A 144,179-nucleotide genomic window follows, 5' to 3' on the forward strand; every position below is an offset into this window, starting at 1 on the left:
ACTTAAGATAGTCAAATAGACTAGCATGTCACTTGGATAATAAAGATAAAAGGAACAATTGGTGGATTATGATTTTGAGGAAGGCGTGGATTAACAAGGGAGTAGAAAATCTAAGGAGAAGGTGTTCAAGGGGAAGGAGGTTATACTAAAATGACAAAATGTTTAGACATATCCACAAACAATAATACTACTCATATCTTAGATAGTATCAAAACCAAGCAGGTGGACTTCACACAAGATGCCATACCTAAGGAGGAGGAAGCGAACAAGACTACTGCTAGAGAGATCTGCATTGAGGATAAAACCATCACTAGAGTTTGACATGTTGATAACTAAGGTCCTTGAATTGGAAAAAGAAATGATCAAAGTATATTGGTTTACTCTTTGTGTAATGTACGACTCTCCTACATCTCTTTACCTTGTATAAGAGAAAGTAATGGGAAAAATCTCCAAGAACGAGGGAAGTCACAAGGAATTGTTCAAGTTCCCAACCAAGGATTAAAGCTACTTGTTCCATAAATTTGGTTGTGTTATTAAGTATGTTGGTCATTTTTAGTTTGGTCTTATTATTTATTATTTATTATTATTAATTGCCCCTGGGGGATTTTTGTTAATACTTTATTTAATTTTGTTGGTATATTGGACTATGGTTCCAAAGTTAATACTCTCATAACTTGTAATATGTTGCTAGACTTGTTATAGGTCTTGACGTCAATGTGTTAATAATGTGCTAGTGATACTCTATTTATGATGCTTCCACCTCCAAACTAGTTGTTTTAAAGCAACAACACCCTTGTTTTGCTACAAATTAATATAAAAATAATTGTGTTGACTATTACTTTTATTTGTTAACTACTTTTAGATTTTCAAAATATATATTACAATATGTTTCATTTTTTTAAATGTTTAAGATGACATTAAATTAGCACATCCATATCACTTCTATTTTAGTTTTCTACTCACTTAGTGCTAGCATTATTGCACACTACCTACTTACATTCATTTCATTTCTATTTACATCATTTTCTATATATTTGTCATTATTGTACCTTCATTTTTACTAACTTCTATAGATTCCCTTCCTACGTATCTTACCACTCTTAAGTATCTTTTAGCTCTCTCCAATCTTATGTTACTCTTATCTAATCTTTTACCTACAACCATCTCACATGTCGATTCAAGAAAATAGTACTTGTCATCTTCCTTAGTAAAAGCAATTGTAACTTTTTTTAACCTAGATATTGATTCTCTCCTTATAGGTATACAACTATTGCACCTTTTAACAATATAAGTACTCTTTATGATTTGTGTATTTTATTATATGAGGAAATTTCATCTTTGTATCTCAACTATTCATGATTTGTTTGTTATGTCACAATCACTTGATCCATCCCATCCATCACTATTCTTATTCTTCAAATGACACCTAAACAACCTAAACAAGAAAATTAAACATAACACCCAAAATACCATTTTTTCCAAGTTTGATATTAATAAAGATATTTGATACTTGAATTTGGACTATCCATGATTTATTTGTTTTGTCATAATCACATGATCAACCCCATCCATCGTTACTCTTATCCTTAAAAAATGACACCTAAACAACCTAAACAAGAAAATTAAACATAACAACTAAGATACCAAATTGTTTACAATTTGATACTTTTAAGAACCCTTCATCCTTAATGTAGACTATTCATAATTTTTTTTTTTGGCATAATCACTTGACCCACCCATCTAAATAAAAAATTAAACATCATAACTAAGATACCAAAACTTTTCCACTTTAATATTACACAAGGAAAAAAAAAATCTCAATCATCTAATCATAATAATCATCCAACAAAATTAACTCATTTCTAAAATTTTTGAGAAACAAAACCAGAACTTAATCTTCATGTTGCTTGTGATTAAGACTATAATGGCTTGGGAATAACAACAAGAAGCTTCTGGGATTGCTCCCAATTTAAAATTGAGAATGGCAAATAAATATATTTTTAATTTTGGGGAAGTGGAAGGCGGCCCAACCTGCAACTCATTTTGCCAACCGCTTTTTCAACAAGCATATCAAATTTCGTTATCGTGGGGCTCGTTTTTGTCAAATACTTCGTCTCTTACTAAATTTTCTGCGCACTATTCGTAAAATTCTTTGGTCTACGAGGGTAAATTTCAACGTCTACCGCCACTAGAGCTCGGGGATCAAAACTTGAAAGACCGCGCGTAAATCTTGAGGTAATTTTGAAAGCAAATTTTTTTACATGGGTTTCGAGGATTCCTGGGGGAGACCAGAGATCGAATCTCAAGACCAGCACGAGCGATTTCGAAGGGAACAAAGATCAACAGGTACGGTCAAAAACTGCCTCAACATTTGCAGTCCGAGACTCGACTGAATGCTTTTTAAAGTCGTATTTTTTCGATTGCCTGAGGACTGAAGTTCGAATCTCCAAGCGAACGGTCTTAAGAGAATGAGAAATATGGCTTTAAATTGTATGTGGTGTTGATCTCTAGATTAGAAGGCTATCGATTGAAATATGGGTTAGAATTTGAACTTTGGCTCCTTTTAAAAAAAATTCGAAGTTCGAATTTAGTGTCTTAAAAGGCCTCTTTGAAGTTGTAGAAATTTAGAAGCTGTGGAGGGATCGTTACGTTCTTTGCGAGTTGTGGTGAAAATTTCAACCCTTGAAGCTTAGAAATTGTAATATCGTTCAGAACTGGGATTAGGTTACTTAAAAGATTCAAAAGATAAAGCTTCTTTCAATTTGAAATTTCAGGCAGTATCACTCAAGTCATTGGAGACTGAATTTGTTATGTGAAGCTTTGAATGAGATTGAATGTTATAGTTCAAAAGCGCCTAGAATTTTTTAGGTTAAAAGATTGAAAAGTACGGCACAATTTCAAATTTGTCTGCATGATTGAATGATATAATTTAGAATTACTGAAATTAAGTCTTTTCCAAGTTGAAAGATGGTTTAGAAATCCTTTGAAGTTAAAAAATTGTTTGTCAAGTTCATCTATTCTAAACTTTGACGCTTTTCATTCATGGTAATTTGAATCGAGGACTGTAGAGAGGCCTGCCTTGAAATGAATTGAAGCGTAAAACCTGAATCCCATGACTGAGATTTGGTTGGAGACTGTTTAGTTTTAGGTCTAACTTTTGGGAATCATGCTTAAAGTTGATTAAAGATGGAGTATTCATTGCCTAATCAATCTGTTTGGAAGCTTGTGAAGGTTTCAAACTTGTGGTTTCATATTGCCTTCAAACTCTATAGCTAAAATCATAAGGTAAGCCTTTCAGAAAATTAAGGCTTGCAAGTCATGTTTCCATATTTACGTTGTTTTTAGGCTTTTTATGAATATCGGTTAATAAATTAAAGCAGTTTTAAGTTTATTGAAGCTTGTGGAGGGTGAGAACAGCACTTCAGGAATGCCTGATTCTGGACCTTAGAACGTCATAGTAAGCCATTTTAAGGATCAGATCTGAAAACATTTTTAGAAAAATATGAGCTGAGGGAAAATGTTAATCAATGTAACCTTTTCTGAAGCCAATGCACGCTTCAGAAGACCAAGTCACAGAAACTGGATGACAAGAGTTCACAATGCCATAGTTAAGACATTCAACTGATTAGGGGTCAAAATAAACACAATCTAAAGATTTCAAGTTTAGATCTCAAGTTTAGTAGTTTGAAGTTTTTTGTAAGAGCATATACCATGGCTGGAAATTGCTTTGAAGGTAAAGCCATAGGATACTTTGCTTGACATAATAGTCCAGCTCTGAGAAAATGGAAATCGTGAGAAGTTGATTTATTGTTCCCTGTTGATTGCTTTTAAGGTGTTGAAAATATCTGCCTTTTGCATGATGGATTGGTTGTACTTGTAACTTGAGTTAAAACCTAATGTCAAAATAAGCCTTAAGCCGGATGTTCAAATATCAAAGCTGATGAAAATAACAGTGCAGTGATAAATTTTTTATTTTACTATTTGCAGGGCTGGGGTGATAACTTGCTTAATAATTATGATAGCCTGCATCTGGCAATGTGCGCGGGATTCTTGTCCAATAACTCTCTGCAACCAAGCTTGAAAAGAACAGTCCTAATTAGTGTGGGTTAGTGTTTAGATCACTGATCTTAACTGGGTCAAGACTCAAAATTGTAAGTATGAAGGAGTCTGTTAAGGACACATATGGTGGTGAACATGCAGTTCTGGAGCTCCGTAGCTCAGATATAAGCCCGGTTAATCTCTTTGATTGCAGGAGGATGCCCAGCATTATGGAGAAGTCAACAAGTGGTAAAGATAGTAACAAAGACCTGTTGGATAGTGGTAAGTATGTTCGTTATACCAATGAGCAGGTGGAAGTGTTGGAACGAGCTTATAATGAATGCTCAAAGCCGAGTTCCGGTAGACGTTTGCAGCTTATCAGAGAGAATCCTATTCTTTCCAACATAGAACCCAAGCAGATTAAAGTTTGGTTTCAAAACAGGAGGTATGTTATGTGATGAATCTCTGAGCTCTTTGTTTTAGGCATGATAAACGTGTTAGGATTGTACAGAAAAGAAGGGCCCATAGAAGCATTCAAACTTTTATTTGTCCTGGGAATTCTCTATGTGAAGTCAGGAGTTAGAGTTTGCCATAAGCTTTTGCTGTATAATTAATTGCATATATGTAACAATGTTTCAAAAGGCTACACTTGTTGGTTCTGTTAAAAAATTATATTTTCGGTAGCTTTTATGTGAATGAATTCTTTAATCCAGAGATGGTTAGGTTAAACTAAATTTAACGCACTCAACTGAAGTTGCTTTTAGTTGCAGTCATCTAGGTATTATCCTTGAATTTGATGTAAGTACTCATAGCTCATTTCATGTACATGTACCAGGCTTTCATTCAATTGCATTTACGATGGTTCTTGTTCTTACCTGTTGGAATATTGAACTACTTATTATGATTGGAGTACAATTCTTCTAGTTGTCAAGTTCTGTAAGGCTTTCTAATATCAATCCAGATGGATCCCATGGAGATCTACATGAATCTCAGTGTTCTTCCCCCATTGGAACCCATTGATTCTAGAAAAAATGACCTGATCCTAACACTAAGGTTTAGGCTATGTAGATCGTAATGAATCTCAGGGTTCTTGCCCCACATAAACCCATTGATTCTAAAAAATTTACTAAAGCCTTACACTAAGGCCTAAACATAAGGAACATCACAACAAGATGATAATTTGAAGACATTAAGTTTATAGTTATTCACATTTTGGTATATCCCTTCCATGATGTTCAAAATTTCTATTTAACTGAATCGTTAGTGAATTTGTCAAAAGTATTAGATGTCTTACTTTTGGTATAGTGTGCATTACATATAGCTGACGTTTGATGTAATGTCCCCAAATTGGAGTTTACATGTTTTTACATATAAACAACAATTCCAACAAGCCATTAACAATTTTGAGAAATAGTGAACAAATACATCAGTTAGTAAGGAGATTAAGATAGGCATTATGACTAGATAGCTACCTTACAACCGTTGTAAATAAGTGTTGGTAGGAAACTCAAGAGGTCACTGTAAACTGCTCAGCTCAACTAAGCTTGAGAACACACGACATTCACATCATGGCAACTTGAAATTTTGATTGTAAGCAATGTCCATTAAGAAGATTGTATTTCGTACTTAGAAATTGATATCTATAAATGAACATAGGCAGATTGATGCACAAAGCATTAAATTATTAATTATTCATATCAAATTATAGATATATTATTCATTTTTCACATGGTTGATCTTTCGATTGTGGTTGAATGATTGATTGAATGAATTTCTTTGATTTGATGATTCGAGGTATTGGTAATTTATGATTAGGCAATTGTTAGATGATTACAAAGTGATGATATGATGAATGCTAACATGTTGATGGATGATGATTGAATGAATGTTGATTGATATGGTTATAATTGGCACTTGAATTGTATGGATTCTTGATCCCAAGATGAAGTAACGATTGAATGAATGTTGATTTGATATGGTGATACTTGGCATCTGAATTGTATGGTTTCTTAATCCCAAAATGAAGTGATGATTCATGTGGATTTGATGATTGTTTGTTTGATCTTGCTGATTGATTGTTTGGTTAATTTCTTGAGGGATGATGATTGATAAGTCCTCCTTCAATACTTGGAATGAAATCTCCTTTATACTTTATTGGTGAAAGGGTCACTACCTTTCATAAGAATTGAGCTGCCACTTTTCATTGTTGCATTTGAGAATAATATATTATTCCACAAATAAATCTCACTTGGATGTCTTACTCCAATGAATCCTTTTCCCCTTTATATTCTCCAATACGAGGGAGAGTCACACCTCTCCATCATGTCTACCCCTTTGCAATGGTCACAACCTTTATCAATTACCATCCTTCAGCATTTCTAGCTTTCAAAAGAGTCACCATCTTTCATAATCACCGCCTTTTGAGACAGTCACAACCCTCTGTCATTTCTACCCCTAGTGAGAGTCACAACCTATACAACCCTTTCATAGAGTCATAACCCTTTGTCATTGCTGCCCTTTGAAAGAGTCAGCTCCATATTTTCTTCCTATTCCTTTTAGCATTAATCCTTCTTTAATTCCTTTGCACCATATTTTCTTCCTTCCTCCATATCTCCTTTCAAATGAACTCTCCTCCCTTTTATATCTTATGTTGAGGGAGTCCCAACTCTTCATGGCATGCCTCTTGACTTTTCATTAAACTCCATTAACTTGTAATTATATTATATAATATTTTATTATTTGTTTACTTTTAATATTTTGATATTATTATTATTTATTATTAACTTCTATTTCAGAATGGGGACATCATAGTGTTGGCATTCCGGGATCACTGCAAATGTACTAAGCACTGCCATTACGCTATGTGTTTCTCAAATGACAGAGTCCCGTTTGTATTTGTAAGAGGAATAAACCAAGAGAAGAGACATGTCCCTTCATTAGCATAATTAATATAATGTCATGTCAACCTTAATTATAGTTGTATATATATATATCTATATATATGATTGTCATTATATTAACATCTCTTTGATCTCATAAGTTTATCCTACTAAAGCTACCAAAACATCAACACTCCCTCTTATCTAGGAAGGATAAGCACATGACACATATTACACCATTGGTAATATTAGGTATGACAAATTTTAAAGATATATTTGATCAGAAGATATCCACCATTTTGATATCACATTTGATATCATAAGTATTGGTCTTCCAGAACACGCGATATTCACCAATTCCTCATCAAGGTTTGATATCACATCTGATATCAAGAGTATTGATCTCCCAAAATATCAATGATCTTCACTAAGTACTCAAAATAAAGTTTGATATCACATTTGATATCAAGAGTATTGGCCTACCAGAATATCAATGTTATTCACCAAGTACTCAAAAGGTTGTGATATCACATCTAATATCAAGATTATTGGCCTCCCAGAATATCAATGATATTCACCAAGTACTCAAAAGGTTTTGATATCACATTTGATATCAAGAGTATTGGCCTCCCAGAATGTTGAGATGCAAGACATTCACCATATACTCAATTTGTTTGATCTCATAATACAAGTTATTGTAAGATTGTCACCTTACAATTTCTTTTGCAAATACAAGTGACATCATTTGGAAGTCGTCTCTTCCTCACTATATACATAGGGGGTAGGCCCATTAAAATCATTTAGTCACACATGGAATTTCAAATTCCCTCTGAATATCAATCATCTGAGATCCTCATCCAATGATGCTTCTGATGGAGAGTCATACTCCCTCTGAATTCGATATCAATTTCCCTTTTCTATGCAAGAACTTTCTCAGAGGAAAATATCAAGGCAAATAGCTCTTATAGTACATAAATAAGAATGCTAACATTCATTAAGATGTTAGTAATTTAACTCATTCCTGTTACTAACAACATAAATGATTATAACAGAACTCTCTTTATTTTATATTTTCAATAACATAATACTTAATGATGTATAGAAGTCAAATATAACTATACATCATCTTTACCTTTTATATTCTCATAATGAATTTCTTTATGTTTAACAAACATAAATTCGAATCATCAAATATAAATTTTGAATGAATGTATATATATAAAATTATAAATACATATATACAAGTCTCTCTCTCTCTCTCTCTCTCTCTATATATATATATATATATATAAAACTATCATATTTCACAATATTCTAAATAAGGAACATTATTGAATGTACATATTTATAACTATAACATATCATATGCTATAGAAACAAATATATAATAAAATCTCAAAAATCATATCTTTATACATATACCTTAAGTTTCGATGCTTGATGCCTCTTTAGGGTTAAGACTTTGTCCTCTTTAGTAGTTTTATTGGTGGATATGATGATCCCACTCAGAGGTATCCACATGAACACCCTTACCAATGTGGCATGTGAACTCCTATAAAACATATCTCTCGCAGTTTAATACGTCATACCTAAAATGATTGCCTTATCAAATTCCACGTTGTAGGTGAATTTATTATTTTTCTAATTCCAAACCATATGCAGTCATGTCTTTGATCCATCGATTCATGAGTTGATCGTCGTTCAAGGGACATTCCTTCCCTTGCAATCCTTGTTCTTTGATCCCCTCTTGATTAGGTTGTTTTGCTCGTAGATGTGTAGAATTTTGTGTTGTAAACCATTTGGTGATGGAAATTTTACTCAAGAAAGTTTAGATGCAATTATGTATTGCAGTTTAGATGCAATTATGTATTGCATTCTAATGGTACTCCCATTAATGGATCACCACTTTGAAATCAATATTGCTATTTTTTTTTTAATATCTTTTCGGTGACATGGATAATTTATTTGATCACATTTTATATCAAAGGCGAGTCGATAATTCGTGGAATGATCTTGACATTGTTTAAATGAGATGCAGTCATTTTTCCTTTTGTAATCCGCAGTAGCTGATGTGATAATGTTTATCATTTTGTGCGTTGACTATAAGAATGTTAGGTGTCTGCATAAACCCAACTATCCCTCGTCTCTAGTTGGGGTGGTTTAATATGTGTTATGATGCCTCTCTAATTTTTATGTGTTCCTTTTTGTCGTCTCCAAAAGGATTACATCGCCCATAATATAAATCTATTTTAAGAAAGTCACCTTTCTCTCAGACTCTGGATACTTCCACGACTTAGACTGCAGCTAGATAGATTATTACTTATGAATGTTGTGCTGAATTAAGGAGGCTCTCGTGTATATACTCACTAAGTTGATGGAAGTAGGAGATGCCTATTAATTTTTTAATATCAAATGCTCCCATTCTAGAAATCATTTCAATCTCATTGTTCTCATGTAGTGTCTGCCGCTATGTTCTCCCTATTCTCCTTGTTTCGCTGCTTTGAATGAGAACTTACTCACACGGTTTGCATCCATGGGTATTTCTCCATAATAAATCTCGTCTCTTTTTTTACTTTTATTTGCTTTGTACTCCTTTCCTACATTTGTAACTTGGCTTTGATACCATGTTGGAATTCTGGGATTGCTGCAAATGTATTGACCATTGCCATTATGGTATGTATTTTTCAAATGGCAGAGTTATGGTTGTAGTTGTAAGAGGAATAAACCGAGAGAAGAGACATGTCCCTTCATTGGACATGTCTATTTATCAACGTAATTAATATAATGTAATGACAACCTTATATATATATATATGAATTATTGTCATTATATTAATATCTCTTTGATCTCACAAGTTTATCCTACTAAAGCTACCAAAACATCAACACATAGTACCCCCTTTCCAAAATGCTTGTCCTCAAGCAATGCTAGTTTTATCCAAATCTTTCAATGTGAGTAGCTTCTGTTGGACAACTCTCATATTAACTCAACTTGCAAATATAAACCAAGATATGCTTTTGTCTTTGTTTCCAATTGGTGTGCCTGATGCTGGGGCATTTCGGGTTCTTTTGCAATCTTGCATCAACCAAAAAATTCCTGTTTGTTGTTCTTGTTTACTCTTCCTGGAAAAGTCCTTGTTGTTTGTGTTCTTTCTTTCCATGTAGTTGTTTACCTGATGAGGACCTATCGTGGATTATCCTCCCTATGTTCGCGAAACTTCGTATGATCTCGTTGAAGAGTTATCTTTCTCTTTGCTTGAAGCATGCTTATTTCTTGGCATATTAAGTAACATGTGGTTATTTGCTTCTGTGAGGTTTTTGTGATATCTAAGGCTTTCCGCGGCCTTGGGGATCTGTTCTTGGATCACGTGTGGAGCTATCTTTGTCCCCCAGATTTTAATTTGCATAAATGCTTGGTTTCTGATTTCTCCTTTGGGGCAGGACCTATATTTTGCAATAAATTGCTTTACAGGCTGACTTGTGGTATTGCTGACTATATATTTGAGATCTAGGATTAGAGTAGGTAGCATTGAGGATATTAGAAGAAGATAACATAAATTTGGCTCTATAAGCTCGAGCTTCTAAGCTCACAGATTGTACTTCAGTTGTCTATGGCTGCAACTAGGTAGGCCTCATGCTTGGCATGTTGTAAGAAGATTGTCTCATCATATCTGCATTTAGAATTAATATATATCTTCTGGTTTCTTCCATATTGTGTTGGCTTCCATGTGTTACTCTAGCAAGGATTTTGGTGAATGTTCTTTGGTTCATTTCCCCATCCTTCCTTGTGTTAGTGCCGCAATAATACTCTACAATGTGAGCGCAAGTTTATAGTAAGACAAGGATTGGAAGCATGATATAGGATAAATATTAAGATAATATCATATACTTTCTATAATAGTCAACTACTTGTCTATAGTCTGTCTTTCAATCTAGATAGGAATGTTTCCTATCCCGTCTCTTTTGTCTTCAGTCCAAATAGGAATGTTTCCTATCGTGTCTCTAGTTTTGTTTCTAATTTCATCTTCAGTCTACATTGTTTCTTTTAGAAACAATGTCCTTGTAATTCTTTATAAGGAACACATTTGTTCCTCTGTTAATCAATCAATCATCCGAAAATCCGTTAATCTGCCAACTCTTCTTGAATCTTGTAACATGGTATCAGAGCTATTACTTAAATTTTTTCGAAAAAATTTATAATTTCTTCGAAAAAATTTATAATTTCTTCGTGAAATTATTTGTTTAAATTTTTTCAAAATTATTTCTGTTGAATTTCTCTAAAACCTGCTTAGGGTTTTCGGCCTAGAGAAATTCTTGAACTCGGGTCTGCCTTTGTTTGTTCAGCACACTCTAGCCCCATTCGTCCATGCACATCGATCCTTGAAGAAAAATCTGCCATTTTTTATCAAGAAATCTGAAGTTTTTTCAAGCTTTTTTCAGCTAGGGCCTTTTTTTTCCGAAACCCTAATTTTTGGGGTCGAAAAAATATTTTGTTTGCAGATTCTTGGTGGGTTTTTCGAGAACTCAACTGGGTTGTCGTCCATTTTTTCTGGGTGCCTCGATTTTTGTGTCTCGATTTTCGAGCCAGCGGATCCAAAAAACGACAGCAGATTCCTTTTGGGTTTTTCGAGCTCTCTTCTGGGTCATTCTCTGATTCTTTTGGGTCTTCCGTATTTTTGCTTCGAAGAACGTGCATTCAGAGATTTTCATTGAAAAACGTACCATGGCATCTCTGACAAATATTCTGCTCGAACATAATTCCAAATTCAATGGTCGCAATTATGGAACCTAGAAGCAACGCATCATCGCAATCTTCAAATATCGCAACACCGCTCAACTTGTTCTGGGTGTTACGCAGCGTCCGACTTCTCTGGGTCCTGATCAAGGCGAAGCTGCATTTTTTGCCTTCTGAATTTGTTTCTGTTTTTCATGGGTTTGTTGATTTTCTCCTCAAAAATCATTTCAAGTTGTCTGTAATACGCAAGGTTGTGTGAGATTCTGGGTTTGTTGATTTTCTCCTCAAAAATCATTTCAAGTTGTCTGTAATACGCAAGGTTGTGTGAGATTCTGGGTTTGTTGATTTTCTCCTCAAAAATCATTTCAAGTTGTTTGTAATACGCAAGGTTGTGTGAGATTCTGGGTTTGTTGATTTTCTCCTCAAAAATCATTTCAAGTTGTCTGTAATACGCAAGGTTGCGTGAGATTCTGAGTTTTACCCTTTTTTCCACAAAAACGAAGTTTTGTAATTGCAACTTATTTTGAGTCATAGCACTCTTCTGGCAAAGCTTCTTGGTTTCAGCATTTTGTAGATCCAGGGAGGGTCTCAGTTATCACAGAATGTTCCGACATCCGTACGTTGACCATTAAGGGAGGGTATTAAGATAATATCTTATACTTTCTATAATAGTCAACTACTTGTCTATAGTCTGTCTTTCAATCTAGATAGGAATGTTTCTTATCCCGTCTCTTTTGTCTTCAGTCCAGATAGGAATGTTTCCTATCCTGTCTCTAGTTTTGTTTCTAATTTCATCTTCAGTCTACATTGTTTCTTTTAGAAACAATGAATTACAAGGAACACATTTGTTCCTCTGTTAATCAATCAATCATCCGAAAATCCGTTAATCTGCCAACTCTTCTTGAATCTTGTAACAATAAATGCATATCTTGCCATTGTCACTTAGTTATTGTCATATATCTGTACCGAGTTAATAGATCCTTCTTTCGTGACTATAATGCATCCATTGATTTATCTTTGCCTTGCAGGTTGTTAGGATCAATGCTTTGATATCACTTGTGATGTCCACAAATCAAAGTTTACTTGTTTTTACACAAACAACTCCAACAATAACAATCTAAGGTAAACTTCGTTAGCCATTAACAATTTTGAGAAATAGTGAATAAGGAGATTAAGATAGGCATTATGACTAGCTAACTATCTCATAGTCAATAATAAATTAGTTTGGATAGGAAACTGAAAGGGGCACTACTAAACTGCCCAGCCCAACTAAGCCTAAGAGCATGTAACATTCACACTATGACAGCTTGTCCCTTATCCCACAAGCAGAAGGAACATTCAACTATGACCAGTTCCATCCCTTGGAGTGATCAATTCGCCTCCTGGCCCACAAGAGGTGGGGATGTCCAACTATGACCAATTCCAACCCTTGCGGTAGTTTAGTTAGTTTGGGGGAGCTGGTACACCACTTCTGCCTAATTTGCTTCGTCCATCTTTACATTTGATTGATGATGGGATAAATACATATTTTTGCACACACACCCACACACACACACACACATACGTATACACACGTTTTTACATAAATATGTATGGATATATAAATATATATTTATGCATACATATATATCTATATATATGTACACCCCCACACACACACACACACATATATATATATATATATATATATATACATATATTATGCAGAAATATAGCATATGTAACAATCTTATTGTAAGCAATATCCATATAAGCAGATTGTATTTAGTACCTAGAAATCAGTATCTATAAATGATCATAGGCAGATTGATTGCATAAAGTATTAATCTTCCTACCAAATCACTGATATAATATTCAATTCACACTTGGTTGATTGTTTGAATGTTGTTGAATGATTGATATTTGTATGAATGATTGATTGATTGAATGAATTCTTTCAATTTGATGATTTAAGGTATTGGCGAGTTGATTAGATGATTGAAAAGTCACAATATGATGAATCCTACTTTGACATATTGATTGATGATGAGTGAATGCTGATTTGAAATAGTGATGCTTGATTGCTGAATTGTATTTTTTCTTGATCCTGAGATGAAGTGATGATTGATGTGAATTTGATGGTTGTTTGCTTGATCTTTTTGATTGATTGTTTTCTTAATTTCTAGAGGAATGATGGATGATGATTGATAAGTCCTACTTCAATACTTGGAATGAATTCTCCTTTGTACTTTATTGGTGAAAGGGTTACCACCTTTCATAAGACTTGAGTCACCACTTTTCATTGTAGCCTTTGAGAATAATATATTATTTTCCAAGTTGTCTTTTCTTGGATGCCTTCCTCAACGAACCTATCTCCATGCGAGGAGAGTCAAAGCTCTCCTTCATGTCTACCCCTTTGCAATGGTCACAACATTTTGCAATTACCACCCTTCATCATTTCTGGCCTTCGAGAGAGTCACAACCTTCCATAATTACCACCTTTTGAGAGTCACAAGCCTTCATCATTTCAACTCCTAGTGAGAGGCAACATTTCATAATTACAAGCCTTTGAAAGAGTTACAACTCTTCATCATTGCTGCCCTTTAAAAGAGTCACCTCCTTGTTTTCTTCTTCCACCAGTCCTTTAATTCCTATGCTCCATATTTTCTTCCTTCCTACACATCTCCTCTCAAATAAACTCTCCTCCCTTTTATATCATACATTGAGGTAGTCACAACTCTTCATTGCGTGCCTCTTGATTTTTACTAAACTTAATTAGCTTGTAATTATATTATATAATATTATTCATTTATTTATTTTTATATTTATTATTAAATCCTATTTCAGAAAGGGGGTGTTACATTTGAAAATATGGACCAAGGTTTTGAAGCACTATGATTTTAGCAAAATCAACCCTGGTCATTATTCTCATTGACAGTTTAAATTATCAAGGTGGCCTTCAAACTCAACAATTACTGAAATTGATTGACACCCTAAGATGGAGAATGATATGATTCAAGAACTATAATGTTTGTTCTTGAAATGTTGTAATCCTAACTTCTAGTTTAGGATGGGCATTTGTTAATAGTGATTCTGTTCAAACAAGCAAAACCTATAGGCAGTTTGGATTTATGCCATTTTCATATTGTTTAGTGATACAAATCAAATTTCAAGTTGATGAATGAGCATGTAAATAGCTGTTATAGGATATATCACTTTTACATCACTACAAAAGCTGTATCGGTAAAATGTGGTTTGGTTGTCTCGGCCAGTGATATTGACTTGCATCTCTTGATTCTTGATTAAACTTTCTGCTGCTAGGAGCATCGATATTTGTCCCATTTAAGAACTTTCTGATTAAAGTGATATGGACCAACATCAATATTTGTCCCATATAAGAACTTTCTGCTTCAGACTTGTATTAATTATAAAAATATATTTTGGTTTAATTGAAACTGTTCACACTGGCAGTCTTATCTGAAACTTTATCCTTAAGTTTCTTTGTTAGGGATTGAATCATCTGCCTGTAAGAAAAACTTGTTGCTACCTTAGTACCTCCCTCTCCTTTTTTTAATCTCAAACTGCAGGACTGCAGCTGATATATATTTTTGGTGAATCCTAACATTTTAATTAAGCCTTGAATTTGTTGTTGACTGTATATGCACTCTTTCCATTTCATTACATTGTGCTTTGGAGTTGTACATTAATAATGATGTTCAAGTCACCATCTATTCCTCCTGTCACTTTTTTTATTTAAAAGCTAAGTTACCCTTTAGAGTTTGGGTTCAAAGAACTGGTTCGCTGGTACGGCAAAACCTTGAAATATGGTGTGGCATTTGGGTTTGTTGGTACAAAAACAGGTAAAAATTGTAATGACTCCTACCAATAGGCCACTAAAACCCTCTAATGCTGAACTGGAAAATTTTGTCAAACACTTCACATACAAGGGTCATATGACTGATATAGTATTTCAGTTTGCTTTAATGACTCTTTCTTCAATGAGAATTTTTTGCAAGAAGACTCAAAATTGACTAAACAATGACCTAACATGAATGTGCAACTTATTTTGACAATATTCAATGCAAATATGTAACTAAAACTACTTGCAATATGCTGCTATAGCAAATAGTAATTATGACAAACACTTTGGATGCAATCATGATGGTGTTAATGCACTTATAGCCAAGTGGCATTAATACAAACACTTGGTATGCAAAATTATAACATTATTTATGCCAAAAAGAGAACTTACAGCCAATTGACATTTTGTCAAACAATTGGCATGCAAACTAATAAGCTGATCATGAATGATAAATACATATTCAATTACAACTATATCAGACCAGCAACTTATGTCTCCTTTATTGCACATATAATGTCAACTACAATGCTAGTATGAAATGCCCAAGACTCTTGGCATACATTCGCAAGAATAATGCTTAAATCTGATACAAACTTTCACCTATAGCCTTACCTTCTAATATGCATCTAAATGATAAGAAAAATGCATGAAATATAAAAATGAACCTGATTGTAGATGGCTGTAATAATTTTTACTAATGCTGCCTTTTTGCTTTGCTTTTTCGGATCTGCTTTTTCGGATTATTTTTTTTTTTTTTTTTCTCTTGCAACCAAAAACTCAAACCCTCAAGTAAGTCTGAGTATACAAATTAAGCTCAACTCGAAATGGCTGAGTGCCACGTCTAAAGGGCAACCCTTCAGAGGATCTTTCACCTCCTCAGTTATGCAATCACTTGGGAGGTATCGTTCCCAATGATTAAGCTGAATACTTGCAGGCCTTCAAGCTGCACAAATGCTCAAGTAGACACAATAGAAAAAATAAACTTAGACGATAGAGAATGAGCCCTCCATGCTTATATATTCTTTTTCTCCACTTTCTCCAGAAACTTTTAGAACATTATTTTATTTTATCTATTAAGTGACTTTATAAAATATTTTATACTTCAAGTCACTTTATTAAATTAATTAAATATAAAGTTATCTTTTAATATTTATTTATTTGATAACTTTATAAATAATTAACTTAATACCACTTATTTATTTAATTAAAATAATTAATTAGTCATCCTCATAAAATATTCATTATTTTGGACAACATAATTAATTAAATTAATTAAATCAAATTACCTCCAAAATAGGGACATGACAAAAATTATGTGTGTGCAGCCTAGAAAAATGAATTAAGATTAGAATGCTACATAGTATCATTGAAACAACAAAAACACTATAAACTTGTAATCATGACATCATATCTATTATCAACACCAAACTATTAAAATAATATAGAGTTCAATTATCATTGTTTAGACTTTCAACAATTAGAACTTTAAGTTTCAATCATCTAAATCTTCTTCTTCGTCTTCTTCATCAAAGGCATTAGTTGGTTCACAAACATTGTCAATGTTGTTGGGATCAACTACACTAATAACATCACCGCTTTCAAAGTTGTCCAATGCTTATTACTTTTTCGTTGTACAAGAGCTTGTTCATTTGTAATTAACATCCTACTTGAAAAATGATATATAAGTAGCTTGCAACTCCCTTCACCTATTGGAGGTGTTATTTAATGTTTCAATTTTTTTTTTTTTTTGGATCGGTAATTGCTTTTGACTGGAGCTTTGAACCAGTGAGGCCACATTCTTGAGGGACCTCATCCTCATTTTTCTCGGCATTCTATTCTTGCCGTCCCCTACAACCAACCTTATATCTCCCAATCTTTCCTTGGTTAGTGTCTCATCCGAACTCCCGTTACCATCCTCACCTTATCACTCCAATCTCCAACCTCACCTTATCACTCCAAATTCCAACCACACCTTATCCCTCCAAATTTGCCTTTATATCTCCCAACTAGAATCGCACCTTATAACTCCCCATCGTGTGCACATCACTCCAACCATTTTCCCTATACATTGTCGATCGAATCTCCCAATAGGAATGAACCCATTATATCTCCCATTGGTTAGCACCTTGTCATAGTCAGAACTCCAACGAGTTGAATATCTCCAGCAACTGCGACCCCTTATCACTCCATGTCTACCCTTCTATCTCGCAGCAGCACCATCTATCTTACCCGTGACCAGCAATGCCTCCAACCACCAACCTCCATGTCAGCATTGAGTTTGAACAATAGTAGTAATCATCCTTCACAGCGGCAGGGATTCGAACAGTTGACTACCCTATTCACAAGGCTCATGACTTACCGTCACGCTGCAGGCTCATGCCCATGTTTTAAATATTATTGATCACTATACATAGCTACCAATTATTTGGACAGGGGTCATTATCAGCAATTGGATATAAAAATTTCACTAGAAGGAATCTTGAGGGCTAGTTTAATTTGATGTAATCAATATTTGAACTTCAACAAATTTTGTTTTGTAAAGTTAAAAATCTTTACTCAAATTCTGTAATAATTGTTTTCTGCACTAAATTATAGAATGTTTCCAATGGAACTGTACTTGGTTCGCACTCGGTCTACCTGGGTCTTCCTAGACTTGACCTAGGTTCGACTTGAAGGAACCAACTTGCTTGGGTTTGAATCTAAGTGAAACCCCAAAGGGAACCAGGACTAGAACCAAGAACCGGTTTGAAATTTGCCTGTTTTGAAGGGCCAAGGGGAGAATTGGGTAACTAAGTTTAAAAGTGAATAAAATTAATAGCTTAAAAATTAAATTAGATGGAAGCAAAATTCCTATGATTTGGATAGGTTGGTAGTGATATATTCACTTGTTGGAAGACATGGCTACGATTTCAGATGCTTAAAAGTTTATTATGGAGCAAAGGTACTAATTCAGTTTTGTAATTTGGAAACAGATGATTTTGTGTCAATGAAAAATATTTAAAGCCATATTTGTCAGGAGAAGACAAAAAGTGGGAGGGAATCCCATTAAAAAAAATAGTATAAGACCATTGTTGACCTTGCCTTATTATTTAATAATTGTTTTATTTCTCATTGGGATTTAATAAGTATTTTTTTACCCTAAAACTATTGTAAATTTTTATTGGAAAACTAAAAAATACAATTTTAATAGTGTATTTGTTTAGTTCTTTTAGCTTTTTATAGGTCTTCGAGATAGGGGTGTTCCAATATAGGAGACAAATACCAAGGCTCAGGGTACAAGTATCCTTGTAACTATGCCTTGGGCATTAGTTACGACATGAAGGTTGGGTGACTAATTTTTTCATATGGGAATTATTATTTAACAAAATAGTTGGGGCTTATTTTAGTATTGCCTTTTGGGATGATCCTAAATCTTTCCCTAGAATCACAAGTGCAATTAAAATAAGGAATGCAATATAGTTCGAATTATACTTCACCAATAAAACGTTTTTATCAAGAAAAGTTTTGTTTAGATTTTCTAATCATGTAAAACAATATTTGCAATATAATAAATAAGACCAATATTTTCTATATTGGGTTAGGGGTTCAATAATGATTATAAGCACATGCATAACAATAATCATCTTATTCTATTTAGGTAAATCATGCAATAACCTTTGACTTGAGGAACCAAGCTATCAATGGGTTTATTGTCCATAATTAATCATATTAGGGATTGGAGAGGAAATCCACAAAGAGTCTCAAAAACTTATTGAGCCCAATTAAGCCCATGGGCGTGCAACATCTAGCTATGACAACTCACCCCTTGGCCCACAAGTGGCATAGATATCCACTAATACCTATCCGTCACTTGGGGTAGCCTGTGTACTTGGAGGGAAACCAAGTCATTGAGGAGGATTGTTCAACCCAATTAAGACAAAGAGCACACAACACCCAACTAAGACAACTCGCCCCTTGGCCCACAAATGGTAGGAATATCCATTAATACAAATTCCATCACTCAGGATCGCCTATTTCATTCGACAAAACTGATATTTTTCTTCTTCCCTTGCTTCCTCATTAGAATATGCCTCGATATTGTGCACTTGGCTTCATTTTCCTCATAAGCCTTCACTGTCATTTTTCCTTGCACTTGAAACCCAAATTTTCTTTTGAAAGTCTGTTCAGTTACAAATATGTCTATGTGCCCATTTATCCTCGTATTTGAAGCACAATTTTTTCTCTCAAACCTTTTCTTGTTCACAAACATGTCCATAGTCCCATTTACCCTTACAATTGATGCATTAATTTTTCCTCTAAAGCTTTTCGCAATCATCTCTAGAAATAAATGTTCTCTTATGCTTGCCTTCCTCATAGAATGGTTTATCTTTTGATGATATAGTTTTAGAGTAACTTTTATCTTTTGTTTTGGTAGTATCAAATTGTATGGCCTTTAGGATTGCACCTTGGAGAGTGGTAGGATTCAAGGTACTTACTAGGCCAAAAAAAGACTACGTTAGTCCTATAAATAGGTAAGTGAGTCTTTTTTTAGTTATTTTGGGAACCATGATAAAAAGCTCTTGAAATTATATCACATAGTTCTCAATAATTCTCTCTTGCCTTAATTGAGTTTGAGTTAATTTTTTGAATTACCTCTTTGGATGTTTATGGTCAAATCTTACAATGAGCTTGCTGGTGCCAATAGTTGCATGCAACCCCTTTAAAATGTAAAATGGTGCATTTGATGGCATCTTCTTCCATCATGGGATTAAGAGATAGGCAGGTATCCAATTTTTGGACCCATGATTGACAGTGGCCTTCCTCGACCCATCAAAATTAGGAAGAGTTATTTTGCCTACTTTATGATATAAGATGTCTTGGATTGATCTCTTTCTCTTCTAGGGTTAAATTGTTGATCCAACCTCACAAAATTCTCTACATAGAATCTTTCTCCTGGTTTTAGGGTCAAGTCTTGGATATGATTAGGCAAGTCTATCTAATCAATGCTATCGGATTTCCACAATCTATTTTAATTTTATTCTGTTCTGGATTAGATTGTGTGTAAATTTTTGTTCACCAACATTTTGAATCACACTCCATGATTCATCATTAGGGTGAGAAGAGATCCAAGGAGAAGTGGTTCACAAAGTGTGATTTGAAACACTGATCTCTTCTCATCCTTATGATGGATCACAAAATGACATTCAAAATGCTGATCTCTTCTCATTTTGATGAGTGACTTAAAACGTGTGATGGACGCAAATTTACTCATAATCTAATCCAAAAGAAAATTAGAAAATGTTCCTCTAAGGATTTGGTGCATTAGTTTCTTCTTCTCTAGTTGGGCCTTCTCTAGGCATGAAGGGGGGACTAGTTATTTTTGGTGTTGATCGTAGTGGAGTTCTCTCTTATTTTTAAAATGATTAGAGTTGACATTCCTCCCATTAGTTTGGTTAGGTTGAAGATTACTAAAAGCGTTGTTCATATTTTGGAGGGTTTGAAGAAGTGTTATTTTCTCATTTCACTTCATGAGAGCTTGGGTTCTTCGTTGTTCCTTGTGCTCCATGAAAGGCCTCAATTCTTTTCCCATTTGTTCGCCCATTGTATTGATTTGAGTGGATTTATTGGTGGAGGCAAGTTTATTCCTTTCTCTCTCCAAGGCTCTTTGGGCTCTTTGGGAAAGTTGCATCCAAAATCTTTCATCCCTCAGGTTGATATGGATGATGCTTTGATAGAAATTGTAATACCCCCTTTTGGGATGATCCTAAATATTGCCCTTGAATCATAAGTGCAATTAAAAATTGGAATGCAATATAGTTAACATCTTTATCAAGATAAATTTTGTTTAGATCCTACAAACATGTAAGACAATATTTGCAATATAGTTCATAAGAATAATTATTTCTATTTAGAATTACAGATCCAACAATAATTGTAAGTGCATACATAACATTAATCATCTTATTCTATTTAGGTAAATCATGCAATAATTTTGAACTTTAGGAACCAAGCCATTAGTGGTTCCATTTCCCATAATTAATTATATTAGGGTTTGGAGAGGAAATCCAAAAAAGGGTGCTTGGAAAGTTGTTCAGCACAATTTAGCCCAAGAGCTCACAATGTTCAACTAAGACAACTTGCCCCTTGGCTCACATTTGGCAAGGATATCCACTAATACCAATCCATGCCTTGGGGTACTTATTTGAGGAAACGAGGGTCATTGGAAGACTGTTCAGCCCAATTAAGCCCATGAATGCGCAACATCGAAACTAAAACAACTCTCACCTTGGCCCACAAGTATCAGGAAAACTCATTAACACAATTCCACCTCTAGGGGTGGCCTACTTGATTCGAGGGAACTGGTCTACCTCCTCTTTCTAACATATTTTCTTCTATTCCCATCTGCTTGCTCGTGGGAATAGATTAACTTTTTCTTAATTAATTACAGAAGAATAACAAGTTTGTTAACATCTTGGCAATAGATATTTAAAGGGCATAGTTATGTATGTTAATATTTATTCACGTTGCATTTACCAAGCATACATATCAAACATATTCTTCTGCCCACCTCTATAATTACTATATCCCAAGTATGGCTGAATTCTGAAGTGCAGATACTTTACTTCCTTGATGCCCTTGTCCAATGTGGTCTTCTATTTTTTATGTCTTTATGTCTATATGAAGAGAGACAACCTTTGGAAGGTGCTGACCTTCAAGAATGGTCATAACCTTTCTTCATGATGCATCTTCAAAACGGATCTCGTAATGATACATGTGCCTTGTTTGATCACTGGGTTTTGGTTAACTGTTGTCTCAAGTATTAATTAATTAAATCACTGCTTTATGCTACAGCTTTATAACTAACGTTGATCGCTGAAATGAATTTGATTGCTGTAGGATAGATGGATTGACTCCTTGCTGCTACCTTTGATGGATTTGAAAATTGTCATGTCTTATGAAATAAGTTACCACATTCACTCTTAGCATATGGAATTTGGGAGTCGGTTTGGTTGAAAGTTTGGTCCAATTCACATTTGCCCAAAAGTCTGCCACAGTCTTGTAAATTTCCTTGAAAGTCTTGCAGAGGGACTCAAGTGGAAGTGTTTGCGAACTTGAACAAACAACACTTTTTTGTTGACTTTTTCAAAAAGTTATTTTCCCAAATTAGGTCTATTCGACCCTCCAACCCTAAAAGTGACTAATAAAAAGGCCAAAAAGGTTGTTTTATAGGTCAGTTGTGCATTTGTGAATGAAAAAGAAAACTTCTTGCCTCCATTGCTAAACTTTCTTTTTTGGTTGCCATTGCCCAACTAGTGTTGACAGGTGATTGTTGCATGCTCTAAGCTTGTTTATGAGCTATTCCTATGTGGTTGCAAGTGTGGATAACTCCTCAAAAACATTAAAGCAGAAGACTTTAACAAAAGAGGGAGGGTTTTGTTTATTTTGTTTGTTTTTTTAAATAATTTTTGCATTTGTTTTACAAAATGAAATGAGCTCTTTGGTTATATTTTGTTTTTGCATTTTGGTTTGCGGCTTTTTGTGTTGTTTGCAGAGGCAAGTGTTTCAAGCATTGGAAACACCTATTTCAAGACAAACCTAATATCTCCACTATGGAAATATGTGGAAATGGTTCAACCGATGCTAGGTGGAGGAGGTTTTGCGTGGATTTGCAGCCATTGCAAAGAAGAATTTAGTAACTCTTATAGAAGAGTGAAAGTACATTTGTGATTTATTCCTCAAAAAGGCATTAAGTTTTGTACAGGGAAGCCAAGAGCTTATGGGGTACTACCTAAACCCTTCTTCCAAACCATATTGTGAACAAATATATTCAAGAACAAAAACAATTGGGATTGCACATTCTCATCCTTTGCAAAAGTCTAAAAATAAAACAAAATTATCTATGGCTTCAATTTCCACTTCCAATGAACCACCCGCGGAAGGTCATCCATTCTGGCACGTTCCTCAAGAACCAGGACAAATAAGAGAGCAAAAGGGCTCTTAGAAATATCATTTCAGGATGGAGCTAGAGACATTGCTAAGGAAGACATAGTGAGATGCGTCTATGCGAATGGATTGTCATTTAATATTGTTTGCTCACCGCATTGGCAAAAATTGGTGAGATCAATTAATGAGGCTCCAAAGGGGTTTGTTGATGTTTGTTTTATAACTCACCAAACAATAGAATACATTACCAAAGTATTTTATCCTCTCTTTGATCAAAATCATTTATGTGCTAAGATTGTCAAAGATCAGGCAGTAGACTCCAAGGTTCCTTTCATGTCAGGCCTTGACTGTGGGTAAGTTCAATGATTGATGCAATTTGGTGAAAATTACAAGGGGCCTTACTTTTGTTTCACACGAATTGATTTCAAATCATAGTAATTGGCGGCTAACAAAAGATTTTGCAAAGCGTACTTGTTTTTTGGGATTTCCACCAAATCAGTAGAAATAAAAGGGAAAGGGTTCAAGAACCCCACTCTGATCCTAAGGGTAATGATAACAACAAATAATACTTTGATGGAAAAATTCTCAAATAACCAAGTTTTGCTTTACCAAGTTAAACTATAACTACTTGAGGACCAATGCAATCTTCAAGGGGTTATGTAGATGATTTTCATACCACCATGAACATCATTAGGATGAACAATGCATGTGAATGATAGAAGTTAAGCATACATAGATGGGGGCTTCAGGCTAACTTTGCACAATGGCTTACAATTAGTAAACCATTAAAAGTCCAAACCAAGAAATGCATCAAAATACCATTGCTTTCTCAATTGAAGTCATAACTCTTTATCCAAACAATATAATCTATAAATGAGGGAATCATAACCAAGCAAGCACCAAGACACATTAAATAGTTACCAAACTTCAACAAAATTTTTATTGTCTCAATAGCTCATAGCAGCAATCTCATAGTTCTACTCTTTTATAGATGAGTAGTGAGGCCTTTATGTAGGTCCTTGAATACAATGGGTGGCGAGGATCAAAACAATAACTGATGGCCAAAATTTTGCCACCTTAGCTCTAATTAGGGTTAGGGAAAGGAAAAGAGAATCTTTATTAATCCAAGGGTCAACTTTGATCAACCAAGGAGCATCTACTTCCTTAGTGGGTAACAATAGGAGAGTGGGGTGAAAGAATGCCCACTATTCATTAAATGTTATGTGTTCTTAAATTGAGTATTCTTGATTCCTTTCCTTGAATGCATTGACTTTTATTTGAAGACCCTTGATTAGCTTGTGGAGATGACTCAATGGCATGTTAGCATGTTGGGTGTTATGTAGGCTCAATTATTTTTAAACTACATAATTTTGGAACCACACCCAACTTTGAATGCCCCTAAAATTATCTTCTTGAATATATCTTTCATGATTAGATTGAGACATCATCATTTAAAAATAGATTGAACTCCCTTGACTGTGAATTTGTTATTTTGGAATCTCTTCCTTATAAAAATTACCTTGGTCATGTTCTTGGATTTCTGAATTGAACATTGAAATCTTGAATCTTGAATGTTTTGAACTAGACCACCTGAAATGTGGATGTCTTCAACATTGCAACTGGAGTTCAGGAACTTGAATGTCATTCCTGATTGCATGGAATTGGAATTCCTCCCCTTGCAAAACAAAATCATTGATATAATAATCACATAAAAATCTTCTCAATATTTTCTCTTTGAGAAAACATTTCTTTTTGATTCAAAATTACTTCCATTACAATATTCTCCACAATGAACGATTTTTTCTCTAAAATGTATCATGCTCCTTTCCATGCATGCAGATTTTTCTTGTCATTAATCTTCATTAACAAACTTTGTTCATGGGTGCTTATTTTGAATAGTTTGGATTTTGAAATATTTAAACAATTAGATATTTTAAAGCTTTTTAATTAAATATTGAATATAAAATTCAATATTAATTAACTTCCAAAATAATTCCCAAGATCTAATTGTTTTCCATTTTTTACCCACTTTTGTCATTTTTTGCTTTTTCGATTTTTACAATTATTTGGAATATAATATAATTAATATTAATTAAAAAATATTACTTAATTTATTTTGCCCTTAAATCCAAAAAATTATTTCATTTCACCCTTTTCAATTTTTTGTTACCTTTTCAAATCTCAAAGTTTATTAATTAAATATAAAATATAAAATTTAAAATATGATTTTTTTCCAACTTCCATAATTTTCCTCTTACCTTCCTATGAGCGTATATGGTCTCTCATTGTGAATTTTCTTTTCAACAAACATTTCCTCCATTTATTGCAATTTGAGTTAGAGCATGTTTAAGGGTCTCCTGATATAGTTTTTTCTTCATAAAATTTCGTTGACCTATTTGACTTTGCGCTAGGGTGCGTTTTGGTAGTAGTGGAGGATTTTGCTATTTGAAAAAACAATCGTGACTTGGTAATATATGTGCTAGAGCACGATTCTTGGTGGGTTATTTTGTTTTGGGAAAACTCCTTGACTGGGGTCAAATCACGCTCGAGTGCGTTTTAGAGGCTCTAACAGACTTTTCTTAATTAAATGTTGGAAAATCCTTTAGTATGAGGAAATCATCCCTAGATGTAGTATGGGCCTGTTAGTGAATTTTTCCTTTATTTTGGATTTTCCTTGGCCTAGCTATTTCCATGCTCATGCACATATGAGGGTCCCATCGTGGATTCTTTGGTAGGTATTATTCCTCGACTTCTGTCCCAATGCATTGGAGTGTGTTTTTGACATATTGGCAGATTCTTTGTATGCAGACTCTCCTTGATTGTAGGTTGTTTACACTGGGAATGTAAAGATCATTTTGGAAAACTATTTTGTATCTTTCCTCGTACTTCCTCATCTTAGCTCCAAACTTGGTGAACTTTCCTTTTACTTCGTTCCTCGTTCAATATGAATGGCTTGAATTGCTATTCGCAGATATGATTGGGTATAGGAAGAGGATTATTCCATTCCAAACAACCTTTTATTCTTCAAATCTTGCACCAACTTGGTCCTTCATGTGTTGCAATTGGTGCATGCAAGGGCCTATTCATAGACATCGTATTCTCTTTGCCTTGATGGAACCACGTTCAGAGCCTGATTTGGGGTTTGCGGTGAATGCTTTTCTTTGAAACCGCAACTTGACTGGACAAAACTTGTGTTGGGCATGCTACGAGTTCATTGGCAAAGCTTTGATGAGTTTTTGAATTTGCGAGCACCTACGATATTCCTTTTCTCAATGTTGTAAGCACATACATGTTTGTGGCAAAGGTGACTTTCTTCATCTATATAATTGACTATTTAATTTTTGGCATGTCTTGTGATGTGATTTTATGAAGAAATATTAGACTTTAAACTTGCTTGGCTGCTCATTGCTTGTATACCATGATCTTTGAAACTCAACCGGACAAAGGCATTCGCATAGTTTTAGTGGGCCTTCGATGATGTCATATATATTGACATATCTTGTTCTATGTGACAAGATAGAGATTTTAATTTTTCAATTGGTAGCATAACTACAAGTATGTCTTTTCCTCATCTCATTATTGTGCATATTTGTACTAAGAATCATGGTAGGCTCTGCAATTTTTCATGTGCCCATCGTGTGTGTGTTAGTTCTCATCGTTTGCTTTGAGATTTACAATTGGAGGCTCTCTTTTGTATGCATATGCATGTGCTTAAGGCATACTTTGTGGCTTCTACTGTGGATGGAATTCCTTAAAACTTCCCTTTGCTAGAACACTATTATTCTCTCTTTGCATTGACGACTTTGTACAATGTCATTTCTACCTAGTATTGAGAGGCAATGCGAAAATATCTCTATTGTTCTTTGCTTTAATTTGATTAGGGCTACCCAATCTTCTAGGTGTGTGTGGGACTCTCTTGTCACGTTGACAACAATTAGAGTTGGATAGAATATTCCTTGACAATTACGAAAATGTGTTGGGTGTGACTTTAGATAATAGGTGGATTAGCAATTTGGTACTTTCCTTGACATAGCACAAAACACGGTTAGGCGTGATTCCATGTTTGTCACATACATTTGTATCTTGCAACATTCTTGATTCGTCGTGCTTCCTGAATTTGAAGACTTCATTCTCTTTATTGAGGAGAATTGACTATTCTTAGTCTAATGTATTTTCCTCATGTAAATGTAGTGCTTGTTCTATTGAAAGTGCATTTCTCTCAAGCCTTATTCCGGGCTAACTTTCATGTTTTCCATCCCTTTGTTGAATTTTGTGATGATGCCATTGATGTAAGGTACACCTCTTTCGATATCTATATTTTTATTTTGAACTTACAAGAAATGACATGCGACCCAGGGGAACTAAATTGGATATTGGAAAGTTTTGAAGCTTCCATCTCATAGGCTTTTGAATTGATTTGCAAACCTTACTGTAAAACTTATCAGGGTGCCTTTCATCATTCCAAAAGTTCCATATTTGAATGTGTTTTCTGATTGCCAACGACCTACTCTTTCACCATTTTTTGGGTTTTTGAGAGATGCTTTGAAAAAGATAAAGTCATCCTTGTTTGAAAGTCCATCTTCTGAAACTCATCGAGTTGAGTAACATTTGTGATAATCATTTTGATCACTCATGATTAGAAATTGAATTGGTTCATTTAAAGAGGATTTAACCTCAAAACTCTAAACCGGGCACCACATCAAAACTTAAATCTCAAAAGGAAAGCAAGTAAACATAACGAGGAGTTGGTCAAAACTGATCATTTCTCAAATGTAACTGCTAAGATCCTAGGAGACTACAACCAAAGCTACCAAGAAAATTGAAGCCAAAAGGCCAAACCAGCCAAAAGGATAGGGGTCGTATCTTTGATGGGCGATGTGTGAATAGGTCACAACAAGGTTCAAGGGCCTGAGTAATGAGAAGGTGTGCACCACATTGTTGGACAAAGACATGATCCATGTATAGGCTTCCATGCACTCCATCAAGGATTCATGGATTGAAATAGGTGTGGCCATAGTATTTGATGGATGGAAAGATGCAAGAAATCGTCCTTTGGTCACTATTATTACAGTATCCACAAGAGGTGTAATGTTTTTGAAAGTTGTAGATTGTGAAGGGGAGGTGAAGGACGATCGTTTCATTTCAAACATTCTTATCCAAGCTAATGAGCAAGTTGGACCTCAAAATGTTGTTTAGGTAATAATTGACAATGCCAGGAATTTTAGGGCTGCTGGGTTATTGGTTGAGGAGCGCTTTAAACACATTTTTTGGATACCTTGTGTTGTCCACTCACTCAATCTAATTCTATGAAAAATGGGTCTAAAATTGAGTGGATCCAAAAAAATGTATGAAGATGCTCGGGGGATCCAAATGTTTCTAACAAACCACAATATTATGTAAGCTATGTTTAAACATTTCTTGAAATAGGAGCTCTTGAAGGTTAAATTATTTAAAATAAAAAAAATGTTATAAAAATTTAGACTTTAGTTTATTAAACTTTATATGTTTTTTAGATTTTAGTTTTAATTTTGATTCTAATTTATTATTGTTTTGATTTTAAAATAGATTATCGAGACCCGTTTTGCCTCCAACACAATTGTTTTGAGACGCCTTGTGAAGCTTCAAGAGGCATTGTCTAGAACATAGATGGCACACTTGTAGAGTACTCGACAACTTCTAAAATCTCGTAGAGTTTTTGTGAATTTTACATGCACTAAAAACTTGTCGATTACTCGTTGAGTTTTTGCCAAAAACTCGATGAGCTTTACATTAGAACTTGGCCACAATTTGAAATCAACATTCAAAGGCAAAACTTAAGACATAAATGAACACGAGAAAAGTAAATTGCTATTACATGAAATAAGAAGTTATTACATGCATTATGGTCTAAATTGACCCAACTATATACTTAGTGGGCTACAATAATATCAGATTCTGGAGAAAAACCCTTCTCACAGTATGTTCTCCCAAACTCCCTTGAAAAATTGCCTTTTCACTCCAAGGATGGGCCTTAAATAGCCGATTTCAGGGTTAGGACCAAGAATGAGATTTGCATTATGACATTTGGCGATCGAGCTCCCAAATATAAGATCTAGAATTCTTAGAAGTAGGTGCAAAAATAGAAGGTTCCAAAAAAAGTGATCCAACTTTTGGGAAGTATAACTTTTGATTTGGGTTTTCGATTGACAAATTGTTTACATCATCGGAAAGATCTTTGAATGCTCTATAGCCCTTTCAAATGTCCTATGGCTGTCCCCAGTTTTACAAGGTCATACGAGGCCATTTAGTGCCTCAAATCTGATTTTGAAGGGTTTCAAACAGTGAAACATTTTGACTTGATTTTTTTTCCAGATTGCTGTAAGTTTCAATTACAACCTTCCGTTGAACTCACACCCTCTACTTCTTCATAATTATAGTCCTTCAACAAAATAGCTCATTTTCCTACATCACATGTTTGTCGAAAAATCTTCACGCGTGCCAAAATGCTGACCCAAAAATGTAACAATGGAACTCTGAGAGTTGGAATTTGTAATTTGCCTAGATGGGTATCCAAAAATGCAAATACACCAGACATAAACTATCACTAAACACATTTTTGGTGATACAGGATTGCGCTAACACTACTGAAGGCTCCTCCATCACAAAAAATGCTCCCAGTTAAATTTTATTTCTGATTTCTTCACTCGTATTTTGTTGAAAGGAAGAAAAATCTATCTCAGTGCCTTTCTACAATAATAAAAGTCATTTGTGGGTTTGCAGGGTGCTGCCCTCCCCTTGACTCAATCTTGAGAGTGCTGCCCCCAAATCCCCATTGGAAAAGTCTGTGGGGAAACTATGCTGATAAAAGTGGGGAAAAATTAACCTTCCAGTCTGATTAGGTTTCATATAACAACACAATCATGTCCAGTGAAGGCTTCTAAGACTAGATCCTCTAGTTGTACCTCTCCCTTATTTTTTACTTTTTACTGTAGCTGGGAAGAGGAAGATATAATTGTAAAATTAATAATGTATGAACTTTTAGTTTTATTGAAACTTGCTTCCAACCATCAACATTCCTCATGAGAATGCGAAATTGTACCCAATTTGCATTTAAATATATCTAAACTAAACTTGTTTCTTTTGTGTTCTCATTTATTGACTCATTGGAGATATCTTCTCATTAGATTTTGCAAAAAAAAAAGGGTATTGTAATAAAATTTAAGCAGTTTTTAAAGTTCTTGAGTTTTTTGCCGAGCTTTTTTTAAAACTAGTGGATTTTCTGCCAATTTTCTTTTTAGGCCTTGGCTAGTTTTTGTCTTCGGCAAATTTCCAACTATTATCTATAATGGTAATTAGTGTTAATTGGAGCATATAGAGGCAATTTAGTAGTAGTGCTGGGGCACTTGCCATTAAGGCAATGATACTAGATGACTCTTGGTGGGATCATGTTGAGTACCTCTTGAGGTTCACTAAGTCTATATTGAGCATGATTTGTTACAGTGACATGGTCATGCAGGAGCATCCTGGGTATAAGAGCAATCTTGCATCACCCAAAAATATTTTTATTTTCAGCCTTTTCTATTTTAATAAGGACTAGTAGACAGAGGGGTTACTATTTCTGGGAACTTGCTATTTTTAGTGAGTTAGTTATACGAGCTTAGAATGTTCTCATTTTCTACATGAAGGTTCATTTTAGAATTATAAGCCTACTATAAAACTCTCATTGCAATAACTTAAGTATTGGAGAAGTTATTGCGAATCTTTGGCGGGAAATTTTGGAGAAAAATCTTTGAACTTAGTTTTGAAGGCCATAGAGGCCCCGGATGAGGTCCGAAAACTCGATTGAAGGGTGCTTGCGTGATTTCGAGAGTGTAGATCAGGAGTTGGCATTTCCGAAAAGTGGTTATAATAGCCAATTGGAGCAACGGTTTGAGAGTTATGGCCTTCCAAAGTTGGGCTACCCGAATTTTTTAAAATAAATGTCAAAGATGTTATTTGGCCAACTCTATATGTATTGTTAGGTTTTGTCGGCCCTAGGTATTAAGTTTGAATGTTTAGAACCTTCTCGGGTGGCATAAAATTGCCTATTTAAGAAAGGCTTGAACATTGTCTAGGACAACTCTAGGTGTAGTTTGCAGCACTGTTTTGTAGGTTACTGTAATGAAGGCGCCCATGTGGGTTAGCATATTGTACTTGTGAATTCTATAATTCTGCATTTGTGGCGATAATAAAAAGTCCATATTTTGTTCTTGCATTTTTTATTGTTTCTTTGTTTCTGTATGTGTTATGGTATTAAGGGGAGCACCCTTCATCAAGTGGTTTCAGAGCTAGAGTTCTTGAGTATGTGGACAGATTGCCAATTGTGAGGCAGTTCGCACTAGGACTGTGGTTTGATCTAAGCGTGTAGATAGACTGCTGATTGTGAGGTATTTTGCACTAGGTTTCTGCGAAAGCACGAAAAATGCCTCCATGAAGAGAGCATGTTGGAAGAGTTGTAGGTGTTACACTTGAGGGTTTTAGAGTCCTCCAAAGACAAATGCAAGCATTGGAAGAACAAATGCAAAGATGAATAAATCTTGTCGTAAGAGATGAAAGCGAGGATGAGGACAAAGAAGAAGAAAATGCCGAAGCAGAGGCAGTTCTAAACCCAGAGGAAGAAAGGCTTTTTAAGGCCATCTCCAAGATTGGAAAATGACCTAAGTTTGAGGTTCCCACATTTTCGGGAAATCTTAACCCAAAGGAGCTGATCGGTGGGATCAATGAATTGGAGGAATACTGAGTATGAAGATATTGAGGATCCTGATAGGGTCAAGTTTGCGAAGGCGAAACTGAAGGGAAATGCAAAGATCTGGTGGTAGGAAGTTTAGTTGGAGTGAAATAGAAAGGAAAAGGACAAAATCACCAGATGGGATGGGATGATAGCTAAATTGAAGCGACAATTCATTCTCATGGATTATGAGCTTGATCTGTTGAAGAAAATGCAAGGGTTGAAGCAAGCGAGAAAATCTATTAAAGAGTATACTGAAGAGTTCTATTGAGTTCTCATTAGAACCGGCCATGCAGAAGCTGATAAGGAGAAAGTGGCCCGTTATCTTAATGGGTCAAGGCCAAGTATTTAGGACGAGCTGAGTTTGGTTCGAATGAACAGTATTGAGGAGGCATACCAGTTTGCCTTAAGAGTTGAGGAGAAATCGAGCAAGAAGTTTGACAACAAGAATAGTGGAAGAGTGTAATGGGCACCCCTGGATGTCCCAAAAAGACTAAACCAAATTGCTGAAAGGAATTATGTCAAACAGTTTGCATTCAACTTCTTATTTCTCCGTTTAATGTTTTAAACCCCTTATAACTCCGGAAGTCAAACGTTTATTTGTTTGTTGTGTTTCGTGCATGGAATTGGTATCATACAACATAAACAAGAAAGAAACTACAATAATATGCAAAGTGGAAATGAACTGCTGCTAATAAAATGTTATTTTTAGAATTCATAAAACCAAATACATGGCAGATTTATTTACTCACTAATTACTTCAGCAGTATTGACATAATACTCCAGCCCATGCTTTCGAACTTGCTGCTACAATACTTTGTCCTTCAATCAGTCCACTACCTTCATAATACCATTCCCTCAAAGCGGCATAAGCGTCGGACAAGTAGTGAAGAAGATATGAGCAAAATACCAAATCTACCTGTAGCCGGAAATGCAACTAAACTGCTTGATAATGAAGCCAATAACAAAGAATTCCAAAGGCCAAACCCCAAGGGAATGACGTCTAGAATGTTACAAGAGAGGATAGACGTCCTCAAATGCCAAGAACGGAGCTGCAACTCACACACCAATTTCTTCTCATACTCAACCTGCCTAATGAAGCCACAGATGCTTCCTTTTATTCTATTTCCAAGGGTCCGCTCAACTCATATGGGCAATGTGGGATAAAAGATGTGTAATATATAAAACATATATTAAAATACCCCTTATGTCTCCCTTGGGTACACATCACCATAAAATAAATATTAAAGTAACACTTTAATATTTTACAATTAAATTAGACGTTACTTTAATAAAACTTCAGGCATTAAAATGTATTAGCAATCGAACTCCGAATAATGCGAGTGATAGTTCATCGGAAAGCTCTCACTGAGGAGTATCGAATCCAATCACCAAAATTGACCTGCACTGTGTCCTGCCGACTTACTAAAAATAGTATGTCTGAAACTGAGTAAATCAACTTCGTTTTGGCCCAAACTGGAAATGACTAGGCTAAAACACTCCAAGATCCCATTAAACCCTTCGTTAGCCCTCGGGACCATGTAGAACAAGGCTAACGCACACACACTTGGTCAATTGCTAAAATGGGGACATTACAGTTCGCCCCCCTTGAAATTGCTTATCCTCAAGCAATCTCAGTCCAGCCTGTTGAATAACCTGCTCACTCTCCCATGTAGAATCTTCCTCCGGCAGGTCTTTCCATCTGACCAAATACTCCTTCACTATCCTGTTTCTAAGCTTCCTCTCTCTGGTGTCCATAATAGCCTCGGGTACTAACACAAGCTTCCCCTCCTCATCCAAAGGGGGTAAATCTGTAGAAGGCACTACACTCTGACCAATGGCTTTCTTAAGCCTAGACACATGAAACACATTGTGCACTCGATTGCCCTCTGGAAGCTCAAGCTCATAGGCGACTTTGCCCACTTTGCGAATCACCCTTTAGGGACCATAAAATCTTGGTTTCAACTTTTCAGCTCCCCTCTTCTTGAGCGATGACTGTTTATATGGTTGTAGCCTCGGTGCTGATCAGCATACAATTTCTGTTGATTTTGGGCTTGCTATATATTCTCTTTGAGCACTTTCAGGATGTCTTGACTATCCTGCAATAAGTTTTTGGCTTTGGGCACTCTACTGTCCCCCAAAACTAAATCCATGAAGCTAGGTGCTTCATAACGATAGAGTGCCATGAAAGGAGTCATCTTGATGGACATATGATAAGTTGGTTATAACAATACTCTCCCATATGCAACCATCTGATCCAAGCCTTTTGTTGTGTAGTTACATAGTTCCTCAAATATCCTTCCACCCATTTATTCACAATCTCTGTTTGCCCATCTATTTGCGGATGATAACTAGTGCTAGGTGTAAGATCTGTACCACAAAACCTAAACAACTCTTGCCAAAAAACACTCATAAACTTACTATCCCGGTCGCTGACAATGAATCTGGGCAGCCCATGTAACCTGAATATCTCTCTAAAGAAAAGATTTGCCACCTGTGCTGCTGTGTAAGTGGACGGAATAGCAAAGAAGTGAGCAAACTTCGTCAAGCGGTCCACCACCACATAGATGCAATCCCTTCCCTGCACTCATGGTAAACCAGTGATGAAGTCCATCGAAATACTTTCCCATTTCCTATCAGGAATGGGCAAGGGCTGTAATAAACCTGCAGGAAATGTGTGCTCTCCCTTATTCTGTTGACAAACCACACACTCCCTGACATACCTCTGAACATCATCCTTGAGCCCTTTCCATGAAAACCGCTCTCGAATCTGCCTGTAGGTCTTGAAGACCCCCGGATGTCCAGCTGTGGGTGCATCATGAAATGCCTTCAGTATCGCCTCTCTCAAATGTGATGACGGAATCAAATAAACCCTGTCCTGAACTCTGGTCAATCCATCTATCACCTCATTGCGATCATCCTGTATGGTACCTGAAATCAATCCAGAAGCCCAAGCATCTCCGACATACTCTGCTATAATCCGATCTCTCTAATCTCCTGAAATCTCTGCCAGAGCACATAAGTGAGGTCTTCGAGATAAGGCATCAGCCACCACATTTTTCGTACCTTTGACAAACTCTATGTCAAAGTCATAAGCCTGCAATTTAGTCACCCATTTTTGTTGCCGGTCATTAAGATCACGCTGGCTCATGAAGTATTTACTACTGTTGTGATCAGTCTTGATCACAAAACGTCCACCTACCAAATGTGATCGAAATTTGGCCAATGCATGCATTATGGCCAACATCTCCCTGTCATAGACAGAATAACTTTTCTCAACTCCCCGGAGCTTCCTACTCTCGAATGCAATGGGATGCTTCTCTTGCATCAATACTGCTCCAATCCCATCACCTGATGCATCACAATGAAGCTCAAAAGGCTTCGTGAAATCCGGTAGAGCTAGAACTGGACATGAAGACATTACCTACTTGAAATGCTCAAAACACCTCTATGCTGCCCCTGTCCACACGAAGGCTCCTTTCCTGGTAAGATCTGTCAAGGGTGTAGCAATCTGTGAGAATCCCTTAACAAACCTCCTATAAAAACCACATAAACCAAAGAATCCCTTAAGCTGTGTAAGGTTTGTGGGAGTAGGCCACTCTACAATAGCTCTAATCTTTTCAGGATCAACCCGAACGCCATCTGCACTAATGATATGCCTAAGGTAAAGGAGCTCAGTCATGCCAAACTCACATTTAGATTCCTTGGCATACAATGACTCTCTCTCCAGAATAGATAACACCTCCTCCAGATGATGTAAGTGCTCCTCCCAGGTCTTACTGAAGACCAAGATGTCATCAAAGAAGATCAAGACAAATCTCCTCAGCTGCTTCCTGAATACCTGGTTCATACATCTTTGAAATGTAGCAGGTGCATTGGTTAGACCAAATGGCTTAACCATGAACTCAAAGTGGCCATAGTGACATCGGAAGGCTGTTTTCTCAATGTCCTTTGCTCTCATCCTGATCTGATGGTATCCGGATCGCAAATCAATTTTGGTGAAGAAGCATGCCCCATGCAACTCGTCAATCAGCTCATCAATCCTAGGAATGGGATACCTGTTTTTAATTGTTTTCTTATTCAGTGCCCTGTAATCGATGCACATGCGCATCATCCCATCCTTCTTCTTTATCAATACTATTGCTGAAGCAAAGGGGCTCTTACTGGGCCTGATATGCCCCATCTCCAACAAATCCTTAATCACCTTCTCTATCTCATCCTTGTGTTTCTTAGGATGACAATAGGGAGTAATCATAACTGGTTTGGCTCCCTCCTCGAGCTCAATAACATGTTCCATCCCTCTGTCAAGAGGAACCCCATGAGGAATATCGCTAAATACTTTAGCGTGTCTATCAAGTATCTTCTGGATATCTGGTGGATGACTCTTTTCTTGTGGCTCTGGTGAAGTTGGCATAATGTAGCACTTTGCCGCCCACTCTATGTCATCATGACGAAAAAGTCTCTGCATTCTCCTCAAGGACACTACTCTGCAACCTCCATCTGAAAGTCCTCTAAGTACCACAGTTCTGCCCTCATGCTGGAATCTCATCTCCAATTTCGCTAGATTGAGTGTGAACTAAACTAGTGAAGCCATCCATGTCATGCCGAGGATGACATCATAATCTCCCATGTCCACAACATAGAACTCATCCTCCAACTCGTAGCCATCTCCAAACCTGATGCGAAGATTAGATATCTTCCGAGTGCATAATAACTTATCACCGTTAGCCACCATGACTCTAAACCCATCATGCTCCTCTGTCTGTAACCCTCTCCTGGCTACCAATTGTGCATCTATGAAGTTATGTGTAGCTCCAATGTCAATAAGAGATATCACTTTCTGAAATGGTTTTTTGTCTTTGTCCTTGCGGTAGGAAGAATCTGTTGAATGGTTTTTTCCTTTGTATACCGAAGGGGCTAAATCTCGTGCCTTTTTAGTTGCTTCAGCTAAGGTGAGTGGATCATGTCCCTTTACCCAACCTCGTAATGGATCAGCAAGACCATCACAAAATAACACCACCAATCTCCTAGGAGAGATATCAGTAACAAGTACAGACAAGCGTTGAAACTCGGCAATGTAAGCATCCACAAAACCTGACTGTTTTAACTGTGCTAGCTCCTTGAAATGTAACTCGGGATCCTGAGTGTCAAATCTCTCAATCAATGTTTCGGTGAATTCCTCATAGGATGTATTCTGATTATGCCCCAAAGTCACCATGCCATGATGCCAGCATTCATGTGCAACGCCATCCAAGTGCATAGTCGCATACTTGATAGCCTCCTCCTTAGGCATACGATTTAGCTGCAATAATGTATCTACCTTCTGCACCCAAGCTCGTGCAGTCATCTTCCCTGAAGCATCATATTAAGGTAAAGAAAGTTTTCCAACTTTCTTCCTCAGCTCAAAGTTTTGATTCCTCCCTCCTGCTTTAGGCATGTGGCTCATCCTCAAGTCCATATAATCTCTAAGGGAAATATCCGCCTGAAACTCCGGTCCACTAGCCTCCCAGTCCCTCTTGAACTGATCCTGTAACTCGGTAATCTGTGGTTCGTTTATTGGTTGAACCGGATCTCTGGGTGGGAAAGTGGGTAGAAGAGGTCTCAAGCTCGCAGTCCGTGCTGGGCGTGCAACGTGTCTAAAGTTATCAGCCTTAGTCCCATTGTTGCCGTGTCCATTATTACCATTAATGTTATTCTCAGGACCATTGTTGTTGCCTTGGCCTCCATGGTTATTGTTTCCCCTGTTGTTATTGTTTCCCTCGTTGTTATTGTTTCTGTTGTTGGCATCACCTGGATTAATATTGACACCCATTTGTCTAGCCATGAGCTGCAACATCATGTCCATTCGCCTATTCTGCTCCTACTGCATACGCTGCCCCTGCTCTAATGTATCCAGTAACTGTCTGAACAGTACCTCCCCCTGATCTGGACCAGCATTTCCGCCTCCGCCTAATCCTATATTCCTGTCATCTCGATCACCCATATTATTGTCCTGATCAAAGAATATCTCCTCTGTGTCTGTATGGTTGGATTCAATGTCCACCTGCACAGATGTACTAGACTGTTTGCTTTGCAAGTCTGAAATCTTATTTTGTCTTGCTCTGGTATCGCGGAAATTATAAGACCCTTGTCGCATGCTCAAACATAAATGCTTAGCCTGTGTTTTTTACTTATTTCTGATTTTAGTGTTTTGACATTTCGTCAAACACTTTTTCCCTCTATCCAGCTGTTCCAAATTCCCTATAAGACCTCCACAGGATGGCAGGACTTATAGCTCTGATACCACTGTAATGGGCACCCCTGGATGTCCCAAAAAAACTAAACCAAATTGCTGAAAGCAATTATGTCAAATAGTTTGCATTCAACTTCTTATTTCTCCGTTTAATGTTTTAAACCCCTTATAACTCCGAAAATCAAACGTTTATTTGTTTGTTGTGTTTCGTGCATGGAATTGGTATCATACAACATAAACAAGAAAGAAACTGCAATAATATGCAAAGTGGAAATGAACTGCTGCTAATAAAATGTTATTTTCAGAATTCATAAAACCAAATACATGGCAGATTTATCTACTCACTAATTACTTCAGCAGTATTGACATAATACTCCAGCCCATGCTTTCGAACTTGCTGCTACAATACTTTGTCTTTCAATCAGTCCACTACCTTCATAATACCATTCCCTCAAAGCGGCATAAGCGTCGGACAAGTAGTGAAGAAGATATGAGCAAAATACCAAATTTGCCTGTAGCCGGAAATGCAACTAAACTGCCTGATAATGAAGCCAATAACAAAGAATTCCAAAGGCCAAACCCCAAGGGAATGACGTCTAGAATGTTACAAGAGAGGATAGACGTCCTCAAATGCCAAGAACGGAGCTGCAACTCACACACCAATTTCTTCTCATACTCAACCTGCCTAATGAAGCCACAGATGCTTCCTTTTATTCTATTTCCAAGGGTCCGCTCAACTCATATGGGCAATGTGGGATAAAAGATGTGTAATATATAAAACATATATTAAAATACCCCTTATGTCTCCCTTGGGTACACATCACCATAAAATAAATATTAAAGTAACACTTTAATATTTTACAATTAAATTAGACGTTACTTTAATAAAACTTCAGGCATTAAAATGTATTACCAATCGGACTCCGAATAATGCGAGTGATAGCTCATCGGAAAGCTCTCACCGAGGAGTATCGGATCCAATCACCAAAATTGACCTGCACTGTGTCCTGTCGACTCACTAAAAATAGTAAGTATGCCTGAAACTGAGTAAATCAACTTCGTTTTGGCCCAAACTGGAAATGACTAGGCCAAAACACTCCAGGATCCCATTAAACCCTTCGTTAGCCCTCGGGACCATGTAGAACAAGGCTAACGCACACACACTTGGTCAACTGCTAAAATGGGGACATTACAAAGAGGTCGTGGTGGAAGATCTGGCGGACGATCTTATGGAGGTCGTAATGATGATCAGAAGAACAAGCATGAGGCTGGAAGTAGCAGTCAGAACTAGAGGGGAAACAATTCCAATCGTTTCCATGATCAGAACAATAGAGATCAAAGACGAAGGATCTGGACAAGGATCTGGAAGAGGAGGTTTCCGTGTTAAATGTTTTCACTGCAGAGAAGAAAGGCATAGAGCATTTGAATGTTCACAACGCCAAGGAAGGATAGATCGAAGAACAGAAGGCTAGGCTAGGGTTGCACATGTTGACGAAGATGTCGGAGCATCACATTCTGAAAATGTCGAAAGAGGAGAAGTCCTAGTTAACAGGAGAGTCGTGCTAAGTGGTGAGAATGAACCTCATCAAAGAAGGAGCTTGTTTCACACAAGCTGCAGATGTGAAGATAAGTGTTGTGATGTGGTCATTGATGGTGGAAGTATGACAATCTGGTGTCATAAATGATGGTCACAAAATTGAAGCTGAAGAGACAGAAACGCCAGCGTCCATATTGTATTTGCTTGGGTGCAAGATGACCACAAGGTCATGGTCAATAAGCAGTGCTCAATGAAGTTCAAGATAGAAAGCTACCAGGATGAGGTACTATATGATATCATACCTATAGACATATGTCATATGTTGCTGGCTAGGCCATGGCAGTTTGACATGCATGTTGTACACAATGGGCGAGCAAATACCTACACTCTGACCAAGGATGGAGTAGAGCATAAGTTGAAGCCGTTGAAAGAGAAAGAAGAAAATGTATGTAGTGCTGCTAGAATATGTTTTGTTGCTGGAAAAGAGTTTCTCAAAGGTATGAAGCGTGAGCATATGTGTTTTGCTATAATTCCAAAAGATAGTAAAGAAGAAGTAGAGGTGGTACCTGTAGAAGTTGCAGATATGTTGGGAGAGTTTTCTGATATTGTATCAGATAATATACCTAATGGATTACCCCCAGTGGGGAAGATCAATCACCAGATGGATTTGGTTCTAGGAGCTAATTTGCCAAAGAAGGTAGCGCACAGAATGACACCATTAGAAAGTGAAGAGTTGAACAAACAAGTTCATGAGTTGTTGCAGAAGGGGTTGATTTGAGAGAGTCTGAGTCCATGTGTTGTACCAGCCGTATTAGCACCAAAGAAGAATGGAGAATGGAGGATATGCATAGATTCTTGTGCTATCAACAAGATCACAATCAAGTACAAATTTCCATTGCCAAGGATGGATGATATTATGGACTGTTTGAATGGAGCTGAATATTTCACAAAGATAGATTTGAAGAGTGGGTACCATTAGATTCGTATCAGAGAAGGTGATGAGTGGAAGACTGCTTTCAAAACAAAGGAAGGACTGTACGTGTGGTTAGTCATGCCTTTTGGGCTAACCAATGCACCGAGCACTTTCATGAGGCTCATAAATAAGGTACTGAAGGAGTTTCTGGGTAAGTTTGTCATTGTTTACCTAGATGATATTTTGGTCTTTAGTACATTGGAGGAGCATTTGATTCATATTCGCAAGGTGTTTGATAAGTTGAGGAAAGAAAAGTTGCTAATAAACTTGAAGAAGTGAAATTTTGTAAAGGAGTTGGTGTACTTGGGATTTGTAGTCTCAGTAGAAGGTCTGAAAATGAACTCAAAGAAAGTGAAGGCTATCCTTAAATGACCTACTCCAAAGAGTGTGATAGAGGTAAGATCCTTTCATGGACTAGCTAGTTTATACAAAAAGTTCATAAGAGGTTATAGCAGTATTTGTGGACCCCTGACTGAAACAATGAGAGGGGATAAGAAAGAATTTAAGTGGACTGTAGGAGCAGATAAGAGTTTTAATCTGTTGAAATATAAAGTTATTGAGCAGCCTATTTAATACTTTTAGATTTTAACAAGGTGTTTGAAGTAGACTGCAATGCTAGTAATACTGCGATAGGAGCTGTTTTGAGCCAAGCCGGTAGACCTGTTGCTTATTTTAGTGAGAAATTGAATGATGCAAAAAGAAAATATTTTGTTTATGATCAGGAATTTTAGGCTATAGTTCAAGCATTGAAGAAGTGGGGACACTATCTTCTTCCTAAGGAGTTTGTTTTGTATACTGATCATCAAACTTTGCAATATTTGAATAGTCAAGGAAAATTAAACCAAAGACATTTAAAGTAGGTTGAGTTTTTGCAGAGTTATACATTTGTTATGAAACACAAGAGTGGGAAGTTTAACAGAGTTGCAGATGCTTTTAGTAGAAGACAACTTTTGCTGACAAAAATGCAGATAGAGGTGGTTGGGTTCAAGGAACTCAGTACTTTGTATCCAGATGATTTTGATTTTGGTGAAGTGTGGAAGGCTTGTACAAAACCTGTTACACTTGACAAGACAAAGTGGTTGGATTTCATGATCTAGGATAGTATGTTGTTCAAAGGAAGCCAATTGTGCATTCCCAGAAGTTTAATGAGAGAGAATCTTATCAAAGAGAAGCACAGTGGAGGATTGGCTAGACATTTTGACAGAGATAAGACGATTGCTTTGGTTGCTGAGAATTATTATTGGCCACAGTTGCAACAAGATGTGAAGAAGTTTGTATAGAGTTGCAAAGTATGTGAGATGGCGAAAGGAGTGAAGCAGAATATAGGGTTGTATCAGCCATTATCTATGCTAGAGAAGCCGTGGGAGGATGTCATTATGGATTTTGTTCTTGGATTACCCAGGACTCAATGAGGGCATGATTATATTTTTGTAGTGTTTGACAGGTTTTCAAAGATGACACATTTTATTCTTTGCAAGAAGATTAGTGATGTTGTTTATGTGGATGAGTTGTTGTGCAGAGAAGTGGTGAGACTACATGGTTTGCCAAAGAGTATAGTTTTAGATTGAGATACCAAATTTGTTGGGTATTTTTAGTGTACATTGTGGAAGAAGTTTAAGATAGACTTGAAGTTCAGTTCATTGTATCATCCACAGACTAATGGACAAATAGAAGTGGTGAATAGGAGTTTGAGAAATTTGCTAAGATGTTTGGTTGGAGACAAACCAAAACGATGGGATTTGATTTTACCACAGGCAAAACTTGAATATAATAATTCTGTCAACATGAGTATTGGTAAATCACCATTCGAGATTGTATATGGGAGTAGTTCTAGAAATGCTTCTGAATTGAAGTAGTTGGATAAAGGAGAGATAAGTAGTGCTGAAGCAGAAAAATTTGCTGAACATTTGAAGAACATCCACGAGGAGGTGAGGAAGCACATCATAAAGATGAATACACAGTACAAGGCTAAGGCGGATGTGAAAATGAGGTATAAGGAATTTCAAATTGGAGATGAAGTCATGGTTTATTTGAGAAAGGAGTGTTTTCCAGTGGGTGCATATAATAAGATGAAAATGAAGAAGTTTGGACCGTGGAAGATAGTGAAAAGACATGGTTCTGGAAATGCTTATGAAGTGGAGTTGCCTGCTGAATTGCATATTTCACCAGTATTTAATAATTCAGATTTTATAGAGTATTATGAAGGAGGTGATGGAGATGAAGTTATAGAAGTGCAGTGGAGTATTCCAGCAACTAGTTCGGCTACAAAGGAGATTGAGGAGATATCAGACAGTTGTGTTGGCAAAAGTACAAGAAACAAAACTTATGAGGAATACCTGGTCAAATGGAAAGGGAGGCCAGTAGAGGATTCATCATGGAGGTTAATTGTCTTGGTTTTCCTCTGAATACTTGAGACGTGATGGAGTCACTTCTTAAATTACCTCGGGAGTCTGATGCAAGAGCATCTTGGGTGTAAGAGCAAATTTGCATCACCCAAAAATATTTTTATTTTCAGCCTTTTCTATTTTAATAAGGACTAGTAGATAGGGGGTTACTATTTCTGGGAACTTGCTATTTTTAGTAAGTTTGTCATATGAGCTCGGTATGTTCTCATTTTCTACATGAAGGTTCATTTTAGAATTATAAGCCTACCATAAAAATCTCATTGCTCAAGCTTAGCATTGGAGAAGTTATTGCAGATTTTCGGTGGAAAATTTTGGAGAAAAATCTTTGAACTTAGTTTTGAAGGCCTTAGAGGCTCCAGATGAGGTCTAAAAACTCGACGAAATGGCGTTGGTGCAATTTCAAGGGTGTAGATTAGGAGCTGGTGTTTCGGAAAAATGGATATAATAGCCAATCGGAACAACGGTTTGAGAGTTATGGCCTTCCAAAGTTGGGTTACCCGAAACTTATAAAATTAATGTCAATGATGTATTTGGCCGACTCTATATGTATTGTTAGGGTCTGTCGACCCCAGGTATTAAGTTTGAATGTCTAGAACCTTCCCTCGTGGCATAAAATTGCCTATTTAAGAAAGGCTCAAACATTGTCTAGGATAGCTCTGAGTGATAGTTCGCAGCATTGTCTTGTAGATTACTATAATGAAGTCGCCGATGTGGGTTGGCATATTGTACTTGTGAATTCTGTAATTCCGCATTTGTGGCGATAATAAGAAGTCCATATTTTGTTCTTGCATTTGCTGTTGTTTCTTTGTTTTTGTATGTATTATGATATTAAGGGGAGCACCCTTCACATGGAGAGGCCTTGCTTGGCATAGACTCCATGATTGGGGATATTAAAAAGATCATAAATGAGAAAGAGCAAGACCTTGAAGAAACGTTTTTCAAGGAAGTACAAATAATCATGGTAGAGAGGTGGAACAGAATTACTAATCCTTTTCATCTCCTCGCCTTTCCATTGGGCCCTAGGTTCTTTTTTCAATTGGTCCTTAGGGTGAGTACCACTAGAGTTGCCCCATACAAAGATCTTGTAGTTGCTTATGGGTACGAGGCAGCCCTTCCGCTATCCCAATCACATACATCCTACAATGAGGTCTGAATTCATGAGTTTCGCAAGCACCAATGGTTGTGGTCTTGAGATTCTTGAAGACAAGATCAATGCGGATGCTCATAAATGGTGGTATTTCCATGGATAAATGTACTAGCACCTACAACTTGTTGCCTTCAAAATGTTATCATGAGTTCGTTACTCTTAAGATCCTAATTTTGATTCTTGTTGATGAATATTAAACTTCTATTTTAAATTTTTGTATTCAAAACTCTTAACTTTAATTTCAAAATTGAAAGTCTTGATAGGTTGCTAGTTCATGATCATCCAAGAGGAAATGGAGCACATACTCCATCAACTCACTAAAAACAATACACTACATTCCAACAAGGAAAAAGGCTTGGTCTTTGTGCATTCTAACTTGAGGCTTGCAACACTCAAAGATAATGCTTGCAAAATAGGGGAGGCAAGGCATTGGGATGTTGAACCAAAGTGTGTGGAGTTGGAAGATTTGATTGTCTTCTTTGATGCACTTGCAATTGATGATGATGATGATCATGAGCTACCTAGTGATGTTGAGGTTGCTCCCAAGGTTGACATTGGTAGCACCGATGCTAGTGGCACTTTTTGTGCTTCCAATTTGCAACTGCAAAAGCTGATGATTTGTTTGATGTTTTTTGATGATATTTGATTAGTGATGGCTGATTTATTAATGTTGATATTGTTTGATATTGTTTTTGAACCAAGACATTGATATGGCGGTGTATTTTGGCATATTGCTATGTCATTTGGACTAAAACCTTAATATATGTGGCGATGTATTTTGCTATGTTGCTTTAATGTTAGCACTAGTGGTGTATGAACTTATTTGCTGCATATATATACACACACACACACATACATATATGTATATATATACCCACACACACACACACACACACATATATATATATACATACACACACACATACATATATACACACACACACACATATATATACATATATATATTAAAACAAACATATGTTCTTGTATGGATGAACCCAAAACGAATCTGAACCCAACCCAACATTTTAGTCCCTGCCTATATATAGGGAGGGAACTAATGTTTTCATCAGACACCCCTATTAATTTTTGCAACACCAAAAAAATTCAAGTTCTAAAGTTCAATAAACTTTTTGTTTTTAAATTAATTTATTTGATTTTTTTTTTTTTTTCAATTGGTTGCTTGCAAGCTTTCTGGGGTTTGTTCTATTTTCTCACTTCAAAATATAGGAAAAAATATGGGTACACATCATTAATTGCATTTAATAGTACTTTTTGACATTGTACTGTATCAATGATCTAGAAGTGATTTGTGAGGGGAGGCTTTATCTGTATGATAATATTCGTATGATTTATTGGAGCATTTAAAGTGAAGTAATCCATCCCATGATGTTAGCAAAGGAATTACGGCATGTCTATTCCACCTACTATTTTTGTTTCAATAATCAACTGCCGTGTGTCAAGACATATCATCATGTTGGCATATCTTTAAACCTCCATCCTTATCCAAAGTTTCTGTCATTTCATTTTTAAGCTCGTTTACCTGCAACATCTGTAAGCAGAAAAAACTGTAACATATTTAATTTCCATTAAAAGACATGATTTTTAATGTCTTACAACTGCTGTATTTCAACTGTTCACAGTAATGATAATAAAATTAATAAAATCATCCACTCGCTATTTTTGCAAAAGAGGGCATTGCATTAGGCAGCTTTATTGAAGTTTTTTAAAATAATAAAAGGACTCGTTGATGTAAATTGTTATTGATTTTTCATCTAAGTTGGTTTAAAGATGATTTTGTACTTTTATTTATAAGTAGGAATCTTGAGGTTATATTTCTGTTGCAATATGTAACTTAAAAATAGATAGATGGTTCATATTTTAGACTATAAAAACTCATTTCTCATCAAATTATTAAATAAAAAATCAGATTTAAGATGTATTATTTTTTAAAAAAGTGCAACTTCTATTAAGTTTAAAATGAATTTATAGTTAAGAGAAAAAGGAAATAATGTGTTGAGACCTGATGTTCAACATATTTGTAGGACTCATATGATCATAATATTTTATGCTCAAACAAGATCTTTGAAGGAGATTTCAAACCCCAAAATTATAAAACAAATAAATAATAATGGTAGGTCATGTTATGAAATCTCAAGAAGAGAAGTAGATACACAATTGTCAAAATAGAAAGTAATAATTCTTCTTCTTCAATTTTTATGTGGAAATTTGATTAAGAAATAGGCCTATATCTTCTCAAATTATATACATACATATAGTATATAGTACAAATCAAGTTTAATATTGAGTCATATGATTGCCAATATTTGAATAAACTTAATTTTAATATATTCATAAGTTTATAAAATTTAACTTTAAATTTTTTACATAACTAAAATCAAATATATTTCATAATACATAAATATTAATCTTTCCTAAAAAATTATGAAATAAATATATAAAATATCTGAAACTAATATTAAAATATTAATATTGAATATTCACATACTATATTTCTAACTAATATTATACATCTTTAGCTATAATATTTTCTCATCCTTTTTACAAGAGGCAGGGACTCTTGCTCCAAAAGAGCTCTTGTTTTTTGCACAAATTTCGAACCCAAATACGATCGGGCAACTTAGCTTATATTGGTGAACAGATTTCTCTTCTTACAAATATTCTCTTCAATTGACCCTATCACCCTTTTACTACAGTTGGGTAAGCATATGTTTATTGCTTCCCTCAGAATTGCATAAGGTACAACTCCCTTGTTGGATTTACAATGAATCCTTATTCTAAATAAACACGTATACTTTTAACCTGAAATTATAGATGCAACCCTACTTATTCTTAGATAAGTGACTTTAATAAATGTAATCTCAATCCAATCATAAGAACTTAGAGAAAAACAAAGCTATTCAGGTTCTCATGAAAATCATTAAAATGTACCTCTAAAAGATGATAGTTGAACCTCAACCATAAACATATTTAGAATGATAAGATAGTTCAGTAAATGAAGACAAGTATTCTCAAAAGAAATATCCCATTCATTGATATGAAGTTGAACACAAAATATTCAGATCGCAACACTATCTTCTATTATTATCAAAGTTGGAAAGGCTAAGATAATTCTGTTCATAGCATGTAGATTGTTTCAGGTTCAACTTGTCCAAGTAAATAGAAATCAAAATTTCTAACTAAAAGACTGATATAGTCTTCTTCCCCAAATTTATTTCTAACCCTTAACTACTTTTAGTTCTCCCTATATATAGTTTGAGATCGTCAGGAGGTTTCCCTGAAAACCCGACCTTATGGCGATAGTTAAGACAATTATTAAAACTTTGTGTGGACACATGTCCTCAAACTTCAAATATGTCAAGAAACATAAAACAAAGCTAAATCAAATAGGCAAATTACCCCCTGCTTCTTCAGTTTGAGCATCCTCTCCCATGGTTTCACATGTCAACTTTCAGCTCTGGTATGCATAATGGTGCTTGTGCTGGGATTCTTCAAGCTCAAGATCCTCATCTTCCAGGTGTCCCTATTCCATCTCATCTTCAGGATCTGGTCTGCTTAATTGGGAAGTTGATTTGTAGACACACTCAGCATAGTCTGCACCTGTGCGACCTTAGTGAAATCTGCTGCGGTTAGGTTTACCTCTTCTTTGATCAGTTTCATGGTGTCTTCAAAGGCTTTGACCACTATTTCCTTATCTAGATTACCCTTTTCATAATGTGGCAGACCGGTTGGGTTGACAATTTTCATATCTTTAATTAGATTATCATACATATTTTTGATTTGGTTTTCAATATCCTGAGCTTGAGCAATTGCAGACCCATATATGGAGCATTTCCATCCCATGTTTTTCTTCAGGACATAGAGCATTCCTACGTCCGCTATCTTCATGGGGTTCTCAGCTAGGAACTTAGTGACTCCATATGTTCTATATCAGAAATCTGAGTAATTAGTGCCTTCCATTTTGCTTTATCTGCCTCCCAGAGTGGTATTTGGGTTTGAACTTCTCCAAGCAAGGCCTCTGTGTCATTAAAGACCATGCTGGATTCCTGAATGAACTTCATCCCATCTTTAATTATCTCACCAACCCAATTATTCATCACAGCAAGGATGGTTTTCCCTCTCTTCAATTGGCGTAATAATTTTTTGTTATCAAGAGAATTTGGGTCGAAGGTCTATAGTGCTTGCGCTAGGGGTAATGCTCCAAATCCACCAAAGGAATCTATGTACTTAGCAAGCTTGTTGATAATATGTTCGAGTTCTTTTTTCTCTTTACCATCTATTTGTGACTGAACCAACATATTCTGAGTAGATTGCTCCAGCCAGAGTTCTTTGGTTTCTCTGTTGAGTAGCCCTAAATCCACTCTAGTTGTTTCAAAGTCACCAGCACTTAAGTCAACACAATCTCCTTTTGGTTTATAGTGGGCAATTTCAGCAGTGACCTCCCCTGTTTTTGAGTCAGTGAACATCTTGATAGCATTCTTGGTTCTCTTAGTCTTGGGAGTATCGACAGTGTACTTGCGCACAACATCCTTAATTGGAATAGACACTAGTACCAAGCTACGCTTTTTAGTTATTGAATTAGATAGCCAGTTCAGTACCACTTTGGAGGTTTCTTTCATCGATGTGTCCTTAAATAAGGTGACCAGGGTTTTAATCACCTGAGAGACGGTATCCATAGTCCCTTGAACCTGGAGTTCACTGTCCATGGATGCGGCATCCTGTTCCTTATCCTGGTCCAAATCCCTTATTGTGGAGTCCTGGGCTGCCATTCCCACATGTTTCCTGACTTTAGTATGGGACCGTGTTCAACGAACTATAGGTTGGTTACTGGTTCGTTCACGGTTCGTCCCACTTGAACCTTCTTTCTTACCTGTATGATCAACCGAGAGAATTTTATTAGCTACAGGGGAAAGTCATGAACATTTCTTTGGTTCTTTTGATTGTATGCTAGGTGTTTTCTCTTTTCTCCTTTGCTTCAGCCAAGTATTTGTGCACTTAATAATGTGCTCGATCCTTTGGGTGATATCAGCCTCTTCATCCTTTGTCCAATCTATAGCGGGCAGAGACACTTCTTCCTGATTCAAATACTCTGGTTCAACAACTCTGAATCATCTTCCTCTAACCCACTTATATTCATCTTTAATTGGAAAAATACAATTTGAGATAGTGATAATCTTGAGTGATCTCGTTTATCAACTTCTCTCTCATTGAGGCAATCCTTCCAAAAATCTTCAAAATGATGGAAAGATGATATTTGTCTTTCCAATTCCAGTGTTGTCCTTGTGAATCCTTTATTATCAAAACCTTCCCTTCCCTCATAGAACTTAAAATCAAAAGTACATGAATCACAACCAATACTGATTGCATCTTTCCTTGACTTGTGTGAGAGTTTACCCAGTTTTACAGGGAAAACAATCTCCCATTTTTTCCTCAGGAAGGTATCTGTTTACTACAAAAGCCAGTTTTCTACATACCTCTGCTAGCAAAAAACAATTTGCAGAGTACCTAGGTAGCCTTGTGAGTTCATCATCAAAACCTCCTACTCTAATGTAGGTGAATTGGGGGAACTGAATGTATACACTACCATAGGTTCGAACTAGTTGATGGGTTTCGGGGGAAATCCTTTGTTTCGACATGCCAACTAACTCAAAACACAATTTGCCCATGAACCCATCATTTACCCTTTTATAATCGACAAGGACATGATCTTTTCGTAACAAGGGGCAATAGTCATAGATAACAATGCCATTGGCCCAAGGTTCATGTGGGATTGCTGTCAAGTTTTGTGTGTAGGCTAAGCAGTACATCAGATATGAAGACATGAAGAAGTCTGAGGTGAAAATCCTTGTTCCACCCTCTAGTTGTAGCTATGGTGGTTCATGGTGGATATCATGTAAGTTTCTACATGATGCTGTTATGATATGCAATGAAAGGTGACAATCTTTCATTGACATGTATAAACATAAGGTAACCATTGTAAGGTGACGCTCTTATAAATGGTAGATCTATTATCATGACGGACTTCGTTAAATTGTTGTCCCAGAGTGTTGAAAGTCATGATAACAAACAAACAAAAGGTAACCATTATAAGGTGGTGATCTTATAAATGGTAGACTAGTTATCATGGTTCTTTGGGCTGGATTTTTCTGGACACCATGATAATCAACTTGTTATGGTTCTTTGGACTGGATCTTGCTAGACACCATGACATAGTTGCTACTATAGAACACACTTGTGGTGTTTGATTAATAATGGGCTGCTTGTTTTTATGAATTTAGTTTTATATCATCAGACATTGATCATGCAACATTCCTATATAAAAAGAAGCTAATATAATCACAAAGGTGTTGTTTTAAAGTTATGGAAATTGCTTTAATTGTGTGTTATGAAAGGTGAGAAATTTAGCCTTAGTGTGAGATGAATATCATACTGAAATGATATCTCTTCATATTCTTGAGAGCATAATGTGTTCTATAAATCCTTCCTAGCTAAGAGGAAGTGTTAAGATTGTAGCTTTTGTCGGATTGTTTTTTATATGAGATACTTTGTTGATGGTAAATCATCTTTAATAAATATCTTATATATAATATATATTTATATAATTATACATATAATATATTTATATATATTATACATTATGTATTATTATATAATAATATATTACATATATGGTTAACGTATTAATATTACATATATGCTTAAGATGAGTTACATATATGGTTATGTATATTACTATTATATTAATATGCTAACTAGTGATGTTTAACCACAGAGACATGTCTCCTCCTCTCATATTTAGAAGCCTTCATTTGCATTTGGAACACGATCGGTAAAATGGCAATTTATATTACATTTGCAGCAATCTTAAAATTAACACTTATTTATAGTTGATCTATCTTCTAACACCAAAAGTGTTGAAGTAAGTGTTATTCTTGTTTTTCGGGCCGGATTTTTCTGGACACATTGAATAACCATCATGGTTCTTCGGGTTGGATTTTGCCGGACACCATGAAAATCTATTATGGTTCTTCGGGCCGGATTTTGCCGGAACACCATAATTTGACCACATCTTAAGTGGTGTATAACCTTGTGTTATAGTTCCTTCAATTCCCTTGCTAAAGAGGGAGTGTTAAGTATATTAGCTTCATGGAAATTGAAGCAATAGTAAATCTGATTATTCATATATATATATAACTAAATTACTTAACTATTTTTTATCTCTCTTCATGTTCTCTCTCATATATATATATATATAATATCATAACTTTGCATTTTTAACCTTTCAACTTAATATAATCAAATGAGACTTTATATTGATGAAGAGTATGAGCATCGAATAGGTGTGATATCAGTTGATAAGAATAACCGAAGAAATTAACCGTCTCCAGTCTTATTAAGACTGCGGTTATCAATTAAGTATATTGCTATGTTGATTGGTGCCTCCAAAAGGTATGTGTTGGGGCATGGATACATAGGGTCACAACCCTATGTACACGTGCCTCAATACATACTTATATATATTGCTTGCATTCTGAATTTGATAGCAATCAATAACAAAGGTAATTGTATATCAGTTTATTCAGACCTGCACATATATAAACAGTATCAGTAAAAGCAGAGGAAATCATACTCATATTTATATGGACATTTAATCAGATCTGAATTAGAGTCATAAGAACCTAAACTGAAGATTGTCCAAGATACTTATAAATTCAGATTATAAGGATTGTAAGTCTACCCCAATAAACGATCTATAAGCTTTACAGAATATGGTAGCATAGTGTATGCCTTTGACCAAATCTCACAGCTGCTAAATTTTTTTCTCTGGCTAGGCCCTTATTAAGATCTTTGAGAATCATCTTTGATTTAGTTTCAAGGTGGCTACTTGTGGTAGTCTAAAGGCTACACTAAAAGCCAAAGGCTTCTAAAAAGCTGTTAGAGGTTATAAGCAGCAGTCAAACCATAGTTCCCAGACTATCTAGGACTCTCTGAGTCCTGGTGGGTCTCAAGCCGAGTGACCCTAGCCAAGTTCCAGGGGTTCGAGACTCTCTAGTAAGTTGCTCTAGGCGGAACTTGCTAGAGATTGATGTTTTTCTGAGTCCTGAGTCTTGTCACTGTTTTTCTGGATCCCAAGTTAAGCTAGCCTTGCCAAGTCTGAGTCTCGCTTCTATGAGTCAAACCATAGAACACTGTTACTACTTGTATTCTTATTGCATATTCCTCTAGCCCCTTGTAGTCTTTGGTTTCCTATAGCAGTCCTCATCAGCATTCTGGTTATACAACATCAGATCTAGCATACCTTGGCTTGGCTCTTTTACTCAATCAATCACCCCTTCACTCCTTCACTAAAGAGGCTTTTATTATGTTATTAGCTTTTATGTGAATTGTAATAGAAATTTGAATTGTGTTATGTGGAACTTATCTTTTGTGAAATAATTACTCCATGAAGTCAATTATGGAATTATAATGATTATGAAGGAGGTCTAAATTAAATTTGCCTCTAAGTTGATAAAACTGCCCTTATTCATATTTTTTTCAATTTGAGGGAGTCCTTTTTTGTCAATGACTATTATCTTAATAGTTGGGAGATGGTGGAAGTTCCATGGAGTTGGTACATGTAGTAATGAAAATTTTAATTTTTCCTAGAATTGTATTTGCAGTGGTGTTTCGCTAGAAATTGTCAAACCTACTTCACCTGCAAATATAGAGAACCCTCCTATGTTAAAGTAAATTTCACAAGTTAAAATTTTTTTTTACCTAGTGCAATGAAATAAATGAAAAGATGAGTTTGCTTTCTCTTGTTTTACCAAGGTTGCACGGGGACGGGGGTAGTTGGGTACTTAGCATACAAGTACCGGTACAACTACTTTTCAAAATAGGGGACATGGGTACTTGGATACATCAATTTTTTGTTTAAATAATTTAATATTTATAGAAAATATGAAAATATGAGTCATGACAATGGTTTTGCAAAACAAAAACAGTGGTAAAGGTTGCAGATGTTATGTATTGTTTTGAGTTCCATATTTGCAATAAATGTTTAGATGCATAACAGAGAACTTAGACTTTAAACATGAACATGAAGATCATACATCATATAAGAAACACATATTGCAAATGATAAACTTCTGACTTGAACAGTGATAAAGTTTACTCTTAATCAGTATTGTGTCAAAGTTTCAAACTGATTATATATTGAATTAAGTTTGGTAAACAAGGTGATACACAAACAAAAAACTGAAACAAAAATAGGAAATCTTAATCAAGCTCCTTAGCTATGATGCTTTCCATTGAGTACCTAGTACTTGGGTATGTGTCCCAGGGGTGTGGGCACATGCCGGTGTGCAACATAGTATCTTACTCAATGAAATATTGTTTTGATTACATTATTGCTTATTCAAACAAATTTCATCAAGGATAGATAATTTGTTGGATTAGCTGCAAAAAGTTAAGTTTTTAACATAATTATACTCAAAGGTATCACTAAATCAGGATTCATGATAGTGAGTGGAAATTAGTGTTAAAAATATGAATAAGGCTAATACAAGTAGTTATTGATGTCTGGTTTGTTGAGCGAATGGATGTCATTCATGGCAATTTTGATTGACTTTTTAAGACCTTATGTAGATCACTTTATCATTGTGTATGTGGATGATATAATATTGTTTAATTAGACCGGTAAATTGACATCTCCTTTGTTTGGAGTAGTCCTGGAAATTCCACCTGAAAACTAATTTCAAGTGAACCTGAAGAACTGCGAGTTTGCTCGTCAGTCATTCATGAATTGAAGTTTTGTTGTTGGATTTAAAGAGTTGAAGATAGCCCTATTAAGTATTCATGCCATTTAGACCCAGCGAACACTTAATTTGACCAAGATGCATAGCTTTGTATGAGCAACTTAATTTGCTGCTAATTTGTCAAGAATTAGAGCTCCATTAAATTTTTTTTCTAAAAGAAAAAATCAGTTAAAGAAACTTGACACCCATGGGATTTATTCCATAAACTTGACATTACTATCCATTCACAGTAATATGGGCCACTAGCCATTCTTGGAATTGTTGGAGGTGTTATTTATTTTTTTGTTTTTGTTGTTTGAAGCTACAAACCTTTGAGCCCTCACAGTGGAGTATAGATAAGGAAGTAACATAGCCAGATGTGGAATTGTAACAAAATACATAGAATTGTGAACTCGTGAGGATTTTGTTAACTCTTGCCGTATATGGTAATTATCATGAAATTGTAATTTGAAAATACCATCATGATCATGCATTTGATATAGTCAAATGTTTTCTCATCTGATGCCAAAGAAATTGATTAATATCTTAGCATAATCAGCAGTAATTAGCAATTTTTTTGTTCAACTTTATAAACTCATCTGATCCCTTAGTAATCAGCAGTACTATATAGAATCTGTTCTAGTTTAGGCATGGTGTAACCTATATATTTTCAACAAATTAAATAATATAAATTGGCGTACTATCACTGACATGTAATTTGATAACAAGCTATGTGCATTTGATGCATCACAATTCAATTCATAGGAAATAAATTTAGCTATTACCTTATTTTAGAAATATTCATACTTGGTCTGCATTACTTAATGAAGCTATTTGTAGGCCTTTACTTAGATTTAGAGGTGCAATTTTGATTTGTTTCCTGGAATGATTTTCAATGCATATTTTGCATAGTAATCTTATTGTTAATGGATCTTTTATTGTGTGCTTTCAGATGTCGTGACAAGCAGCGAAAAGAAACTTCTCGACTTCTGTCATGGAATGGAAAGTTTACAGCTATGAATCAACTACTTTTAGAGGAAAATGAAAGGCTGAGGAAGCAGGCAACCCAACTAGATAGTGAAAATCAGTATTTACGTCAACAATTGCAGTTAATGCATGCACGTGTTGGAAGTAACGCTGCATCTCTCCAGCAGGTTCTTCCTCATCTTTCAATGCTTTTCCATATGTGGTTGCAAATACTCTGTGATGATTTTTTTATCATTTAGAAAACTTCCTTCATGGTACTAACATAATATTTTGAAGTGCCACCTAAAACTTCCATAGTAACTAGAATACGTTTGAGGCTGATTCATAAATTACACGAGTTGTCCATCCTCCTGCAATTCATACACTTTGTCTTCTGCCTCTTCTTTTGGTCTCCAAAAGATCTGAATTAAAATTGTAATTTAAATTAGGGGTCTCATACTAGTTATGGATTGAATGTGTTATTTTTGAAACTCCAATGGTACTCAAATGAAAATTTTCCAGCTAGAATCTTTAGTGGTTGTTTCTCCTTTAGTTTTTTGTCTAGCCAGTGAATTCTTTTCAATTATGTTGCCTTATTGTCTTCCCTGAGTTGAAATTATCAAAAGGTGTGCAATGTAGTGACTAGTGTTTTAGTAATGTTTGACTCAATGATTAACCAAGTTAGTTACATTATGATTTGTCTTGTTCAATTTGATTTGTGGATGTGACATGTCCACTTGGCCCCAAGCCTTGTTTTCCTGTTGCCCTAGCATGCAATTCTCTATTGGGTTGCCGATTTGGGTATGGGTACGGACACGAGTAGGATATATGAGTTCATAGGTATGAATTTTTTTTTCCTTGGGTATAGGTAGAGGCATGTTTTTACACACACATATACATGAATTATGTATCTATAAATACATGTTCAAACGACAAAGTTATAGATATAAAATGAAGAGTGATACTCATAAATCCATTATTGCCAATAATATTGTAAACAAAATTTCTCATACCAAATTCATAATTAGACACAACAAAAAATCAATTTACAAGCCATCTTTGATATCCATGCCCATCTCGCTGAGAAACATCAAGGTCAACATTTGGTTCAACTTCATTTGAACAACAATCCATTAGATTGCTATTCCCACTAGCTACATCTGTGTCATGTGCAAGAGCTGCCTCATGTTCATCTATAGAGACTTGGGCAAGTTGTGTAACAATGGTGTCAAAATCAGGACACCTAGAGGCTTGATTCCAATTCCTTAGTCACACCCTCATTGTATCCCGGTTGCTAACATGACAATAGAGGAAGGTTGTTGTCGATCAAATCGTTTTCTTTTTTGGCACCGAAATGACTGTGCTTCAATTAAACGATTGTGCTTGACAGATTGGATTGAGTGTGCAATCCAATTCCACTCAACTAAAGAACTTACTACCTATTAATTTTTTATACAAAATTTAGTTTTTAATTTTTTAATTCAAGCGTCAAAATTGAAATAAATTAAAATATAAATCATAAAAATAGTATTTATATACGATAGCATCAAACTAAAAAAAACAAAAATACTCGATAAAAATAAAATAAAAATTAAAAAATGTGTGGGAGAGAATTCTAATTGCAAGAGGCTTCAAGCAAATGGTGGCTTGACCATGTACGTGTTACCCCTTATTAGAATTCACCCTATATTTGGCATGTAGAGTGATAGTATCATGATTTATTGAAGATACAAACTGGCCAAACTTGGTCAAGGCAATATTTCTAGTTTCATCATCATCATATATCTTTTTAAATGTAGCCTTGTAGCTTGTAGCAACCTCCACAACTTTATAAGGTGCCACCCTCATTGGTAATGTAAATATCTCTTGGCTATAAAACCTTGCCGAAGTGAATGCAAAGAGATGTAAGGGGGTGGTCATCTTATTCGAGCAATCAACAATAATTTGTTGCACAATTTGAAAAATGCATTTGTTGGGTCATGTTTATTGGCCTATGTTTCTGTTCTTACGTTCATCACCATGGTCTCCAGGCCATCATAACTTTCACCCAAACATGGGTGATCAATATCAAGACACCTAATTATGCTCATGATGGGGTCATTGGAACTTGAAACATATCCTTTACAATCCCATCACTTATCATTAAGGCTCCATGCTTTTATTTTTGTACCTCTTTTATCATTAAGGATCCATGCTTTTACTTTTGGGGTGCTTTTTGTGTTTGACTGCTTCCATACACTCCACAAAGTGTTGGTGACCATAGCACTCAAGCTCTCTCGCAACTTCCCAAGTCGTCTTTAGACAAATGTGTGAGATGAAAATCATGTTTTGACAACCTTAAATGGTATTAAAGAATACATGTTATATATTAACTACAAAAGATTAATTTTTTTTTTTGAAATACCTTTAACAACTCCAACTTGGAGAGGGTCCGAAATATGGCTTATGACATGTGATGATTATTAAACATTTGGATCTTCTCGGCCTCCGCTTAAACTTGGTTGATCCATTCAATTTTTGTTGTAGGCTTCATATGGTGTCAACAAATTGTGATTATATTTAGCCTCCACTATAGACCCAATTGCCCTACAATTTTTAGCAGTGTTTGTAATGACTTGGATAACATTTGTAGGCCTACCATCTCAATGGTTTCTATGAGGATATTGACGATGAAACTTGTATCCTTCACTTGTCCCTCAAAATCCATTGCCTACATCACCCCATTAGGGGGCACTGCTGTAATATTGATTAGTGGCCTATTTTTTGCAATCTTTCCATCTATCGAGAATGGACACACTTGTTTTTGGTCATGTACCTTTGATCACTCTCAGTGATGTCTCTTTTGGAGCTTTCTCCTTCGCTAATAAGGTGGTTCACACCTTTTCATACCTAGGACTAACATAATCATGCTATATATTTCAAAGAGTATTCACAATCTACCACTGGTAAGGTGAGCTAACATTGTTGAAAGGAAGCCTATTGTCATAAATGCAATGAGTAATGCTTTAATCCACAACCTCTTTGATTTCATTTTTGAAGGTCCTATCTGGTGGGCCTTTATCTCATGTAACTTTCTCTGGTTTAGAAGGTGGTCACATTGGCATGAAAGGATGTGGGCCAACTGATTCACCAATCCATTAGTAGGCCTCTTTGAGCTTGTCTTGGCAAGAGAGTGATTAGTCTTTGATTTGACGCTTCTCATGCCAACTTGCTCTTGTTCTTTAATAGATTTGTAGGATTAGACCTTTTGGCAACACTTTCTTACTTTGGCCCTCGACAAGCTCTCATTATGTGTCTAAGGCTGGCATTGAAGTGAGCTTTCACTCGATACCATGAGCCTGTATACCCTATGTTTCAATGGTTAGATTACCAATGAAAACTCCGACCACTAGACATTTTCTTAATCATTGTTGTATCACACCTAAGTGGTGAACCTGGATCAATATTTAAAGGGCTCTCTTCATTTTGGCCTCCAACAACTAAACTAGAATTTCAACTTCCAACCATTGTGTATGAATAATGAACCTAATACAAAAAATTGAAAACATTTTGTAAAAATTTCAACATTGTAATCCCTTAATATGTATGCAAAATTTGAAAAATATTCAAAATTCTTTTTAAAAAATCAAATGAAGATTCATTCACCTTTGATGGTTAAATCTTCCTTCACTAATGATTTCTAATCCTTTGGTGCATGTCTCATTCCTCTATAGCCTTCACTTTTGAAGAAAAATGGAACGACCTTTAAAATGAGCTTGAGAACGAAATGGTGAAAAATGCAAGCCTTGTGATGAGTGATGAATGATGAATTGAATGAGAAAATAGATTCAGATACCACCAAACTTAGGGTTTTAAGGATATTTTATTGTTATAAAAGTCTGTTTTTAAAATTAGTGGGGCATGTTTTTGGGCTCTCACTGTCATGGGCTCGCCCATGTTTGTCTCGGGTGTGCCCTGTGCACCCAAGTGTTGAAAACAATTGATCAGTTGTATATTGATTACAAAAAGTTTATTTACTTTGAACTTGATACATTGCCTAATCCAATTGGAAGTCAGCAGATTTCACCTCCTGAGTCCTCAAATTCTCCAAAAGCAGCCGAGTCATAGTCTGAAGGACCTGAGTCGCAATCAGAGGCTACCGAGTTGCAGCCAGTGCAACCTGAGTCTAAATCTGAAGGATCCAGGCATGATGCAAAAGATCATGGTAAGGCAAGTGGAACAAGTTCTAAATCCAAAGTACTTGTATTAGCAAGATATGTCAGAAGGCACCATGCACTTGAGCAGATTATTGGAGACAAGTCAAATGGTACAAAATGACAAGGAACAATTGAAAGGTACATGTTTGCTTACTGAATTTGAACCTAGAACAGTTAAAGATGCTTTGGATAATGAAAGTTGGATTGAAGCAATGAATGAAGAGATGAAAGAGATAGAAAGGAATAAGACCAAGACTCTTGTTCCTAGACCCAAGGATAAAAATGTAATTGACACTAAGTGGGTTTTCAGAAATACACTGAATGAAGATGGAGAAGTTTCAAGAAAAAAAGCAAGGTTACTATGCAAAGGTTACTCTCAAGAGGAAGGTATTGATTATGGTGAAACTTTTGCTTCTTTTGCAAGATTAGAAGGTGTTAGGACTTTACTTGCTTATGCTGCATATAAAGGATTTAAAGTGTATTAGATGGATGTGAATTTGCATTCTTGAATGGAATTCTAAAAGAATAAGTTTACATAGAACAACCTGAAGGTTTTGTAGATACCAACAAAAGGGATATGGTTTGTAAACTGCACAAAGCAGTGTATGGTCTTAAGCAAGCTCCCAGAGCTTGGTATGCAAGACTTCGTAATTATTTGATGAAGATTGGTTTTCAAAAAACAAATGATAACAACAACTTATATATCAAAGAAGGACCAGACAAGAAGATTGTGTTGACAAAAATCTTTGTGGATGATACATTGTTTACTGAAAATGATGATTTATGCAAAGCTTTTTTCAGAGGAAATGAGTAAGTAATTTGAGGTGTCAATGTTTGGAGAAATCAAATTCTTTGTTGGCTTGCAGATTCAACAAAAGAAAGATGGTATCTACATTACTCAATCTAAGTATATCAAGGAGACATTGAAGAAGTTTGGTATGGGTGGATTCAAGACCAGTTGGAACGCTTATGTCTACTGGACATAAGCTTTCCAAAAATGATGATTCCAAAGAGGTAGATCAGACCACATATAGATCAATGATTAACAAACTTTAGTATGTTGTACATACTAGGCCTGATTTGCTCTTGCAGTTGGTATGGTGGCAAGATTTTCAGCTAATTCTAAAGAAAATCATATGATGGCAATAAAGAGAATCATGAGAAATCTGAGGATTACTGAAGACTATGGATTATGGTACAAGAAAGGAGGCAATTTAGATTTGAAAGCCTTCACTGATGTAGATTGGGGAGGAAGTGTTGATGACAAGAAGAGCACCAATGGTGGAGCGTTCTTTCTTGGTAAGAGACTAGTGTCTTGGACAAGTAAGAAGCAAAATTGCATTTCTCAGTCTACAACATAGGCAGAATATGTTGCAGCAGCAGTTAATTGTTCCAATGTTGTTTGGTTCAAGCAACTGTTGGCAGGTATGAAGGTAGAAATTAAGGATCCAATGGTTATCTTTTGTGATAACACCAGTGCAATCAATAGATCAAAGAATCTTGTATATTTTGTGATTCATACCAAGACCAAGCACATTGCAATAAAATATTATTTTCTAAGAGAATTGGTGTTAGACAAAGAGGTGAGATTGGAATATGTGAATACTAAAGATCAAATTGTTGACACATTCGCCAAGCCATTACCTAATGATGCATTCTTGTATCTAAGAGGTAAGTTAGGGGTTATTCCCCTATTTGAAGCTCACTAAATGAAGTTTAGTGATGCATTAACCAGAGCATGTTGAAGATCAGTCAAGTTGATGCAGTAATGAAAGGGCAGATTGCATATGAATCTGTACGTTAGGTACATTGATATTCACTGAATATTGTCTTTGGCATAAGATGTCAAAGAGGGAGAGTTTGTGTCATATCACAAAATTTTTGTTTGAAGATGTCAAAGAGGAAGAACTTGGTCTGATATCAAAAAGGGAGAGTTTACTATCATAAGAAGATGTTGAAGATAGAAGAGTTTGCTGACAGAGGAAGAAACTAAAGTTAGAGGGAGTTCTCATGGATGAGAATCATAATGAAACTAAGGATATTTTCTTTACTTTATTTTGCTCTGAAATTTCATTGTATTATGACTTGTTGTGTTGTCATCAATGTCAAAGAGGGAGATTGTTGAAAACAATTGATCAATTGTTTTTGATGTTACACAAAATGTCGTATCTTTACCTGTCAGTGTATGCTGAGCTCACTTGGGGGATGAAGACAATTTCTTGTGTCTATCGAGCATTACAGTGTTTGTTACGTTTAGATGACAGTGTCTACTGAGTTCACTTAGGCGTCGAAGAGAAGTTCATGGAAGTTGAAGAGAAGTTCATGGAAGTTGAGTGTTAACCAAGCTCACTCGGTTAACAAAGGAAAGTTGGATGGAACCAGTGTTAACTGAGCTCACTCGGTTACCAAAGGAAGTTTACGAAGATGTAGTGTTAATCGAGTTCACTTGGTTAACACAGGAAAATCATTTTAGTGTTAGTGTCTACTGAGCAGGGCCGACTAACAAAGGATTTTCTTGTTTTGGCTTATTGAGTTTAATGGATTTGTTTGTTGGTTCTAGCTGACTAAGGAGATGAATATTAATTATTCTAAGTTGTATTCAAGCTGACTTGATAATGTATATGATATAAGGTCAAGTTGAGGATTGAATGTGTGTGGGAATGTGTGGAAGATAAGAAGATGTTTAAAGGAAGCGAATTGGAAGAATAAACAGAATATCTTTGTTGGGCAGCAAACATTAATTTGATCAGGAAGAATCAAGTATTCGAGCTAGAATTGAGATCTGAAATCAGCAATACAGTTGCACCAACAATCAGGTCATATCATTGTTACTCTCTAATCATTGTAGCAATGTATCAAATCTCTTAACAGAGTTAACCTAATAGCTATTTGCCAAATCCCAAGGTGACATTTCTAGATTGAAGTGTCTAAAGACTTCTAACAAGGGCACTCCTAACAGGGTGAGTAAATCCTCTAACAGGGTCACACCTAACAGTGTGTTTTGTAACCTTTAATAGGGTTGGCTCCTAACGGGGCTCACTTCAGAAGAGTGAAAAATAGTAAGTAGTTGCAATTGGTGGTTTTTCCCAAATTGGGTTTTCACGTTAAATCTTGGTGTCACTTGTGTTCATGCTAGTTCTTTTGTGTGTATGCAACTAAGTTAATTAAGGTTAATCACAGTTAATATCTTAAGATCTGCATGTTCAGTATTTGCCGAGTAACAATTGATATTATAGTGCTTGTTGAGTTACAACATATTGTTAGTGTTAACTGAGTGTCTGTGTTTTAACTGAGTAACAACAATTTTAACAGAGTTTATGTTTTATATTGACATCTAAGGGATCTTGGATTTATTTTAGTGGTAACTGATTCACCCTTCCCCTCTCAGTTACTCGTCTTATATTTCCAACACCAAGTACCCTGTGTTTTTGGTTGTGCCCAATCCATAGGGTCCTTAGGTGCTTGGGCCCTACTTGGGGGCAAATATGGACTGCACTCAAACCTATACAGTACTCGGACCTGATTTTGTGGTTTCAATGAAGAATTTGGTATCTTAGATTTTATAGTGTCTTGATGAAAAAGTAGCATAGGTCTCACACTTTCGTAAAACCCTTGTTACATTTGGAGTTGGCTCTTAAGTTTAAGGAATGTACTCTATAATGGAGGACATATGTTTAAATTTAGAGAAGGATAGGCTTGCATACATCAAAAGGTTAATGTAACAACACTTACCTTGTGGAATACTTGCATTGGAAGGATTTTATACACTAATTTGGTTCATGATTTATGGTGACCTAAAATATTGTCTTTACCTTTGCCTTTTAATATCAAAATGACCAATTGAAAACAAATTTTTTCTTTGAGAGATCTTGAAAGGTACTCAACCTTTCCAACGTTTGTTAGAAGCTAAAAAAATCATTCTTGGGTACCTTAAAATTGGGAAACAATTTTCCACAACCTACAAATCCAAGCTTCTTATACAGACATGGGTACAAGAATCAGGTATATGGGTATGGGCAATTTGTTTTGGGTATGTGGGATATAGTGCATATATATGTATACAATTGTAAAACAAAATCATTTGATAGTATGACACTTCATAATTGATCCTCATGTTAGAAGCTAAAAAAATAATTCTTGGGTACCTTAAAATTGGGAGACAATTTTCCACATCCTACAAATCCAAGCTTCTTATACAGACATGGGTACAAGAATCAAGTATATGGGTATGGGCAATTTGTTTTAGGTATGTGGGATATAGTGTATATATATGTATACAATTGTAAAACAAAATCATTTGATAGTATGACACTTCATAATTGATCCTCATGTGATAGAAGACTCGAATTAGAATGGATATAAACAAGTCTTCTTCTCTTTTTGTAGCCATCCGGTTATGCTTCATTGCGTGGATAAAGGAGCATGTAGACCAATTCCGTATAGTGGTAGAAGAACTTGCAACCTATTGAGATTGGAGAAAAAACCAACAAAAAAAAAAAAAATAAAAGATGCAAAAGAAATTAAAAAATGTGAAGTGTACAAATGGTAAAATAAATAACAAAAAAAACTTGTGAGAGAATCTTGATTGTAGAATGTTGGAGCTACATAAAATCTTGATCATGGAGTTACTACTATATAGAAGCATACATTTTGAATTGGTCATTAGCAATATGAGGAGTAAATTATTTCTCACTGAGATGATCAAGCCAGACTCTGTTAACATTTTCCTCCACTTTGGATCTTGGAAGAATTTATAAAATTCCTACTCGTACTTGGTAGAAACTTCATAATCTATTTTTGGTGAAAATTTCCTTGGCAAAGAAAGTATATCATCGCTATAGTACCTTAAAGCTAGTGCATATGCAAGGAGGTGCAATGGTGTGGTCATCTTGTTATCATGATAAAAAGTGATTGATAATACCCTTTTAAAGAGTATTTCTTGGGGGTCATTCTCTCTCTCTCTCTCTCTCTTTAATTTTCTATTACGAAAATAATTTCCTCTATCATCATGTCCATGGCATCATAGATATCCCCCAAGCATGGTGCATTTGTATCAACAAACTTGAGCATAGTTGTGAAAGGCTTGGTGAAATCCATTACATATTCCACATGATCCCACCAATTGTTATCCAAGATCGATGACTTTACCTTTTGCACCCTCTTTGAAATTGATTGCTTCCAAACATCCCATGGGTTGCTAATAACCATTTTACCCAATGCCTCTCGTACCTTCAAGAGTCGTCTCATAGCAATCGTATGAGAAATAAATTAGGTCTCATCAACCAAGGAACATTTTGATAACACATTAAAAAAATGTAAAGAATGCATTAACAAATATTTTAAATTTATATACCTATTGAGCATGGCATAAATAAAAATAAATAAATAAATAAAATTGACATTCAACAATTCCAATGTCAAGAAAGTTTTGAAAACTGCTTGTGGCATTTGGTGATTTGTCATGAACATTTGGATCTTCTTGGTATATTTCTTTCACCCACTCTAGTTGAGTGCCAAATGCGTGCATCACCAAGTTGAGGGAGTGTTCTATTAGAGTATTATAGTGTTTCTTTAATGGTCATCTTAGCTAGTCTTTAGTTTATTAAGTAGTTTTTGTTTTCATCTTTAGTTCACAATTGTTTCTTTTAGAAACGTTGTCTTTGTAAATCTATATAAGGAGCTTTCATCTTCTTTGTTTAATACAACAACATTGATTTACCATGACATGGTATTAGGGCTGGTCGATGGGATTTCATAAAAAATGGCAATTTTTTAAAGAAAAATTCAAAGCCTATTTTGATTTGGATTTTATTTCTCGAAATTTGTTTTTTGATTTTTTGAAACAAAAATCATCAAAGGTATTTTATGAAGATTTTGCGGTTTGTGTTTAGAGATTTTTGCTGAAAGTTGCGAGCTTGGTCGAGGGTTTTGATTGTGCGATTTCTTGGTTTGGGCAAAAGTCTCTTATTTTTGAAGGTTGCATGTATTTGCATGTGAGTTGCATGTTCTTTTATGTTGCTTGCATGTGCATTTTGTTACTTGCATGTGTGTTTTACCATGCAATGTCTCGTGTTTTTCCACATGAATATTTTTTTGATGGGTTTTTATAATTTTTTCCCTTAAAGAAATTCTAATGGGTTTTTATAAATTTTCAATTGAAATTTTTTCTTCTGGGTTTATAATTTTTTCCTCACAAATTATTGGCTGGGTTTATAATTTTTTTCTCAAAATTTATCTAGTGGTTTTATAATTTTTTCCTCAATATTATTTGTTAGGTTTATAGTTTTTTTCTTGAAAAATTACTTGGATTCATAATTTTTTCCTCAAAAATTATATGTTGGGTTTCACCATTTTTTCTCTAAAAAGTGATGCTTTGTATTTTAATTTATGTCTAAAATTTTATTGTTTGATTTTGATTGATTTTTCACCTCAAAAATTGTGTCTAATTTTTTCCGTTTCTTCTCCTAAAAAATAATGGCTTTTTGCAGTCTATTTTGGCATAATGCTCATTTGCAAAGTTTGGAGCGTTTGCTTATGTTTCCTTAAAATCGTGCTAGTTCCCAATGTTTATCTCTGTCTCCAAGGAAGAGCAATTTCATTATCCAACATCTGGTTGGATGTCTTTGTGATGATTTCTAGTTAGATGTTTTGTTGATCTTGGGAGGGTTGGTGACAATTTCATCTCAATGATAGAGTCTTGTCTCTTTTTGTAAAGCTTCTAAAGAAGGGGACGCACTTCTCCATTTTTTTGGACAGCTTTTGACTACTCTTGGTCATTGACATTCTATTGATCCAACAAGGGTCTCAGCAACAACAAAATGTTTTGAAAAATCTGACCAAAAGACAACAATTAGACAATGACCATTAAGGGAGGGTATTAGAATATTATAATGTTTCTTTAATAGTCGTCTTTGTTAGTCTTTAGTTTATTATGTAGTTTCTATTTTCATCTTTAGTTGACAATTTTTCCTTTTAGAAACATCGTCTTTGTAAATCTATATAAGGAGCTTTCATCTTCTTTGTTTGATATAACAACATCGATTTAACATAACATGTATGGTGCATGGTGTCCAAAAAGTGTGTTCATATCTTTGCTCAACCAATAATGTTTTGCATTGTCGGTAATGACTTAGACCACATTCTCATGACCTACCATCTTTATGGATGTGAATTTTGGAAACAGACTCTGTATCTTTGATTCGTCCCTCACAATTAACTGCCCTCAAAAAATTGCCCCTTTGGGGGACACTGCAATAACATTTACTTGCAGACAAATTTTGCAATTTCTCTATCCATAAGAAATAATAGAATCCCCTGATTCAACCCAAGAATCTCTAATTGGTTCCAATGAGCTCTTTATAGATTTTTTCTTTCTTTGCAATAAGGTAGTGCACACCTTTTCATACCCAAGATATGTGAAACTAGGAGGTGCACTATTGATTGCTGATACCATTTCTTACTAATATGGTTATCTCACCAAGTTGAAAGGAAGATCATTGGCATAACTGCAACGTGTAATTTCTTGTTTAGCAATATCTCTTGATTCCATTTTAAATGCCTTGTCCAGTGGACCTCTTTTTCGTGTGGGAATTTGTACTTAATCTATAACATAGAGGGTATTTGCAAGAAGGGATGTGGGAGGCCATTCCTTTATCAGTGGGTAAATTCATTGCTTTTTTTGGGAAAGATGAGCTGTTTGTTTTCCTTTGGCATCCACTCTATCGACATCTTCATGTTCTCTTATATATCTCGCTATTTGTTTGGTAGGCAACCCCTTCTCACTTGGGCCTACACAAATTCCAATCCCTTTCCCAAAAGGGCCCATAAAGTGAAGTTTCACTCGATAATGCAAGCTATTAGTACACTCATTACACTTCCAAAGATATCTCCTACCTCTCGGAAGTTGTTCAATCATTGTGGTATGCCTCCATAAAGGAGATGCTTTATTTATTTTGAACCAAGGTATTTTTTAGTGGCTAATATTTGTAAATTGGCTAATTTTAGAAATTTTTGGCTGGTAATTTGGCTAATAATTTAAGATTTAATGCAACCTAAATCACCATATTTTTATAAATTTTAGCTTTAAAATATTTAAAATCGCTCAATAATTTATTATATTAAAAAATTTATATTAAGAAATTTGCCATAATATTCGATATATGTTAGATTTGATTAACCTAAATATTATTTATTATTGGAGAAATTAAAAATTAATTCATCAATAATTATGAGTTAATTAAGGGATATATCACCAATATTTAGTTTTCACTAGTGATTTAAAATATAATGTAATGATCCTCATCATAGTCCATGAGTTAAAAAATATTCAATTTTCATTTGTAATATTCTATGGTGATTAATGAAATTTCTATTATTACTAAGATTCATCAATATTTTCTATACAAAAATTATGATTCCAAAATAATCGCCAATATAAATAATATTTAAAATAAAAATTTGAAAGATTCGTGAATAGAAATAATATTTTTTTTTCAAAATAATGAAAGATTCACCAATATTTTATATCTTTTTTCAGAGGGGGGTTTCTTAAAGATTACCCTGCTTTTGAACCTTTAGTTTCCTTCTACACCCATTGAACTTTGACTTAAAGCAATTCTTGCAATCTGATTTTTTGCTATTACAAGAAATTATATATTTTTAAATTAGAAACAAATAAATAAATGCAAGCATACAAGTGCAAAAACATTATAACAAAGGGTTAAACTCATTTCCTTTTTAGGAAAAAAGAAATTTGAAAATAACTTAATATTTTTATCAAAATCTTAAAATGTTTGTTAAAAGACTAAAGAATAGTGTTAAATGCTTATCTTAGATGCTTGAATCTCCTTCGTGGATGACACTCTACAATCGATCCCCTTCTAAAAAAACTAGCATCCCATCAAAATGCGCAAATGGAGATAAAGTGAGTTAAGATTGAATAGAAAACAAAATGAATATGTTTTTAAGTTCAAATGGCTTCATAAAGGGCTGTTTTAGGGTTTGTACAAAAATTATTTTGTTTGGACTTTTACACACTCCCCACGCCCTGTGAGTGCGTACCCACAGTAGACTGGTGCTGGGGTACAAGATTTGAACCCTGCAAGGTAGCTTCAAATCTATGTTGCAAGAAGTGAGGAATGAGGAAACACGACAACAATGAAAACATCTCGAGTTTTGGTTCTGGAAGTTTTTTCATAAGAAAATGATCTTGTAATAACCACATATAGACAGATATAGACTTTTTTGGGAAGAAATGGCTTGAAACAGTCTTGTAATATCAAAGGTGGGAGAAAGGACAAGAAACTATAAAGCAAGGGAAATGGTTTGAAATGGCCTACAATTTGTCTTGTATGAAATTCATTGTAGGAAGAAGAAACTCTATAGTGCTGTCGAATGATAATTTGTAAAGGGAAATGTGTCGCTGGTTTTTAAACCATGAAATAGTCCCTGGTTTTTCATTAAATTTAACATTGCTTTGACAAACTCTTTTTTGTTTTTTTGTTTTTCTGAATATATTTTACAATACTCCATTGTGGACTCAGATAAGTTTCCTCTTGCTTGAGCTTGCCATCATGGAGCCACATAAATTTTGAGAAGGTAGACCAATTTCATCCCTATAGAAAGGAAGAACTGTAGATGCATAATAGAGGAGTCACAACCTGTTTTAAGGGGTAACCTGCAGGGAGAGGAAAAGGAATGAAGTTGAAGTGCCGAAGTAGTTCCTTCACTAAGTTCTCATATATTTTATCGTCTAAGTTTTTGTTTCTTCATCTTTATAATAATATAATTTGAAATTATGGTGTCTTTGTGGCAGTTTTTTTCCTAGTGGATTAAACTATACTTGTTCATCTTCTGTTGCTCTTATGGAATTCGATACTCCTGTTTTAATGTTAACCTCAATTTTGCAAATTTGATATGGAGCTATGTGGGATGAGATAAAAAAGGTTGGTTTCCTGGGACTTTTTGTTTTAATGGATGGTCATAGTTTCAATATCAAAGAAACTTTTACAAACTGAACCTTATACATCAATATTAAACGTTTCCAAAATGGAATGTGAGCGACCGAACCCATATCAGGAAATGGATTTAGACAGTAATTTCCTAAAAAAAAATAAAATATAGATTTTTATCATTTTTGTAAAGTAAAAACAAAAATTATACAAAGATACAAATTTTTAAAAATCACATTTATTAATATCACATATAGAATTAGTGCATAATATATAGTTATCGTTTACACATTGGTCTATATATACCAAAAAAGATAAAATCAGCACCAAAACGTTTTCTTTATAAATTTGGAACAAAAAGTACATTGCGTGCACTTGGTCTTTGACCTTTGAGATCATCAAAGTTGGCAAATTTTTTTTGATAAAGGAAAAAAATGTGTATTATAATGAGGAAATTACATAGTTGATATACTAGTTTGGAAATCTAAGTGAAAGCAAAGCCGTGGACCATGGCCAAACAAATCACTATACAACCCTTCAAGCAAAATGTCAGAGAACTGAGAAAACATGCCAATGCCAAGCACAATACCTTAGATTGGTAAAGCCGGATAACCATCAACAAATCAACTGGTGATGTGCAAAATGTTGTTCATAAAAGGAGATGAGTGAGAGAATCAAAATTAATGGTCTTTTCCATTTGACATTGTGATTTCAGGCATTAGTCTTTATAAACAGCAACAGAAAATTAAATAGTCATCTTTCCAGGGGGTCTGGGGTACTGGTTTTGTGTTTTTTAATCTTCCATGTTAGGGTTCAGCTCCTCCCCCAGTTGTCTAAGTTGGCTAAGCAGGAACCTGAGCAGTTATGGAAAGGGAAGGGTTCTTGTTTCACCCTTGGACAGTGAGCTTCACAGAGCTCTCAGTTGGGACAGTTCCTTTTAGCAGTTTGGGCATTTTCATGCATCACCTTGTCAACTTTCTTTTAATTCTCCTTTATGGTCAGGAGTTGTCAAGATTTTCACTGTAGCTCGAGAGATGCTTGAAACTGTGATTCAGGTAATAGGGGATATGTCTCTTGCTACATACATTCCTGCAAAACGTTGATGCGGTCCTTTTGCTGGTGAATGGAGATAGCCATAAAAAAGTACGAGATTTTTCTATGAATGGAACATCCAAACTTTTTCATCAATAGTTTTACTCTGAGCCATGCTTTGAACACTGAATGTGATAGTATTAAGGGCTATAATTAAGGTTGTTTTAACATTTTTCTATCTGTTGGGTCTTCTTTTGACATAAGTATAGTGGAAAAGCAGCTAGTAAGGAAGTAGGTGCATTCAAATGGCCTTTATGAGAAAAGATGCTGCATTATGTGGCCACTGCCTTTTGGAGTCCACTGGATGCTGAAGTAGTCTGCTGGATGAGGTATAGTCATAGTCTGTTGTCTAGGCCCTAGGGGAACCTACTATTAAGATGAGAATTAAAGGACCTCAACTTGAATGTCTAGATAGTCTATTTAGTCGGTGGTTGGATGTATGTCGTACCTAGCCATTAGCTCTCATGAATAGGCCAATCAAGATGAGATTAACGTGTGTATGTGTATTACCAATTAGATCTCAATGGCAAACCTTTGCTGGTCTAGAGAGGAGATATTCCGCTCCTTGCCCCAGAATAGAGTTAGAATCAGTAGCCATGGTAATTGATCCTGAGTGTGGTTAGCTGTTCCACATTTCCTGCTCTCCCATTCATATTTCCATCTATAGACTAGACTCTTATTCTTCTTCTTTACTATTATATATTAGCTCTTGGTATTCTTCCACTGTACTATTATATATGGTATTGGCCCCAGATCTTCCAGTGCACCTTGCCATTCCAGACCTTATTCATCTATCCGAGATGGATTGATGGCTGCCCCTATTTTTAAGCACTACTCGGAACTATTCCAACACATTTTGATTACTATAATAAGCTGTAAATTGTTGTGTTATTAGTTGCTAGTACAGGAATAAGCGATCTTCATCTAGGACGCTATTGCCAAAGAAAAGACCCTGTTTGGAATTCTCTTTCTTAAACTAAGATGCTTGATTGTGAGCTCAGCTCACACTCAATCAAAGTTGATTTTAAAAAGATGCAAAATTTTAGTATCTGAAGACACCTATTAGCAAACCATCAAATATACTCATGGATAATCTTATTTATAGTTTAGGAATATCTTTATCTGCATAGGATGTTCAATGTGTCTTTCTTTCTATACATTTTGCATACAGTTTATTGACCTTATAAAATTTAATACATACATTCCAAAACCATAGTCTTTCATCCATTTAATGAAATTCAGCACAATTTGAATAATGTCCTTGCTGGTTTTGTAAATGATCTCCTTCTGACATCTGTGTTAACAAGGACTATAAGTCTATAGCTAATATGTAATAGTCTTTAATAAATTCCTTTAATTGTTTCAGAAGAGTTGTGGATATAAAATATTACTTTCATCCATTTGATGAAATTCAGCACAATTTTAATAATGTCCTTGCTGGTTTTGTAAATGATCTCCTTCTGACATCTGTGTTAACAAGGACTATAAGTCTATAGCTAATATGTAGTAGTCTTTTATATATTCCTTTAATTGTTTCAGAAGAGTTGTGGATATAAAATATTAATTAAATATTTTCTCTTCTGAATAATCAAAACTTGATTGTGACTGGTTGGAAAAAATTGAACACTCGATAATTTTTGCACATTGTGAGCAGACAGTATTGCCTGCAAATGATGCTACTTCTGACTCAGTTATAACAAGTGGGCAACTACAGCAACACTCACCTCAGCATCCCTCCTGTGGTGTAAGTGCCTCCAGGTGAGTTATCTAAAATTTGTTAGATTTGTTTTTCACCAGAGGTTGGATAAAATTAGCATATTTCAAACATGCAATTGATACTGGATTGATTCATTAATTGCAGGTTGTTTACCATAGCAGAAGAGACTTTGGCAGAGTTTCTAGCAAAGGCAACAGGAACTGCAGTGGATTGGATCCAGATGCCTGGGATGAAGGTGTGAACTTTATAGCTATACTTGGATAAAATTTGACTATTATTTTTTGTGATCATATTTCAGTGAATATTTCTAAGGTTTTAGAATTGTTTCAGTATTTAATGTGATTAACTACTCAGCTATTTTCTCATTATTGTGCACCTTTAGCCTGGTCCGGAATCCATTGGTGTAGTGGCTGTTGCACAATTGTGTGGTGGATTGGCTGTGCAAGCATGGGGTATTTTTGGGATGGAACCTTCAAAGGTGATTTTTAATCATTTGGCATTTGTCTGTCACTGCTTCTGCTCTCATTTAATGAAATCTTCCAGGATCGTTGGTTTATTGTGAGTTTGAACAATCGGTCTATGAAAATGAAGCTACAGTTACTTTGCCAAATCTGGTGGCTTATATAATATGTTTAACTTTTTAAAATAATGTCTTTATAATATGCATGTTAAAATTTAATGTACGAAATTTCTCAAGATTTTATGCAAGTTCAAAAGATGATTAGTTTCTCCTTGTCTGTAATCTATACATATCCTATCATCTGGAATCAATGATTTAAAAGTTTAACTTCCATAGATCTCATGCAGTCTTCAAATTTGAAATTCCTGATAACATTTTCTAAAACAGTTGGTGATTGAAACAACATGATTTGGAATTTGGAATTTACGCTTTCCATTTCACTGTAGGTTTTAAATATCCATGCTTGGTAATTTAATAGCAAAATGTTTGTTAGACCTGTTATATTAATTGTCAAATTTTTATGACTCTTTCAAACACGTATGAAATTAATAATACTAGGAGGGTTCTCACCTTGAAACATCAACTTTTTCATATTAATATGAATAAAGGGGAAACAGTTATGCCATATTTTATAAGAATTACAGAACTAAAGGATCAACTATCAACTATTGGAAATCATGTAGACGAAAAGGAATTATCCTTGATAGCTTTCAATGGGTTATCAACTTCTTGGGAATCCTTTATTCAAGGGATCAGTGCACGGCTTGAACTCCCTAAATTTGATCAACTTAAGAATGACTGCATGCAGGAAGAATCAAGATTAATTACAAGAGGAATCAGTCTAAATAATGAGGGAGAAATACAAGCCCTACATACAAACACAAAGAATAAAAGGAAGAAAAATTTCAAACGAAAAAGGGGGAAAAATAATCCTAAACAAACCTTCAAGAGGAAAGATATGTCTAAAATACAATGCTACAAGACCGATAAATTCAGACACAGTCACATGTATTGCCCGGAGAGAAACAAAACTCATGCCTATAGCTGAAGTCAAGGAAGCTGAAAATTTTGTGTTCTTCTTAGCTTTATCAAGCAAACTAAACACTACCAAAAATTCTTGGATAATTGATAGTGGTGCATCTCGATATATAAATGGATTCAAAGAGCAGTTCGAAACTTTTGAAGGACACTCAACCGAAGAAGTCACAATAGGGGATAACTCCACCTATCCTGCAAAAGGAATTGGGACCTGTTCAATGCAATTAAAAACTAGAGTTACCTTACATGTAACAGATATATTATTTGTGCTAGGCATTAAGAGAAATTGAGTCTCCATTTCTGCCATAGCAGATCAAGGGTATTGTGTCACTTTTCTAGAAAATAAAGTTCTATCTTGGCCTAAGAATTCTAACATAAAAAATGCAATTACTATAGAATTCTAACACCTGAAGAAGCTTTCACAGGAAACAAACCAGACTTAAGTCGCTTAAGAACTTTTGGTTGCCCTTTTTGGTTGCCATGTATATGTTCATGTTCCCAAAGAAAAGAGGTCCAAATTAGAACCCTAAGGAAAGAAAGACATAGTTGTTGGTTATAGTGAGTCCTCTAAAGCCTATAGAGTATATATTCCAGGAGAAAGAACAATTGAAATCAATAGAGATGTTAAATTTGAAGATGTCGAATATAAGATTTCTATAAATATTTAAGAACCAAATGATGAACCAAGCACAAAATTAGATGTAAACCATACTGTTGAGATTTAGAGGGAGAATTGTTTAGAAGATCATGAACACATATAATCAAATCCTGAAAGTGCTGAAATTCCATCCAACAAGAATAAACCACTATGGACAAGGAAGATGATTGAAGAAAATCATGTAACCCTTGAAGATTTTTTTAGAGAAAGTAAGAAAACAAGAAGTTACTCATGCTATGTTGCACTTATAAGTGAACTCATCAAATCTAAACCATAAAATGTTGAAGAAGCTGTAACATGCTAAGCGTGGAAATATGCTGTGATTGAGGAATACCAATCTATCTTGAAAAATGATGTTTAGGACATCATACCTAAACCTAAGAACAAATCAGTTGTGTCTTCTAAATGGCTATTCAAATTAAACATGTACTAGATGGAAGTATTGAAAAACACAAGGCTAGATTCGTAGTTAGAGGGTTCTCTTAGAAGGTTGGAATTGACCATGAAGAAACATTTGCCCTTGTTGCTCGATATACCTCCATAAAAACTATGATTGCCATTGCTACATCTAAAGGATGGAAGATACATAAAATGGATGCAAAGACTGCATTCTTAAATGGTGTTATTGATGAAGAAGTATATCTAAAGCAACTAGAAGGCTTTGTCATCCATGACAAGAACTTCCATGTTTGTAAATTGAAAAAGGCTCTCTATGGCTTTAAACAAGCCCCCCAAGGCATGGTATGAAAGGATAGTTAGTTACCTTACCAAACTAGGATACTCCAAAAATGAAGCAGATCCAAATATATGCTTCAAAGGGTTAGATAGTGACATGCTAATAGTTGTTCTCTATGTTGATGATTTAGTAATAATAGGGGAAGATCATCTCATTACAAAGTGTAAACAAGACCTTGCATTTGAATTTGATATGAAAGACCTAGGTCTCCTGCACTATTTTATGGGACTAAAAGTATGGCAAAAAGAGAACTATATTTTCCTAAATCAACGAATATCTCCTAAATCAAGGGAAATATACTATTAGACATCTTGAAAAAGTTGGAATGATGGATTGTAATCCCATATCTACACCAATGGAGACAAACCTTCACAAGCTTAGAAATGATTGTAAGGGCACCCTAGAAATGCCCAAGAACTAAACCAATTGCTGATAGGAATTTAGTCAAATAATTCACATCCAACCCTTTATTTCTCTGAGCCCTTTATGGCTCCGGAAGTAAAATGTTTGTTTGTTTTTATGTCTTTGCATAGATTTGAAATCACATAATATGAACAAGGACTGTATAATAATATGCAAACTGAAGATTGAACTACTGATGAAAAAATATTATTTTTCAAACTAATAAAATCAAATATATAGCAGACTTTTCAACTCACTAATTACTCCAACATTATAACATAATGTTTCAGTGATGACTTCCCATCTCGCTGTTACAGTAACATGAATAGTGTTGTCCTACAGTGATGTGAATAGTGTCACGCTATAGTAATGTGAATGGTGTTGCGCTACAGTAACGTGAATAGTGCCACACTATAGTGTTGCTACAGTACAATCTGTTTTCAATTAGTCCAAGATCCTCATAAAATTATCCCTTAAGATTGGCATAAGCATCGGACAAGAAGTTGGAATGATATGAGCAAACACCCAATCTGCCTGTAGTTGGAAATGCGCCCAATTTATCTGTTAATGAAGCTGATAGCAATGAATTCCAAAGGCCAAACCCCAAGGGAATGGCGTCTAGAATGTCACAAGAGAGGATAGACGTCCTCTAATGCCAAGAATGGATTTGCAACTCATACATCAATTTTCTTCTCATATACAACCTGCCGAATGAAGCCACTAACAGTATCGTTTATTCTTTTTCCAAGGGTCAATTCAACTCTCATGAGCAATGTGGGATAAAAGATGCGCAATATAAAACATATTAAAATATTCACTTATGTCTCCCTTTAGGTGCCCCTTTTGATTTGCACACGTTCCCACAAAATTTAATATTAAAGTAACACTTTAATCTTTTACAACTAAATTAATTGTTACTTTAATAATACTTCAGGCATAAAAATATATTAACTATTGAACTTCAAAGAACACGAGTGATAGCACATTGGAAAGCTCTCGCCGAGGAGTATCAAATCCAATCACCAAAGTTAGCCTCCCATGTGTCCTGTTGACTTATTAAAAATAGTAAGTATGCCTAAGATTGAGTAAATCAACTCCGTTTTGGCCCAAACCGGAGATGACTAGGTCAAAACACTCTAGGATCCCTTTAAACCCTTCATTATCCCTTGGCACTATGTAGAATGAGGCTAACACACAGAGATGACTTGGTCAGAGGCTAACATTACAATCCAGCCCCCTTGAAATTGCTTGTTGTCGAGCAATCTCCATCCAGCATGTTGAATAACCTGCTCACTCTCCCGTGTAGCATTCTCCTCGACAGGTCTTTCCATCTGACCAAATACTCCTTCACTATCTTGGTTCCGAGTTTCCTCTCTTGGGTGTCCAGAATAGCCTCACGTACTAACACTAGCTTCCTCGCCTCATCCAAAGGTGGTAAATCTGCAGAAGGAACTACACTCTAACCAATGGCTTTCTTAATCTTCGACACATAAAATACATTGTGCACCTGACTACCCTCTGGAAGCTCAAGCTCATAGCAAACTTCCCGCACTTTGCGAATCACCATGTAGGGCCCATAAAATGTAGGCTTTAGCTTCTCTGCTCCGCTTCTCTTAAGTGATGATTGCTTATATGGCTATAGCCTCAAATAAACCATATCACCTACCTCAAAATTGCGCTCTACCCTATGCTGATCAGCATACAACTTTTGCTAATTTTGAGTTTGTTGTATGTTCTCCTTGACGCTCTCAAGATATCCTGACTATCTTGTAATAGGTCTTTGGCTTTGGGCACTCAACTGTTCCCCAAAACTAAATCCATGAAGGTTGGTGCTTCATACCCATACAATGCCATAAATGGAGTCATCCTGATGGTCATGTGATATGTGGTATTGTAACAATACTCCCCCATGTGTGACCACTTGACCCACGCTCTCTATTGCGCAGTCACATAGTTCCGCAAATAGCCTTCCATCCATTTATTTACTATTTCCGTCTGCCCATCTGTCCGAGGGTGGTAACATGTACTAGGTGTAAGATTTGTACCACATAGCTTGAACAATTCTTGCCAAAAGGCGCTCATGAACTTGCTATCCCTGCCACTAACAATAAATCTTGGTATCTTATGCAACTTGAAAACCTCTCTGAAAAATAAATCTGCCACCTGAGCTGTCGTATAAGTAGAAGGAATAGCAAAGAAGTGAGAAAACTTTGTCAATCTGTCTACCACCACGTAAATACAATCTCTTCCCTGCACTCATGGTAAACCAGTGATGAAGTACATAGAAATACTTTCCCATTTCCTGTTCAGAATGGGCAAGGGCTGTAGTGAACCTGCGGGAAGTGTGTGCTCTCGCTTATTCTGCTGATAAATTACACACTCCCTGACATACCTCTAAACATCATCCTTGAGTCCTTTCCATGAGAACCGCTCTTGGATCTGCCTGTAGGTCTTGAAGACCCTTGGATGCCTAGCTGTAGGTGAATCATGAAATGCCCTCAAAATCTCCTCTCTAAACTGTGTGATGTAGGGGTCAAATAAACCTTGTCCTGCAATTTGATCAACCCATCCAACACTGCATATCGGTCATTCTGAATGGTGCCTGCAACTAGCCTAGAAGCCCAATCATCTCCTACATACTTCGATGCAATTCGATCTCTCCAATCTCCTAAAACCGCTGCCAGAGCACATAAGTGAGGTCTCCGAGATAAAGCATCAGCCACCACATTTTTCTTACCTTTGACAAACTCTATATCAAAGTCATAAGTCTGCAATTTAGTAATCCATTCTGCTTCCGGTCATTAAGATCACACTGGCTCATGAAGTATTTAATACTATTGTGATCAGTCTTGATCACAAAATGCCCACCTACCAAATATGATCGGAATTTGGCCCATGTAGGCATTATGGCCAAAATTTCCCTGTCGTAGATAGAATAACTCCTCTCAACTCCTTGGAGCTTTCAACTCTCAAATGCAATGGGGTGTCTCTCATGCATCAATACTGCTCCTATTTCGTCTCCTAAAGCATCATATTGAAGCTCAAATGGCTTCGTGAAATCTAGTAGAGCTAGAACCGGGCAAGATAACATCACTTGTTTGAAGTGGTCAAAACATCTTTGCACTGCCTCTGTCCATGTGAAAGCTCCTTTCCTGGTGAGATTTGTCAAAGATGCGGCAATCTGTGAGAATTCTTTAACAAACCTCTTGTAAAAACCACATAAACCAAAGAACCCCTTAAGCTGTGTGAGGTTTGTGGGAGTAGGCCAATCCACAATAGCTCTAATCTTTTCAGGATCAACTCGAACACCATCTGCACTAATGATATGCCCAAGGTAAAGGAGCTTGGTCATGCTAAACTCGCATTTTGATTCCTTGGTATGCAATGATTCTCTATCTAGAATAGATAACACCTCCTTCAGATGCTGCAAGTGTTCCTCCCAGGTCTTATTGAAGACCAAGATGTCATCAGAGAAGATCAAGACGAATCTCCTCAACTGCCTCTTGAACACTTGGTTCATACAACACTGATATGTAGCGGGTGCATTGGTTAGCCCAAATGGCATAACCATAAACTTGAAGTGGCCATAGTGATATCGGAAGGCTGTCTTCTCAATGTCCTCTACTCTCATCTTGATCCAGTGGTATCTAGATCGTAAATCAATTTTGGTGAAGAAGTGTGCACTATGCAACTCATCGATCCTAGGAATGGGATACCTGTTTTTAATTGTTTTCTTATTCAGTGCCTTGTAATCAATGCACATGTGCATCGTCCCATCCTTTTTCTTCAGTAGAACTACCGCTGAAGCAAAAGGGCTTTTGCTAGATGTAATTTGCCCCATCTCCAATAGCTCCTTAATCGCCTTCTCTATCTCATCCTTGTGTTTCTTAGGATGACGATAGGGAGTAATCATGATCGGTTTGGCTCCCTCCTTGAGCTCAATAACATGCTCTATCCCCTTGTCAAGAGGAACCCCATGCGGAATATCGCCAAATACTTTGGTGTGCCTATCAAGTGTCTCCTTGATATTTGGTAGATGCCTCTTTTTACTTGTGGCTCTTGTGGAGTTGGCATAATGAAACATTCTGCTGCCCACTTATGCCATTATGCCGAAAAAAGTCTTTGCATTTTCCTCAGAGAGACTACTCTACAACTCCCATCAGAAAGTCCTCTGAATACAACAATTTTGCCCTCATCCCGGAATCTCATCTCCAGTTTTGCTAGGTTGAGTGTGAACTCAACTAGCAATTCCATCTATGTCATGCCGAGAATGACATCATAGTCTCCCATGTCTACTACATAGAACTTATTCTCCAACTCATAGCCATCTTCAAACCTGATGTGGAGATTAGATATCTTCTGAGTGCATAATAATTTGTCACCATTAGCTACCATGACTCTAAATGTAGCATGCTCCTCAGTCTGTAGACTTGTTGTGGCTACCAACTGTGCATTTATGAAGTTATGTGTAGCCCTAGTGTCAATGAGAGAGATCACTTTCTACCCCTGGATAGTACTCTTGACCCTAAATGTGATCGCCTTTTGAGCCCCCGTCAATCGTATCAATGACCTATCATCCTTAGGAATGATGTTCTCCTCTGGAGTGCTACTTTCATCCGAATCGGAGTGCGGATCCTCCCTCTTTGACTTTGACTCCTCCGCTGAAAAATACTCCATTTGATTTTCCTTAACCTTGAGAGGGCACTTATGAGATAAGTCCCAAGGCTCTCTATAATGAAAACATGACTTCTTCCTCCTCAACTCATTCAGGGTGTCATTATCCAACTTCTTATTATCTCCTTTCGGCTGTGCATCCTGGTAAAGAGGTTTTTTTTCCTTATCCTTATCCTTCTTCGTATGTGAATCCTTAGGCTGAAATCTGCTCTTAAAAGAAGGCGCTAAGTCACGAGCCTTCTTAGTGGCCATCTGTAATGTAGTGGGGTCATGCCCCTTGACCGAACCCCTCAAGGGATGTGAGAGTTTGTCCATAGAAAACACTACTAATCTCCTCTCTAAAATATCTGTGACCCACACAGCTAACCTCTGAAATTCATTGATATAGGTCTCAACTGACCCCACTGCTGGAGCTGTGCCAACTCGATAAATTGTAATTCGGGATCTTTGGTATCAAATCTTTCTATGAGCCTCTCAGTGAACTTTTCGTAAGATGTGATTTGATTATGCCTCAATGTTACCATGCCATGGTGCCATCACTCATGTGCTGGGCCCTCCAAATGAATAGGCACATACTTGATAGCCTCCTCAGGCATAGGATTCAGCTGCAAGTGTTTATCTACCTTATGTACCCAAGATCGTGCAGTCATCTTCCCCAAAGCATCATAATCAAGTAAAGAAAGTTTTCCAACTTTCTTACTTAGCTCAACGTTTTGATTCCTCCCTCCTGTTCTAGGCATATGTCTCATCCTCAAGTCCATATAATCTCTGAAGGAAATATCCGCCTGAAACTTTGGTCGACCAACGTCCTAGTGCCTCCTTCACTGAACCTGTAACTCGGTAATTTGTGGTTCGTTCATTGGTTGAAGCGGATCTCTGGGTGGGAATGTGGGTAGAAGAGGCCTCAAGCTCATTGCTTGAGTTGGGTGTGCAATGTGTCTAAAGTTATCAACCTCATTCCCATTGTTGCCTTGTCCATCATTATTACCATTGATATTATTCTTAGGACCATTGTTGTTGCCTCGGCCTCCATTATTGTCATTGTTACCGTTGTTTGCATCGCCTGGATTAATATTGATGCCTATCTGTCTAGCCATAAGTTGCAACATCATATCCATTTGCCTCTTTTGCTCCTATTGCATATGCTGCCCCTGCTCTAACATACCCAGTAACCGTCTGAACATTACCTCTTGATTTAGACCGGCATTACTGCCTTCACCTAGTCCTGTATTCCTATCATCTCGGTCACCCATATTGTCGTCTTGTTCAAAGAATATCTCCTATATGTCTGTATGACTGGATTCTATGTCCACTTGCACGGATGAACTAGACTGCTTGCTCTATGAGGCCGAATCTTTGTTGTCTTGCTCTGGTATGGCAGAAGTTAATGGCCTCTGTCGCATGCTCAAACATACATTCTTAACCCGTTTTATCACTGACTTTAGTGTTTTGACATTTCATCAAACACGTTTCCCTCTATCTGTTCTAAATTTCTTGTAAGGCCTCCATAGGATGGCAAGACTTAAAGGCTCTGATACCACTGTAATGGGCACCCTAGAAATGCCCAAAAACTAAACCAATTGCGGATAGGAATTTAGTCAAATAATTTGCATCTAACCCTTTATTTCTTTGTTAAATGTTTAAACCCCTTTATGGCTTCCAAAGTAAAATGTTTGTTTGTTTTTATGTCTTTGCATAGATTTGAATTCACATAACATGAACAAGAAGGAATTTATAATAATATGCAAACTGAAGATTGAACTACTGCTGAAACAATATTATTTTTCAAACTAATAAAATCAAATACATAAAAGACTTTTCAACTCGCTAATTACTCCAACATTATAACATAATGTTCCAGTAATGACTTCCCATCTTGCTACTACAAGAACATGAATAGTGTCGTGCTGCAGTGACGTGAATAATGTCATGCTATAGTAATGTGAATAGTGTTGTGCTACAGTAATGTGAATAGTGCTACAATACAGTGCTCCTATAGTGTAATTTGTCTTCAATTAGTCCAAGATCCTCATAAAATCATCCTTTTAGAATGACATAAGCATCGGACAAGCAACGAGAATGATATGAGCAAACACCCAATCCCCCTGTAGTTGGAAATTCACCCAATCTGCCTGTTAATGAAGCTGATAGCAATGAATTCCAAAGGCCAAACCTCAAGTGAATGACGTCTAGAATGTCACAAGAGAGGATAGAAGTCCTCTAATGCTAAGAACGGATCTGCAACTCACACATCAATTTTCTTTTCATATTCAACCTGCCGAATGAAGCCACTAACGCTCGCTTTTATTCTTTCTACAAGGGTCGATTCAACTCTCATGAGCAATGTGGGATAAAAGATGCGCAATATAAAACATATTAAAATATTCATTTATGTCTCCCTTTAGGTGCCCCTTTTGATTTGCACACATTCCCATAAAATTTAATATTAAAGTAACACTTTAATATCTTACAACTATATTAAATGTTATTTTAATAATACTTCAGGCATAAAAATATATTAGCTATCAGACTCTGAACAATACGAGTGATAGCTCATCGGAAAGCTCTCGCCGAGGAGTATCAAATCCAATTACCAAAATTAGCCTCCCCTGTGTCCTACTGACTTACTAAAAATAGTAAGTATGCATGAGAGTGAGTAAATCAACTATGTTTTGGACCAAATTGGAGATGATTAGGCCAAAACACTCTAGGATCCCTTTAAACCCTTCGTTAGTCTTTGGGACCATGTAGAACTAGGCTCACACACACACACTCAGTCAACTGCTAAAGTGGGGACATTACAGTGATGCATCTGAATTTGAATCTATAGATGTAATATCCTAACCTTATATTTGTCTCAAATGCTGATGTAAAACTGAGATAATAATTTTGTCAAACAAATCACAAACCCTCTGAAGTAAACTTTAAATCAATATATTGGTCACTAATTTGTTAGTTTAAACAAGATTATAATATTGAAGAGTCATTACAGAAAACAATTGGCATTCGACCACAGTTGGGAATTAATGATTAATTTAATCTGGTACTATTGGCGATTTAATTCAGAACACATAGAATAAGGTCCTGGTGATACAATAAGGTCCATAAAATCTAGGCTTGAGTTTCTCGGACCCACTTTTCTTCAAGGAATTGTCTGTATGGCTGGAGACGAAGGGAAACTCTATCGCCCACCTCAAAACTCCATTCGGTGCGATGTCGATCAGCGTATAGCTTCTGCTGATTCTGTGCCTACTGAATATTATCCTTGAGAGCTCTGAGGATATCTTGTTGGTCCATTATCCAATCTTTGGCTAGGGGTGCCGACTATCCGGTAATGCCAAATCAAATAAAGAGAGGGCCTCATAACCATAAAGAGCACAGAAGGGTGTCATCCGAATGGACATATGGTAGGTGGTGTTATAGCAATACTCTCCCAAATACAGCCACTTGACCCACGCCCTCTGCTGTCTTGCAGTGTAGTTCCTCAAGTAACCTTCCACCCACTTATTCAATATCTCGATCTGGCCATCAGTCTGTGGATGATAACTCGTGCTAGGAGTCAATTCTGTACTAGTTAATCTAAAAATCTCTTGCCAAAAGGTACTGAGAAACCTACTATCTCTGTCACTCACAATGGTTTTGAGTAATCCATGGAGCCAAAAAATCTCTTAGAAAAACAATTCAGCTACTTGGGAAGCTGACTAGTCTGTAGCTATCGTGAAGAAATGTGCGTACTTGGTCAACATGTCCACCACTGCAAAGATGCAGTCCTTGCCTTGGACCCTCGACAACCTGGTGATGAAATCCATAGAAATGCTCTCCCATCTCTGAGTTGGAATAGGGAGAGGCTGAAGTAATCTTGCAGGGAAACGCTGTTCTGACTTGTTCTGCTGACAAGTCTGGCACTCTCTAACATGTTGTATAACATCATCCTTAAGCCCCTTCCACGAGAATCTCTCTCTGATTTGCCTGTAGGTTTTGAAAAACCCTGGGTGCCCTGCTACTGGTGCATCATGTATGGTGCGCATAATGTCCTCCTTTAGTTTAGAATCGGGTACTAGGTAAATTCTGTTTTTGTAATAAATAACATCATTCATTACCTTGTACTGCTCGTCCTGAAGTATACCATCCAAAATCTGACAAGCATGAGTGTTTTTGGAATACTCCACTAATAATTGGGATCTCCAATCTGCTGAAATCTCTGAAATAGAGTAACATGCAAGCACTGGGGGTCGTGGGGAAAGAGCATCAACAACTATGTTATTCCTCCCTTCGACATACTCGATGTCAAAATCGTAAGCCTGTGTCTTACTGACCCACTTCTGCCGCCTTTCGTTTAACTCCTTTTGCTCTAGGAAGTAACGCAAACTGTTATGATCTGTCTTAACTGTAAATTTACTTCCCAACAAATATTGTCTAAACTTGGTTAAGGCGTGCATGATAGCTAGCATCTCCTTATCATAGGTGGAATATAACAACTCGCTGCCCTTAAGTTTCCTGCTCTTGAAAGCAATGGGACAGCGGTCCTGCATCAATACTGCCCCTATCCCGCTACCCGAAGCATCGCACTCTAACACAAAAGGCTTAGAAAAATCAGGAAGTGCTAGCACTGGACACAAACTCATCACCTGTTTCAGCTTATCAAAAGCTGCCTCATCATCCGCTGTCTAAGAAAATGCCCCTTTCCGTATCAAATCGGTAAGGGAATCTGCTACCTGTGAAAACCCCTTGGCCAACCACCGGTAATAGGAACAGAGACCAAGGAAACCTCGCAACTCCGATACATCCGTAGGTGGTGGCCAATCCAAAATTGCCTGTATCTTCTCTTGATGCACCTTAACCCCCTCGGCACTAATCACATGCCCCAAGTAAAGAATCTCTATTAACCCAAACTCGTATTTGGACTCTTTTGCAAATAAGGACTACTCCTCCATGAGACTAAGGACCTCATCCAAATGCTGTAAATGCTCTTCCCAAGTCCTGCTGAAAATTAAAATGTCATAAAAAAAAACCAGAACACTTTTCCTGAGCTGTTTCTTGAAAATATGGTTCATGCATGACTAGAAAGTGGCAGGTGCGTTAGTGAGCCCAAATGGCATCACTAAGAACTCATAATGTCCGTAATGGCATTTGAAAGCTGTTTTGTGCACGTCCTCACGGACTTGAATCTAGTGGTATCTTGCTCGAAGGTCTATCTTCGAGAAGTAAACTGCCCCGTGAAGCTCATCCAACAACTCATCAATGCGGGGAATTGGATACCTATTCTTGATGGTCCTCTTATTCAGTGTGCGGTAGTCTATGCACATTCGAAGGGTGCCATCCTTCTTCTTAACTAGCACTACTGAAGAGGCAAAGGGACTAGAGCCAGGTTTGATATGCCCCATATCCAAAAGCTCCTTTATCATCTTCTCTATTTCCTCCTTGTAATGCCTAGGATGAAGATAAGGTGTAGTAATAATGGGTTTGGCTCCCTCCTCAAGCTCAATAATATGCTCAAACCCTCTATTTGGAGGAATCCTAGGAGGTATATCCTTGAACTCTCTTCTGTGCTTATCTATAACTATTTGAATGTCACAATGATATCACTGCCCCATACCCTGTGTCTCCTTTGAAGAGATGAAACACTGAGTAGCCCACTCTATATCATCATGTCTCAAAATAGCCTCCATCCTGTGAGTTGAAATTACTTTAGGACCACTGTCAGGTACAGCTCTAAGGATCACCAATCTATCATATTGCAAGAACTCTAGCTGCATAGTCTTATGATCAAACGTATACCTGTGGAGAGTACTCAACCATTGTCTTCCCAAAATAGCATCTAGTCCATCCAAATCAACCACATAAAAATCAGACTCTAAAAGATAACCATCAAACTAAATTTGAAGACCGGCTACCTTCTCTGTGCATCTCAAAACTTCACCACTAGCTACCTTAACATCAAACTTGATTATGGCCACTGTTTGTAAACCCCTCCTAGATACCATCCGTGTACTGATAAGATTATGCGAGGCTTCTGTATCCAAAAGGAAAATAATACGCTGGCCTCTAACAACCCCTTTCACCCTGAAAGGATGACATGCTAGATCACTCGAAAGGGTAGCTAAAACAGGACGCTCCTCGGTAGGGGTTTGTTTCTTCTTATCTTTACTGAGTTGTCCCTCAACTTCCTCCTCCTCGCTGTCCACACTATTATCACCTTCCTGTGGCTCTTCTACCTCTTCCTCCTCCTCAGAATGGACCTCAACATAGTGGATTTTGCCTTTACCTAGGCATCTGTGGTCAAGAGTCCAAGGCTCCCTACAAGTAAAACATAACTTCTTTCTCTTGAGTTCATTGCGTGTCTCAAAATCCAATCTGGGGGTGTTTGTCTTTTGATTTTTTTATTTCCCTGAAAAGAAGTGGATCCTTTATAAGATTTCTTAGGACGCTGTAATAGTGAGGTAGGTGAGTCTAAATCGTGAGCTATCTTAATGGCGTCATCCAAGGTGTTTGGTTTTAGGACTTTAACCAAACTTCTAAAACTATCCTATAATCCTTCTCTGAATAACATCACCTTGCATTGTTCGGACATATCTGGTACCATCACTAAAATTCGTTGAAACTCATCTATATAGTGATCCAAAGTCCTGCTCTGCCGTAACTGAGCCAAATCCCTGTAATAAACCTCAATATCCTTCCTGTCAAAACGAGTAAACAGCTTTGAGCTGAAAACTTCGTATGAAGTGATGAGTCCGTGATCCTGGGTGACTAATCCATGGTGCCACCAATCATAGGTTGCTCCCTCAAGATGCATCGTAGCAAATCTGATAGCTTCTGTTTCCGTCATGGGCTTGAGTGTTAGGTAAGTATCCAACTGATGAATCCATGCCCTGGCTGAAGTTTTATTGCTGCCATCAAAAGTGGAAAGGGTTAATTTGTTCATAGCATGTGAGTCCGTGATCCTGGGTGACTAATCCATGGTGCCACCAATCATAGGTTGCTCCCTCAAGATGCATCGTAGCAAATCTGATAGCTTCTGTTTCCGTCATGGGCTTGAGTGTTAGGTAAGTATCCAACTGATGAATCCATGCCCTGGCTGAAGTTTTATTGCTGCCATCAAAAGTGGAAAGGGTTAATTTGTTCATAGCATGTTTAAGATCCCTATTTTGCATCTTGGGCCTCCTATCTTGTTGAGGTCTTTTAGCTTCCCTCGTCTGGTTCATATATTGAACAAAAGTCAAATTTTGTTTGACTGGATCCAGAAATAAATCCCACTCATCATATATTGCCATAACATTATCAGGTTACAAAGCTGGGGCTGCGGGTTGAGCCACTTCCTTTTCAGCATTATTTCCCACAAAAACGGGAATCAAAGGTCTATCTGTATTTCAAGTAGGAGCTCTTGCTGCACGGGGTGATCCTGCTATGCTACCACCCCCACTGTGGTGGCTCGGTGCTCCTCTATTTACAGGAGCTAACTGTTGCATGGCACCTGTGAGCTGTTGTAATGCTGTAGCAAGGTTATTTTGCCCATCTCTAATGGCCCGCAAGGTCTCCATTACTTCCCTATCCATTGCTTCGTCATTTCGTGCCATTGGAGAAGTTGGTGCTTGTTCCTGAACCTGTTCAATTCCAGTAGTTTGTTCAACCTGTACTTCTGGCCCAAAACTTATGTCCTCATCTATTGAATAACTATCTTCCACTACAAGATGTTTTGAAGATTTTGTCTTTTCCGACTGAAGATGACGGAATGTATACTGCCTTTTACTCATTCTTGGCTGTCATTTTGTTTAATGAACCTGCAAATAATAGTTTTTCTGACACGCTGGCAGGACTTGTGGCTTTGATACCACTGTAATATCCTGACCTTATATTTGTCTCAAATGCTGATGTAAAACTGAGATAATAATTTCGTCAAACAAATCACAGACCCTCTGAAGTAAACTTTAAATCAATATACTGGTCATTGATTTGTTAGTTTAAACAAACTTATAATATTGAAGAGTCATTACAACAAACAATTGGCATTCGACCACAGTTGGGAATTAATGATTGATTTAATTTGGCACTAGTGGCGATTTAATTCAGAACACATAGAACAGGTTACCCAACACCAAAATGTTTCTTATTTCCAACTTTGAAAATGATGTAACTTCAAACTTAGATACAATTTTCAACAACTAAAATTAATACTTAGTTATTAAAGATTCGAAATGGAGTATATGACCGAACTCTTCCACCTGGGGCTACCGTCGAGCATCACATATATGTTTAGCTGCGGTTAGCTCACCTGAAAACTGAATATGTTTATGCTGTAGCTGCAAATGGAGTTCATACCAATCTTTATATGTTTATGCCGTAGCTGCAAAATGGAGCTCAGTCCAGTCTTTCCCACAACCTCTGATAGTCCCTGCTTTATTATTATTTTTTAACTCCCACGTGAAGGCTGAATCCGTCTACAGTAAGAAGCCCAGAGTCGAGTTATAATCCAATGTTGCTAGTTCTCTCTGTATTAGTCATTCACACCCAGCTGCTAGTATCCTGAAACTTGGACTTGATAAACCGACCCTCCGTATCAATGGTATTACATGTTACTGCCAGTACGTAACACCCAATGGCCCGTCTTTGGTGACGACTCAGACTATTCAATGTAATAACGATTGAAACCCAAACAATCTTACTCGTAATCAGTGCAACCGCATGTTCAGTTGGGTATATAAATCCGCTTGTGAAGAGTGCAAGCTCAATCGTCCAGCTAAATCGCCCACGGTTAACATACAAGATCTCAACCTGATATCTTCTAATGCTAGTAACCCAACGCCTTCACTGTTATTTTCACCTGTGTAAAATATGCTAACCCATACGCTGCTTGTTAATGCTAAGTTTGGAGTTCCCTGTGTATCGTCCTGCAAGAATATGAACTACAAAACTCCCTTCGATTTCCTCTTTGGCCACGATTAAATTCCTTAATGACAGGAAGCTGGAATCCAAATTTAATCCAAAAATATTAACACAGTTTGGAGTATTTCAAAAACACAGACCCACCTTACCTGCAAACTAGCTCCACTGCATTAAACTTACCGATTTCTTGCCCAATTTGTACCATACCAAGAAGATTAAGGTGACGTCCAACCTTTTTGAAAATCTCAGACCTGAGGGTTTTCGTCCTCAAGACTTAACCAATCACATTTAAGCAACCAGAACTCAATGCATTTGGTTTCATAAATTTCTTGTGTGTTAATCCCAATGCAAACTCTTGTATATATAGCCTTGGAATGAGGGGAAAGTACAAAGAGCAAGGAATGTGGGATTAAATGTCATTTTCGTCCTGTAGTCACTTAAAGCTATTTATAAAGTAAATAACTTTCAAATATTAAAGTGACTTAGCTCTACTCATTTAAATAAAGTTCTGGAATAAATTAAATTAAATCCCTCATTGTGACTGGAAAGCATCTGGCTATAAATCGTAATTAATCTATGCAGATGTGGAGATAGATTAATTTTGTCGCTTGGAACTAAAATTGAGAAGGGGACATGACAACAGGTCCCACACACTATAGACAAATTATTGGTCATTAATGTATTTGATGAATACTAGTCCTGACATCTGTTATGCAACAAATGCATTGAGTCAGTTCATGTGTGACCCAAGAAATTTCATCTTATGGTAGCGAAACACATTTTGAGATACTTGGATGGAACCATTGGATTTGATCTAAAGTATGACAATGTTGAAATACATCTTCGTAGGTATTTAGATTCAGAGTGGACCGACATCTTTGTTTATCACAAACAAACTACAGGATGTTGTTTCAACTTAGGATCTGCAATGATATCTTGGTTGAGCAGGAGCAATCCTCAGTTGCACAGAGTTCTATTTAAGCAGAATACATTGCCACCTCTATGGGAGTTCAAGAAGCAATTTGTTTAATGAAGTCACAGGTTGGATTATATGGAAAATCCTTGAACCCTGCAGTCTTACATTGTGACAATCAAAGCTGCATAAAACTATCAGTAAATGGAGTTTTCAACAACAAATCAAAGCACATCGAGAATTCCTATCACTACATGAAGGACATGGTGGGTATAAATGTCATAAAGTTGGTATGCATCAACTTTGATGAGCAAACTGCTGATATATTTACCAAACTTCGCTCAAAACTAAAAGTGAAGCAATTTAGAGGTAAACTTGGTATGATTAAAATGTAATTGTAATTCCCGAGATTGAGTCTTGGTTATGTTTAAATTTAATATTCAATTATATTGTTTAAAATTTTAAATATTACATGAGTTACTTTTTTTGCATGTGTAAAATATCATGAAAGGTGACTATCTTTCATTGATGCCTTTTTTGAGGTCGCTATTATAAGGTGACGTTCTTAACAGTGGCTTGACCTGTTATAATGATGGTCTTTACTAAGTTGCTGACCTGGAGATCACAATACTTGTCAGGATGGACTACATTAATTTGCTGTCTCAGAGATCATGACAACCTAATGACTATTCATGATGGACTACATTCAGTTGCTATCCCGGGGATCATGAGTCTGTTGTTAATCTGATGGACTATATTTAGTTGCTGTCTCAGAGATCAGACAACACTTATCCTTTTCTAGGATATGATATAGAGAATATATTTTTTGGTAGGCGTCATGGACTTGATGTTAGTGCACATACCAAGAAAATATATGGGAAATAATTGGATGATGTCTCGTGATGCATAAAACTTCCAAATACCATTATGAGATGTTCGTGATATTTCAATCCTCCCTAGCTAAGAGGGAGTGTTAATGATGTAGCTTCAGTCGGATTGATTTATAATGTAAATCATAATTCAGATGATTTGTAATAAATATATGTATATGTACTTGTATATAAACTTATATATATATATTCAGATTAGTAACTGATTTGCACAAATAATACTGTAATAAGAAATCGAGCAACATCATGAAATATTATATTACTCCTAGTGAAGTGTTATTATCGTGGTCATAAATCACACCACCGCTCATGTATGTTATGCGTTTGTTGTACACACTGATCACAGAGTTTATTATTAACATTAGTTGTAATGAATACTCACAACCACATAGGGTTATGAGCCACGTAGAGTCATACCCCTATGTGGGTGTGACTACTCACACACACATACACACAAACACACACAGTATCATATCACTTCCGGGAAACCATCGATCAATACAAATGTTATTACCTGCAGAAATATAAATATAAATTTAGTCTACTAAATATATATATATATATATATATATATATATATATGTATCAGTGAAAATAATACAGTTGCAGAACTGTATAAACAGGATCAGTTTGGATTAAAATAAAAATATATTGTTGCATACTATCTCAGATCTACATTCCTCAACATAATCAGCTACATTTAATCAGACTTGCTGAGTCTGGTAAAATGAACCATCAGGTCTCATTTTGATCTGCTCTGACTTGGAACTGGGAGCTTCAGCAAGTATTGTAACCTTGGTTGAAAGACACTTAAATTGAAAACTCCGTAACAATATAATCTTAGTGGATATAAGATGACTCTGCTATTTGTCTAGTTGGAAAACTTCTTGTCCGGGGTATGGAGTCATCAATTAAAAGAATTATTGCTTGGTGTGCGGGACATCATTGAAGGCTAACTCATTTTGAACAAACTTTTGCATGTAAAGAAAAGCATAGCTCAAGTAGGAATTGACACATCCCTACTTAAGCTCTGTCATATATGAACTTGTGAATCTTTCTTTAGAATTTATATGGCTTCTCTAGTTTCTGTGAGGGCTCTCTAAAAATGTAGAAAGGCAATGGGATCGGCTTCTGGCAGGTGTCACAGAAAGGGAATCAAAGTTGGCACAGAAGGTGGCAGCAGCAGCAATAGGAGCAGCCGGAAAACAGAAATAGCACTGATGCAAAAAAATCAAGAATCTATTGAGTAACGTCAACTTGGAATATATGATCTTGTAGAAAGAATGGAATTTGTTTGTGGCAGATTTCATGGCACCATATTTCTGTTATAAGGCAGCTTCCATCAGTCAATCCTTGCATATATGGGGTGGCCGTTTCAATGACATATTCTGATTGTTTGGTGGCATGGCACCTATTTTTGAGAGCTTAAGTAGCTATTACAGCAACATCCTTTGAGGACATTTCGGTGGTTTCTTCAGCACCATCCTAGGATTGTTGGTGGCGAGAAAAGAACCATTTATTGTTGCTATTACTTTTGTACATGGTGGAGATTCACAAGTTTATGATTGTTCTCGAGTAGTTCATTGAATAGGGAGAAAAGTAATTAACTGTTTGGCTGTGATGTGTATAGTTCATGACGGCTGTGTTTTTGGAAATGGAAGTATACTATTCATCTTAGTAATTCTGACATGTGATAAAAAGTGTTCAATTAGAAAGTGTAAAATATGTGTGAAGTGAGCGTTATTTGATGAGATATGCATTCAATTTGGGAAAACAATAATATTTCATAGTGATTTCACAGTTGTACAACTTACTATCCTGTACTTTTCTGGGAATGGCACTTGAACTTTGTACCCCTAAACTAAATTTAATTATAAATTAAGCATTAGGTGAAACCACAAAAGGTGAAAAAGAGGATGTACAAGTTAATGAGGACTAAAGCTTTGAAAAATGAAGACTCTGCTCACCATCTACAAATTCTGGATGATACCTGTTGGTTGTCAATCAAATTGTTTGTGATTTTATTTTATTTTTAAAAATATTTCATGAAACATGGTTTGCCTTCAGTGTAGATAATTATCAAAATGAAATTGTTGTCTTTTAAATATTAAAATTGAACGCTTTCAAATGCTAAATGTGAATGAAGAAAACTATAATGACAGGATCTTGTGTTGTGAAAATATTGGATAAATTAAAGAATGAGCAAGATGCTCATTTATAGTTTATAAAGACAGCGTTTCTATTACGAAACAATCGTCATTATTAGAAACATTCTAATAATGAAAGAATATTAGAAACATTCTATTATTTACAAGATTAACAATATTGACTATTAAAATAATAATAAATAGGATATACCATCTCTTAATGGTCATTCTGTCTATGACACCAAGGAGACCTCTGGACTTAACAAACTTCTCTGGAAGTAGGGACTTGTGAGAATATCAACAGTCTGATCTACTGTAGGAACATATTGCAAATCTACAGATCCATCTTCAACCAGCTGATGGACAAAGTGACAATGAATGTCAATATGCTTGGTTAGCTCATGGTAGATTAGACTTTTTGGCAAGTATGAGGACCCCTTGATTGTCACAGAAGAAGGGTGAAGGGCCTGCCCGAGACATATGGATGTCAGAAAGCATCCTTCGTAGCTAATTTGCCTCACAACCTGCTTTGACTGTTTCCTGATATTCAGCTCCTATTGAGAAAAGATATATAAACTGCTGCTTCTTATGGTCCAAGTGATAGCACTTGTGCTCAAATTGAAGACAAACTTGGAAGTGGATTTTTTTATCATCAATAGAGCCTTCCCAATCCGAGTTTGTGTAATCAATGAGGGAGGGATCTTTGGTTCGTTCATAGAGGTTCCCAATATCTCGAGCCTCCTCACATAGTGCAGGATGTGCTTCGCTGCAGCCCAATGATTTGAAGTAGGAGTCATCATGAAGCGAGATATGTAACTCATTGGAAAGCTGAGATCAAATCTAGTGGCGGTTAGATAGATCAAATTGCCCACTAGTTGCCTAAATGCTGATTCATTCTCAATAGGAGAACCAGATTTGGCAGATGACTTTTGACCAAATTCCATAGGTGTAGATGCAGGTTTGTAGTCCTGCATTCTGAATTTGTCGAGTAGGGCACATGTATACTTAGTTTGAGAGATGAAGATGCCATGTGACTGTTGTGAAACCTTGACACTTAGGCAATAGTGCAGAAGCTGGTCATATCAAAAGATTAGCATAAATTCCTTTTGATTTCTCGAATTAGAGATGCCAAACTGCCAGTGATGATCAGATCATCAACATAAATAACCAAAAGGATGATGATACTTCTAGTAGTCTTGACATACAGATTCAAATCAGGATGACTCCTTTGGAAGCCTTGATCTGTGAGGTACTTAAAAATTTAATGTAGTATGCTTGAGGACCCTGATTGAGGCCATAGATTGCTTTCACCAATTTAAGTACATAGCATTTTACCAATAACCTTGAATCCAGGAGATTGTGTCATGCAAACATCTTCTTCTAACTCACCATTTAGTAAGGCATTCTTGATGTCCATTTGATGGACATTCCAACCATAATGAGCTGTGATGGCTAGGACTAATTTAATGGTTCTTATTTTTGCTACCGAAGTGAAGGTCTCCTCATAATCAATTCCTTTATGTTGAGAAAGACTTTGACAACAAGACGAGCCTTGTACTTACCTAAAATACCATCAACCTGGGATTTGATTTTGTAGACCCATTTACACATGATGTGTTACTTTCCTGAAGGAGGACTTGACAGAACCCAAGTGTTATTTTTTAATAGATTATGATGCTCAATCTTCATAGCTTTGCCCCACTCAGGTATCCCTTTTGCCTTTGTGTGTGTTTGAGGTCCATACACACTATGAATGTTGGCCAAAATTTATAGAACTAGGGAAATTGCTCTTCTTCCAAGTAGTTCTACCCTCGATAAGCTCATCATCCCGAAGATCACCAATCGTGTTAGCCCATTATTTAGGTTGGAGAATGGAATTGCCAACATCAGAAGTAGGAGGTTCAATCGGATCATCATCATTAAACAAAAGATCATATGAATCCTGAGGAAAATCAGGCGGTGTAGTTGCATGTTTGGATGATCCTATAGGAGAAGGAATTGGTGGAGAGGCAAGAACACGAAATAGTTGGAGCCTTCATATCAGGTGGATCTAATGGAAGATGGACACCCAACTCTTGAGCTTTGAGAGATTAATCCTTAGAATCCAAAATTGGATGAGAGGGTTCAGATGGCCCCGTTCCTCGTCAAATACCTCATCATAGCTGAAGATGAGATGATTAGTCTTGATGTTAAGTGGCAGGATTTGTGATTATCATTGTAGCCGGTTAGCATGAGTTTTAAGCTCTTGGCATCTAACTTGGTGCATTTACTAGTGATCCAGACAAAAGCAATGGAGCCAAAACTTTGAGATGACTGATTTTGGGCTTACAACTTGACCAGATCTCTTCTGGAGTTTGCTTCTTGACAACTATTGTAGGAGAGCAGTCAAGAAGATAGACGACAATATGAAGTGCTTCAGCCCAAAATTTCTTTAGAACATTCTTGTATTCAAGTGTAGATGTAACATGCTGAAATTTCATACTAATTAAATAAATTGGAAATATCTAAGAATTACATTCTTTTCAATATAACATGAAGACAGTAATAACTACTTACGTGTTTATATCTTTTTCCTTCCATTGAAACATAAACAAGTAAATGACTAATTGACTGCTTTAATCTATAGAAAGTGAAACTAACAATTCTTCTAACTAAATTCTTAACTGAAATTGCAAGACATAAATGTGAAGTAAAGTACTTGATTTGTAGATGGATTGTATAATGACTTTGATCCTGAGTTGTACAAGCCTTGGCTATTGGAGAAGAGGAGAAGCATTGCCATTGGGCTTAACCTCCCAACCGCGGACCTCTAATTACCCCCACACAATCTCTACCAAGAAAGGCCCTCCCTACCCTAGGAATCAGGCTTAGGGCACTGAGCATCCTAGTATTAGAGCGTCGGCTAAACAATTAGTTAGGTTTAGTATGCCTTCCATACACCCATCTATCGACTATTAGCACTTTGACCTCTAGTGATCACAACAACAAGCATGCCACTAACCTACCTTGGCTTAGGATTTGTGAGGGCACTATGTATCCGATCACCCACTGTTCAACTTGACAACAAGACTATACTAAGGACTATTGTGAGTTGACACTGGTTCTTAATCAAAACACATTGATTGTTTTAGTTACTAATGATTCTTTTTATCATGCAAGAGTATCGACTTGTTCAATTCTTTCTCACACCCTTCATCTCGACCATGCTGGTCTTCCTAGATGATTCATTGGGTGGATGTATGAATACTTGTAATCACAACCAATAAATCTGCATAACTGGCTTTGGCAAATATAAAAAAAATTCTGAATTTTAAAAAGCATTATATGCATAGCCAAATCCTCTGCCATTCTGACGTTGGCGTTACAAAAAGATATTTGAAAATGTTTAAGCATTCATATAAACAACGAATATATTTGCCATTCTGGCACTGACAACATAAAGATAGTTTCCTTTAATTATCTAAGTACTTAGCTATTCTGGCTTGCCATTACAAATTGGTATAGAAGTTTTGAACATTTACAAATCTTGATCTACAAGGTGCATATCTCTTGTCATAGTAAGTATGTTTCAAATACCCTTGTGTAAGTTGCACCCTCACCGGTTATATTTCAGAAAGAAACTTTCCTTCGATGAGTGATATTGTAGTTCAACACATTCATACATACATAAGGAGTGAACATCGATTCATTCATAATCAATACAATGACATTATGAGATCTTCAAATGGCTTTTGCCATGTCTCACGATTTATTTGCAGAATATATTCACATGAAAACAGAGGTAACAACATGACTTGATTATTGGTTGACTTGCACGGTATGAACAACAATTGATACTGCACGAAATGCCTAACTCCAAAAGGATTTAATTTACCAATGATAGACTATGCACTGAAGTATGAATATGTTTGATTGCTATGCCTGTAGAGCGGTGTATCAAGTCACATGAATATTGAGAGTAGAAAAGAGATCAAAAGGAGGTGGTAACTCCGTTTGCCAAGATGAGAAAATATTATAAGCTTGCAATGAGCTATCGCACAAAAACATAGCCTTCTCGGCTACATGCTTAGTTACAAGCAAGATTGCAAGGGTGACAAGAGTTACAAGATTCATGGAATGTGGCAATTAAAATAATAGTAATATGGCCGCCCACAAACAAAATAATACAAGGCTAATGAGAACATTATAGAAATGTGGCCGCTCAAGGTGAAAGATAAACTTATTGCCAAGAAATATTAATTAATACTTAATACTTTAGTATAATAGTGTCATTCGCCACCTACCTATACTTGTGTACGTATGTACACACACATATGTGTGGTATATTAACAATGCATTTAACATATACATCTTATATTATGTGGACATATACATACACTTAATTCAGCCATACATACAAATACACACACACGCACATATATGCTTGTATGTATGGCTGAATTAAACGTATACAAGTATATGTAGATGATATGGTACTATTGTACTATTAGATGTTTAGTGATTTTTCTTGGTAATGAATATTTATTGACCTTAAACTTTAAGCAACTCCCCTCCAAAGAAAGATAAAAAAATATTGGCGAATCTTACATTATTTTAAAAAATAAAATAATTTCTATTATTTAATTGGCAAATCTTAAATTATTTAAATATTTTTCGAACTAAATTTTATAAAAATGTGGCAATTTTAAATTTTTTAAGAACTATTATTAGCCAAAATTTTCTAAAATTAGTCAAGTGGCAAATATTAGCCACTAAAAAATACTCTGGTTCATAATATACTCTTGCTTGCCTAGCCGTTTTACCCCTTAGCCTTGGTGGTTAGATTTCATACTTGTCAACTCATAGTTGAAGTGGTCTCCCTCACCTAATTCCTTCCTTGGCAATACTTCCCCCATTCGACGTGATCTTGCAAGAAGAATTTCTCTGTGATAATATCATATTCCTCAAAGAATCATAATTCATTATAACTAGTTATTGATTATAAAAACATCATAACAGCCAACTACTATTTCACTTCTTATGAACAAGCAAACAATCTTTCCAATATTTCCAAATAACAATATAACACCATAACGAATAAATAACATGTCATCTTCATATGAAATTCTGACAATTAACCATCTTACCATTTCACATGATCATAGCTAATTTTAACTATCAACTGACTTCACATGAAAGCTTTAACGACTATGTAAGCAATTTTAAAATTGGGCACAAATTGGGATGTAACAGTAGACTAGGCCATTTTGGTGATTGTGTGGTTTCTATGCTCAACAGAATTGTTTTGTTGATGGGTGTAGGGTGTTAATTGGCACTTTATGCCATATTCACAGAAATGGGAGAAGGCAAAGGAACATAATTTGCTCCCATTGTCAGTTCTAAGAGTAAGATGTTGAACTTTTGAATCAAAATAAACCTCTGATTTTTGAGAAAGAAAATACACCCAGACTGAAATCATCAACAAATTGGAACTAGTAACAAAAGGAGTAGTCATAGGTCTGTAGCTATTAATATGAACTAATTAGAATACCTTAGAAGCTTCCTAGGAGTCACCATCTGAAAAAGGAGTGTGATGCTGCTTCCCAGCCTAACATGCTCCGCAAACTCCAAGGTTTTGAGTCTGAATCTCCGATAGTCCAATAACAAGATCTTCTTGAGCAAGCTGAGAAAGATAGTGCAAATTTAAGTGCTCATACCATTGATGCCAGAGTCTGTGAATAGAGGAGTGTTGGGCTGCTATAATAAGTCTGAGAAGATCATGATTCTCAATGTCGACAACAATGGTTGATAGTCTCTTGATCCATGATACTGCACTTATTTGAACTGAATGTCATGTCTAGCTGAGGGGAATATCTCAAAATTTGACTGATTGAGAGAAGATTAAGTTGCATTCTTCGAACATAGTACATATCAAGGCAAATCAGTTTCCATGCTCTCGACTGAATTTGTATATTGCCTTTTCCGACAGCAGTGTACTCTTCCCCTCCAAAAAATTGAATTTGAGAATGGTTGAAAATATGTGAACCAATCCTGATGATTAGTGGAGTGGCTGGAGGCACCAAAATCAATATGCCAGACTCACCTTGCTCAATGTGCTCCGCAACATGTGCTTTATGTTGTGAACCATATTTCTTGTCTTGAGCAACTAATTGTTTACTCCACTCTAACTTCATATGACCTAACTTATGACAGTACTCGCACTTAATATTTTTCTTCTTTGCGCCTTTTAATGACCGAGTAGGGGGATTCTGCTGAGAAGTCTGAGAGAATTGATAGTTCCTTTTATCCTTATCAACAAAGTGAGCTGAGAAAGTTTGTGTTTGAAGATGAATTGGTACCACTGCCAAATTCTTGTTTCCAACAATCTTGTTGTAAATGCATTATGCAGAGCATGAGTGGAAGCAATTTTAAGAGTTTCAACAAAGTGCTGATAGGAAGATGATAGACTCTTTAGGGTGATTGTCACCATGTCTTCTTCCATTTTCTTGTTCAATGACTTCCAACTGATTTCGCGTGTCCTTGATTTTATTGAGATGATTCTGCAAGGACACCTGTTCATCCATCATGATGGTGAAGAGTATTTCTTCAAGAAGAATGCATGACTCTTGTCAGAGGTTTCATGCAAACCTTTTTAGACGGCTTCAATTTTCTGTTGTTGTTTTGCCAAAAGGAACCTGTGACAATTGATCATAAATGACAGGAAGTTTGATGAGCATGACAGCTTCTCGATTTTGCTCATCAAGTTTGCCATGCTCTTTGCCTTCATCTGTAGGACGATCAGTCTTGCCCAAAACAATTTTGTCAAGACATCTGTATTGAGAGATTGTCATCATACATTGCTTCCAAGCTAAGTTACCAGATTCTCTCCAGCAACCCTCAAAGTCTGGTTCAATTCTGTCCAAAGTCTGGTCCTTGTCAAATACTTTCCAAATGGCAGAATTCAGAGCAAATTTAGAAGAATTTTCTGCCCAAGAGCCGAACCCAAGCTGAATTTGGTCTCAAAACAAATTGTTTTTACCTTTTAAAAATGTTTTTTTTTTCCTAATTTGGTTTATTCGATCCTCCCAACCCTAAAAGTGACCACTAAAAAGGCCAAGAAATATGGTTTATTGTCATTTATGCATTAGTGAATGAAAATGAAAACTTGCTTATCGAGGAAATCCAAATTGACAAGTGGTGAAGTCCAAATTGCCAATTATAGAGGAATTTCTTTATAAAAACTAAGATATATTCTTTGAATCCATTGCTTCAAATTTGAATCTCAACTTTCGATCTAGCTTGGTTGGAAATCCTCTAACCAATATAAAAGAAAAATCAGATAACTGCACTCATCTTTTGGTGATTCCTTTCATTCTCAAACTGTCCCCTGATATGGAAATATGTCGCATGCGACCAAGCAAGTGTATGATGTTGTATGTATGGCTAAATAATGCAATTAATATCCTATTATATTGAAACATAGATATGGTGGTGTATTTTACTATGTTGCTTTACTATTAGCAGAGTGGTGTATGGTCTTATTTGTTGTTGCATACACACACGCACACATATATATTTTTAGAAGATATTTTTTTGTACGGAAGAACCCAAAACGAATCTGACCCCAACCCAAAAAATATTTGGATGAATTTCGAACCCAAATCTCGAACCCGCATCTGTACCAGAATCCAAACCGGCAACTTAGCTTCCAACTATTATAGTTTCTTCTGTTGAATTTTTAACATTCCTCGAGCTATATATTTGTCAGAGATGCCATTGCAGAATACAAAAGTATATAATTGGTTAACTGGAAGGCAACACGAATATTGAGGCAGAATATGCTCAATACACGAAAATCACATTTTGAATAAGCCTGAGGCAGAAAGCATACATTGATTTCAAGGTTGTGCAGTAGACTGCTAGGCACAGATCCCAATGCAAGAGTTTTGGAAGACCCAGAAAATAAGATGAAGACTTAGAAACTATGGAGAAAAGCTGCAAATAATCGGGTCTTGGTTTTACTGTTTACTGAAAAAATGGAAGCTGCAGAGAAAATCCTAGGTGTCTAGCTCGCACAGATCTGAGAAAAACTGAGGCACTACAAACCTGAGCAGTAAAGAAAGGTCTGTAGGATATAACAAAAAATGGTTGCAGCAAGAAATGACCAAGAAATGGCCGTGAGAGCTGAAAAATAAAAATAAAAACGGTGCTGGAATCCCGTTTTGGACAGAACTTGATCATGAAACTGGTTGCCAGGTCCAAAAAATTAAAGACATGGTCATCATTTTCCAAGAAAAACCTGTAAAACCAGGTCGCAAATAAAAAAAGACCGGATGCATGGTCATTTTGAATGGCTGGAGCAAAAGAAATGGCCCAAAAATTTTAACCTGCAGGATGAAAACAATCAGGAGAATGGTTGTTGAGCATGAGCACAGAAGAAATGGCCACTTTCGAACAAGAAAAACGCAGAGAGGAAGGTTGCGATTTGTGAAAAATAGTGACAGTTTGCAGAGGAAAAAATCCTTGTTTAAGAAAGACCCATGACTGTAAAACAGAGGCAAAACCATAATATTGTGTTTCACTAAGTCAATACAGTAGAAATCTCTCTGCAAAAATGGCCTTCAATCTTGTCGACAGGTTTCAGCAACCCTAAAAGCTTATTTTGCGAAAAATTAAAAACAAATAATCTCAAAAATAAAATTATAATTTTTTCAAGGAAAATAACACTGCGCTCATACCATATTACACAGGTAATTGGTAGAATACTGGATAACTTAAAGAATGAGCAACACTCATCTAGAATGTACAAAGGCGATGTTTATATTACAAAACAATCGTTGTTGTAAGAAACATTCTAGTAACAAAAGAATATTAGAAGCATCCTAAAACTTACAAGATTTACAATACTGACTATTAAAATGATAATAGACAGGATAGTAAAAATATATTATCTAATAAAAATGGTGTTGTGCATAACAAAGGAAGTGGGCAGAATGAAAAGGAGAACTTGGAAGTGTATGTGGTTGATGGATGATAGAATATTTAACAATCAACAGACACTCGGATGTACTTTGTAATCCTTTTAAGTGCTCTGGAATCACAAGATCTGAAGAAACCAAACAGCGGTGAGGATTATTGATTCTTCACTGAGGCACACCCCTAAGCTTCTTGTTAGTCTTTCTTGACAAAGAGTTGGGAAGGAGAAATAGCCAAAAGTTAAGGCTTTGTCCTGCTATAATTGGGAGAAAAATATGGTGGGCATGGTGCCTGAGTTCTCTATTTTTCAGGAGGGAAGTCAAAGCCCTGGTTAGCATATTGGTGGGGGTGGGTTTGGTGGAGGGGAGCCTTGGCAAATCGAAATCTGCCAAAATTGAAGATTTGTCTTAGATAACATAAGATGAATTTATTTATGTCTAACAAGAGACCACTAAAAGGGTCCAATCCAACCAGGGAAACTACTAGCAACAGGAACACCAAATGGTGACCGGCAAAAAGCAAAACCAGAAGCAGAGGAGAACAACGAGGGGAGGACTAAAAGTCCTTCCTCGGCTGAAAAAAATCCATGAGCGAAGGATTTGTACTAAAATTCCATCACAAATAATATTTATGATGGATTCACCATGGAGGGCCTTTTTTGAATGATTTTCAAGGAGATTCTTTGGCTGGAAACAACATAAAAGAATAGGATTCCAACCACATTCTAGATGTATGCTCTCTTGTGTAAAATTATATCATCTATACATTGAATGGCATTGGAATGCCGAATGAGGGATGGGATTTGATGACATCTTGGCATTCTTGCTTGGGAAGCTTTTCACTTTTGAATGGAGTTTAAGGCTGGGAATGGAATTAGAGTAATATATTGGGGGCGAATGAAGCTATTCAATAAGAGAATAAAAGATGATTCTGAAAGAAACAATGTTAACTGATTTTAATTTGCTGGTTGACTAGGACTGGTAAAGCAGATCCTTTACCTTAGGATCACAGGAGTTAGTGTTGGTTGTATAAAGATTGCCCTGAGAATATCCCTTTGCTTGACATCTAGAGTGTAATCATTCTTCCTTGATACTTTTTTCTCTAGTCAAATGATAGAAATTCTTAAAAAAAGATATAGGCAATTGAAAGTTTGAGGCAACAAGATGAAACTGAAGAGCCAATATAATTAGAATTGGCAACGTCTAATACAAAAGATATTCTCTATTGAATTGCATTACTTATGCTATGGATGAGCCCTAAGTGATTCAAAAAGATGAGACTCATCAGTAAGAGAGATACTGAAGTAGGAACTTGATCAAGTGCACATGATATGAAGTTTTGATCAAGAAAGCCTTGATACAAAGAATTTGACTTAGATATCATTCCTATCATCTATCTCTATAATCTGAAAAGAAATCAAAAGTCATGTTTATCATGGAGTATGAGGTTTGGGATCAATGGTTATGGAATACTATAAAACAAAAGGAAATCCTTGAAAATGTCACCACCACCATCATGATCAACCCTGTGTGATATTGATAAGACATTTTTATCCTATTGAGGTAACTTGGTTTGAAGAAGAAAGAATATTTAACACCACATAAGTCTTCATTGTTAAATCTTGCACAAGTGAGCAACAAATGCCTTGAGTGCAACTTATGATGCAGTGTGCACAAAGCAGTTTCATAACTAAAATTTGCGTCCTAGCTGCAGAGATAGAATAATGATCAGAGCCTCCTTGATTCGGTCGAGAGAAAATTAAATGGAAAATCATGCTAGGGAGATCTTTAGAGTTATATCAGAGTAATGAGACTGGTGGTGAGTTGGGCGAGTCGGTCGAGTCAGCGAGTCGAGTTACCTCAACCGGGTCAAAATGACCCGCGACCCTGACTCGGTGGGTCAACTGGGCTGACTCGCCAGACTCAGCTGACTCGGCTGGCTGACTTGACTGACTCGCCTAGCTGACTTGGCTGACTCATCTGATTTTTAATTTTTGTATTCAAAATTATCTTAATACGTCTAAAATTTACCTTTGTACTTACATAATTGATGTATGTTATGAATGTGATCAAATTACCTTCTATTTCATGATGTTATTGTGTCTTTAAGCTTTATTCAATAATGGGTGCATGGAATTTATTTAAAACCTAAAAAATCTCTAAATTTCAAGTGATTTGTCACTTTGCTGAGTCGCTGCTGAGTCACAGGTGAGTCTGAGCTGGGTCACGAGTTGAGTTACCCTTCCCGAGTCCGGGCTGGGTCCGAGACTCGTTACTTTGATTTATATTAGCTTCAAATTTGAGGAATTTAGGAATGGGAGGGGAAACATTTTTCGGAGTCATTGACATTAATTTGGTGACAACCATTTCTTAACCAAAGATCATCTCTGCCTCAAAAGTTTCCCATAGCCTGGCTTACAATGTGGCCTTCCCATCAAAAGAACCCTTTGATTTGGTCTAAACTGTTGTGTACTATGTGATATTATATGTACACCAATTACAGGAAGTATTGAATTATGGTACCCTGGCAATTGTAGCACCCTCTTGTGACACTGCTTCAATCATAGCAAGTTTCTGATTATGGAGCCTAGCATAACAGATTGCGCATCTACATAATACCTATAAACCATCGTCATCTTGATCCTCCACCTGCGAGTTGAAATTCTTTGTCTACAATGTTGTCTTTTCCTGTTGGTTGCCATGTGGTGTAGCATGAGTTTACTGCCACTACTTCAGGATTAATTCTAAGGGCTTTTTACGGGCAGTAAATCCCCATCATCTCAGGGATTTAAAAAGTGGGTTTACCTAACTAAAAATAAATCTAATGCTGTCTTTCCCTCAAAACCTGGAATTGTGACACATTTGACGAAGTCAGGTAGTCTACATTTTCAGATGGGTTTGATGACATTTTTCGAATCACTATGGGCAAGTTATTCATTCAATGGACTGTGAGTTAAAAAGGAGGTTCAATCATCTGATGTACTACTGGCAAAATTTGAAACAAACTTTAACAGTTTACCATGCATATTTATATATTGTTGTCACTGCCTAGTTTTTCAAATATATCAAATTCATACAAATGTTGAACCTCTGATATTCTAGAATTATCAGAGTTGATATATATTTTGTTATAGTCATCTTCATACTCTCCAGAAGGTGCAGGGATGCAACAAGTTTTCATTTCTTTAAAATGCATCTACACAGAGAAGAGTCCCAATTTTTTAGAAATCATATGATTTTCGTTTTATGCATTGGTTGTAGCACTCTTTTACTTGTGAATGACTTGAAAATTTAATGCATTATTTGGTGATTGTTAAGAGAAAGTTACAAACTCGGTACTTTTGTTCAGGTTGTAGAAGTATTGCGCAATGAATCCTCCTGGCTCTACGATTGTCGGAAGAGGGAAGTTCTGGGAACTTTTCATTCACCTAATGGAAAGATAGTGGAATTCATATATACACAGGTGCTAACTACATTTCATATTTGCCAGCTCTATCCATTTCCTGTTGAGGTGTTAAAGCTCTTTGTTGATATCTTCTTCTATAGGGATACATCTGGCATTAGATTGTCTTTAGGAATACAAAGTTTTTTTTTACTTATTGGGGTATCCACATTTTCTTATAGATGTACGCTCCAACAACTCTTGCACCGCCAAGGAGTTCTTATACATTACGATACACGTCGAATTTAGATGATGGAAGCTTTGTGGTATGCATGCCAGACCTTATTCTTATTATCTGAAAAAAATGTTGAGTGCGATTAATGTGTTTTGGCTGGTGCTTTTGAGGAACCTTCTTTGACATTTCTCTTATTTATACTGCTAAAATCTTCAATTAATCAGTGTTTTAATTGGTTTGTGGTACAACTTGCTCACAATAGATCTGTGAAAGATCTCTGCCTACTGCACAAGGCCCACCTCTGATATCTCAGTCACAAAGTTTTGTTCATAGTGATATCTTACCTAGTGGGTTCCTTATTCAACCTTGTCAAGGCAGAGGATCACTGGTGATTATGGTTGACCACAGAGATTTGAAGGTGTATGTTGTTTGCAGTTTACTTATTTTTATTCTTCGGTTTATATCTATTTAAGAGTGAGTGTATTCATGGATTTGTTTTGTGAATTGGCAGGCCTCTACCGTACCTAAATTACTGCATCCCTTATATGAGTCTTCAACATTTTTTGTACAGAAGATGGCACTAGAGGTGAGAGCATGTTTATAGCATTTGGTTCTCTCATATTTGATTGAAATTACTTTAATATGAATGGTTTATATTGATTTCTTAATTCTTACTAATATAGATCACATCCTTCAGGCATCTTGTCATCTTCAAGCTATAATCCAACCTGAAACAAGTGCCTTATCCCAGAAAATCCAACAGCCATATGATGTACGCTCATATAGTCAACGTCTCTGCAGGTGAGACTAAGCATCTTGGAGGCATAAAGTTTGTTGGAACTTAGAAACAAGCAATGTTTGTCAAATATAATTTCTCTACTTTAGATAGACATTTGAAGTTTTATGCCAAAATGAGGGTAGAAATTATTTGCAGGGGCTTTAATGAGGCAGTCAGTGCATTGCCTGATGATGGCTGGATTTCATTATCAAAAGATGGAATGGGAGATATTGCTATATGTATAAAACCTTTGTCAAATTGTAAAACAACACAGAATGAGATACCGATGTTAAACAGTCCATCCTCAACAGACATGGGTATTTTGTGTGTCAAAGCCTCCCTGCTTTTACAGGTTGTGAACATTGCTTCAAAAATTTGGTTAGGTTATTGATGTTGAAATATTTGTGGAATTATCATTTGTAGAAATATTTTAAGCTATTATGGGTTCTGTAAAAGATCCACTCTGATGTTGAGCTTGAAATAGCTTGACAAGCAGTTGCCTGGATGTGATAGCTAATGGACGTAGCATTATGGTCTTCAGGAAGTCTCTCCATCGATACTGGCCCGTTTTCTGCGGGAAAAGCGAATTGAGTGGGCAAATTCCGAACCCGAATTCAATTATAAAGGACCTTTTCATGGAAGTCTAGAAACATCAACTTTTTGTAATAATTTGAGGCAGGTTTTCATGCCTTTCACCCGGCCAGTGAACCAGGATGAGGTAAGCCGGCGAGTTAACCAGGATGAGGTAAGCACCTGGATTAGAGATTTCTGTTGAATTGAGTTTTCAGGTACCATCTCAGATCTGTTTCTCAGTTTGCAATTTGATAAATTATTTTGCAGTTTTTAGAATTGATAAAGTTAGAGAGTTCTGGACAAGAGAATGATATTGCACCAAATGAAGCATTTATTTTGCAGGTAATTTTATATAAGCTTTTATGTTTACGTAAGTGTTACAGTGAAATGTTAATGAGCAAACAACAATAGTGTTTATTTTTAACATAAAGCTTGAACAAATGGGGTGGGGTTGTGATGGTTATTGGACTATGCAGCATCTAACACATATTTTTTGTTGATTTTCTGAAGCAATGCAATGGTTTAACTGAGACTACATCTAGAGGTTGGGCGCAACTTGTATTTGCACCGGTTGATTCTTCATTGTCCGATGACCTTCCTCTACTGCCATCAGGATTTCGTATAATAACTATAGATACTTACATGGTAATCCTCCTTGACGAGTAAAGTTTGTCTGGATTGGCTTATACGTAAAATACTAGAACATTCTGATCTGTTGTAATTGCAGGATCAGTGCAGCCTCTCACGGACTTTAGATTTGACCTCGCATTTAGAGGGCGGGTCTGAAGCACGTCGACTCCATTCTTCTGGAGAGTTTGATGTTTGCTTCTATTCATCTGTACTAACAGTAGCATTTCAGTGGACTTATGAAGCAGAAACACGAGATCTTGTTGCATTGAAGGCACATCATTATGCTCAACGAGTTCTTGAATTTGTCAAAAAAGCAGTCCTTTTGCTTAGGCCTGCTTGTAGAACTTCACAGATGGGGATAAGGCCATATGTTTTCAGCTTAGAATCTAAAATGTTGGTTCATGCGATGACACAGAAATACAGGTATGCTACCAGTTTCTATATATTAGTATTTATAGCCCAGAACTCAAGGAAGGCTCTAGGATAGAAAGAAGAGTGCTTCAAGGCATTTATATACTTGTTAAACATGTGTTTTCTTTATGTCAATGACTTAATTTTTTATTTTTTATCATAGGAGCTGCTTTGGTATGGACCTCTTTAAAACAGGGGATTCTGCAAATTCTGATGTTATATTCAGGGCCTTTTGGAGTCATCAGGACGCAATAGTATGCTGTGCTTCGAAGGTAACTATGCAGAGGCATATTTCTTTGCTTAAACCATATTGGGCTGATCATTCCCAACCGCCCCCCCTTTCTCAAATATTTCAAATTTGGATTTAAATATAAATGTACAATTTACAATGAAACATATTTTAAACTTAAAGTTAAAACAATAGAACATTAAACGGAACTTTGTAATTTTTATGATCTCCTTACCAATTTAATATCGTGCTGCTATAATAAATGTTTCTTGATCATGAATTTCCCAGAACTAAGTTACTGGGTACCGCTGATAAAGCCTGGGTCCTGGTACTGGTATGGTTCGTGTATTGGTACTGTTCAGGTTCTTCCTGGGTGAATGTGTTCTCTATGGATCGTTCTGTGAAGGACCCACAGTGAACCCAGGCACCTAGGAAGTACCCGAGGGCCGTACCCAAGCAAATATACCAAAATATGTGCGTGCATATGAAATAAAATACGCGGTAATTCAAAACTCTCATCATAACTTTGTATGTATATACTAAGTGAATCTCTCTGTCTACGATGCATCTGATGAAGAAAATATGAATATTACATGTCAATTGTAATTTAAATTTTCATTCTGTAACAACATTTTGAAACTTGAGCATTCATTTTGTGACTTATGAATATGATACGAGGTATTTTATTTATAATTATATTGGCAATTATTGATTTATGATAATCAATCTTGTTTTCATATTTATGCATTTACAATATATGTATATTTTAAATGCATAGATATATGTGCACGCATTGGACGAACCCGTAACCATACCTGTACCTTTACCGCATTTTTTTTTCCATATGTGTGCACCTGTATCCTGTGCCTGAACCTAAATCGGCAACTTAGCCTCAGAATTCTCTTCTTATTTTTTGTTGTAATCAATTATATTAACAAGACGAACAGGGAAAGACAACATAACATCCCAGTTGAAGGTAAACAACAGGACTTGGTATTCTCCTCTGGACCTCAAAATTATTGATTCACCTTGTAGCTTAATGCATTTCTAAATAAACCACATCCTTATCCCACAACTCTGTCATACTATATTAAATTAAATACAATATTCATGTGCCTGTTTGGCAATAATTTGCTTACTAGCTACTTGAATGTTTCTTTTGATTCTTGAACTATCTATTTGGATATTTACTTTTTCTGGTTGATTTTTGTTCCCATGGTTATTGATGTAACATATCTGGAGCTAGCAGAAATTGGTGATCAGTTTCATCAATCATTCAGAACCTCCACCAAAATGTAGGAACTTTTAGCTAGGAAAATTTGTCCACCATGAAAATTCCAGAAGTATCCTATAACAAAAGCTTCTAGTTCTTGATATCACAAGATAAAAAAAAATACCACCGCTCCTAATGGGTATCAACTGTAAAATTTAAAACCTTTTATTGGCTTGATCTGCTTCTCCCAACTTTCCAAATTTTCTTGAAATTATTAACTTACAAATTTCAATTGTGTTTATCCTACCGTGTCTCTTGAATAATACGACTTTTACATTTGAAGTGGCCGACGTATTTGTTTAGATTTTGGAAAACTTACAGATGTGCCTTGAGTACTATGTAATACTATCATTCCTAAAGATATCTCAGCAGTTGTACACCACATTCTGTACCAACCAAAGTTACTGATTTGGGTATGGGTTTGAGAACCTTGTATGTGGGTATGTGCCATTTTTTTGGAGTTTGGGTGTATATATATATATACAAAAAATTTAAACAAATAAACAGAATTGTAAAACTAAATCATTTGATAGTATGTTACTTCATCATTGATCGATACCAAATGCCAAACGTTAAAGACACAATAACATCATCAAATAAACTCAAAGTTATAATGTGCTTAAAAAAGCAAGTGGGGTCTGGGGATAACACTCCAGCCGGGGTCAATGGACAGCACCTTCAGTGGTTAAGGGGTAGCCCCCATTGTGGGGGCTTGGGGGCAGTGTCAAGACCAAATTAAGACCTTGAAAACCACAAAAATTCCATGGTGCCCAAAAAAGAAAAGCTAAGTTGTTTATTTATTTATTGTGTTTTAAGTCACTTTTTAGTTTTAAAGTCACTCTTTGTGACTAGCCTGTGGATGCGCCAGGACACGCTCTGGATGTGCATCCTGGTTTTTGGATACATTCCAGATGCTTTTGTGCACATCTTTAGTCCTGATGTGCATTTGGGATGCATGCAGACTGCATCTGGAGGGTGCATCTGGACCACATCGCATCTGGACCTGGTTCACACCTCTAGGATGTGACTTACAGTAACTAAGGTTTTAACTTTAGAAGGAAATTTGAGTAATACTATCACATACATACATACATACATATATATATATATATATATATATAAAATATGTTCTTTTACTTATCAAACTACATAGCCAGCGCAATTGTTGCCTTCACCAAAAATTAGTAATACTTGTGGATGGGAATTTATAACGCTAATGGTGTTTCTGATTGCCAGAACATTCCCGAGTATGTTTTTGCAAACCAGGCAGGATTACGCATGCTGGAAAGCACTGAAGATTCTTTGCCAGGACTTCCCTGGGAAAAAACCATTCCTGAGAGTGAGAGAGAAATTGCTTACAAGGACTTGTTTCAAGTCCTCCATCAGGTGGGTGGAAATGATACGAACAGTGGTAGTATAGCTTCATATTTACTGTACAACATTAATATATCTTAAATGTTCTGGGTCCTTTGAGATTCCTTTTTTGTGGCTTTGGAGGCTAAGAACACTGTTTTTTCACTTTTCTTCAGGGATATTCTTACATTCCAGCAGGTGTTCGAGTCTCCAGCAAGGGTAGGGCTGTTGCTTTTGAACGAGCAGTGGCTTGGGATGTTCTAGATGGCAACAGCAACACAGACTTTGTTGCAATAATGTTTATGAATTGGTCATTTCTACAATAAAATGTGGATGCTGAATCTCATGCTTAACCACAATATATGTACAGGCTATTACCATCCTCTTTGAAAGTCAGAAGCATGAGGTCACTGTTCCTTAAAACAGAGATCAAGCTTTTTACAATGGATATGCTGTGAAATTGACAAATACGGAAAGGAATGCAAAATGGACAAAAAAGGAAAGGGACATACATGATTTCCTGGACGACCTAGGCATTTTTGATTGTATATTATCATGAGTAATAAAGTGAGCTGTAGCTTGTCATAAAGGTAACAAAATGTAGTCAAAAAAGGTTGGAGGTGATGATTCAGGTTGGGCAGTTCGATTTTAAACCATCTATTCTTGAGGCCCATGCTATGTATTTTGATTTTTCAATTTCATTCATTGGCCTTCACAATTCTATCATTGACTGTTATCTATAATATATTGACTATTGGTCTTCCTAACAGGGTAGTAGAAATGCATGGGAAATAACACCAAGAATTACATTTTTCTAGTTTCATTTTGTATGTTGCTGTTCAATTTTAAACATGTCCAACTTTCACAAATCAAGATATTGAATGTCAAATTACAAATGCTGATCCTGGAATAAGCTTTAAGCCATAACGTGCATACCAATGGTATTACAATTAATAGACTTAAACCATCCCTGGAGTAAAATGTTTACATTTTCAAATTCTTCTTTTTCTGTATTGCATTTCAAATCAAGACGCTTTATCGTTTAGTATTAAACTTAATATGGTTCTTGGGTTTAACTGCTTCAAGTTTAGCGTCTTTTTTCTTCAGATTTTCTACATTTATTCACATTTTGAGGCCAAGGGTACTTGGATGTGCTAATTCATAATTGATTTTCCAGTTGTGCATTCAGTAGCGCAGTCTGAGTTTATTAGCTCCACTTTATAGAACTGTGGACTTTGATTCACCTTTTGGTCAATCTGGGGTGTTATATTCCAACACTAGTACCAGGAGTTGCCATGGGAATTGAGCCACCCTATGGCAATCTCTGCAGCAACTAGCGTTCGGCTGTAGACCTCCTTTATGATGGTATTGCCAACTTACCATATTCATCTAAACCGTTGCTCAGTAATCATATATAGGTTGCTTGAAAGCTCCAATGCGACTCCCCAAATACCATGCGACATCACATAATCCACCATAAGGTCTATATGTTTTTGTTGAGGATAAATGCTATGAAACATTTTAGCCATTTTAGCCAAATATGTACGAGGACTAATATTCGTCTCATTTATGCAAGTAGTGTAGTAGTTAAATAAAACACCTGTGCAAATTTTTAAAAGATCCGATAGTGTAATCAAGGATTTGAAGAGCATAATGGTTTATCGATCCCTTTATGGACAACTTATTTCCTTACATATTTGGGTGTTTGGCATGGTAGAATCTTGAGTGATAGGTTCAAGGTAGGTGGTGGGAATTGGAGAAGGGGCATGACCAACCAAGGATATATTAAGTATACCTCGGATGGTCCTGGTCAGAGTGAATGTATACTGATAGGATTGTCCTCTTGATTTACGGCCAAGAAAGTGAAAGCTAAAATCCAACAAATAATAGATATGGACTCAAATCCTTGCAACACTTTATTGCAAATACTTTATTGTTATTCTGGAATTGAACTTATATTAATTTAGTGTTGTTTCTTGACATTTTATTCATGTTACATTAATTGATCGAATCTATTTTTAGTAACATGGAGAACTGTCATACAACAATAAAGATAAGGGTCCTTACCAATTTGCATTCTCCATTTTTTAAGTTGCAGAACATTAGTTTGATGGGAAATTAAGAAGCTGAGTTCATCTTTGGGAATGCTAGTTCACTAATCAAAATAATCGATAATTTGTTTTTAACAACTAAATGAACTCTGACCATACCAAGCAAGAAAATATCATATACATTTTTAGCAACAATTTGCACATTAAAGCAAGTGGAACATGTAAACTTTTAATTTTCCCAAAGGTAAAATAGTGGTGTACTTAATGCTACATTAATTGCCAAACAAAATTTTACTTTTTCTTTAGGAATGCATGAACCTTGATGTATTTGGGACGATGTGTAATATCGACTTTTGTTTTCATTGTATGTTGTTGACTCGATATTACTTAAGATCAAATCGGCCCCTCTCTCCCTATGTGTGTGTCCCTAAACTCCTCCCTCTATATTTTGTTGCTTTAGGATTCTCCATGTTCTCTCATGTTTCTATTTATTAGAGGATCACCACTTTGTTCATGACACATTTTGCACATGATATTATGTAGGTGTGACAATCTCCTCCTAAGTTGCATAGGAATAAAATAAAATAGAGTTTTAAAATACCTTCCATGAGATCAAAGTATTCTTTAAAATTTCAGGATGGAAACAATAGTGCTTATGGAAAGAATATTGAGGTTGATCAAGTTATGCTTAATTGATATTCATTTTTTTTCTTCTTAATTTTGAGTTTTGTTATGCTATCTTGATCAATTAGTTTTTTTTTCCCTAAGTTGTTCCCCTTTATAGAGTAGCTTAATGAGTCAACATTCAACCTATTAATGTATTTGATTTGGATACGCTTCTAATCTAAGCATTCCATGATTTGTTGTTCCATTTTCACTAACACCAAAGTGCAAAAACAAAATATTCTAATATCTCGATCTTCTTTAGGCATTGTACACCTCTAATCTTGCACAATGCTGAGCTTATCTTTATTTGAGGTATTAACAATTTCATTATTTTATTTTATTTTTGTTTCAATGTATTCTTTTGTTTGTTACATGTATGATCTAATTGTATGACAATATTCTCTTTGATAAGTAGGAGGGATTTTCCATAGCAAGTCAAATCGTGATATTGCTATTAGGATTCAATTGTGTAGTTTTTAAGTCAAACTCATTAACTCGTGTTATGAGTAGTGATTCACAAGAACCCATTTGTCAATCCTTATTTGAGGTATTAACAATTTCATCTTTCATTTTATTTTTATTCCAATGTATTCTTTTGTTTGTTAATGTATGATTTAATTGTACGACAATATTCTCTTTGATAAGTAGGAGGGATTTTCCATAGCAAGTCAAACCGCGATATTGCTACCAGGATTCAATTGTGTAGTTTTCAAGTCAAACTCATTAACTCATGTTTTATGAGTAGTGGTTCACAAGAACTAATCTCTCATGAGAGATAGGTTGTTGTGAATCACTACTCATGAAACATGAGTTCTTGTGAACCATTATTCGTTGCATCTAGGTGTTCAACTCATTCTCATGAGAGTTTTTGTGAACATTTTTCATGAAACATGAGACAATGAGTTTGACTAAAAAACTACATAGTTAAATCCTAAGAGCAACATCATAATATTTGTTGTCATTGAGCCGCTTCACCCAAATGATTGTCTTGACATGCGTATACACACCCACATCCATAGATGCAAAAACATTTGCACACACATGATTGTTTGTGAACACTTTCCATGAAACATGATTCAGTGAGTTTGACTCAAGAACTACATAATTTAATCTAAATAGGAATATCACACTATTCTTTGTCATTGAATTGCTTTACCCAAATGATTGTTTTGACACCCTCACATCACACACACATACACATACATATGCCCATATTTGTGTCAACACCCACACCCATACACACATATGGAAATAAGACTGACAAATTGGGTGGTGGGGGTATTAATTGTTTAAATTTTTTCGGAACTTCAATTTTTTAAAACCTTAATCCTATATTTGATAATATCGTAATTGAGTATGATAATATTTTTTAATTAGGTGGTGGGTGTTGAGCTGACCTTGACGACCTTCCTAGAGTTCATGTAAGGTATAAATAAATGTATGATTTTGTGTTCATGTGTGGTTGAGAGAGAGAGAGATGTGCAAATGTATATGTGTGCTGAAGGTATACAACTTTTGAAGGTAGTGAAAAGGTGTGGAAAAGAAAGTTGTATTTTTGTTTCAATTGAACTCAATCATGCATGATGAAGATGGTAGCATACACTTGATAATGTGTGGATGTGATTAAGTTTTCTTGTAGTAGTGGGCCTCCCTCGGACAAAAAGCCTATTTATTTAAAGAAGTGAGCTCTAAGTAATGTGCTTGAATGCATGTGCATCCCCATTGTAATACTAAAAAACATAGAATATTATCTTGTGGGTTCATTCCCTCGTGGTTTTTTCCTTAAGTTTCCACATAAAAATGTGGGTGATTTTATGTGTGTTCATGTTTTGTTGTTGATTTATGATTTCATGGTTAATTATCAGATCTAGAATTAAGGTTAAGATTTCGTAAGTTAAATAAAATTTTGAACAACTGATACCCTGTCCTCCCCCAACCCTGCCCCCCAATTTGTCAGCCCTATTTCCATGTGTATGTGCACGTGCTTATGGCGGGGGTGTCAAAACAATCATTTGGGTAAAACAATTCAATGATAGAGAATATTGTGATATTTCTTTTTGGATTCAATTCTTCAGTCAAACTCATTGAATTGTGTTTCATGGAAAGTGTTCACAAAAAATCATCTCTCGTCATGTGTGTGCATGTGTTTTGTGTGGATGTGGGTGTGTGTACACATGTCAAGATAATCATTTGGGTAAAGCGGCTCAATGAGAATGAATATTATGATATTGCTAATAGGATTTAACTATGTACTTTTTGAGTCAAACTCATTGTATCATTATAATCTACACTGACATGTTTCATAAGAAAAAAATCTTTTATTCATATTCTAATATTAATAAAAGAAACGAGAAGAGTTGGCACATTTTTAATTAATATTAAATATAAATACTAGAGCATCCTTATATTATTGAGTAAATAAGCATCCATGTCCAGTTTACAGGAACAATCTCATTAAGTATGAAAGCAAATGAATAAGAAACGTTTAATTTATTATATTTAGTTTTTAAGCTGCGGATGTTGAGCTGCTTAATCAGTATTAAAAGGCCTTGGTCAGGCCTGCTTCAATCCTCGCTGATATCCTCCTGCACATAATATACACAGTTGATTTCAGTGGAATATAAATAAACAGTTGTTTTGATAACAGTAATACCTTGTGCTGGGAGGGGAGAGGAGAGTGCGATTATGAGAAGAACACATAGAATGAAAGTTAATAAAACTTCGAATTTGGATGAAGAAGTAGCCATGGCCATGGATACAACTGCAATAAAATTAATTGAGAGAACAAACAATGAAATAAACTACGTTGGGTAAAAGATGAAATAGACTGAGGTATATATAGGACTCTTTTATCAACAGGTCTGTTAAAACTTTTGTCTATTGTCTTTGCTAACCTTAAAATAATTTCAGAAGTCAAGATTATTTATTATTTATATTTTTTTGTGATTAGTTATTCTTATTGTTTATTAGTTGGAGTAGACTTGAATCTTATAATTTAGAGATAAGAGGATCACAATTTATCATTGTGTTATAAAATCTTACTTAAGTTTAGTTTATATTGTTATTTAAGGAAATAACTAAATCAATTTTCTGTTGATATATTTGCAAAAAAATTATAATCTTTATGGTTTATTTTATTGTTTCTTTGACCCAGTAATAGAGAGGTAATTCGTTATTGAATTCATAATATAAAAAGTAGAAGCAATTCTGATTCTTTTCCCATTGAGCTCTTGAATGAAATTTTATTTTAATATATTTGTACTTGCCACATTTCTCTAATTTTTTTTTAAATTTTAAAAAAATAGAAACAATTATGAATAATTGTATTGAAAAGTTACATTTTTATTAATTGTCATTTTCTCTTATTAATATATTATAGCTTGACTTGTTATCAAATAATATAATAATGAATTGTTAAAAACCATTTTTTCAAGTTAATGGTCATCTACTATTCTATAAAATATTATAACTGATTTGAAACACAACACTATTCATAGTTTATTATTAAAAACATGAATGAATTGTTAAAAAACATTTTTTAGTTCATCTTTTCTATAAATAATATAGCTGACTTTAGATATCTATTAATAAATTATAATAAAAAATATAAATAACTTATGCAAATTAATGTTTTCTTATTTGCAGCGATCATCTTTCATATAAAAATATTATAGTTGATTTTATATAAAATAGTACTAAAATATTAGTTTTAAAAACTATAAATAACTCATGCAAATTAATGTTTTCTTATTTGCAGCGATCATCTTTCATATAAAAATATTATAGTTGACTTTATATAAAATAGTACTAAAATATTAGTTTAAGAAAATATATCTGTTCATATATAGAAAAAAAATGTTGTCATTTTAATGTAGAATAAAATAAGCATATAAAAAATTTATACAAAATTAAATCTGTTAAATAAACAAGCACATAATATATGCATATTACACATTATATATCCAACAAATATCTATAAATGTGTGGATTAAAAATCTTGTGAAACTATTAGTCAAGACAAAGTGTTAGGATTAATCATAGACATAAATAACATTATAGTCAAATATAACCAATATTAGAAAATAATAAATAACAGAGAAGAGAACACCAAACACCAAGATTTAACATGGTTCACCCAATCCCGAGCTATGTCTACCAAACAACGAGTCTATTATTATTATTATTTAGTGATTACAACCTGATTACAATTCGTAATCCCTTACTACTCAATACCACCTCAAGAAGCAATTATTGCATAACATATTATGAAATCTCTAATCCTAAGCCATTTTATACAAGTATTTTTGTTGCTTTAGGGTTAAAATTAGTTACAACATGTTGGCCCAAAAGAATGCTCAAGGAGTTATGGAGTATGTACAATACGTCCCTGATTAGTCACCACAAACTAAGAGAGAGAACTCATAAAAAATGTGGATTTAGTTTTGCCTTGTTTGTGGTATATCATTTTTTAAGTACCTGTTGTTATATTTTATACTTATAGAATATGTTGCATGATATATGAACACTTAGTAGTTATTATAAATCACCTCTTATCTTATATAATAATAATAAAATTAAATATTTATTCCAAAATCCCCAAATTTTTTACCTACATCGTCATATTATGGATGTGGGCAGGCCATTTTGAAGAACCTTGCCCATTACCCATTTTGTACAGAGTTTGAAAATGATTTTGATGACATTGCGAATATAATGGATGACCCTCCTAATGATTAAATAACTCTCATTCATATTTGTGTCATTTTTCTAAATGAAGCATTGTTTATTATTTTTTTAATAGGAATTATATTAAACCGCCTAGTTACAAGCATGGCAAATAATTGGAGAGTCCACATACTCAAATTTTACACACATTTCTCAAATTTAAAAGATAGAGCGGTTTGGATAATTAGTAAGAACCTAATTTTTCACCACAAGAACATAAAATTGTGTAAATTATAAATGCTACTTAAACTTAGTAATCTTGTAGTAGAACAAAACTTTCTAAAGAATTGGTGGGCATCTTGAATTTGTTTTCATTTCAAAATTCAATTGGTAAATTAGGAAGTTGAATCTAGAAAGGATATAACTTTTTTACCTTCCAAGGGCTCAAACTAGGAGACCAATTTTGTAGACTAAGATCATTTAAGCTTAAAAAAGTCCTTCAAAACAAATTTTCAAAATAGGCATTTTAGAAGGAAGATAAGAAGGAACAAAATATTCAACATATTAGTAGAATACTTTACATCTTTATGAATTTTCTAAACACATCCGATTATATTTGAATAGTATTGTGGAAAAAAAAATCCTTATCCAAGTCATCAAATCCAAAAGAAGGAAGTTAGGAAGATCAAAACTTGAATTTCTTCGATACCAATATACTCATTACAACTCACAAAATAATTGACTACAAATTGATCATGAAAGTTGTTAGTTGAGGATGGGAAGAGAGGGGCACCTGGGCTCAAGATCAATAGCTAAAGAAAAATCTAGAGGTTAAAACCACCTTCAAATTCTAAAAATAGAAACTCATTCAAAAGGCTTCATAGAATCAACACCCAATGGAGTAAACTTACAACACATTTTCCCTTCAAATTATAATAAGGGGAAATAAATCCTCTTCTTAGAAAAAAAGGTGGTCACCATCCTTGGCCTCTAGCTTTGGAACCTTTGTAATCTTGTTAGCTCTAAAATGAGCCTCCAAAAACATATTCAGTGGGAACACATCCTTGTCATTTGGTTCAATTCTATAGAAAGGAGAAAAGTAGATGTATTCATTAAGTTCATCTAATTCAAGGAATAAAAAATTCCCTTTTCTAAAAGATGACTACCAAAGATATTGCATGCATTTGGAAACCCCTCCCCCAATAAAGAAAATTAGACTTTGTAGCCAAATCTTAATCAGCAAAAACCTTCTAAAATAATTCACATATAATCACCATCTAGTAAGCATGTAGATTGCCAAAACTTGTATAAACTCTTTCACTACCTCCAAATGACCCTACTCTATCATCACCTCAAAAATGACTCCTACTCCAATATTTTATCCCAAACCTCATTGATTTGCAACCTCTAGAAAGCCTAAGAAGATATGTGTATTCCTCACACAATGCAAAATAGTCTCAAAAATTGCCCCACTTTATAGATCATGAGAGAATATAGTGAACACATACCATCCAAATTGTTGTGGCTTCACAAGACACACCCCATTTTCTACTTGAAAATGGAGACCCCCTCTTTCGCTCTTTAGGACATGGGAACTCATTTTCTAGAACAAGGTGGTTTCCTAAGCACCTTAGAGAATGAGTCCCTTAATTAGTTAGGTCTAATGACAGGGTGGTTAGGTTGGCATTATTCAACATTAGAAAGACGAGTAGTCAAAATCATTCACCAAGGGTAAAAGAGTGAACATGCGCACTAGGGGCACGTGCACACTGTGGTAATGTGCACAATGTGAGTCGACTGAGGCATCACATCTTTCAGTGCATATGCGAAGTAAGCGTAGATGTACACCTTAAATAGGTGCGCTAAAGTGCCTTGATGCCTATAAATAGATTACCCCCCCATTGGGCATTCACTTGAACTTTTCACCTCTTGCTCGCCGTACCTTCGCACCTCCATACCTGCGCCAACTCTGTTCTCCATAGAAAGGTGAAGTGTTGTGCACAAGGCTCACCATCAAACGTGCATCATGTGCACAATTTGCGTGTCCTTTTGCTAAGAGACCATGGGATGTATATGCTGAACACCTCGCACACATGTTCCTTGTGTGTTCATGTGCGAAAATCGGTCTGTCTTTTTTTTTGCTTGTTTCATCATTTTTTTTCTGAAGTACAACCTACTCATTAAGTGTCTTCTCACTATTTCAGTAGCAGTATACTATCGTCTATCTTTTTACAGGTTGAAATGGCATCTTCATCATCATCCATGGCAAAAAAACATTGCACCCAAGCTGATGACATTCAAGTTTTAAGGTGTGTAGTGCTTGCTTCTAGTTTACATTTTTGTTGTCATCGTCGAACTCGTTTAGGCCAGTTTAATGTTTGATTATTAATAGTATTGTTTTGAGATTATCAGATATTGTTTTACATCTTGTTGATGATATGATGAGATTACTTGGTACTCTATATTTCATGTATGCATGATGATTATTTAGTGATTTCAGTAATTGATGATGATTAGTTAGATGGATTATTCTGTGTCTTTTTATGGATACTTACCCGATACTGCATGTGTATGGTGTGTGTGTATGTTTTCTTCATGTATGACATTTTTGATGTGGTTAAGGAAGGGAGTTGTAGTCACCTGCTAGTCGGGATCTACATGATGCACCACTTCCTGCCATTGCCTATTTAGCTTAGACTATTGTGTTTGTACATGTGTGAATTTTATGTAGGTTGCAGGTATTGGGTATCAACTTTTCTGAATTGCTAAGATGAGCGTACCCTATCACGTTATCTCAATGGTAAGAAAGGGGAGATAAACTCTTAAGTCTAAATCCTAAACCTTTAAGCCATTTGTAATAGAAAATTAGGACAAGTATTTGAGTTGATTACCTTTCGAATGTGTTAAATGACGTTAATTCGTGAATATAACTCTTTAGTTTGATCTTGTATGTGTTTTTCTATGATGGGTTTTTGTATTTTATTTAATGAGTCTTTGGTGAATTTTTTATCAATTAAGTCTAATTAAAAGATTAAATTAATGATTTAGTTTAATGGAAAATTATTATGATATTTTAATATTTAATTATATTTAATTAATCAAAAAATTAATTAAATAAAAAGAATTAAATTTGAAGATAAAAGTTATAAAAATAAATTTAGAACGTGATGATATTTATTTAATTTAATAATAATATATTTAGAGTTCATTTTTAAATAAATGCTAAATACTATTATTATTTAAGTTAATAAATATTTTATCATTTAACATTCAAAAATAATTTAAGAAGTGGGAAAAGAAATTAATTTATTAAAAGTTCATGATTGAATGATGCATGCATGAGATTAAAATTTAATAAATTAATTAAAAGAGAAGTCAAGTGAAAATTAAATAAAGTTATTTAATAATTCAATAAACATGCATGGGAATAGAAAGAGAAAAGAAAAGAAAAGAAAAAGATAAAGAAAAGATTAATAAAAGTTAATAAAGAGTTGAGGTCTGGTGAGCAGAGAGTTCTCTGCACAATTCATGCCTCGATTTTAGGAGAGAACTCCATATCACAATTTGGGGGTTCATTTTTGAGGGATGCGAATTTTTGAAGAAGGAATTTTCGGAAAGAAGAAGGTTCTGGGAGGAGGAATTTCTCTTCAATCTTTTTGGGCGTAGCAATTAGCATCAGTGTCTAGGTAGATGCTCATGATTATTCGCTAAACTTATTACGCTCTTTCTTTTTTGTCTTCATTGTGTATGTTGAATGTTTTTCTAAAGAATTCTTGTGATGAATGCTTTTAGTAATATGCATTCCTTTTATGAATATTAAATCTTCTGTTTATTGGGAAAATCAAAAGATCTGTATAACCCTCTTTCAATAGATTAAAGAAATTAAAATTTAGTTTGGGGAGGGTTTGAATTTGAAAATGAAAATTCTACATTTGAAAATCGAATGGTTATTTGTTTTTCTCCTATCAGATTAAAATGGCAATTGTTTATTAAAATAAATATTTTTCAATTGTAATAGGGAGGGGGTATTGTTTTAACAAAACTTAAATAAAATAAATTAAAAAAACATAAAATAATTAAAAAATATATATAAAATAATATTTTAGGGGGGAGATGGAGCCACCACATCCCTACCTCCCACTACCCTTGGCCGGCGGCCGACAACAACCGTACCTATTGCCGCTGGTACTACAACAACAGGGAGGGCTGCACGACCTGCCTTTAAAGCCGACATGATTTTAAAAGATATGCTGTCTTTTTTTTAATAAATTTTTTATTATTAATAAATTTTAACATTATTTTGTTAATTAATAATATTTATTATTACGTGTTTTAATAATAATTATATTATTATTTGATAATCATTATTAATAAGGTTTTATAATTAATTGTTATTAGTTTTAATTATTACTTAAATAAATTTTATGAACTATTTTTAATATTTAATAATTATTTAAAATATATAATATAATAATTAGTCAATCTAATTAAATTAAATTAAATTAATTAATTTAATAATGGAAGTTATTTTAATAGAAATGGAGATTTATTTAATTACTAATAATCCTAACTTTTAATAGAATTGTAAGTTATTTTATTTTAAGTCAGTGGAATTATTTTAATAATTTAAATGAATAAATAATTATCCTTCAATTATTTTTAGTAATTGATTTAAAATAATGGGGGGGGGGGGGGGGGGGGGTGATTTTATATTTGACTTGAATAAATGATTGGGTTGACTTTTAGGGTAAACTGAAAATTCTTATATACTTGGAATATACATTGAAACAAAAACAAAACCTTATACGTAACTCAATTGTAAGTTTTCCAAATCAAACCAAACAGTGAGACAATTATGTTTTCTATGCGTTGTCTATGTTTTGGGGTCTCGGGGTTTGACCTAGTCTTGACCAGTCTTGGGTTGTTACCAGAGGCTAAGGGGTTATGTGTTTGTGATGTCATGCTGATGTTTTGATCTTGATCTTTTTAAAAAAAACCCAACCATGGTAATGTGATGGTATGCTTTATGATATGTTTGTATTTAACATTCCTTAATGTTTTCCAGTCTTCTTGTGTGAAGCTGAGGTGTATGTTTATGAGATACTTGACTTAACCATTTTTAGTTTGTGATTAGTTATTTTTGGGATGCTTTCCAGTTGCTCATAGGGAATTGATGTGATTATTGTGAATTATTTCTTGATGCTTTCCAGTCACTTGTATAGTACTGAGGTGATTTTTATATGATTATTGATTTGTGTTTTTATGAGCCTAGGGTAGGTTATCTACATGTAATGTCGTGAAGTGGTTTGCAATGGGGGCTGAGGCCCTAAGTGGTTCCCAGGGTAAACCATTGTAAGTTGTTTAATAAGTGAAAACACTACACTAAATGGGAATAAAATGAACCTAATAAGAGTCTTTGTATGTTCTCACCCATGCCTTGAGTGCTAGTACAAACTAGGATAGGAGTAGAGAGAATGCTTGGTTGCGACCTCGCATCCATAGTATGCTTTGTCAGTATGAGAGGATATTAGTGGCCGCATAGGGATCACTAAGGGGTCGGGGTCCTGAGAGACTGCCAGGGTAACTCTAGCATGATTCGTTTGATGACACTTTCTCGCTTACATAGTAGGTTTCCTACGTGTCCTTGTGTGCCTCTGGGAATTAGATTTCGACTTATCTTGGAACTTTTAAGTTAGATTTCTTTTAGGGTTTCCCAAACTTAGAGAGTACTTTTGATATTTAGTTTGATATTCTATTTGGGACTTGATACTATCTCCTCAACATGAGGGGAGTGGGCCATTTAGGTTCCATGTGGTCGTGTGGTAGTGCTTTTTACTCTTACAATTGAGATCCATTCATAGTCATCATGGTTGGAGCTTCCTTGCCTGCATTTCCTTTCATTCTATCTATGTATCATTATGATGGATGGTTATATTTTATGATGATGTTTATATTTTTTTATGATGGATGGATATATCATGTATGGTGGATGGTTTCATTTATTTTATTGTACTTTGTATCATGGATCCGAGGAGGATGATGTATTTTTATTTCTACATATGTATATTCTTTTAGCCTTTCATACCCTGTGACATGTATAGTGGATGATTGAGCATTTCAAATTTTATTGCCAAGTGGCATTCGAAATAAATGTATATTATTTAAATGGACTTTGGATTTTATATTATTCTTTCATGTGGATGTGGTATTTATTAGACTTAGTATTATTTAAATTTAAATGTGACTCAATGACTTGGGATCCTTAAGGAATGCAACCTGTTATGTTTGTTTCTGCATGATTGTATGTTATTGCTTGGACTACTATATGTTTGACTTGTATGTTATTCTTTCTTGTTCAAAAAAAAATGTCGGCAAACTTAATAAAAATTTAGGTTAATTTTTTTGGATCCCTTGGTGGGGTGTTACATCTAGTATCAGAGCCTGAGTTTCTACATTGGGAGGTCTCGGTATATTGGAATGCCACTAGTTGTTAACTAGTTGAACAAAAACAAAAACTTTAAATTGTTATGCATATCCTTTTCAAATTGAAACTTGAACTGAAACATAACTTAAACTTTTAGTTGTATATTTTTCTTACTTCAACACTCAAACTTCAAAACTGAATTATACTTAAACCTAAAAATAGACAAAACTAAAAATTGAACTTAAATTTTTTTCAAAACATGTGTTTTATATATGCTTTATAGTGGTATGTTTTATGGTTATTATAGCATCTTGTATCTTGTTGTAGCATGGTATTTGGGACAAGATCTTCTGTTAGAGGTCGTAGCCTAGGCCATGGTAGAGGCCATGGATGAGATAGAAACATTAGTGTACATGAGTTTGTCCATGAAGGCCTTAATTAGATAGAGGGTAGGGAAGATCATGTTAGCGAGCATCAGGAAGAGAACCATAGAGAGCAGCAGGCTGATTCAAAGGAAGTTGACCTAAGGACAATGATGAGGACCATCATTGATTGCCTACCTCCTCTTCAACATGTTGGTTAGGATGAGGCACATCAAGTAGGAAATGAGCATAGAGCCAGGTCTAGAAGCCCTCAGAGGGATCGACAAAGATCAATTGTATTTACTTAGATGAAGGACCTAAGGAGGTCCAAGGTTAAACCCTTTAATGGGTTGAGTTCAGGTTATGTAGCCGAGTAGTGGCTTATTGCTCTTGATAGGGTTTTCACTATGCTGGACTTTGATAGTAATGTTAAAGCAAGGTTTGCTATTACCAACCTGGAAAAATTTAGAGCCACTTGGTGGACTATCGAGGAAAAGAAGCTAGGCATAGACATGAACAATGTCACATGGGAGATATTCTTGAAAATTTTTTGTGAGTGATTCCTACTAGAGGAATGGAAGCAACATAGAGCAGATGAGTTCCACGACCTAAGACAATTCACTATGACTGTAGTAGAGTATGAGTGCAAGTTCTATGAGCGCATGCCCTTTTCGGGAATTAGTGACAACCTATCACAGTTGGCACAACATTTCATTTGAGGCTTGAACAACCATCTAGTTGGAGGTGTTAAGGTGTTTGAACCTAAAACTCTCAAGGATGTGGTACATCGAGCTATTCTTGTGGAGCAGAGTGTTAACCTAGGACATGGGGGTTTTGTAGGAGCATCTACAACATCAGGGTCGAAGGGTAATCAAGGAGTAGGTGGTAATAGGAAACCTCCTTCTGGGGGTAATCAATAGTAGGGAGGATCTTATCCTCCAACTTAGGGTGGTGACGATGGTTCTATCTCTAAGAACTACTACAATGCACAACACAACTGGTATGATTAGCTATCTCAGAGTGCTCAGTCTTATCCTAGTAGGGGTAGTGTTCGGTAGTCTAGTGCACCTAGGGTGTAGAGGAGTTTCAACAGAGAGTGTTTCACATGCAGAGAACGTGGGGACAAGTCATCCCATTGCCCTCAAGGGAAATCATAATTCTCAAGCCAGAGATCTGTAGCTTCAGAACCTACAGTTGGAGACATGGGTAGATCTCAGAGAGTGTTCTCAATATAATCATATCCTCCTACAGGGGAAAAGGGTCCAATGGGACCCGCACAGTGAGTTCTTTAGTATTACCATTCTTTTAGGCTTCCAGGAGTAAGCCTAAGTCTAGGGGGGGTGAATGTAGTGCCTAACCCTAGTTTACATTTTTGTTGTCATTGTCGAACTCTTTTAGGCCAGTTTTATACTTGATTATTAGTAGTAATGTTTTGAGATTATTAGATATTGTTTTACATCCAATTGATTATATGATGAGATTACTTGGTACTCTATATTTCATGTATGCATGATGATTATTTAGTGATTCAGTAACTGATGATGATTAGTTAGATGGATTATTATGTCTTCTTATGGATACTTACCCCATACTACATGTGTATGGTGTGCATGTATGTTTTCTTTATGTATAACATTTCTGATGTGGTTAAGGAAGGGAGTCGTAGTCACTTGCTAGTCGGGATCTACAAGATGTACCACTTCCTGCCATTTCTCATTTAGCTTAGAATATTGTGTTTGTACATGGGTGAATTTTATGCAGGTTGTAGGTACTGGGTATCAACTTCCCTAAATTGCTAGGATGAGCGTACCCTATCACATTATCTCAATGGTAAGAGAGGGGAGATAAATTTTTAAGTCCAAATCTTAAACCTTTAAGCCATTTGTCCTAGAAAATTAGGACAAGTATCTGATTTGATTACCTTCCAAATGCGTCGAATAACATTAATTCGTGATTATAACCCTTTAGTTTGATCTTATGTGTTTTTCTATGATGGGTTTTCGTATTTTATTTTGAGTCTGGTGAATTTTTTATTAATTAAGTCTAATTAAAAGATTAAATTAATGATTTAATTTAATTGAAAATTATTATGATAGTTTAATATTTAATTATATTTAATTAATTGATAAATTAATTAAATAAAAAGAATTAAATTTGAAGATAAAATTTATAAGAATAAATTTAGAACGTGATAATATTTATTTAATTTAATAATAATATATTTAGAGTTCATTTTTAAATAAATGCTAAATACTATTATTATTTAAGTTAATAAATATTTTATCATTTAACGTTCGAAAATAATTTAAGAAGTGGGAAAAGAAATTAATTTATTTAAAGTTCATGATTGCATGATGCATGCGTGAGATTAAAATTTAATAAATTAATTAAAAGAGAAGTCAAGTGAAAATTAAATAAAGTTATTTAATAATTCAATAAACGCGCATGGGAATAGAAAGAGAAAAAAAAAGAAAAAAAAAAAGATAAAGAAAAGATTAATAAAAGTTAATAAAGAGTTGAGGTGTGGTGAGCAGAGAGTTCTCTTAGGTGATTACATAATTCGTGCCTCGATTTTAGGAGAGAACTCCATATCACAATTTGGGAGTTCATTTTTGAGGAACGCAAATTTTGGGAGCGAATTTTTGGAGAAGGAAGGAATTTTTAGAAAGAAGAAGGTTCTGGGAGGAAGAATTTCTCTTCAGTCTTCTTGGGTGTAGCGATTAGCATCATTGTCCAGGTAGACGCTCGTGATTATTCGCTAAACTTATTATGCTCTTTCTTTCCTGTCTTCATCATGTCTACTGAATTTTTTTTGAAGAATTCTTGTGACGAATGTTTTCAGTAATATGCATTCCTTGTATGAATATTAAATCTTCTGTTTATTGGGAAAATGAAAAGATCTGTATAACCCTCTTTCAATAGATTAAAGAAATTATAATTTAGTTTGGGGAGGGTTTGAATTTGAAAATGAAAATTCTACATTTGAAAATCGAATGGTTATTTGTTTTTCTCCTATCAGATTAAAATGGCAATTGTTTATAAAAATAAATATATTTTTAAATTGTAATAGGGAGGGGGTATTGTTTTAACAAAACTTAAATAAAATAAATTTTTAAAAAATAAAATAATTTAAAAAAATTCTATAAAATAATATTTTGGTGGGGGGAGACGTGGCCACCTTATCCCCATGTCCCACTACCCTCAGCCAGTAGTTGGCTGCAGTTGTACTTGTCACAGGTACTGTGACAGTCGTCGCAGGCCCTGTGGCAATAGGGAGGGCCACACAACTTGCCTTTAAAGCCAACGAGCTTTTAAAAGATATGTTGTCTTTTGAAAGAATGCAAATTATTAATTAATTTATTAATAAATTTTAATATTATTTTGTTAATTAATAATATTTATTATTACGTGTTTTAATAATAATTATATTATTATTTAATCTTCATTATTAATAATGTTTTATTATTAATTTTTATTAGTTTTAATTATTATTTAAATAAATTTTATGAACTATTTTTAATATTTGATAATTATTAAAAACATATAATATAATAATTAGTTAATCTAATCAAATTTAATTTAATTTATTTATTTAATTATGGAAGTTATTTTAATAGAAAATGGAGATTTATTTAATTATTAATAATCCTAACTTTTAATAAAATTGTAAGCTGTTTTATTTTAAGTAAGTGGAATTATTTTAATAATTTAAATGAATAAATAATTATCTTTTAATTATTTTTAGAAATTGATTTAAAATTATGGGGGGGGGGTGTTAATTCTATATTTGACTTGAATAAATGATTGGGTTGATTTGTAGGGTAAACTAAAAATTCTTATATACTTGAAATATACTTTGAAACGAAAATGAAACCTTATATTTAACTCAACTGTAAGTTTTTCAAATCAAACCAAACTGTGAGACGATTATGTTTTCTATGTGTTGTTTATGTTTTGGGGTTTCGGGGTTTGACCTAGTCTTGACCAATCTTAGGTTGTTACCAGAGGCTTGGGGGTTATGTGTTTGTGATGTCATGCTGATGTTTTGATCTTGATCTTTTAAAAAAAAATCCAACCATGGTAATGTGATGGTATGCTTTATGATATGTTTGTATTTACTGTTCATTATTGCTTTCCACTCTTCTTGTGTGAAGCTAAGGTATATGCTTATGAGATACCTAACTTAACCATTTTGAGTCTGTGATCAGTTATTTTTTGGATGCTTTCTAGTTGCTCGTAGAGAACTGATGTAATTATTGTGAATTATCTTTTGAAGCTTTCTAGTCACTTGTATAGGACTGAGGTGATTTTTATATGATGATTAATTTGTGTTTATATGAGCCTAGGGTAGGTTATCTACATGTAATGTCAGGAAGTGGTTTGCAATGGGGGCTGGGGCCCTAAGTGGTTCCTAGGGTAACCCATTGTAAGTTGTTTAATAAGTTGAAACACTACACTAAATGGGAATAAAATGAGCCTAATAAGAGTCTTTGTATGTTCTTGCCCATGCCTCGAGTGTTAGTACAAACTAGGATGGGAGTAGAGAGAATGCTTGGTTGCGACCTTGCATTCGTAGTATGCCTTGTCAGTATGAGAGGACACTAGTGGCTGCATTGGGATCACTAGGGGGCCGGGGTCTTGAGAGACTGCCAGGGTAACTCTAGCATGATTCATGTAATGACACTTGCCCACTTAGATCGTAGGTTTCCTACATGTCTTTGTGTTCCTTTGGTAATTAAATGCCAACTTATCTTGGAACCTTTGAGTTAGATTGCTTTTAGGGTTTCCCAGACTTAGAGAGTACTTTTGATATTTGGTTTGATATCCTATTTGGGACTTGAGACTATCTCCTCAGCGCGGTGGGAGTGGGCCATTTAGGTTCCACACGATCGAATGGTAGTGCTTTTTACTCTTACCATTGAGATCCGTTTGTAGTCACCATGGTCGGAGCTTCCTTGCCTACATTTCCTTTCATTCTATCTATGTATCATTATGATGGATGGTTATATCTTATGATGATGTTTATATCTTTTATGATGGATGGATATATCATGTATGGTGGATGGTTTCATTTATTTTATTGTACTTTGTATCATGGATCCGAGGAGGATGATGTATTTCTATTTCTACACACACACACACACACACACAGATATATATATATATATATATACTTTTAGCCTTTCATAACTTGTGACATGTACAGTGCATGATTGAGCATTCCAAATTTTATTGCCAATTGTCATTCAAAACAAATATATATATTATTTAAATGGACTTTGGAATTTATATTATTCTGTCATGCGGATGTAATATCTATTAGACTTAGTATTATTTAAATTTAAATGTGACTCAACGTCTTGGGATCCTTAAGGAATGCAACTTGTTATGTTTTTTTCTGCATGATTGTATGTTATTGCTTCGGCTACTATATGTTATTCTTTCTTGTTCAAACAAAAAATTGTTGGAAAACTTAATAAAACTTTAGGTTATTTCTTTTGGATCCCTTGGCAAGGCATTACAAGGTGGACCAAAGAAATCTTGATTAATTGAAAAAAACTCAGAAGTCTATGACACATGATTTGGACACATAGACTGGAATACATTCTTGGTCCTATGTAGAAAGCCACAGGAGAGATCAAAGATAATCTCATCATTGATTCTAAGTGGGTTGGTAAACACAACCTCACATCCTATATTAATACATTCTTTTGAGTTGATTATGGTGCTAGATCACTGCTACATGCTCGAGAAGGTAGTGAAAAGCATTACTAGTGTAATCGACCTTGGGACATCCATCCAAATTAAATTAAGAGTGTTTTCTTCTTACCAATCACATATCAATAAAAAAAGATAAATTATTTTATAGTAGACATGTGGTATGGAGAACATGAACAAGAGGCCAAAGACTTGGTGCAAGAGAAATATCTTCTCACCAACCCCCTCCTAATAGAAGAGTTGGGAAAGTGGACATGACCTGTGGGTATATGATAGATGACATTGGCTATTACATAGTCCTTCTAAGAAGATTCATGGACTTCCCCATGAAAATTTATTTGGAGATTTGGATGGTCCACTTTATAGAATCCATCAAGAAGATAGGCCTAAAAATTCACTAGGGCACCATTAAAGAAACTCTCTAGATGAGCAGTTCATCTTGATGAAATTGAATCTTCAATTTTACATGACCTCCTATGTGGTCTACTTGTTGGTAGCCTGACCAACCAACTATCCTAGATTGGTGAAGAGGGGAAGCATTCATGATCCGAATGCATGGTCTTATGTAGTGTACCCCCATCTAGTATGGAAGAAGCTCCCAGATAGGAGTCTATAATATAGAATGGTAAATGATGTTTTTATTTTTGCCATAATCTAGTTCCTAGAGGGAGATTATACAAAGAGGATAGTGGTCGTGGCGACCTCCAGAATAATGTAGATGGGTGTATACTTCATCCAAATCAATACATTTATGTACATCTAGGTAGCTGTGACCCTCATATGCTGGAAGAAGCTTTTGCGCTATTCATTAGATACATTGCTACTACTAGAAATTTCCAGACAATTGGCTTTGGCCTATAATAGAGTAAGGACGATGCACAAGAATACATGGATATGGTCAAGCACCATTGGGCCTTTTGAAGTGAAGAAAAAGAAGGACGTTACCACCTACAAAATAGTGTGGGACCAATACCAATTAGATGATAATCTAGTGCCTTGCCCCTAATTTGACAACATTGGGATGGTCCAACATCTTGTTGGAAAGAAGTTCATACTAGATGCAACCATTGAAGATCATTGGATGAACTTCATAGATGACTATGATGTTCAAATCAAGAAATATTGTACGACGAGTATGTTTCTAGTAGAAAGGGCATTCAACTTGAGTATACCTTTAAAGGTATGGAACAAGGACAACTCCGATGTATTAGATCCTCTCTACAAAAGGGATAAAATATTTGATTTCTCCACAATGAATGCAGAGATTATAAAGAAGAAGAATGACGATATCCAACATTGGGAAAAGCATGTCATTCAACTTACAAAGGATTGGGTTAAGAGTCCTTTCTACTTGGAGCCAGTACCTAATGCGCCAACCCTACAAGAACCTGTGAGGCTCAAGAAAGGAAAAGGGACCAAGGTCATAGTACCCACATATGAAAATACTTCCTCAGTCATGTTAGAGACTATGGTCAAGCATGAGCAAGAGGTGACAAACTTTCGTAGTGACAGGGTAAAGGGGAAGAAGAAAAGAAAGAATAATGAGGAGGAGGAAGCAAATCTTGAAGAGGCCCCAATACAAATAGAGGCATCCCTTTCAGTGACAAAGAAGGATAGAACTAAAATGGTGGTGGTCAAGGTGAAGAGGAGAAAATCAAAGAAGAAATAAATTCCTTAGATTCTTGAAAACATAATTGAGGTAGAATATGAAGAGTAGGAAAAAGAAATTGAATATCTCTTGTTAAACAAGAGGACCTAGTTAGCAAGGGCCATCAAGAAGAGAGGCGTATGACATATAAGAACCCATTTGTTCAAGAGAAACTATTTTAGGTTGAAGAGTCCACTGATCAAGAGAAGGAAGGGTGGACTAAGTTCATTGAAGTGGATCGGTCGGATGTGTTCAAACTTTCAAATTTTGACCTCATGCCTATAGGGACTCATTTGAAAGGAGGGGTGATAAAGGTTACTCTACATAGGGAATCATTGGTGAAGATTGTAATCAAATACCTACACTCCCATCAGGGCCATTGGACGTACTTCCTCCACCTCCAAGGTATCCACCATTAGCACCTCCTATGTTAAAAGATGAGACAATTGCATTACCTCCTCCAATCACAGAGCCCAAGAGATAGACAATAGAGGGGGATGAATATGAGTAACTGCATACATATGAGGTTTTAGAGGAATGGAAGATTACTGGAGAAAGAGAAAAGACACCACTGTAGTAGAGTTAGGACCTCTCCTCTGAGAACCATAACAATCCACCCTAGTAGTGGAAGCTTCACAAGAAGAAAATACCTTAGAGTGGAGTCATAAGGGAAAAGGACTAGCTTCTAAGATGATATCATCATCTAGACAATATATGTCTCGTATAGATACTACTCCAACATGGTTGAAATGATAAATGTGAACTCATCAAAGGAGGTATGTGGAGTATACCAAAGAAGAAGGATTGAAAACCTTGATGGAGGCAGGGAGATCCCCATGACCCATGCAAGGAGACCATAAGCAACTGGCCTTTGTCATGAAGAACTAGAATGATGATTTGATGGAACATATTTCTATTCCTCCTTCCCATATAGCTATATAAGACATCACCCCAAAGGACTACTGAATAAAGGAAGTGGTATTGGGGAAGGCCACCAAAGATACGACCAAAGTTTGACTACTATGGGCCTCGATAAAGTGTTTCAACACTTGGACTAGGATGAGGTAGAGCTTTTGAAATTGAGGAAACAAAATGATCTATTACAAGAATATGTGAAGGAGATAGTAGGTCCTTCAAACCCTGATCATCCTTAGATCACTTTAGTAGCTACCCTCGACAAAAGAGGCTGCTGCTAGCAAACATAGTGATTTATTTTTGGATGCATGTAAGAGATGGCATCAAAATTTTGAGGACATAAATGTATAGATAGTTGAGGAAAATATGAACCAACTACTCAGTATACATAAGAATGCCGGAATGTTGGTTACAATGGTTGGACAAGATTTTGGGTTAATGGATGAAGTGGCCACCTATATTGATGACTTGGAAGCATTGTAGACTATTAAGGGTCAAAGATAATAGATGTGATTAGATGTATACATAGTGGAAGAATTGGATAAAATAGATGAAATGATAGAAAAGATAGTGGCTGGTAATAGGGTTATGATCAGAGTATATGAAGATATTCAAGATATGGAGAAAAGGACTTTGGATTACTTTTTGGAAGTGAACAAATATTACAACACTACCAACTTGGAGATATTTGGAGATGACTCTAGGTTGCAATTATGTTCAGTTGAAATAGTTGTACAATAATTTTGAGCATCATTCAAATTAGTTTCCTCCAAAGATGACATGATGCAAAAGCATCTTGGGTGTGAAGGAAATCTTGCATCACCCAATTTTTATTTTATTTTTAGTCTTTTCTATTTTCATCAGGACTAGTAGACAAGGGGTCACTATTTTTGGGATCTTACTATTTTTAGTAAGTTTGTCATACAAGCTTGGAATGTTCTGATTTTTAGTGGAAAATTTTGGAGAAAAAAATCTTTAAACTCAGTTTTGAAGGCCTTAAAGGCTCTAAATGAGGCCTGAAAACTCAATGGAAGGGAGCTTGTGTGGTGCTAAGTCTATAGATTGGGAGCTGGCATTTCTAAAAAGTGGTATAATAGCCAATCAACGCAATAGTTCTAGAGTTATGGCCTTCTAAAGTTGGGCTACCTAAAATTTCTAAAATAAATGTCAAAGATGTATTTGGCCAACTTTATATATATTGTTAGGGTCTTTCAGCCCTAGGTATTAAGTTTGAATGTCTAGAACCTTCTCAAGCAACATAAAATTACCTATTTAAGAAAGACTCAAACATTGTCTAGGATAGCTGTGAGTGATAGTTCACAACATTGTCTTGTAGATTACTATAATGAAGGTGCCCATGTGGGTTAGCATATTGTACTTGTAAATTCTATAATTTTGTATTTGCAACGATAATAAGAAACCCCTATTTTTTTCTCATAATTGTTATTGTTTTTTTTGTTTATGTTAAGCGTGTAGAGAGATCATCAATTGTGAGGCAGTTTACACTATGGTTTCAACAAAAACACAAAAGTACCTCCATGAAGAGAATGTGGTTGAAGAGCTGTAGGTGTTACACCTAAGAGCCCTCCAAAGACAAATACAAGTATTGGAAGAAAAAATGCACAAAGGAATAAATCTTATTGTAAGAGATGAAAGTGAAGATGAGGGCGAAGAAGAAGAAAATGCTAAAGTAGAGGCAGTTCTAAACCCAGAGAAAGAGAGGCTTTTTAAGGCCATCTCCAAGATTGGAAACAAACCTAAGCTTGAAGTTCCCACATTTTTGGGAAATCTTAACCTAGAGGAGCTTATCAATTGGATCAATGAATTGCAGGAGTACTTTGAGTATGAAGATATTGAGTATCCTGAAAGGGTCAAGTTTGTGAAGGAAAAACTAAAGGGACATGCAAAGATCTGGTGGTAGGAGATTCAATTGGAGCGAAATAGAAGGAGAAATGACAAAATCATTAGATGAGATTGGATGATAGCTAAATTGAAGTGGCAATTCATTCCTGTGGATTATGAGCTTGATCTGTTAAAGAAAATACAAGGGTTGAAGTAAGCGAGAAAATCTGTTCAAGAGTATACTAAAGAGTTCTACCAAGTTCTCACTAGAACCAACCATGTAGAAGATGATACAGATAAAGTGGCCTATTATCTTAATTGGTTAAGGCCAAATATTCAAGATGAGCTGAGTCTAGTTCGAATGACCAATATTGAGGAGGCTAAATTTTCCCTAAGAGTTGAGGAGAAACTGAGCAAGAAGTTTGACAACAAGAATAGTGGAAGAGGTCACGATGGAAGATCTGATGGACAATCTTATGGAGGCTATAGTAATGATCAGAAGAATAAGGACGAGACTAGAACTAGTAGTCAAAACCAGAGGGAAAGAAATTCCAATCATTTCCATGATTAGAACAATAGAGATTAGAGAGGAGGAGGTAGAGGATATAAAGTTGGAAGAGGAGGCTTTCGTGGGAAATCTTTTCACTATGGAGAAGAAGGGCATAGAGCATTTGAATGTTCTGAGCACCAAGGAAGAATAGATTGAAGAACAGAAGGCTAGGCTAGAGTTGTACATGTTGATGAAGATGCCAGATCATCACATTTTGAAGATACTAAAAGAGGAGAAGTCCTAGTTAACAAAAGAGTTTTTTTGAGTGGTGAGAATGAACGTAATCAAAGAAGGAGCTTGTTTTGCACAAGATGTAGATGTGAAGATAAGTGTTGTGATGTGATAATTGATGGTGGAAGCATTGCAAATATCCTATCAAAAAATATGGTCACAAAGCTGAAGCTAAAGAGGCAGAAACACCTATGTTTGTAATGTATTGCCTGAGTGCAAGATGACCATAAGGTCATGGTGAATGAGCAGTGGTTAGTGACATTCTGTATTGTAAGTTACCAGGATGAGATACTTTGTGATATCATACCTATGAACATATTTTATATGTTGTTGGGTAGGTCATGGCAGTTTGATAGGCATGCTATACGCTACGGGCAAGCAAATACCTATACTTTGACCAAGGATGGAGTGAAGCATAAGTTGAAGCCGTTAAAGGAGAAAGAGGAAAAGGTATGTAGTGCTGCCAGAATATGTTTTGTTGATGGAAAAGAGTTTTTGAAAGGTATGAAGTGTGAGCATATGTATTTTTCTATAATTCCAAAAGATAGTCAAGAAGAAGTAGAGGAGGTACTTGCAGAAGTTGTAGATATGTTTGGAGAGTTTCTTGATATTGTATCAGATAGTGTACCAAATGGATTTTTCCCAATGAGGAATATCAACCACCAGTTGGATTTGATTCCATGAGCTAGTTTTCCAAACAAGAAAACACATAAAATGACACCAACAAAAAGTGAAGAGTTGAATAGACAAGCTCATGAGCTGTTGCAAAAGGGGTTGATTCGAGAGAGTCTAAGTTCATGTGTTGTACCAGCCATATTAACACCAAAGAAGAATGGAGGATGTAAACATATTCTTGTGCTCTCAACAAAATCACAACCAAGTAAAAATTTCCATTACCAAAGATGGCTGATATAATGAACTATTTGAGTGGGGCTAAGTATTTCACAAAGATAAATCTAAAGAGTGGGTACCATGAGATTTGTATCAGAGTAGGTGATGAGTGGAAGATTGCTTTCAAGACAAGGGAAGGATTGTATGAGTGGTTAGTCATTCCTTTTGGGATAACCAATGCACCAAGAAATTTCACGAGGCTCATGAATGATGTACTGAAGAAGTTTCTAGGTAAGTTTGTCATTGTTTACCTAGATGATATTTTGATCTTTATTAAGACATTGGAGGAGCATTTGATTCATATTCACAAGGTGTTTGATAAGTTGAGGGAAGAAAAGTTGCTGATAAACCTAAAGAAATGCAGTTTTGTAAAGGAGTTGGTGTACCTAGTATTTGTAGTATCGGCCAAAGGTCTAAAAATAGACCTAGAGAAAGTGAAGGCTTACCTTTGATGACCTACTCCAAAGGGTGTGATAGAGGTAAGATCTTGTCATGGATTGACTAGTTTTTATAGAATGTTCTTGAAGTTTTAATAGTATTTGTGGACCCTTGACCGAGACAATGAGAGGGGATAGGAAAGAATTTAAGTGGATTGTAGTAGACAAAAGTTTTAATTTGTTGAAATATAAAGTTATTGAGCAACCTATTTTAGCACTTCTTGATTTTAACAAGGTGTTTCAAGTAGACTATGATACTAGAGGTACCACAATAGGAGGTGCTTTGAGCTAAGAAGGTAGACCTTTGTATTATTTCAGTGAGAAGTTGAATGATACAAAAAGAAAATATCTTGTTTATGATTAGGAACTTTATGCTATAGTTCAAGCATTAAAGAAGTGGAGGCACTATCTTCTTCCTAAGGAGTTTGTTTTGCATATTGATCATCAAGCTTTGTAATATTTGAATAGTTAATGAAAATTAAACCAAAGGTATTTGAAGTGGGTTGATTTTTTTTAGAGTTATGTATTTGTTTTGAAACACAAGAGTGGGAAGTCTAACAGAGTTGCAGATGCTCTTAGTAGAAGACAAATTTTGCTGATAGAAATGCAGATAGTGGTGGTTGGGTTCTCCTGATTTTTGTGAAGCATGGAAGGCTTGTACAAAAATTGTTACAGTTGACAGGATAAAGTAGTTGGACTTCATGATCCGGGATAGTATGTCATTCGAAGGCAACCGGTTGTGCATTCCTAGAAGCTCAATGAGAGAGAATCTCATCAAGGAGAAGCATAGTGGATGATTAGTTGGACAACATAGATAAAACCATTGATTTGGTTGCTCAGAATTATTACTAGCCATAGTTGTAGCAAGATGTGAAGAAATTTGTGTAGAGTTACAGAGTATGTTAGATGGCGAAAGAAGTGGAGCAGAATATAGGGTTGTATTAATCATTACCTGTACCAGAGAAGCCATGGGAAGATGTTAGCATGAATTTTGTTCTTTGATCATCAAGGACATAGCGTGGGCATGATTCTATGTTTGTGGTGGTTGACAGGTTTTCAAAGATGGCATGTTTCATTCCTCGCAAAAAGACTAGTGATGCTGTTCATGTGGCATAGTTGTTTTTGACAAAAGTGGTGAGACTGCATGGTTTGCCAAAGAGTATAGTTTTAGATTGATATACCAATTTTTTTGGATATTTCTGAGGTACATTGTGGAGGAAGTTAAAGATAGATTTGAAGCTCTATTCATTGCATCATCCATAGATTGATGAACAAACATAAGTGGTGAATAGGAGTCTAAGAAGTTTACATAGATGTTTGGTTGGAGACAAGCCAAAAGGACGAGATCTAGTTTTACCATAAAAATAATTTGCATATAATAATTCTGTCAACCAGAGTATTGGTAAATTACCATTCTAGATTGTATATTGGAGTAGTCCCATAAATGCTTTTGAATTAAGGCACTAAAATAAAGGAGAGATAAGTAGTACCAAAGTAGAATAATTTGCTAAACATTTGAAGCACATCCATGAGGAGGTGAAGAAGCACATCATAAAGATGAATACATAGTACAAGGCTAAGATAGATGTGAAAAGGGGGTATAAGGAATTTTAGATCAGAGATGAAGCCATGGTTCATTTGAGAAAGGAACATTTTTGAGTGGGTACATGTATTAGGTTAAAAATGAAGAAGTTTGGACCATGCAAGATAGTGAAAATATATGATTCTGGAAATGCCTATGAAGTTGAGTTGCTTGCTGAATTGAATATTTTACTAGTATTTAATATTTCAAATTTCATAGCATATTATGAAGGAGGAGATGGAGATGAAGTTGCAGAAGTGCAGTGGAGTATTTTGATAGCTAGTTCAGCTACAAAGGAGATTGAGGAGATATTGAACAGTCATATTGGAAAAAGTACAAGGAATACAAATTATGACGAATACCTAGTCAAATGGAAATAAAAGTTAGTAGAGGATTCATCATGGCTTGCAAGGGAGGAGGTTAATCATCTTGGTTTTCCTCTAAACACCTGAGATGTGACGAAGTCACTTCTCAAATTACCCCAAATGTTTGATGTAGGAGCATCCTAGTTGTGAGGGAAATCTTGCATCATGCAATAATATTTTTACTTTTAGTCTTTTCTATTTTCATTAGGACTAGTAGATGGGGGGTTTCCTATTTCTGGGAGCTTGCTATTTTTAATAAGTTTTTTATACTAGCTTAGAATGTTCTAATTTTCTACATGAAGGTTCATTTTAGAATTATAAGCCTATCATAAAAGTCTCATTTCTCTAGCTTAAGTATCAGAGAAGTTATTGTGGATTTTTGGTGGAAATTTTTAGAGAAAAATCTTTAAACTCAATTTTGAAGGCCTTAGAGGCCCCAGACGATGTCCACAAACTCAAAAGAAGGAACTTGCATGGCCAAGCCTATAGATTAGGAGCTAACATTTATGAAAAGTAGTTATAATATCTAATTAGAGCAATGGTTTGAGAGTTATGGCCTTCCAAAGTTGGTCTACCCAAAATTTCTAAAATAAATGTCAAAGATGTATTTGGTCAACTCTATATGTATTGTTATGGTTTGTCAGCCCTAGGTATTAAGTATGAATGTCTAGAACCTTCCTAGTGGCATAAAAATGCCTATTTAAGAAAGGCCCAAACATTGTCTAGGACAACATATTGTACTTGTGAATCTACTATTTTGTTCTTGCAATTACTATTGTTTCTTTGTTTATGTTATGTGTTTATGGTATTAAGGGGAGCACCCTTCATCATGACATTAGGAGCATCTTCAAGACTAAGGAGGTATTAAAAGAGTTGGACTCCAAGGTGAAAGATTTTTCATAAACTATATAAGAGATTAGTGAATATCCTCAGGAAGTAAGGACTAAATATGAGTCTCTTGACTTGTTGGATACTTAGGAGATTATTGCCATTTTTCAATAGTTGAAAGCAACACATCCAAACATCATTTTAGTAGAAGAGATAGAGAACCCAAATGCTAGAAACTAAAATTTTGGGACTTGGAATTTTTTTGCTAGTTTTTGTCATGCCACCTCCAAAGGTGCACAATTATGCTAAGTGTGAAGGTGCACTAGTGCAAAGGTGCACAATTTTGAAAGGTGTACAAGTGCACTGATAGTTTTGGATTAGTTGCAGTGGCATTGAAAGCTAACCGCTAGTTCTATTTTATGAGCATTTTATGTACCAAATATTCATTTTGGTGGTAGTTTAATTTCTAGAGACACACAATGAAGCTCAAGCTTGCATCTAAAGAAGTACCAGAGACTCACAAATCATGCCAATTCTTCTCTCCTCTTATCTTTTTCTTCATTATGAGCTTTTGAGTGATGTAAAGGTCCATGTACGATGTAATTAATAGAATAAGGAGTGTGTGCCTACTTAACACCTAGTTAGGAGTGTGTTTGTACATAATTTTCTTTAATATAGTTATTTTAGCATGCTTTTTGTAAGGAAATATACCTAGATCTTAAAATTGCATTAAGGATGGGGTTTCCTATAAATCAAGGGATATAATATGTATTTAAGGCTGACATTTGATGCAATAATTTATGTTATTGGTGCTCTCATTCTATATGTGGTATTTCTTGCTAGAATATTTCTTTCCTTTGTGAATTTTATGTTCACGAATAGAGATGAAGCCGATTTTTTTATTGTATGTTAATGTTTGTGTCATCAATTGGTTCTAGGGATTTTCATTAGCTAACAAATTCCTCTATTTTGACAAACTGGAGAAAAGACCACCTTCGAGTTCTTGCATACCAATTTATCTGATGTGCACACACTTTTCATGGCTATAAGATTTCATGAATTTTGAAACATATTTTGATTCATATTAGTTCCTTTGATGATTGCATTAGTGGAGTTGAGGATGTGTTGGTCCTAATTTCATTAGTTTCATATTAGATCCTTTTGAAGATTTAATTCGTAGAAGCATTGTGGCTACGACTTATGTCCATTAGGAATTTTATTTTTACTAGTTTGTTTTAATTTCTTGTTACCAAAACTTTTTTTTATTTTGGAATGTGGTTAGAATAGGAATTCATATAGTTTTATTGATAAAATTTTCATAATCTTAAGAAAATACAAAATTATATCAGCTTGTAATCACATTCTTTTAGAAGTTTTATAGATTTCAGAGATACCAGCAAAGGTCTCCTTGTGAACATTCACATTTATCTTCAATTTAGTTCCTAGTAGGTTGAAAACAATCATCTAAAACCTTGGAGTTTCTTAAATTGATCAAATTTTCAATAGAAAAATTCATGAGAATTCTTGCAGTTGTTCTTGATCGTTGAACATAAGTGGCACTAGAAGGAGGACATGTTGTGAAAATTTTACAAGTCTGATTTTTTTTTGCTATGAAGGCGCATAGGTGCATTAGTGTGCTAGTGTGCTAGGTGAGAATGTGTACTAAGTGCATAGGTGCACAAATTGGAAGATGTCGATCCATGATCTCCATTTTAGTGAGCATTGAGGTCTTTTCCTAGTAAGCATGAGTTCTTGGAACATGACCATTACTACAACACTCATAGTGATAAAGGGATACCAAAGATCCTCCCATTCACACCAAAAAATCCATCATCATCATCTTCCACCTCACACTCTAGAACTCTTGTTCTCACAATTTCACACTACCCTTCCCAATAATAGAGTCATCTTCCACCACTTCCATCTATGGATTTCTTTGCAAATTCTTAGGATTCACAAATCAACTTGCAACGTCCACTTCCTGACCTTCCTAAGAATTGATGTAGAGATGGATGAGATAAATAGGGCCAAAGGCACACCTAGCTATACAAAACTCCTACAAGAGAAATGTAAGGAAACTTGCAACAAAGAATATAACCATTTCCACATTACCCATAATAGATCTGAAATAAATATGCAATTGAAATCCACATGCAAGAGAATATACAACATACCCGCAAAAATTGTGACACAAGATATACCCTAGGAAACCCTCATTAATGGAAAAACCTAGCCCCCAAAAGCATCCATCACCATGTATTATTAAAGAAAAATATCATTGCAATAAAACCATGGAAGCCTTCGAAGCCATAGCCACAACCGAGCAATTCATATGAACATGCATGAATCTACACATCCCATGCCATGCTTCCAACCTTCACAAATGCTCCCTTGGCTAACTTGTCAAGTCTTGTACTGCTTGATTCTTTCCATTTTTTGCCTTTTTTCTTATCCTACAAAAACTACCCTTGTGGTTGCTTATATAGTAGCAAGTCCACAAAACCACTAAGTGGTATTATATAAACCATGTGCTAAAAACTATAATATTGAATTTTAATTCTTTTCCCCGATATTAAATAATCACATGAAATATTATCATAATGTTACAATACAATCATCAAGTATATCCCATGGGAATCTTTACATGTTGCACACCCATCTAGGTGCAACATTACATAATAAAATAAGATAATAAAATATAACACTATTATGCAATGTGTGTGCAACACTCATAATCTCAACAATCTCCCACTTGTTGTATACATTGCATAGGGTCAATTTGTAGCCACATAAATGAAAGGAAATAATCCCTCCTAGCACATCCACCATTATGGATCAAATTACATGAAGTGCTCCATCCTAGTACTTGCAACAAAATCAAAGTATCCATCTTCTCAAACATGAATGATCTCACCTCCTATTATGCCACTGCCATCGAATATACATAAAAGAAACCCAAAGAAAAAGCCACCAACCTGTTGCATTAGAAGATCATAAAATCCTATACCAACTAAAATGCCAAACAAAAAAAACTTGATCCCAAGGTAATCACATCTATCTGTAGTTGTCAAATATCCATAGCCGAAATAACACCCACATCAAGTGCCAAACCCATCCAACTATCCATACCTCCAAAGCTATACCAAGTGAATCTCACATCATCAACATATCCAATCTGTAACTTGCAATCAAATGCCTCAAGAGCAATACCTGCCACATATATAACAAGAAGCTCACATTGCAAAAGATAATACCAATCTAAAACCAATCCACTCACAACATCTTAAAGAAGTGAATCCATATAGTCTCAAGGACATCCACAACACATAAACCAATAACTTGCAAGAACAACTCTCATAAAAATTCTCCAACAGTCTCCCAAGCTCTCCACAACCAACAAAGGAAAGAGATAAAGGAATAACCACGTCATCTGTCACATGACATACATTAGCACAAACTAGTGATCACAATCTCTAACCAATCTCAAATCCAATGTAAGAAAAAAGTGAACATCCAAGAAGATAACCAAGACCAAAGAGAAACCATGCAAATCATAACTTGTATCATGTCCTTGTACACACATCTTTAGATATAAACTATGCAAGTGATGCAGGAGCATCCAGAGGTATAAGGGCAATCCTGTGTCACCCAAAAAAATGTACTTAGACTTAGTTTCTATTTCATGTGTTTTCATTTCTGGATACCCATTTGGGTCAAATATAGGTACCAACTCTCATAGTTCCACTATCAATGTTCTAGGATAGAGTATTTGAACACCTTGGGATACATGTAAATGCCAAAAAAATAGGAGTATGTAATTGAGCCATCATTTTGGTGAAATAGGAGGTTTAAATTGGCCATATGAATGCAATTGTAATTTAGAGCATTTCAGAAAAAGAATCAGGTCAAAAGGCCCCATGGTTTGAAAGTTATCGCAGTTTTTTGGGTTTTGGAAACCTCCTAAGAATGCTTCAAAGTTAGATTAGGGGCAATAAATGACCTCAAAAGGGCTGAAAAATGGAGGAGGAGTGGAGCTTGTCCATAGGGCTATAGAGAACTTCGAGAGCTTTTTGGAAATGTAAATGGTTCATCAATCGGAGCTACGGTTCAAAAGTTATGCCTCCCGAAAGTTCGATTACCACTTCTGGATTCTTCTAGATTTGTGTCAACTTCTAACGCAGCTTTTGGACCGTTCTATTTGGTCGGTGGATGCTT

General features: G+C 35.6%; 1 protein-coding gene across 8 annotated transcripts; it reads left to right on the plus strand.

The window, feature by feature from the left end:
• Positions 1 to 1,926: 1,926 nt before the first annotated feature.
• Positions 1,927 to 111,556, plus strand: LOC149528815 (homeobox-leucine zipper protein ATHB-15-like). 8 transcript variants are annotated; one of them, XM_089809109.1, is made up of 20 exons: positions 1,997 to 2,346; positions 3,988 to 4,151; positions 4,253 to 4,483; positions 55,205 to 55,406; positions 72,111 to 72,214; positions 72,318 to 72,408; positions 72,556 to 72,651; positions 105,275 to 105,388; positions 105,550 to 105,633; positions 105,805 to 105,960; positions 106,054 to 106,128; positions 106,240 to 106,343; positions 106,477 to 106,672; positions 106,862 to 107,038; positions 107,161 to 107,235; positions 107,404 to 107,538; positions 107,621 to 107,946; positions 108,098 to 108,206; positions 110,673 to 110,822; positions 110,966 to 111,556. In XM_089809109.1, exons 3-20 carry the CDS (start codon positions 4,257 to 4,259, stop codon positions 111,113 to 111,115), a joined length of 2,571 nt encoding a protein of 856 aa, XP_089665235.1. In that variant the 5' UTR covers positions 1,997 to 2,346; positions 3,988 to 4,151; positions 4,253 to 4,256; the 3' UTR covers positions 111,116 to 111,556. The 8 variants fall into 8 exon arrangements, with proteins under 8 accessions (XP_089665228.1, XP_089665231.1, XP_089665235.1 ...); XM_089809107.1 differs by having other exon boundaries at positions 2,017 to 2,346; positions 106,862 to 107,065; XM_089809108.1 differs by lacking the exon at positions 1,997 to 2,346 and adding an exon at positions 2,389 to 2,666 and having other exon boundaries at positions 106,862 to 107,065.
• Positions 111,557 to 144,179: the final 32,623 nt, after the last annotated feature.

The sequence above is a fragment of the Cupressus sempervirens genome, chromosome 11 (assembly GCF_028749045.1).
Source record: "Cupressus sempervirens isolate cs-2001-9-10 chromosome 11, ASM2874904v1, whole genome shotgun sequence".
NCBI classification, from domain to species: domain Eukaryota; kingdom Viridiplantae; phylum Streptophyta; class Pinopsida; order Cupressales; family Cupressaceae; genus Cupressus; species Cupressus sempervirens.

Bases quoted from the DNA above. Each gene is read 5' to 3' on its own strand.
- LOC149528815 (XM_089809102.1), top strand. From the start codon at position 4,158: ATGAAGGAGTCTGTTAAGGACACATATGGTGGTGAACATGCAGTTCTG. The intron at 107,066-107,160 runs GTAAGCACCTGG...ATTATTTTGCAG, and splicing joins GGCGAGTTAACCAGGATGAG to TTTTTAGAATTGATAAAGTT. The intron at 107,236-107,403 runs GTAATTTTATAT...GATTTTCTGAAG, and splicing joins ATGAAGCATTTATTTTGCAG to CAATGCAATGGTTTAACTGA.